The sequence below is a fragment of the Pongo abelii genome, chromosome 20 (genome assembly GCF_028885655.2).
Source record: "Pongo abelii isolate AG06213 chromosome 20, NHGRI_mPonAbe1-v2.0_pri, whole genome shotgun sequence".
Classification (NCBI taxonomy): Eukaryota; Metazoa; Chordata; class Mammalia; order Primates; family Hominidae; genus Pongo; species Pongo abelii.
Genome location: NC_072005.2, coordinates 54,456,549 through 54,568,630, shown reverse-complemented (window position 1 = coordinate 54,568,630; position 112,082 = coordinate 54,456,549). Strand labels below are relative to the sequence as shown.

At 51.6% G+C, this 112,082-nt stretch overlaps 5 protein-coding genes across 25 annotated transcripts; 2 read left to right on the top strand and 3 right to left on the bottom strand.

The window, feature by feature from the left end:
* Positions 1-3,321: 3,321 nt before the first annotated feature.
* SYNGR4 (synaptogyrin 4) lies at positions 3,322-15,746 on the bottom strand. 6 transcript variants are annotated; one of them, XM_054540851.2, is made up of 5 exons: positions 15,365-15,746; positions 13,792-13,991; positions 5,935-6,172; positions 3,948-4,087; positions 3,322-3,613 (listed from the first exon to the last, which is right to left on the bottom strand). In XM_054540851.2, the coding sequence occupies exons 2-5, from the start codon at positions 13,882-13,884 to the stop codon at positions 3,380-3,382; spliced, it is 705 nt and encodes a 234-aa protein (XP_054396826.1). In that variant the 5' UTR covers positions 13,885-13,991; positions 15,365-15,746; the 3' UTR covers positions 3,322-3,379. The 6 variants fall into 6 exon arrangements, with proteins under 6 accessions (XP_054396826.1, XP_054396824.1, XP_002829544.2 ...); XM_054540849.2 differs by having other exon boundaries at positions 13,792-13,988; positions 15,365-15,703; XM_002829498.4 differs by having other exon boundaries at positions 15,198-15,389.
* On the top strand, positions 15,505-46,781 carry TMEM143 (transmembrane protein 143). 3 transcript variants are annotated; one of them, XM_024237902.3, is made up of 8 exons: positions 15,580-15,836; positions 16,203-16,443; positions 19,588-19,692; positions 34,453-34,647; positions 36,448-36,578; positions 37,091-37,370; positions 44,944-45,133; positions 45,708-46,781. In XM_024237902.3, exons 1-8 carry the CDS (start codon positions 15,814-15,816, stop codon positions 45,920-45,922), a joined length of 1,380 nt encoding a protein of 459 aa, XP_024093670.1. In that variant the 5' UTR covers positions 15,580-15,813; the 3' UTR covers positions 45,923-46,781. The 3 variants fall into 3 exon arrangements, with proteins under 3 accessions (XP_024093671.1, XP_024093670.1, XP_054396823.1); XM_024237903.3 differs by lacking the exon at positions 19,588-19,692 and having other exon boundaries at positions 15,505-15,836; XM_054540848.2 differs by lacking the exon at positions 34,453-34,647.
* A 1,814-nt stretch (positions 46,782-48,595) lies between these two features.
* Positions 48,596-55,166, bottom strand: EMP3 (epithelial membrane protein 3 (MAM blood group)). The gene is made up of 5 exons (XM_024237979.3): positions 53,521-55,166; positions 52,210-52,302; positions 51,510-51,612; positions 49,620-49,760; positions 48,596-48,858 (listed from the first exon to the last, which is right to left on the bottom strand). The coding sequence occupies exons 2-5, from the start codon at positions 52,285-52,287 to the stop codon at positions 48,689-48,691; spliced, it is 492 nt and encodes a 163-aa protein (XP_024093747.1). The 5' UTR covers positions 52,288-52,302; positions 53,521-55,166; the 3' UTR covers positions 48,596-48,688.
* Positions 55,167-56,947: 1,781 nt separating this feature from the next.
* Positions 56,948-83,670, top strand: ODAD1 (outer dynein arm docking complex subunit 1). 11 transcript variants are annotated; one of them, XM_054540842.2, is made up of 16 exons: positions 56,948-57,202; positions 58,259-58,315; positions 58,679-58,771; positions 60,254-60,353; positions 60,518-60,707; positions 66,313-66,435; positions 66,763-66,876; positions 73,016-73,083; positions 75,211-75,398; positions 75,567-75,701; positions 77,197-77,279; positions 77,431-77,599; positions 81,724-81,887; positions 81,966-82,063; positions 82,395-82,473; positions 82,545-83,670. In XM_054540842.2, exons 3-16 carry the CDS (start codon positions 58,702-58,704, stop codon positions 83,121-83,123), a joined length of 2,160 nt encoding a protein of 719 aa, XP_054396817.2. In that variant the 5' UTR covers positions 56,948-57,202; positions 58,259-58,315; positions 58,679-58,701; the 3' UTR covers positions 83,124-83,670. The 11 variants fall into 11 exon arrangements, with proteins under 11 accessions (XP_054396817.2, XP_054396813.2, XP_054396815.2 ...); XM_054540840.2 differs by having other exon boundaries at positions 57,080-57,202; positions 58,259-58,298; XM_054540841.2 differs by having other exon boundaries at positions 57,095-57,354; positions 58,259-58,298.
* An 8,696-nt stretch (positions 83,671-92,366) lies between these two features.
* On the bottom strand, positions 92,367-108,912 carry ZNF114 (zinc finger protein 114). 4 transcript variants are annotated; one of them, XM_063719606.1, is made up of 5 exons: positions 108,700-108,912; positions 108,368-108,530; positions 100,615-100,692; positions 97,910-98,036; positions 92,367-94,635 (listed from the first exon to the last, which is right to left on the bottom strand). In XM_063719606.1, the coding sequence occupies exons 3-5, from the start codon at positions 100,621-100,623 to the stop codon at positions 93,518-93,520; spliced, it is 1,254 nt and encodes a 417-aa protein (XP_063575676.1). In that variant the 5' UTR covers positions 100,624-100,692; positions 108,368-108,530; positions 108,700-108,912; the 3' UTR covers positions 92,367-93,517. The 4 variants fall into 4 exon arrangements, with proteins under 4 accessions (XP_063575676.1, XP_054396808.2, XP_024093134.3 ...); XM_054540833.2 differs by lacking the exon at positions 108,700-108,912 and adding an exon at positions 107,989-108,090 and having other exon boundaries at positions 108,368-108,682; XM_024237366.3 differs by lacking the exon at positions 108,700-108,912 and having other exon boundaries at positions 108,368-108,549.
* Positions 108,913-112,082: the final 3,170 nt, after the last annotated feature.

The window sequence follows — 112,082 nt, the reverse complement described above, 5'->3', positions numbered from 1 at the left end:
AGGCAGGAGAATCACTTGAACCCGGGAGGCAGAGGTTGCAGTGAGCTGAGACTGAGCCATTGCACTCCAGCCTGGGTGACAGAGTGAGCTCCATCGCAAAAAAAATAATAAATAAAAAACAAAAAACTAACCGGGCATGGTGGCCTGCACCTATAGTCCCAGCTACTCAGGAGGCTGAGGTGGGAAGATGGCTTGAGCCCAGGAAGTTGAGGCTGCAGTGAGCCATGATCGCTCTACTGCACTCCAGCCTGGGCAACAGAGATCCTGTCTTAAAAAAAAAAAAAAGATCTGTCTAATTATTTAGTTTTATAGCCAATACAACTTGGGCCCAGAGACAGTAAGTGACACACCCACGCTTATCCAGAGGGACGTCTAGTGCCGAGTCCTCTCATTTCCATGTCAGAACACTTCCTGTCTCACTGCACTGCTGCTGTTTTCTCTCTATACCCAGCAGGACCACGTAGTTATTTCTACACCTCCAGGTACAGGGCCAGCCACATAGGAAGCCTCCAAAAAAGGACTAATGGAACCCAAATTTGATTCCCCACATCTCATATCCTTTCGTCTGGTTTGTGAACTAGTGCTCTGCAGGCCACGATGGCCCCAGGCAGGTGTGTTTCATTTGGACTGCCCAACGTTTATTTTGTATTTGTTGCCCACCGATTTCACTTTTTTTTTTTTGGAGATGGAGTCTTGCTCTGTCACCTAGGCTGAAGTGCAGTGGCACCATCTTGGGTCACCGCAACCTCCACCTCCTGAGTTCAAGCGATGCTCCTGCCTCAGCCTCCTGAGTAGCTGGGACTACACGCGCACACCACCACACCCAGCTAATTTTTGTATTTTTGTATTTTTGTATTTTTTCTGAGACAGAGTTTCACTCTTGTTGCCCAGGCTGGAGTGCAATGGCACGATCTCGGCTCACCGCAACCTCCGCCTCCCAGATTCAAGTGATTCTCCTGCCTCAGCCTCCCGAGCAGCTGGGACTAGAGGCATGCGCCACCACACCCGGCTAATTTTATATTTTTTAGTAGTGATGGGGTTTCTCCATGTTGGTCAGGCTGGTCTCGAACTGCCGACCTCAAGTGATCTGCCCGCCTTGGCCTCCCAAAGTGCTGGATTACCGGCGTGAGCCACCGCACCTGGCCTAATTTTTGTATTTTTAGCAGAGACGGGGTTTCACCATGTTGGTCAGGCTGGTCTTGAACTCCTGACCTCGTGATCCGCCCACTTCGGCTTCCCAAAGTGCTGGGATTTTAGGTGTGAGTCACTGCACCTGGCCTGATTTCACATTTTAAAACCCCCCACAGAATGGATGTCCAAATTGTTGTAGAAAAACTGGAGTTTCTATAGCTGCACTGTCTGGTAGGGTAGCCAGTGGTTATGTGTGACTGTCGAGCCCCTGAAACCTGGCGAGTCCAAACTGAGGCGTGCTATTGGTGTAAATACACGATGGATTTCAAAAACTTAGTACCAAAGAGTGGAAAATGCCTCACTAATAATTTTTATATTGATTACATGTTGAAATGATATTTTGGATATATTTATATAAATAAAATACTAAAATTAATTTCACTTGTTTCATTTTACTTTTTTTTTTTTTTTTTTTGAGACAGAGTCTCATTCTGGAGTGCAGTGGCATAATCTTGGCTCACTGCAACCTCCACCTCCTGGTTTCAAGTGATTCTGGTGCCTCTGACTCCCAAGTGGCTGGGATTACAGGCATACCCGGCTAATTTTCGTATTTTTAGTAGAGATGGGGTTGCACCATGTTGGTCAGGCTGGTCAAGACCTGACCAGGCCAAGAACTTCTGGCCTCCTCAAGTGATCTGCCCGCCTCGGCCTCTCAAAGTGCTGGGATTACAGGCATAAGCCACCGCATCCAGCCTTGTTTTACTTTTCTTAATGTGGCCACTAGACTATTTTAAACTCCCCTTGGGTGTCACATCAGATTTCAAGTGGACAGCACTGTTCTAGAAACCCCAGGCTGGACAGGCGTGGTGGCTCATGCCTATAATCCCAGCACTTTGGGAGGCCAAGGCAGGAGGACTGCTTGAGCCCAGGAGTTCAAGACCAGCCTGGGCAACATAGTAAGATCCCATCTCTTCAAAAAAATTGAAAAATTAGCTGGGAGTGGTGGCACACACCTGTAGTCCCAGCTACTTTGGGGCTTGAGGCAGGAGGATTGCTTGATGCCAGGAGGTCAAGGCTGTAGAGAGCTATGATTGTACCACTGCACTCCAGTCTGGGCTGCAAAATGAGATGCCATCTCAGAAAAAAAAAAAAGAAACTCCAGGCCCCGTTACCAAATGTGCGCTGAGTGAAGGCTGCCCCTCCTGGACGTGGCTCTGTTCCCACTATTCCCTTAATAGGCACTTCACCCACTGGGGTTTCCTGCCTCGCTCCTACAGGTAGGAACATTTGTGGCCTGTGCCTGAGTCCCCCGCTTACCACTGGGGTTCTCCTGGAATAAAAAGTCCTCCTCCCCGAAGATATTCTTTGAAATATTTGAAGACAAGGGTCTCCCTTGAATCTCTTTCGTGGACTCAGCACCCTGTTCCTTCACCGATTCCTCACACGCCATGATTTTAGTCTTTGGTCACCATGGGGGGTGAAAGGGCTTGGGCTTGAGTGACAGGGCTGGGTCCCCTTGTTGGCCCTTCCTCTTGGTGTTCTCTCCACGGGTGGAAGCATTTTCTCTCTCTGAACTTTTGCTTCCTCAACTGTAAGAGGAGGCACCTTGTGCCTCCCTCCCCTGGCCAGTGTGGGGACTCAAGGAGTAATGACTTGACAGGACTTAGTGTGTAACAGGCCTGAAAAAAGTGCTTCCTGGCCAGGCGCGGTGGCTCAGGCCTGTAATCTCAGCACTTTGGGAGGCCCAGGTGGGCGGATCACAAGGTCAGGAGTTCGACACCAGCCTGACCAACATGGTGAAACCCCGTCTCTACTGAAAATACAAAATTTAGCCAGGTGTGGTGGTGGGCATTACAGGTGCACACCTGTAATGCCAGCTACTAGGGAGGCTGAGGCAGGAGAATTACTTGAACCTGGAAGGCAGAGGTTGCAGTGAGCCGAGATTGCACCACTGCACTCCAGCCTGGGCGACACAGCAAGACTCTGTCTCAAAAAAAAAAAAAAAAAAGTGCTTCCCTCCTCTCACCACCTCCAATCCGTCACTATCAAGGTGGTGCCCCAATGATGGTTCCAGGAGATGGTATGGAAATGTGACCCAGTGCAGAGATCCCAGTGGTGACCTTGTGGGATTCTTACCCACCCTCGCCACTCAAGGGACCAGAGTGGAACAGACATGAGAAGGACTGAGGGCTGTTTTTAGAAACCCTTCTGGAGGGAGGATTCTCTTTACTGATGTGGATAAGGATATTTAGTTGTCAGGCATCATAGCGAGCCGGGGGGCCTTTGGAGCGGTCAGACAGGGGGACAGGGCAGAGCTGGCATAACTCAGGCTGTTGGGGCCAGTGGTGGGCATATTCACAGGGCTGGTGGCAGAAGGCAAGGGGAGGGTGGTCAGCACCATGCCGCCCTCATCCAGGGAGCGCTTGTAAGGGACTGGAGCATCATTTCGGAGGTCCTGGAATGCCAGGTAGGCCTGGAATATCTGTGGGCAGAAAAGCGCGTGCTGAAGGCTGGCTTGGGCTGGGCAGGTCAGGAGAGGGACTGGGCTGGGGACTGGCCTGGGAAGGAGACAAAAGGTACCAGTGTTTGGACTGCTCACTGCCCAGGAGCCCCGGGCCGAAGCACAGGCCCTGATGCTGGGCTGTGGCTGCTCAGAGGAAGCGGCACCTGGAAGAGACCAGTGGAGTCCTGGGGGAGCCCCCCCTACCCCTGACTCCCAGGGGAGCTAAGTGAGAGCAGGAATGTTCTAGCCCTTTCAACCCCACCCTGCAGAGGGTGCCCTCCTAGGGAGGGGTGGTGGAGGGGCTTGTCCTCACCCAGACAAGGATGGAGAAGAAGGTGAAGGCGATGGCCGCCTGGGCACTGCTGCTCCCCAGGAGGAACTCTTTGGGCGGCGAATGCTGCCATTGGTTGGCCAGGAAGCAGAAACCCACGAACCAGACAACTGCCCAGAGAACTGTGGCATCACAGGGAGAGAAAAGGGGCAGGGGGAAAGCTTGCTCAGGCAGGGCTGCTGAGGCATGGGAAGGATGGGGCTGGCAGTCTTGCTGCACGACCTTCCACAAGGTATTGAAAAATATTTTTTTTATTAGCTTCTATGTTGACACATCTCCCACAAGTCATTCCCCAGTCCCTCCTAGCCTTCCCTAAAGTGAGCTGCTGGAGTAGAGTTGCGCTGTCTAATACAGGAGCTGCCGGCCTCATGCAGCTGTTTAAATTTCTATTCATTAACACAGGATTTTAGGCTAGGCGAGGTGGCTCACACCTGTAATCCCAGCACTTTGGGAAGCTGAGGCAAGTGGATCACTCGAGGCCAGGTATTCGAGACCAGCCCGGGCAACATGGTGAAACCCCATCTCTACTGAAAAAACAAAAATTAGCCGGGCATGGTGGCGGACGCCTGTAGTCCCAGCTACTCAGGAGGCAGAGGCAGGAGAATTGCTTGAACCTGGGAGGCGGAGGTTACAGTGAGCTGAGATTGCGCCACTGCACTCCAGCCTGGGCGACAGAGTGCAACTCTGTCTCAAAAAAGCTGCACTGGCCACATTTCTTTTTGTTGTTGTTGTTGTTATTGAGACGGAGTCTCACTCTGTTGCCGAGGCTGGGGTGCCATGGCACAATCTCAGCTCACTGCAAGCTCTGCCTCCCAGGTTCAAGCGATTCTCCTGCCTCAGCCTACCGAGTAGCTGGGATTACAGGCACTCGCCTCCCTGTCCAGCTAATTTTTGTATTTTTAGTGGAAATGGGGTTTCGCCATGTTGGCCAGGCTGGTCTAGACCTTCTGGCCTCAACTTATCCGCCTGCCTTGGCCTCCCAAAGTGCTGGGATTCCAGGTGTGAGCCACCATCCCCAGCCAGCGGCTGCATTTCAAGTGCTTAATAGCCACGGGTGGGCAGTGGCTCCTGCATGAGAAAGCGCAGGGACAGAACATTTCCACCCTCACGGGGAGTTCTCCTGCACAACACTAGATTTGATGACCTTCTAGGGCTCCCTTGGCCCTAAGTCACTGGGACTGGCCCAGTGGGGAGGAGGAGCAGCAGGGTGGGGAGGAGTTGAGATCAAACAGACTGAGAGGAAGGAGGTCAGGCCCCAAAGAAGGACACACATTTTGTGCTTGCTTATGCCAGGCTCCATCGGGAGTGTTTGGCAGTGGTTAGGAGGCAAGACTTTGGCCGGGCGCGGTGGCTCACGCCTGTAATCCCAGCACTTTGGGAGGCAGAGGCAGGCGGATCACCAGGTCAGGAGATCGAGACCATCCTGGCTAACACGCTGAAACCCCGTCTCTACTAAAATACAAAAAATAATTAGCTGGGCATGGTGGTGTGCGCCTGTAATCCCAGCTACTCGGGAGGCTGAGACAGGAGAATCGCTTGAACCCGGGAGGCGGAGGTTGCAGTGAGCCGAGACTGTGCCAGTGCACTCCAGCCTGGCGACAGAGTGACACTCCATCTCAAAAAAAAAAAAAAAAAAAAAAAAAAAGAGAGAGATTTTCCGTAAATGAGGGAAGCAAATGCAAAGAAAGCACGGGGCAGAAGGGAGGCTGCTATAATTTGCCTGGGGGTCAGAAGAGGTGACCCTTACCCAGGATCTGAAGGATAATAATAATTCCCCAGGAGGAGACAGCAGGTGCCAGGCGCAGTGAGAAGCTCTGGGCCACTTGTGGTCAGATGCCTCCTACTAGGAGGACGGTCAGGGTGGAGGCCGGCTAGGTGATGAAGGGCTGTGCCCGGGAGGCCCTGGGGAGCCAGGAGGGCTGTGAGCAGGAGGAGGGGCAGCTCTGGGTTGGGGGTCCTGGGGGCTCACCAGCCAAGACGAAGTCCAGGAGCTGGAAGGCTGTCTTGAAGCGGGTGCCGGCAATGCAGGTCTCCTGGGTGTCCAGGACGAGGAAGGCCAGGCAGCTGAGGAAGGCCAGAAAGCCGGCTCCCACGGCAAAGCTGCAGGACACGCTGTTGCTGTTGAGAATGCAGTGGAGCTGCGGAGACTCCATCTTGTTCTGGTAGCCGTCGGTCAGCAGGGAGGAGAAGATGATAAGGGAGAAGACCTGTGGATTTCCAGGGGCCAGAGAGGAGCTCAGTCTCTCCCCGAAGCTGCTCCTCCTTCCTCCCTGGTGCTGTCGGTCTTTCTGTATACCCAGTCACTGGTCCGTCTGGGCCCCTCCCTCCTTGTCATTGTCACAGTGTCAGAGCCCTCAGCTTCCTGCCCCTCGTCCCCTCTGCTCCATCCTGCCTCAGGCCTCGTCTGCTCTCCTTGGCCCTTGCCCCAGCCTCCTCCCAGCCTCCCCACCTCCAGTCTTCCCCACTTCAGCCCATCTCCACCACGTCCCCAGGGGAGTCTTTCCACACCCTGACCCTCCCTGCCACAGCCTCTCATGGCTCCCCAGTGCCTCAGGACTGAGTCCCAGCCCTGAAGCCTGGCCTTGGAGGCCCTGCAGAGTCTCTGCTCCCCTCACTCTTCCAATTTCATCTCTCCTCACTCACCCCTGCCTCCCCCACACTCTCCTTCTGCCACCAAACCCAGGTACCCGTATAAAATGCTTGGCACAGTGCCCGGGACATGGGAAGAGCTGAATCAGTGTTTGCAGTCGTGATTATTCTCTCTGCCTCTCAGCTCTTCCCTCTGGGGTGGTTCTGAGGACTAAACGAGAGGAGGCACTTAGAGCCCTTCCCTCTGCGACTTCTGTCTCCTCTCTCCTGGCCTCACTAATTCCTATTCATTTCTTAGGTTCAATTTGCAAGATAGTCCAAGCATACAGAAAAATACGAAGAGAAACATAAGAAACACCCAGTGTTGACTGGCCAAACTAACACAGATTAACATTTTGCCTTGTTTTTTGGCTTCCGGATTTTGTTTTAGACAAATACGACACTGATCTGGTAACCCTGTCCCTCTCGTCTGTTTTTTTTTTTTTGTTTGTTTGTTTTTTTTTGGAGACAGAGTCTCGCTGTCGCCCAGGCTGGAGCACAGTGGCACGATCTCGGTTCATTGCAGGCTCCGGTCCCCGGGGTTCACGCCATTCTCCTGCCTCAGCCTCCCGAGTAGCTGGGACTACAGGCGCCTGCCACCATGCCCGGCTAATTTTTTTTTTGTATTTTTAGTAGAGACGGGGTTTCACTGTGCCAGCCAGGATGGTCTCGATCTCCTGAACTCGTAATCCGACTGCCTCGGCCTCCCAAAGTGCTGGGATTACAGGCGTGAGCCACCGCGCCCGGCCATGCCTGTCTTCTATGTGTATTTGCTAAATAAACCATGGAAACACTCTACAAACACTCACCCAGGTAATCCTTACAGCCACCCTAGGACACGGGCACTACTCACAGCCCTGTGTTTCAGATAATGGAACTGAGGCACAGAGAGGATAAGGAGTTGGCTGAATCCAATTAGCTGGCCAGTGGCTGGGCGAGGTGGCTCATGCCTGTAATTCCAGCACTTTGAGAGGTTGAGGTGGGAGGATCGTGTCAGGCCAGGAGTCCGAGACCAGCCTGGGCAACAGAGCGAGACCCAGTCTCTACAAAAATATTAAAAACAAAAATAGCTGGGTGTGGTGGTGCATACTTATAGTCCCAGCTACTTGGGAGGCTGAGGCAGGAGGATCACTTGAGCCCAGGAGGTTGAGGCTGCAGTGAGCCATGATTGTGCCACTGCACTCCAGCCGAAGCAAGAGAGCAAGACTCTGTCTCAAAACAAACAAAAAGGCCAAGCACAGTGGCTCACATCTGTAATCCCAACACTTGGGAGGCCAAAGTGGGAGGAATCGCTTGAGCTTAGGAGACCAGCCTGGGCAACAGAGTGATACCTAGTATCTACCAAAAATTCTTAAAAAAAAAAAAATTAGCTCAGTGCGGTGGCATGCACCTGTAATCCCAAGTACTTGGGGGGCTGAAGTAGGAGGATCACTTGAGACCCGGAAGTCAAGGCTGCAGTAAGCCCTGATTGTGCCACTGCACTCCAGGCTGGGCGACACAGTGAGGCCCTGTCTCAAAAAAAAAAAAAAAAAAAAAGGTCAGTGTCAGTGTCAGAGCCTGGATTTGAACAGAAGCAGCCTGGCTCCTGAGTCTGCCCTTGACCTCTTGCTCTTCTTCCTCACCCCACGTGCCTTGAGGGCGGGGGCTCCTATCAACGAAATTTGGTGAAAATTTGAAGCCCCAGTGATTTGTCCCAGATGGTCACAATGCAGCAGGGCAGGTCTGTGCCAGACAAAGACGAGCTGGTGTGTAGATGGGGCGGTGGGGAGGAGGCTGGGGCCTGGGGTCGGGGAGAGAGTCAAGGAGGAAGCCAGACTGAGGGCTGGATTTCAGGTGAGTTCTGAACTGGACCTTAAAGAACAAGGAGTTTCTCAGGCAGACAAGAGGAGGAAGGGCATTCCCGGCAGGGCGGATGGCACGTGGAAAGGCCAGATGCTGCAGAGCGGGCAGTTTCAGACATAAGAGAGAAACTCACTGGAGGGTTCTGGTGTGAGATGAGGCTGGAAAAGTGGGTGGGAGCCAGGCTCTAAGAGGCCCGGAACACCAGAGCCAGGAGCTGGACTTGGGGAGCCATGGAAAGCATTCAATGCTATGCATGGGAGGATTCTGTGCAGGGGACAGCTGGGGTCAGCCTTGGGGTTAGAGAAGCCCTCTGGGGATCACGTGGCTGATGGATCGGAGGTGGGCAAGACAAGAGGCCAACATACCCGAGAGGAGGCGGGGAGGCCCAGGTGAGAAAGGTTGAGGCCAGAGCCCTGGGGAGTTCAGTAATATTTAGCGTGTAAAATAGGACTTGGTGATTGATTGGAAGTGGCAGTGTTGGCGATAGGGGTTGGGGATGGGCGGGGGTAAGCCAAGGGAAACAGACTGTTGAAAATCTTCCCTTTGGTCTGGTGTGGTGGCTCATGCCTGTAATCCCAGTGCTTTGGGAGGTTAAGGTGGAAGGATCGCTTGAACCCACGAGGTCGGGACTGCAGTGAGCTGTGATTGCACCACAGGACTCCAGCCTGGGCAACAGAGTGAGACCCTGTCTCAAAAAAGAAGAAAAAGAAAATCTCCCCTTTGTTAGAATTGGAACTCTTCCTGGATAGGCTCTACACAGGACCCTCTCTCTTTTTTCTTTTTTTTGAGACAGTGTCTCACTGTGTCTTGCAGGCCGGAGTGCAGTGGCATGATCACGGCTCACTGCAGCCTCGACCTCCTGGGCTCAAGCAATCCTCCCACCTCAGCCTCCTGAGTAGCTGGGACTACAAGTGCGAAATACCATGCCTCACTCATATTTAATTTTTTGTAGAGACGGTATCGCTATGTTGCACAGGCGGGTCTCAAACTCCTGGCCTCAAGCAATCCTCCTGCCTTGGCCTCCCAAAGTGTTGGGATTACAGGCGTGAGCCACCTTGCCGGGCCCCTGCTCTCTATCCCCAGCACCTAGCACTAGACTGGACTTCAGCAAATGTGGTTGAAAGAGCGAATGACTGGCTTTGTCTTGACTCTTGCCCTGCCCTTCAGAGTGGAGATGTAGGAGGCAAAGAACTGACCCCTAAACTCCTGAGCTTCCGTCCATCCTCCCTTCTCTTTTGCCTTAATTGCCTTCTGTGAACAACAACAACAGCAACACCCTGACTCCCTGTTTTTGCCTAGCCCTTCGGCAATAACCAAGGGTATTCACATCCATCACCTCACTTGATCCGCACAGCAACCCTTGGAGGGAGGCTGTAAGATGATTCTCCCTATTTTGGAGGAGAAGATCTGACTATAGAGGGGGTGTGTCTGGCCCTGCTAGTCTGAGGCAGAGCCAGGTCGAGGACGGGAAAGCACATCGATCATTTTTGAGCCCATATTCATTTTACCTGCGTTACCTCCCTGGAACCTCACACCGGCCCCACGTGGTGGAGGTTATTAATTCATTTCTGTTTCACAGGTGATAAATCGAAGCCATTTTGGTGGAGTGGAAAGAGCCAGATGCTTCTGACTGTGCCAGCTGTATGGCCAGGGGCAAATCACTCATCTCTTGGAGCCTCAGTTTCCTGGTCTGTTTCTATGCTACGAAAAGGAGGAATGTGGGGGTAGGGGCTTGGCTCTACTAGGTGCTCAGGAAAATGGTGATTCTTGTGATTTGCCCAGAGAGGGGAGGCGTCCTCTCAAGGTCACTAAGCGGTGGAAGGGGGATTGGAATCCAGCCCTCCTGACATCTAGGCGGGTGGGCTGTCTGTCCACTGACCCCCAAAACCCTGGGCTGTGACATGAGCCCGGGGCACTGGAGATTTGAGGAGCAGGGGCTCATCTGGGCTAGAGGGACCCTATCCCTCTGAGGCCTCAGTCCAAACTCCTTCCATGCCGTCCCTGGCCTGTCCCTAGGGAGGGAGCAAAGATTTATCAGTTAAGGCACCAGCTGGCAGGCGGCAGCGAGGACAAGAGCACCAGCTGCCCAGAGACTCCCTACTGAGGAGCCAGGCCGGGGGGAAGAAGGAGAGGGCGGGGCGGGTGGGGAGGGTGGATGGAGGCGGCGGGCAAAGTCCGTGACCAGAACGTCCGGCATGGTTGGCGGCTCTTCCTCCCGCTTCCCCGAACCAGTCCACACCAGCTGGGCTTCCGTCTCCCTTGCCACCCGCCCTGCCTTCCGAGGCTTTCCAGACAGGCGGGTGGATCCGAGTTGGACTTGCTCACCAGCTGGGTGATGTCCTTGGGCAAGCCACTCAAACTCTGTGAGCCTCAGTTTCCCCTTGGTTTACAGGGATCATAATGCCTGTGTCATAGGGTTGTGGTGAGGAGTAGAGAAGCTAACGCCAGCGAAAGATCTGGTGCTGGGATGTGGTTTTCAAGATTCCCCTCTTTCCCTGGGGGAGGACAATGGACACAAATCTCGATCATCCTAGGCCCTCTCCTCACACACCAGTAATGATTTGTTTTGATAATAATCACTATTTAAGGCCAGGTGTGGTGGCTCACGCCTGTAATCCCAACACTTTGGAAGGCCGAGGCGGGTGGATCATTTGAGGTCAGGAGTTTAAGACCAGTCTGTCCAACATGGTGAAACCCCATCGCTACTAAAAGTACAAAAATTAGCCAGGCGTGGTGATGCACGCTGGTAATCCCAGCTACTCCGGAGGCACAAGAATTGCTTGAACACGGGAGGCGGAAGTTGCAGTGAGCTGAGATTACACCACTGTATTCCAGCCTGGGTGACAGAGCAAGGCTCTGTCTAAAAAAAAAAAAAAAAAAAAAAATCACTAAGGAAAGATCACTACTACTTGCCTGGCCCATGCTAATCAGTTTATAGGCATTAATTTGTTTCATTTTCACAACGATCCTTCCTAGGAGTAGAGTATTAGGATCCTCTTTTTACAGACAAGAGTATGGAGATGTTCAGAGAAATCAAATAGCTTGCTCAGGGTCACACGGACACAGGGTGACCACGCAAGCCATCAAACAAAAGGGGCACTTTTGCGAAAGAAAGGTGCTGCTGCTGGTAATGACACCAGGCCTGGCCCAGGTAAACTGGGCAGTATGCCACTTTGCATGGACAGCACGTGGCTGAGCCAGGATTCCAGGCCTGTTTGTTCCTTCTCCAAGCTCAGGCTCTAGAAGGGGCAGAGAGGAGATACTCTGGATTAGGACTCTGCGGGTGGAGACCCTGGGTTTGAGCCGGGGAACCTCACCTACTCCCAAGACCTAGATCAAGTCTCAACATCTCCCTGGGCCTTAGTTTCCAATTCTGTTAAAGCAGAGTGGTGGAAGCTGCACAGGTTAAAGGTCAGAGCCACAGCCCTAACCCTTCATGTACTGAGATCCAGAGATGAGCAGTGATTGGTTCAAGATCACACAGCAAAGTCTGGGCTGAATGAGGATTTGACTCCAGGTGTCCAGATTCTTCAGGAGTGTGGGGATGATGAAATGAACGGTGGCATGGTGCCTGGCACACGGTGACCACCCAACATCTGGCACTTCAGGTCTGCACTCCTTATTCTCTTCCTAGAGGCCCTAGCCCCTGTTCCTCGCCTCCTCTTCCCTCAACTGGGAGGTGGAAAATAAATGGGCTCTGGCATCTCACAGATCTGAGTTTGAATCCTGCCCCTGCCTCTTACCGTGTGACCTTAGCCAATGTTGTCTAATAGAACTCTCTGGCATGATGAAAATGTCCCATATCTGCACTAATTTTTTTTTTTTTTTGAAATGGAGTCTCGATCTGTCGCCCAGGCTGGAGTGCAGTGGTGCAATCTCGGCTCACTGCAAGCTCCACCTCCCGGATTCACGCCATTCTACTGCCTCAGCCTCCCGAGTAGCTGGGACGACAGGCGCCCGCCACCACACCCAGCTAATTTTTTTGTATTTTTAGTAGAGACGGGGTTTCACCGTGTTAGCCAGAATGGTCTCGATCTCCTCACCTCATGATCCGCCTGCCTTGGCCTCCCAAAGTGCTAAGATTACAGGCGTGAGCCACCGTGCCCAGCCAGTTTTTTTCTTTTGAAACAGAGTCTCACTCTGTCACCGAGGCTGCAGTGCAACCTCCGCCACATGGGCTCAAGCCATCCTCGAGCCTCAGCCCACTAAGTAGCTGGGACTACAGGCTCACGCCACCATGCCTGGCTAATTTTTGTATTTTGAGTAGAGACGGGTTTTCGCCATGTTGGCCAGGCTGGTCTCGAACTTCTGACCTCAGAAGTTCACCTCACGATCTGCCTGCCTTGGCCTACGAAGGTGCTGGTTTTACAGGCATGAACCACCACACCCAGCCTGTACTGTCTAATATGAGAGTCCTCAGCCACATGTGGCTGTTGAGCACCTAAAATGTGGCCACTATGATTGAAGAATGGACTCTTTTAATTAGTCCAAAGTGAGGTAACCACATGTGGCTGTGGCTACCCCATTGGACATCCCAGATTTAAAAAATTTACATAGGCTGGGTGCGGTGGCTGACACCTGTAATCCCAGCACTTTGGGAGGCTGAGGTGGGTGGAACACTTGACGTCTGGCCAACATGGGTGAAACCCCGTCTCTACTAAATATGTTTGAGACCAGCCTGGCCAACATGGGCGAAACCCCGTCTCTACTAAAAATACAAAAATTAGCCAGGTGCAGTGGCGCACACCTGTAATCCCAGCTACTTGGGAAGCTGAGGCAGGAGAATCGCTTGAACCCAGGAGGTGGAGTTGCAGTGAGTGGAGATCGCGCCACCGCTTTTTGCACTCCAGCCTGGGCAATAGAGCGAAACTCTTTCTTTCTTTCTTTCTTTCTTTTTTTTTTGAGATGGAGTCTGGCTCTGTTGCCCAGGCTGGAGTGCAGTGGTATGATCGCCACTCACTGCAAACTCCACCACCCGGGTTCGAGCGATTCTCCTGCCTCAGCCTCCTCAGTAGCTAGGATTACAGGTGTGTGCCACTATGCCTGACTAATTAAGACTGTTTCAAAGAAAAAAAATTTACTTAACTTTTCTGACCCCTAGTTTTCTTATCTCAGAGATGGGACTTGCAGCACCTACTGTGAGGGCTGTTCCTTACTATGAGAGTCCATAAGTGCCTCAATAGCACAGGGCCCATAGTGGGGTGCTCAGGAAAAGGTGGTGTCAGCATTTGCTCTGTTGCCTTGTTTCCCCGTCTGACCCCTTCCTTGTCCCCCCACCTCCCGCAGTGTGTCTGGGAGTTGAGAGCTCCTGGCTCCTGTCACCCAGGGGCACAGTCGGGCCACGGGAGGGCCTTACCCCTTCGAAGACCCGCGTGATGGTCTTGGGCCTTCTCAGAAACTGCACGGTTTCGCTGTTGGCCAGCTCCTGGAGGCTTTCGGGGATGTGCATGGCAGCTGTTTTCCTTTGGGGCCACTGGGAGGTAGGAGCCAGGGTGCTGGGCGCTGCCTGCTGGGCACAGCCGTTCGGGGGCTTCAGGCCGGCCCTGGGCTTGGCTGCTGTGGGATGACACAGATGGGGGATGCCAATCAGGGGCATGGGGTGGAAGGGCTGTTGGGGACCCCAGGATTGGGGGACATGGGGGGGATGGGGGGGTCCCTGGAATGGAGTTGTGTGGGGTGAGGGGACTGCTGAGCCTCTTAGGAGTCAGGGTGTGGGGTGAATGGGCTGTCAGGGGCCCCAGAAGTGGGAGACATAGGATGGGGGTGCAGGTGGGTCCCAGGGAATGGGGTTGTGTGTGCTGAGGGGGCTTCTGTGGGCCCCAGGAGTGGGGGGCATAGGATGGGGGTTCTGGGGGGGTCCCAGGAATGGGGTTGTGTGGTGAGGGGGCTGCTGGGGGTCCCAGAAGTGGGAGGCATAGGATGGGGGTTCTGGGGGGTCCTAGGAAAGATGTTGTGTGGAGCGAGAGGACTGCTGGGGGTCCCTGAAGTGGGGGACATAGGATGCTGGTGCTGGGGGGGGGTCCCAGGAATGGGGTTGTGTGTGGTGAGGGAGCTTTCTGGGGGTCCCAGGAGAGGGGGACATAGGATGGGGATACTAGGGGTCCCAGGAAAGGTGTTGTGTGGGGAGGGCTGCCAGGGGTCACAGAGGTGGAGGTGCAGGGTGAGAGAGTCGCTGAGGGTCCCCTGGGTTGAGGTGTGGGTTAAGGGGGTCTATGGAGGATTCCAGAGAGGTGAGGGTCTGGGGTGATGGGGATTCTGGGGGGTCCCAGGAATGGGGGACATAAGTGAAGGGGCTGCTTCAGGTTCCAGAAGTCAGGAATGTGTGGGCTGAGGGGGTTGTTGGGTGAGAGGGCTGTCAGGGGTCCCAGAAGTGGAGTGCAGGGGAGGGCTGGGATATTTGGGGACCACGTCTTGTGACCCAGGAGCTGAAGGGCCCACAGAAGGACTGGGTCCTTCTGCGAGAGGACACAGGTGGGATTTTCTGGGGACTAGGGGGTGCGGCCATTGAGATCACAGCCCCTGGGAGGTCTGAAACCGAATAATCTCTTTCAGGTTTGGGGGTGACAGCACCCTTCGTGGAGAACCCAGGTATCTCAGGGCATATTTCAGGCTGTCCTTGTCATTTGGGGCTATTTCCCAGAATGAGGGCCTCCCTTTCGAATCAGCTCCATTTTCACGGAAGTGCACTTCCTCAAGCTGGGAGTCGGGACCTCGGATTTGTGGGGAACCTTAGAATGAGGCCACGCCCCGGCACTGGGCTACCTTCTTAGAATCGGGGTCTCCCCTTTAAGGACCTGGAATGACAGTGCTGGGGTTTGGGGGTGACGCCGCCTGAGAAGGGGCCGCCCCTTCTCTGGAGGGCCAATCTGCGTCACCTGAGGGTCCGCCCTTCCTTTCGCCCGCCCACCCCTCCTGGTCCCTGGCGCCACCTCAGCCTTCTTTTGGTTCCGCTTTTTCCCGCCTTTTCGCTCCTCCACAGCTGATTGGCTGCGCCCAAGTCCCGCCCCCTTCCTCTTTCCGCCTACTCAGGAGCTGACATGAGCGGGGGCGTGGCCTCGGCGGACGTTGGACTGCGCGCCGTTGGCGGACTGCGCGCGGGAGCCCTGCCCCGCCCCATGCCTCTGGGGAGTCTCTCGTCCACTCCGCCCTTTCCCTTTGTAGAGAGCTGACAAGGAGACACTCCTGTAGCGCATGCGTCGCGCCCAAACGAGGCCAGCCGTGGAGAAAGGCAGTCAACGCATGCGTAGTTGATATAGGGAGTCGGCGGTGAGAAATGGACAGCCCGCATTGACCCAGGCTTTGCGCATGCGTCTTACTGCTGGCTGAAGCCGAACCTCGGGAGCCCAGGACGCCCTCTTGCACATGCGCAGGAGGCTCAATGACAGTCGAGCTTTGGCTAAGGTGAGGGAGAAATCGGGGGATTGCATGGCCAGGGAGGGCGGCCCTGCACCCCCTAGGTAACCTTTCTGAGCATTTCCTGCTGTCCTAAGATCTACCTCGCTGTCTAGACCCCAAAGAAACGTTGTACCACTACAGGGTCTCTGGGCCTGCAAAACGCCCTAGAACCTAAGACCTCTGACCCCTGTCTGGGACCCAGGCCAACTGAGCAGTGTGGGAAGGGGACAGGCAACAGGGGCTTCGAGGCGAGCGGATGGGCTCTGCGCCCTGCCTGGGGTAGAGACGGCTTCTGGAGGGTGGGACGTGGAGGTGGAGAGGGCGCTTTTCCTCTAGATGGCCTTTGACCCCTGCCCATTTTCCTCTGTTTAGGCTCCAGGGAAAGGGTCTAGCCATGCTGCATGTGACCCGGGGGGTCTGGGGGTCCAGGGTCCGAGTATGGCCACTGTTGCCCGCGCTCCTCGGGCCCCCCCGGGCCCTCTCATCGCTGGCAGCCAAAATGGGGGAGTATCGCAAGATGTGGAACCCCAGGGAGCCCCGCGACTGGGCCCAGCAGTACCGCGAGCGCTTCATTCCCTTCTCCAAGGAGCAGCTGCTCCGCCTCCTAATACAGGTACCGCCTGTCCCGGGTCCAAGAGCCTGGGGACTACGGCTCCCAGCAGGCTTCGCGGCGGCAGGGCCCTAGTTGCTGCAGAGAGCTGCCCTGGCGCCTCCTGGGAGTTGTAGTTCCCGGGGTCCCTTCGTGGTTCCCTAGTGGGCGGGAGATGAGCGGGAATGTAGGAGCCAGGTCTCCGAGATGCAGATGCAGCATCCATTCCCGACTCTGGCTTGTTCTGAGGGCTTGAACAGGCACTCTCTGGGGCATGGTTTTTCCATCTTTAAGATGGGTATAGTAATCATCCTCATCATTACTATTTCTACTACCTGATAATAATTGTACCTATAAAGTCACAACGCTGTAATCATAATTATTATCACACAATTTGAGCTCTGACTCTATGGCACTGTGCCAGACATTTTTCATGTATTGTTGAATTATCAGTAAGAGAGATACCACCATCATCTCCATTTTACAGATGAGATAATGGAAGCATAGGGAAGGAAAGTGACTTACCCAAGGCCACAACATAGTGGCTTAGATTTGAACCAAAGTGGTCTGACTCCAGAGCTGGCCCAGGACTAGGGTTAGGCAAGTGAGACAATCGCTTGACCCTAAGAGTGAGTGCCCCATTAAATTTTGCACCCTTGGGTGCCATATTCACCTCATCCTAGTCTTGGTCTCACTCTAGAACCTGAGGTCTTATTACCACCATCATCATCATTGTCATTATTGAGGATTTTGAGGATTATTATTCATTCATTTATTTTTATTTTATTTATTTTTTTGAGACAGGGTCTCGCTCTGTTGCCCAGACTGGAGTGCAGTGGCACAATCTCAGCTCACTGCAACCTCTGCCTCCTGGACTCAAGTGATCCTCCTTTCTCAGCTCCCCGAGAGGCTGGGACTCTCGCCTGGCTAAGTTTTGTATTTTTAGTAGAGACAGGGTATTGCCATGTTGGCCAGGCTGGTCTTGAACTCCTGGCCTCAAGTGATCTGCCCACCTTGGCTCCCCAAAGTGCTGAGATTACAGGTATGAGCCACCACACCTCACCATCATTCATTAATTTAACATTTATTTACTGAACACCTGCTGTATGTACTCAATTCTGTGCTGGACTTGATACACAAATACACACACACAAATACACACAAGTATATGCATACAAGTACACACACAAATACACAAATATGTGTACACAAATACACAAATATACACATACGAATGCACACACACAAATATACACAAACACAAATACACGCACACACAAATATATGCACACAAAAATACACAAATATACTCATATAAATATACAAATATATGCACACATATGTAAACACATGTGTATACGGGACATGTGTCATCTCATCCAATTCTCACCGTAGCCCTCTGAGAAAGAGCGTGTAATCCTTTGTTGCCAGTGAGGAAACTGAGGCTCAGAGAAGTGAAGACAATTACCCAGGACATTGAGATAGGAAACATAAAGAAGTGGTTCAAGGTTGGGCGCGGTGGCTCATGCCTGTAATCCCAGCACTTTGGGAGGCTGAGGCGGGCGGATCACGAGGTCAGGAGATTGAGACCATCCTGGCTAACACGATGAAGCCCCGTCTCTACTAAAAATACAAAAAATTAGCCGGGTGAGGTGGCAGGTGCCTGTAGTCCCAGCTATTCGGGAGGTGAGGCAGGAGAATGGCGTGAACCCGGGAGGCGGAGCTTGCAGTGGGCCGAGATCGTGCCACTGCACTCCAGCCTGGGCAACAGAGCGAGACTCCATCTCAAAAAAAAAAAAAAAAAAAAAGAAGTGGTTCAAGGCCAGGTGTGGTGGCTCACACCAGTAATCCCAGCACTTTGGGAGGTCGATGCAGGTGGATCACCTGAGGTCAGGAGTTTGAGACCAGCCTGGCCAACATGGTGAAACCCCGTCTCTATTAAAAGTACAAAGATTAGCTAGGCGTGGTGGCAGGCACCTATAATCCCAGCCACTCAGAAGGGTGAGGCAGGAGAATTGCTTGAACTATGGAGGTAGAGGTTGCAGTGAGCTGAGATTGTGGCCACTGCACTCCAGCCTTGGCAACAGAGTGAGACTCCTTCTCAAAAAAAAAAAAAAAAAAAAGACATGGTTCAATGTGTACCCTGGAGTCAGACAGGCCTAGATTGCAGTCATTTCCACAGACACTGCAGCCCTTACCAAATGACTTTTCCAGAGCCTCAGTTTCTCCCTCTGACAAATGGGAGTTATAATTCCATCAACCTTGGGAGTATGGTGGCTCAGCCTCCCAGTACTTTGGGAGGCTGAGGTGGGAGGATCACTGGAGCACAGGAGTTCGGACCAGCCTGGGCAATATAGTGAGACTCCACCTTTACAAAAAATTGAAAAAAATTCTCCAGGCATGGTGATGGGCACCTGTAGTCTTAGCTACTCCGGAGGCTGAGGTGGGAGGCTCGCCTGATCCCAGGAGGTTGAAGATGCAGTGAGCTGAGATTGCACCACTGAGCTCCAGCCTGGGTGACAGAACGAGACTCTGTCTCAATATAATAATAATAATAATTCCATCTACTTCTGGAGGATGATATTACACTGTCAAACCGTTCCTGGAATTGTGTGTGTGTGTGTATTGGCTGGGAAATGTCAAAGCAAAAACTTGAACCTCCAGCTTTTTAAGCCCAGTATAGTTTTTCACTATATTTGGCTGCCTCAGTTTCAGTAAAATTGGTCAGTCCCCACCCAACCAAAACAAAACTTTTTTTCTTTTTTTTTGAGACAGAGTCTTGATGTTGTCTAGTCTGGAGGGCAGTGGCACGATCTCGACTCACTGCAGCCTCCGCCTCCCTGGTTCAAGCAATTCTCCAGCTTCAGCCTCCTGAGTAGCTGGGACTACAGGTGCACGCCATCACGCCCGGCTAATTTTTGTATTTTTAGTAGAGACGGGATTTCACCATGTTGGCCACGCTGGTCTCGAACTCCTGACTTCAAGTGATCCACCTGCCTCGGCCTCCCAAAGTGCTGGGATTACAGGTGCGAGACACTGCGCCTGGCCCCAGAACAAAACTTCAAAGTCCAGAGCTCTGATTGTGTAGTTAGGCAGCCAGGGAAAGAATTCTTTCCCTTGGGGAAGGGGAAAAGGCCTACAGAGAAGTTTTGCTTCCTGAGGTAACAGGAATTCCACTCGAGTCCGGCAGAGAAGGCAGCTTTGGAGGAGTTCTCGGCCCACGTGGACTTCTGCACCCTGTTCCACTACCACCAAATCCTGGCCCGGCTGCAGGTGAGGACGGGGCCCCTCCAGCCCTGTGGTGCTTGTTCGTGCATCTGCTCATTTAGCAAACATTCCCTGACACCTTCTTGGAGCCTGGCCCTTGTTTTAAGTGCTGGGGATTCAACAGTGAACATGACAGGTGAAGTGATGCCCTCATGGAGCCAACATTCCAACTGGAGAGACAAGGAATCAAATAAATATAAAATATGATGCCTGATGGTGATAAATGCCATGAACAATGAGGCGGAGTAGTGAGATAAAGAGGGATGAGATGGGCCAGGCGCGGTGGCTCACGCCTGTAATCCCAGCACTTTGGGAGGCTGAGGCGGGCAGATCACAAGGTCAGGAGATCGAGACCATCCTGGCTAACACAGTGAAACCCTGTCTCTACTAAAAATACAAAAAAATTAGCTGGGCGTGGTGGGGGGGCAACTGTAGTCCCAGCTACTCGGGAGGCTGAGGCAGGAGAATGGCATGAACCTGGGAGGCGGAGCTTGCAGTGAGCCAAGATTGTGCCACTGCACTCCAGTCTGGGTGACAGAGTGAGACTCCATCTCAAAAAAAAAAAAAAAGAGGGGTGAGATGGGGCCTGTTTCAGACGAGGTGGGTGGAGAAGGGCTCCCCAAGGAGGTGACATGTGGGCTAAAGGCTTAGTGAAGAGGGGGAACGAGCCTGATGAATGCCTGGGGGAGGATGTTCCTGGCGGATGGAAGAGCAAGTGCAAAGGCCCTGAGGTGAGCGGGGGCCCAGAGTATTGAACAGTGAGGAGGCCACTGTGGCTGCAGGAGGGTGAATGTGCGGGGAGGGTGGGATATGAGGGCAGAGGGGATGGGGACAGATCGTACTGGGCCTTGTGGGCCACCGTGAGGACCTTGCTTTGTTTTTTTTGTTTGTTTGTTTTTGTTTCTGAGATGTAGTTTTTGTTCTGTTGCCCAGGCTGGAGTGCAGTGGTGTGATCTCAGCTCACAGCAAACCTCCGCCTCCCCAGTTCAAGCGATTCTCCTCCCTCAGCCTCCCAAGTAGCTGGGACCACAGGCGTCCACCACTTCCCCCTGCTAATTTTTGTATTTTTTGTAGAGACGGGGTTTCACCACGTTGGCCAGGGTGGTCTTGAATTCCTGAGCTCAAGTGATCCACCCGCCTTGGCCTCCCAAAGTGTTGGGATTACAGGCGTGAGCCACCGTGCCAGGCCGAGGACCTTGCTTTGACTCTGAGTGAGCCGGGAGCCATGGGAGGGCTCTGAGCTGAGGAGAGATGTGAGCAGCGGATTTAGGTGTTAACAGGATTTCTCTGGCTGCAGTGTAGGGAACAGACTATCAGAGGCAACGACATCTATGAAAGAGTCTATTATATTTGTCTAGGGGAGAGATAGATAATGGAAGCTCCGACAAGGGTAATAGCGATGGAAGTGGTGAAGAACGGTCAGATGCTGGTTATGTTGGAAGGCATCAGCGTTTTGCTGATGTGCTGGCTGTGGGGGTGTGGTGGGGAGGAAGAGAGAGGAGTAGGGGTGCGTCTCCAGCGGTTCTGGCCTGAGCCTCCTGGAGGATGGAGCTGCCATTTACTGGGATGGGGAAGACCGTGGTGGGATGGGGAGAAGGATCTGCAGGGAGGACTGAGAGCTCAGTTTTGGACTTAAGAATTTGAGCTACCATTTATTTATGAATTTATTTATTCTGTTTTAATTATTATTTTTTTTTTTCTGAGACAGAGTCTCACTCCGCTGTCCAGGCTAGAGTGCAGTGGTTCGATCTTGGCTCACTGCAACCTCTGTCTTCCGGGTTGAAATGATTCTTGTGCCTCAGCCCCCCGAATAGCCGGGATTACAGGCGTGTGTCACCACGCCTGGCTAATTTTTGTATTTTTAGTAGAGATGGGGTTTCACCATGTTGCTCAGGCTGGTCTTGAACTCCTGACCTCAAGTGATCCGCCTGCCTTGGCCTCCCAAAGTGCTGGGATTACAGGCGTGAGCCACCGCGCCTGGCCTATTCTTTTTTAATTAAAAAATTTTTTATTTCAGTAGTTTTTGGGGTACATGTGCTTTTTGGTTACATGGATGAATTCTATAGTGGTGCATTCTGAGATTTTGGTGTGCCCATCACTAGAGCAGTGTACACTGTACCCAATATGTAGTCCCTCACCCCCATCCCAACACCCCTCCCTGAGTCCCCCAATTCCATTATATCACTCTGTATATCTTCGCACCCTCATAGCTTAGCTTCCACTTATAAGTGTGAATACAGGCTATTTGGTTTTCCATTCTTGAGTTACTTGCCTTAGAATTAATGGCCTTCCAGCTCCATCCAATTACTGCAAGAGACATTATTTTGTTCCTTTTTATGGCTGAGTAGTATTCCATAGTGTATATAGACCATATTTTCTTTATCCATTGAGCTGCCTTTTAGAAAGCCAGGTAGAAAGATGGACTTGAGGTCGGGCGCAGTGGCTCATGCCTGTAATCCCAGCACTTTGGGAGGACGAGGCAGGCGGATCATGAGGTCAGGAGATTGAGACCAGCCTGTCTAACACAGTGAAACCCCATCTCTACTAAAAATATTTTAAAAAATTAGCTGGGCGTGGTGGCGGGCACCTGTAGTCCCAGCTACTCGGGAGGCTGAGGCAGGAGAATGGCGTGAACACAGGAGGCAGAGCTTGCAGTGAGCCAAGATTGTGCCACTGCACTCCAGTCTGGGCGACAGAGTGAGACTCCGTCTCAGAAAAAAAAAAAAGAAAGAAAGATGGACTTGAACATGTGGATCTGGAGGTGAAGGGAGAGGTCTGGGCTGAGAAACGGCTGTGGGAGGATCTATTAATAGATGGTAGTACTGCCGGGCGCGGTGATTCACGCCTGTAATCCCAGCACTTTGGGCGGCCAAGGCGGGTGGATCAGCTGAAGTCACGAGTTCGAGACCAGCCTTGCCAACATGACGAAACCCTGTCTCTACTGCAAATACAGAAATTACCAGCCTGACCAACATGGTGAATCCCTGTCTCTACTAAAAATACAAAAATGAGCCAGGTGTGGTGGCATGTGCCTGTCATTCCAGCTACTCAGGAGGCTGAGGCAGGAGAATCGCCGCTTGAACCCAGGAGGCGGAGCTTGCAGTGAACTGAGATCACGCCACTGCACTCCAGCCTGGGTGACAGAGTGAGACTCCATCTGAAAGAAAAAAAAAAAAAGGCTGGGCGCTGTGGCTCATGCCTGTAATCCCAGCACTTTGGGAGGCCGAGGCGGGCAGATCACCTGAGGTCAGGAGTTCGAGACCAGCCTCAACGTGGAGAAACCCCATCTCTACTAAAAATACAAAATTAGTCAGGTGTGGCGGTGCATGCCTGTAATCCCAGCTATTCGGGAGGCTGAGGCAGGAGAATTGCTTGAACCTGGGAGGCGGAGGTTGCAGTGAGCCAAGATCGTGACATTGCATTCCAGCCTGGGCAATAAAAACAAAACTCCATCTCAAAAAAAAAAAAAAAAAAAAACAAACAAAAAATTAGCTGGGCATGGTAGCGCATGTCTATAATCCCAGCTACTTGGGAGGCTGAGGCAGGAGAATCGCTTGAACCCGGGAGGTGGAGGTTGCAGTGAGCTGAGATTTTGAGATTTTGCCACTGCACTATCCAGCCTGGGTGACAGAGCAAGATTCTGTCTCAAAAAAAAAGGGAGGACTGGGCCTGGTGGCTCACGCCTGTAATCCCAGCACTTTGGGAAGCCAAGGCAGGCAGATCACGAGGTCAGAAGATCGAGACCATCCCGGCCAACATGGTGAAACCCTGTCTCTACTAAAAGTACAAAAATTAGCTGGGCATGGTGGCGTGTGCCTGTAATCCCAGCTACTCGGGAGGCTGAGGAAGGAGAATCACTTGAACCCAGGAGGCGGAGGTTGCAGTGAGCTGAGATTGTGCCACTGCACTCCAGCCTGGGCAACAGAGTGAGACTCCGTCCCAAAAAAAAGAAAAAAAAAGGAAAAAGGCACATGGGGCAGAATCCAAGAAAGACCAGGCGTGAGCGTCCAGCTGTCCTCTCCCGGTGGAGTCATGGATGGCACTTAATTCCCCCAGCAAGATGTGTGACAACACGCAAGCAGTACTGCCAACCAGGGACGCTCCTGTAAGCCTGGGTGTCCAGGGTTTTACTGGGGGTCAGTCACATATGCATGGTGGCTGACCTGAGACTCCAGCCCCTCCAGAGTTCAGACTGATACCCAGTGGCTCCAGGCCCCGACCATAGATCACAGCATTAACATACAGCATCCAGTGTGGCCCCAGGCCCCAGGTAAACCAAGACACTCTTATCAGTCAGGACATTCCAAGGGCTTAGAGGTTCCCTCCCAGAAGCTGGTCCAGGGCCGGTCTTTTCTCTGGAACGTGCAGGGTTTGGACAACCCAGGCCTGCTGCATTCACCCCTCGCCGCATCCCACCACTGCCTTCTGCAGCTCCGCACTTTTCTTTGAATAATAACAACCCCAGCAACAGTGGCCATCACAGCCCCTTGTTGCTGAGCGCTTGCTGTGTCTGGCTTATTGGCTCCTTCCCACAGTGCGGAGAGGCAGCCGCCATCAGCCCATTTGTACAGGGAGAAACTGAAGGTCTCAGAGGGCCCGGGTTGTGCCCAGGATCACACAGTTCATAATTGGTGGAGTCGAGATCAAAACCCTGTCTGCCTCCCTCCAAGCTCTTCCACAGCTATGGCCTCTGGAGCCACGGTTGTTTTTTTCTTTTTCTATTTTTTTAAAAGTTAAGGCCGGGCACGGTGTCTCTTGTCTGTAATCTGAGCACTTTGGGAGGCCGAGGCAGGCGGATCACTTGAGCCCAGGAGTTGGACACCAGTCTGTCAAACATGGTGAAACCCTGTCTCTACTAAATATATAAAAATTAACCGGTTGTGGTGGGGGGTGCCCGCAGTCCCAGCTACTCAGGAAGCTGAGGCATGAGAATCACTTGAACCATGAGAATCACTTGAACCTGGGAGGTGGACATTGCAGTGAGCCAAGATCACGCCACTGCACTCCAGCCTGGGTGACAGAGCGAGACTCTTAAAAAAAAAAAAAAAAAAAAGTTAAAAAAAGCCTATTTTATTATAGAAATGTATAAATATATGGAAATGTAGAAAGAACGTAAGTGAATAAGCATATAGCTCCCAGGCAGAAGACTTTAAACAGAGGCAGGGGCAGAGTAGAAGTGGCAGAGGCGGGTGAGGCCCACTGGGTGACCATTTGCTGATGACTTAAGTCCTTTGAAGATGTGGCCTGGGCAGGGAAAGAAGCAGCATAGCCTCGGTTCAAACAATAGCTTGGTTGTTCACTACTGGTGCGGGTGACCTTGGCGGGTGACCTCTCTCTGATCTTTTTTCGCTGATTCATTCATTCATTGAGTTCGCCCAGTAAATATTTATTGAGCACCTACTGTGTCTCTGGAATGGCTCGAGGCTCTGGGAGACAGTGGACAGCGTGACAGATGTGCCTCACAGGCTCTGTTCTACTGAGGAAGAGACCAGCAACAAGGTACAGAAGTGAAATTTGGCCAGGCACAGTGACTCACACTTGTTATTCCAGCACTTTGGGAGGCCGAGGTGGGTGGATCACTTAAGGTCAGGAGTTCGAGACCAGCCTGGCCAACATGGTGAAACCCTGTCTTTACTGAAAATACAAAAATTAGCTGGGTGTGGTGGCGGGTGCCTATAGTCCCAGCTACTTGGGAGGCTGAGGTAGGAGAATCACTTGCACCCGGGAGGCAAAGGCTGCAGTGAGCTGAGATTGCACCACTGCACTCCAGCCTGGGTGACAAACAAGACTCTGTTTCAAAAAAAAAAAAAAAAAAAAGAAAAAGTCTGGGAGCGGTGGCTCATGCCTATAATCCCAGCACTTTGGGAGGCCGAGGCAAGTGGGTCACATGAGGTCAGGATTTCGAGACCAATCTGGCCAACATGGTGAAACCCCGACTCTACTAAAAATACAAAAATAAGCTGGGCGTGGTGGCACACGCCTGTGATCCCAGCTACTCGGGAGGCTGAGGCAGGATAATTACTCGAACCTGGGAGGCAGAGGCTGCAGTGAGCCAAGATGGCACCACTGCACTCCAGTCTGGGCAACAGAGTGAGACTATGTCTCAAAAAAAAAAAAAAAAGAAGTGAAATGTATTAAAAGATGTTTCCTTGTGGAGGCCCTGAGGGGGAACCATCCATGGTGTCTCTCCTGGCTTCCTGTAGCTGCCAGCTGCCAGCAACCCTTGGTGCTCCTTGGCTTGTAGATGAGTCACTCCAACCCCTGTCTCCATCTTCCTGTGGCTGCCTTCTCGGTGTCCTGTGTGTGTCCTTTTCTGTCTCTTATAAGGACATTCTCATTGGATTTAGGTTCCACCCTAATTTAGTATGATCTCATCTATATCTTTACCTTAATTCTACCTGCAAAGACCCTATTTCCGAATGAGATCATATTCTGAGGTTCCAAAGGGATGTAAATTTTTAGGGGACAACATTCAACTCATTATACCCAGTGAATTTGAATTTCAGATAAACTATGGGTAATTTTTTAGTACAGTGTAAGTGTGTCCTATGCAATACAGTCATCCAATATTGCATGGGACATAGTTAAACTAAAAAAATTCAGCCGGGTGCGGTGGCTCATGCCACCCAGCACTTTAGGAGTAATCCCAGCACTTTAGGAGGCTGAGGCGGGTGGATTGCTTGAGGTCAGGAGTTCGAGACCAGCCTGGCCAACCTGGTGAAAGCCCGTCTCTACTAAAATACAAAAAAAAATTAGCTGGGCATGGTGGCGGGCACCTGTGATCCCAGCTACTATGGAGGCTGAGGCAGGAGAATTGCTTGCACCCAGGAGGCAGAGGTTGCAGTGAGCCAAGATCACGCCACTGCACTCCAGCCTGGGCAACAGAGTGAGACCCCGTTTAAAAAAAAAAAAAAAAGTTTGTTGTTGATCTGAAATTCAGATGTAACTGGTGTCCTGCACAGTCAGCCCTCCATATCCATGGGTTCTGCATCTGTGGATTCAACCAACTGTGGATAAAAAATATTTGGGAAAAAAATTGCATCAGTAGTGAACATGTACAGACTTTTTTTTTTCCTTGTCATTATTCTCTGAACAATGTAGCATTACAACTATTTACATAACATTTTCATTGTATTTGGTGTTATAAGTAATCTAGAGAGAGATGATTATTTAAAGTATACATAGCCAGGCACAGTGGCTCATGCCTGTAACTCTAACACTTTGGGAGGCTGAGGCGGGAGGATCATTTGAGGACAGGAGTTTGAGACCAGCTTGGACAGCATAGTAGGGCTCTGTCTCTACAAATTTTTTTTTTTTTTTTCTGAGACAGATTTTCGCTCTGTTGCTGAGGCTGGAGTGCAGTGGCGTGATCTTGGCTCACTGCAACCTCTGCCTCCTGGGTTCAAGTGATTCTCCTTCCTCAGCCTCCCGAGTAGCTGGGACTATAGGTGTGCACCACCATGCCTGGCTAGGTTTTGTATTTTTAGTAGAGACGGGGTTTCACCATATTGGCCAGGCTGGTCTCGAACTCCTGGCCTCAAGTGATCCACCCTCCTCGGCCTCCCAAAGTACTGGGATTACAGGTGTGAGCCACTGTGCCTGGCCTCCATAATCTTTTTTTAAAAATTAACTGTGCGTGGTGGCACACACCTATGGTCCCAGCTACTCGGGAGGCTGAGGCAGGAGGATCGCTTGAGCCTGGGAGGTTGAAGCTGCAGTGAGTCATGATTGCAGCACTGCATTCCAGCCTGGGGGACAGAGCTAGACCCTGTCTCTAAAAAAATAAAAATAAACTATATGAGGGGATGTGCAGAGGTTATATGCAGATATGTCTTTTTTTTTTTTTTTTTTTTTTTTTGAGGCAGAGTCTCGCTGTGTCGCCCAGGCTGGAGGGCAGTGGCTTGATCTTGGCTCACTGCAAGCTCCGCCTCCTGGGTTCACGCCATTCTCCTGCCTCAGCTTCCCGAGTAGCTAAGACTACAGGCGCCCACCACCGCGCCCGGCTAATTTTTTGTATTTTTAGTAGAGACGGGGTTTCACCATGTCAGCCAGGATGGTCTCGATCTCCTGACCTCGTGATCTGCCTGCCTCGGCCTCCCAAAGTGCTGGGATTACAGGCGTGAGCCACCGTGCCCGGCTGCAGACATGTCATTTTATATCAGGGGCTTGAGAATCTGTAGGTTTGGTTATCTGTGGGACATCCTGGAACTGATCTCCTATGGATACCAAGGGATGACTGTATTTTTCTTTTTTTCAAAACCTAATAAGGAGAAAAGGAAAGCAAGGGAGGGGGTGTTTTTCAGTTTCAGGTAAGGTGGTCAGAAAGGCCTCACTGAGCAGAGGACGTTTGAGCAGAGACCTGAAGGAGAGGGGAGCAAGCTCTATGGAGATCTGAGGAAACCCCACGTGCAAAGGCCCTGGGGCAGGAGTGTGCATGGTGTGTGGAGGAACAGCCAGGAAGCCTGCGGGGCTAGAGCCCGGCGAACCAGGGAAGAGAGCAGGAGGTGAGGGCAGAGGGAGGGGGACCTGGGGCCAGATCTTGCAGGGCCCCCCCTGGACGGTGGTGAGTACTTTGCTTTGACTGAGTGGGTCGGTGACTAAGCGGAGTATTCTAAGCAAAGACTAGAATTGCTGTAGATGCGAACTGGCGCCCTCTGGTGGCTGCTTGGGGAACCCACTGGGGATGGGGACGGGGCGGGGAGAACAGCTCCCAGGCCAGGGAGGAGGGTGGCTGAGACCAAGGATTAAGAAGCAGTCAGATTTTGCATCTGTTTTGAATGTGTTGCCATCACGATTTGCCAATGGGTTGGATGTGTGAGAAAGGGAGGACTCCAGGATGACCCCCAGGCTTTGGGCCTGAGCACCTGGAAGGATGGAGTTGCATCTTTTGAGATGGGGACGAGGGTGAGAAGAGCAGGTTTGGGGCATTGTGGGTTTGAGAGGATGCCCTTGCGGAGGTGCTGAGAGGCCCACGGGGCATCTATGTGGAAGTATTGAGTAGACGCCCAGCTGTGTGAATCTGGAGCTCAAGCGAGATATCTGGACTGCAGATGGAAATCTGGGAGTCCTCAGTAGACAGATGGCATGTGACAGCCGCAAGGGAATGCTTGACGGTGGAAGATGGCGGCAGCAATTGCCACGAAGACCCAATTAAGTCATTCTTTTTTTTTTTTGAGAGGTAGTCTCACTGTCTCCCAGGCTGGAGTGCAGTGGCACTGTGTTGGCTCACTGCAACCTCTGCCTCCTGAGTACAAGCAATTCTCCTGCCTCAGTCTCCCAAGTAGCTGGGATTACAGGCATGCACCACCATGCCTGGCTAATTTTTGTATTTTCAGTAGAGACGGGGTTTCACCATGTTGGCCAAGATGGTCTCGAACTCTTGACCTCAAATGATCCGCCCGCCTCAGCCTCCCAAAGTGCTGGGATTACAGGCGTGAGCCACTGTGCCCGGCCCCAATTAAGTCATTCTTTTAGCAGATGTTTGTGCGAGGCCCAGTGCCAGGTGCTGTGTCTTCACTGAGGAGTGAAATTGGGCCTGCATCGTGCACTCTGGGAGCTGAACGTGGGTGGTGGGGACGGTCATGAATCAGATGCTCTCCCCAGTGATGGTTACGTTCAGACCATGAGGGCGAGGGGCATGGTGCCCTGCAGGGGGATAACAGAGTGAACCTTGGTTGCTATACTGGGGTCCGTGTGCAAATTAGAAAAAGGTGCCTCTTTCTCTAGCCTGGAACTGTCCGTTATAGTAGCCACGAACTTCATTAAATTTAAATGTAGCCCGGGCGCAGTGGCTCACGCCTGTAATCCCAGCACTTTGGGAGGCCAAGGTGGGTGGATCACGAGGTCAGGAGTTCGAGACCAGCCTGGCCAACATAGTGAAACCCCGTCTCTACTAAAAAAAAGCACACACACACACACACAAAATTAGCTGGCATGGTAGCAGGCTCCTGTAATCCCACCTACTCCGGAGGCTGAGGCAGGAGACTCACTTGAACCCAGGAGGCGGAGGTTGCAGTGAGTCAAGATTGTGCCACTGCACTCCAGCCTGGGTGACAGAGGGAGACTCTGTCTCAAAAAAAAAAAAAAAAAAAAAATTAAATGTAGACACTAGCTGTTAAAATTTGACATAACTAAAACAAAATTAAAAATTTTGTTTCTCAGCATACTGATCATGTTTCAGGTGCTCAGTAGCCACCTATGGCCAGTGTCGACCTTATTGGACAGTGCAGATCTAGAACATTTTCCTCACTGCAGGGAGTTCTTGTGGATGGTGCTGTTCTGTTCCTTTATTTCCATCTGAAGGGTGGCTGTCATGATAAATGGACAGGTCTGCCCTTAGATCTGGTACCTTTGTGCAGTGCACATCCTGCCCAACCACACAGGGTGGCCCTGCTCAGTTTGATGAGTAGAGGAAGGCTGCTGCTCCTTTTTTTTGAGACAGAGACTCACACACTGACACACTCTGTTGTCTAGGCTGGAGTGCAGTTGGCGTGATCTCAGCTTACTGCAACCTCCACCTCCAGGGTTCAAGTGATTCCCATGCCTCAGCCTCCAGAGTAGCTGGGATTACAGGCACCCGCCACCATGCCCAACTAATTTTTTGTGTTTTTAGTAGCAACGGGGTTTCACCACGTTGCTCAGGCTGGTTTTGAACTCCTGGCCTTAAGCAGTCTTCCTGCCTTGTTCTCCCAAGGTGTTGGGATTACAAGCGTGAGCCACTGCCCCTGTCCGAGGCTTTTGATAGTGATAATGGACCTAGAATATGACAGAGAGTAAGACTTCAATAGTGAAAAAGGAAGGAGGCAGGAAGGGGGTAGAGAGAGTCTTCCAACAGCATGTGCAAAGTCTCTGTGGCTGGAGGAACTAAAACCAATCTGGTTTGTTGTTGTTGTTGTTGTTGCTTTGAAGACAGGGTCTTCTCTGTTGCCCAGGCTGGAGTGCCAAACTGTGATCATGGCGCACTATAGACTTAATCTCCTGGGCTCAAGCAATACACTTGCCTCAGCCTCCTGAGTAGCTGGTACCACAGGTGTGCACCACCACGCCTGGCTAATTTATATATATATAAATGTATTTTTTTTTTTTGGTAGAGATGGGGTCTTGCTGTGTTGCCCAGGCTGATTTTGAACTCCTGGGCTCAAGCAGTCCTATTCCCTTGGCCTCCCAAACTACTGGGATTACAGGCATGAGCGATCGCGCCCAGCCAACCTAAAGACAGTCTGGATGGTATGGAGTGACCGAGGGGATTTGTGGTCCTGTGAGGCCTTACAGGTCCTACTAGGAAGTGTGATCCTGATTCCCGAGGGCAGTAGAAGCCTTGGAAGGGTTTTAGCAGGAGATTGACATGGTCACATGTGTCATTCTGGTTACACCACTTCCTGGCCATGTGACCTCCGGCAATTACTTAACCTCTCTGTGCCTCAGTTTCCACATCTGTAAATGAGGAGTTTCACACTGTGAGAATGTGCATGTAACATGCTTCAATCTGTGCCTGGCACACAGTAAGTGCTATGTAAATGTGCACCATTGTCATTGATGATGATTGTTGTTATTTTATTGTTTGACGAGATCTCCCTGGAAGCTGTGTAAAGAACCGATTGGCAGGGGATGGGGTGTGTTACAGGATTTGGGGAGACCATTGAGAAGGCTGTTGGGCTCACCCAGGCAGGATGAAATGGTGGTGGCTGGCATGGACTGGGATCGGGCAGGTGGGGAGGAGAGAGCTGGGTGAAGTGCAGGTCTGCTTGAAGGTGGAATCGGCAGGATTTATTGTGACAGGGAAGGGAGCAGCAGGGATCACGTGCAATGTCCAAGTTTTTGGCCCAAAGCCCCGGGAGGATGTGAAGTTTCCAGAAGAGAATCTGGCTCACAGTGGACATTTGATCGATGCCGATTTCTTTCTCCTCCAGCTTTCAAACTGCAGCTCAGCCTGGGAATGGAATTTCTCAAGGTCACTCTGTAAGTCCCAGAACTGCTCGACCAGCCTAGGCTGGAGGATGTGGGCACAGCCCTAGGGCTTACTTCAGAAGAGGATTTTCTTGGCTTGACTCTTTCTCTTTTTCTTTTTCTTTTTTTTTTTTTTTTTTGAGACAGGGTCTCACTCTGTCACCCAGGCTGGAGTGGAGTGGCACGATCGTGGTTCACTGCAGCCTCAACCTCCTGGGCTCAAGTGATCCTCCAACCTCAACCTCCCAAGTAGCTGAGACCACAGGCATGCACTATTGTGCCTAGCTAATTAAAAAAAAAAAAAAAAGACCGGGCGCGGTGGCTCACAACTGTAATCCCTGCTCGTTGGGAGGCCAAGGCAGGTGGATCAAGAGGTCAGGAGTTCGAGACCAGCCTGGTCAATATGGTGAAACCCCGTCTCTACTAAAAATACAAAAAATTAGCCAGGCATGGTGGTGCTCGCTTATAGTCCCAGCTACTCAGAAGGCTGAGGCAGGAGAATCGCTTGAACCTGGGAGGCAGAGGTTGTAGTAAGCTGGGATCGTGCCACTGCACTCCCACCTGGGCAACAGAGTGAGACTCTGTCTCAAAAAAAAAAAAAAAAAAAAAGTTTTGTAGAGACAGGATTTCACCATGTTGCCCAGGCTGGTCTCAAACTCCTGGATTCAAGTGATCCTCCCACCTTCGCTTCCCAAAGTGTTGGGATTACAGGCGTGAGCCACTGTACCAGCCTTTGAATCTCTTCTGCATGCCAGTCTCCTTGCTCAGTTGTTTCTGAGGCCCTGGGCTTCCCCATGACCAAACCTTCACTTAGGCCATTCCTCCCACTTGGAGGACCGGCCCTCTCTCTTTCCACTAATTCAAAATCGCACCTGGTCTGAACAAGCTGCTTCGTAGGACCCCTGCTCCCAAGAGACACATGGAGGGTTAGGTTTATGGCCTGGTTTTATAGAGGGGTGATTTCCCTGGAGGCTGTTGTAGAGTCTGGGACAAGTTATATGTCATCCTGAGACTCAGTCTCTCCATGAGCAAAATAGGCTAGGCAGCTGGAAACTCACGCGACATTCATTCCAAGACTTTTTTAAGGGGGACGTTTAGGGACATAAGATGAGGCAGGCAGGGTAGATGCCAGTTTGTGAGGGACTTTGAAGGTCATGGAAAGCTTCTAGATTTTATTCTAAATACAGTGGGAAGCCGTTGGAGGGGTGGATTGTGGGAGCTGTTTACAGCCTCAGTAAGTTCTTTCCAATGGCCATGTGGATACTGGTTGAAAAGTAGTAAGAGTAGGCCAGGTGCAATGGCTCACGCCTGTAATCCCACCACTTTGGGAGACTGAGGTGGGGGGATCGCTTGAGGTCAGGAGTTTGAGACCAGTCTGGCCAACATGGTGAAACCCCGTCTCCACTAAAAATACAAAAATTAGCCAGGCGTGGTGGTGGGCACCTGTAGTCCCAGCTACTCGGGAGGCTGAGGGAGGATAATCACTTAAACCTGGGAGGTGGAGGTTGCAGTGAGCTGAGATCGCGCCATTGCACTCCACCCTGGCAACAGAGTGAGACTCTGTCTCAAAAAAATAAATAAATAAAAAGAAAGTTGTAAGAGTAGAAGTTGGAGAACAGAAGCCCTACATAATTGTTTAAGTGAGAGATGAAGGTGGCTTCAGTGAAAAGATAGCAGCAAAGGAGATAGAGAGGAGGGTGGATTCAAGAAGATTCAGGGGGTTAGCAAGTGAACTTGCCAAAGGATTGGATATGGGTGTGATAAGAAAAGAATATGCCGGGCACAGTGGCTCATGTCTGTAATCTCACTTTGGGAGGCCGAGGTGGTTGCATCACTTAAGATCAGGAGTTCGAGTCTAGCCTGGCCAACATAGTGAAACCCCATCTCTACTAAAAATATAAAAATTAGTTGAATGTGGTGGTGTGTGCCTGTAATCCCAGCTTCTCAGGAGGCCGAGGCAGGAGAACTGCTTGAACCTGGGAGGTAGAGGTTGCAGTGAGCTGAGATTGCACCACTGTACTCCAGCCTGGGTGACAGAGCAAGACTCCATCTCAAAAAAAAAAAAAAGAAGAGAAAGAAAAAGAAAAAAGGGCTGAGCAAGGTGGCTCATGCCTGTAATCCCAGCACTTTGGGAGGCCGAGGTGGGCAGATCACATGTCAGGAGTTCGAGACCAGCCTGACCAACATGGTGAAACCCCTTCTCTACTAAAAATACAAATATTAGCCGGGCATGGTGGCGTGCACCTGTAATCCCAGCTACTCAGGAGGTTGAGACAGGAGAATCACTTGAACCCAGGAGGTGGAGGTTGCAGTGAGCTGAGATTGTGCCACTGCACTCCAGCCTGGGTGACAGAGCGAGACTCTGTCTCAAAAAAACAAAAACAAAATAAACAAAAACACAGGCCGGGCACGGTGGCTCATGCCTGTAATCCTAGCAGTTTGGGAGGCCGAGGCGGGCAGATTGCCTGAGCTCAGGAGTTCAAGACCAGCCTGGGCAACATAGTGAAATCTCGTCTCGTCTCTACTAAAATACAAAAAAAAAAAAAAAATTACCCGGGCGTGGTGGCGTGCACCTGTAGTCCCAGCTACTTGGGAGGCTGAGGCAGAAGAATTGCTTGAACCCGGGAGGCGGAGGTTACAGTGAGCCGAGAACGTGCCACTGCACTCCAGCCTGGCAACAGAGTGAGACTCTGTCTCAATAAAATAAATAAATAAATAAGTAAATAAATGAAAATATCTGGAAAGGGACGTCCTTAGATGTCCCTAGAATCCTTCATGCAGAGACCTAGCCCATCTTTTTCTCTCTGACTCTCCTCTTAGGCCTTGTATGACCCCATCAACCCTGACAGGGAGACCCTCGAGCAGCCATCACTAACGGACCCCCAGCGTCTGTCTAATGAGCAGGAGGTGCTTCGGGCTCTGGAGCCCCTGCTGGCCCAGGCCAACTTCTCCCCGCTGTCTGAGGATACCCTGGCCTATGCGCTGGTGGTCCACCACCCTCAGGATGAGGTCCAGGTACTTGGCTCCCCAGGAGAACGAAACTCCCAGGAGGCCTCTAGGGTGGGGCAGAGCCTCTGAGAGGCACGGGCTGCTGGGAGTTGTAGTCTTGAGCCCGGGACTCTGGCCCATATGGCACACTTGGTGAACTCAGAGAGTGTGCTACTTTTGGCTGGATGCAGTGGCTCAAGCCTGTAATCCCAGCAGTTTGGGATTCCAAGGCGGGTGGATCACTTGAGGTCAGGAGTTCAAGACCAGCCTGGCCAACATGGTGAAACCCTGTCTCTACTAAAAATATAAAAAATTATCCGGGCGTGGTGGTGGGTGCCTGTAATCCCAGCTACTGGGGAGGCTAAGGCAGGAGAATCTCTTGAACCCGGGAGGTGGAGGTTGCAGTGAGCTGAGATTATGCCATTGCACTCCAGCCTGGGCAACAAGAGTGAAACTCCATCTGGAAAAAAAAAGGAGGTGCTGCTTTCTCAGGTCACTTCACTGCCATCTGTTGGAAAAGTATCATATGATATGGCTCTCTTAGGGCAAGAGACTTAGCACCATCTGCCAAATTTGTAATAATAAATAATATCATACAAGGCCAGGTTCACTGGCTCATTCCTGTAATCCCAGCATTCAGGAGGCCAAGGCAGGAGGATCGCTTGAGCCCAGGAGTTCCGGACTCATCTAGGCAACACAGGGAGACCCCATCTCTACAGAAAATACAAAAACTACTTGGATATGGTGGTGCGGGCCTGTAGTCCCAGCTACTCGGGAGGCTGAGGTGGGAGGATCATTTGATCCCAGGAGTTTAAGGCTGCAGTGAGCTGTGAGCATCATTTGATCCCAGGAGTTTAAGGCTGCAGTGAGCCGTGAGCCAGTGAGCCATGATCTTGCCGCCGCACTCCAGCCTGGATGACAAATTGAGACCCTGTCTCAAAAAAACAAAACCACACACACACACACACACACCACATACACACACACACACACACACACACCACATACACACACACACACACACACCCCCCCAAACCCAGGCCCCCAAAAGCACGCAAAATGCTAACAAAATTATAAGAAATACTAAAATCAGCAGGCGTGGTGGCTCACACCTGTAATCCCAGCACTTTGGGAGGCCGAGGTGGGCAGATCATTTGAGGTCAGGAGTTTGAGACCAGCCTGGCCAACATGGTGAAACCCCATCTCTACTAAAAATACAAAAATTAGCCAGGCATGGTGGTGGGCGCCTGTAGTCCCAGCTACTTGGGAGGCTGAGGCACGAGAATCACTTGAACCCAGGAGGTGGAGGCTGCAGTGAGCTGAGATTGTGCCACTGCATTCCAGCCTGGGTGACAGAGTGAGACAATATCTCAGAATAGAAATAAAAATAAAGACAGAAATAAAAAATACTAAAATCTCCCAAAATTCCACATTTTAGTGATTTTAAACTGCGGTTTTTCCAAAGTCATGTTTTGTCGTCTCTGAAATTGGGATATGATTTACAGGTGGTGGTGTGACATCATTTAATTGGCAACGTATTTTGTTTTTAGTTGCTTCATAAAATAATTGGGTAGAGTCAGTGGCACCTTAGATTCTAGGAAATATGGTAATAAAGATGACTTCTACATGAATGGCACTGTGTTAGATGATGAGCCCTTGTGCAGTATACGACATGGACAACCATATGTGACGGCCCTGCTTAGATGGTGAATGGTGATAAGTGGGAAACAGGGGAATTATTTAGGGGCAGGGCATCTGATTCTGGTATCCTGCCCTCAACACCCCTGCCCACGTTCACCCACCACTGCTTCCTTCATCCCCCGGCAGGTGACAGTAAATTTGGATCAGTATGTCTACATGCACTTCTGGGCCCTGGGCCAGCGAGTCGGGCAGATGCCCCTGAAGTCCAGCGTGGGCTCCAGGCGTGGCTTCTTCAGCAAGCTGCCCCCTGCAGAGAGGTGAGGCGGCCCTTGTTCCCCAGCTGCAGCAAGAGGGAGCAAGGTTAGAGTCAAGAGGGGACTGACAGGTCAGTGTCTGGTTTGGGTGTCTGGGCCCTGGGCGGGAAGTTGAGAAATGGGAGGCGTGACTCATCCAAATGCTGTCTTTTCTTCCCAAGGGAAAGTGAGTACTACACTCGATTCCCAGGGGAAGAGAAAGGATGGGGACGGTTCTCCCCATTTCCCAATAAGGAAAACTGAGGCTCGGAGAGGGAGGTCCACATTCTGAAGATGCAGCGCGGCCAGGATTCCAACAAACAACCTGCACGTCCAATACCAGGGATCGATGGCACGATTGAACCGATCCCCTGTGGTTGGACACAGCTGATCTCTGGTTTCTTCCCCATGATTACTGAGTGGCTTTTAAGATGGTTGTGCGACTGTAGAGCCAGAGTGAGCGTCTTAGGATTGGAGGGGGCTCCCTGGGGCAGTGCAGTCCCGATCCTGCTCCTGCCTCTGTCTCTGTCCCTCAGGAGATACTTTAAGCGGGTGGTGCTGGCAGCCCGGACCAAACGGGGACACCTGGTACTGAAGAGTTTCAAGGACACGCCACTAGAAGGCCTGGAGCAGCTGCTGCCGGAGCTGAAGGTGCGCACGCCCACCCTGCAGCGCGCCCTGCTCAACCTCATGCTGGTGGTCTCCGGCGTGGCGATCTTCGTCAACGTGGGCATGGTGGTGCTAACCGACCTCAAGGTGGCCACCTCCCTGCTGCTGCTGCTCTTCGCCATCTTCATGGGCCTGCGGGCCTCCAAGGTGAGCATGCGCCTGCTACGCCTCCTGCGGCCCTGCGCTGTGGGGACCAGGTCAGGCCCCCTATAGTTGTCTCTGTTTCATGCATTGTTCCTGCGTCGTGCTCTCCTCCCTCCCTCCCTCCCTCTCTCCCTTCCTTCCTTCCTTCCTTCCCATTCTTCCTCTTTTCTTTCCCTTCCCTTCCCTCCCTTGTCCTTCCTTCCTTCCTTCCTCCCTCCCTCCCTTCGTCCTTTCTTTCCTTCCTCCCTCTCTCTCCTCCCCTTCCTTTTCCCTTTCCCTTCTCTTCCCTTCCTTCTTCCCCTTCTTCCCCCTCCCCTCCCCTTCCCCCATTCCCTTCCCCTCCCTCCCTTCCTTCCTTCCTGTTCCTCTTTTCCTTCCCTTCCCTCCCTCTCCCCACCTCCTTCCTCCCCCCCTTCCCTTTCTCCCTTCCCTCCCTTCTTGCCCTCTCCTCCGCTCCCCTCCCTTCCCCTTCCCTTCCCTACTTCATTTACTCAACACCCCTTGGCGGGGGTTTCTTAATCTCTCTGAGCCTCAGTTTTCTCATCTGGAAAATGGGGATGATAGCGAGATCTGCCTTGTAGGGGTGTGATCATGAAATGAGTGAGTCTGTGAGAAGCACTGGGCAGTGCTCGGCTCGTGGTAGGGGCTACATAAGAGTCGACAGCTGCTCACTGAGTGCCAGCTTTAGGGGCGCTTTAGTGATGTGGTGAAGGAGGTGTGTTCTGGAAGCAGACTTGCTGGATTTGAATCTGACTCTACTCTCTTCTCGCTGTGTGATCTTGAACAAGTTGCTTAACCTCTCTGTGTCTCAGCTTCAAAATCTGCAAAGTAGGGATGATGGTGGGACCTAACTTATAGAGGTGTTGTGGGGATTAAATGAACTAACATGCACAGTGCTGAGAACAGAGCCTCCCACATGGCACAGGAGGTACTATGTGAGAGTTAGCTATTACCAGGATGATGATTATTATCATTACTAATTGGGCTGTTTGTTCCAAGTCCCCATCCTGACTGGGTATCATTAGCATTGGGGGAGCTGGCTGACAAATGCAGCCTCCTGGGCTCCAGTCCTAGTGGACTGAATTGGAAACTCTGGGACTGGGGCCCAGGGAACTATATTTTTAACAAGCTCCCTTTTGATTCTGCTACATGTGAGTGCCGGGCTGCCTTGAACGGTTGCACAGGTTGTTCACCATCCAAGGATTCGTGGCCCAGGGGCCAGGTGGAGGCTGACACCCAACTTGTGCTCCGCTTGCCAAAACGCGTGTCCTGTCTCGAGGCTGAGTCAGCCCAGAGGGGAGCTGCCTTTTACTGATTCTCCCCAGGGTTGGCACCGGCCCCAGGAGTGTAGACTGGTGTGAAGCATCTGTCGTACCCGATCATTCATCTGCTGGCTCATTGGTTTTCAAGCTGTTTTCAGCCATGCTGACAGGCTCTTAGGAAGGCTGGTAATAAATCCCGCAGATAATAGCCAGTCTGTGCCGCCTGAGAGGGTGCTGGCATACTCGGGCCAACAGAGGGGCTGGGGAGGGAGCAATTTTTGCTTGGGACCAGGGCTCAGGTAGGATCTGAGGAAAGCTCTGGAAGACGGGGATTGAGCCTGGTGGAGAAAGAGCCCATGAGCTCAGCCTGGCATATCTCATGGGGCTGGATCCAGCGAGCAGGGTAGAGAGGGGAGGTCCCAGAGGGTGGTGAGGGCCTTGAATGCCCAGAGTGGCACCCTAGGCCTTATCCTCAGAGCCGCAGGGAGCTGTGGAACGGCTGTAAGCTGCGACCATGGAGGGCAGAGGGAAGGGGTGAGATGAGAGGCAGGGAGGCTGGTGCCTCTGGGGAGAAGACACTGAGTCCCAGCCCATGGTGACTATCGCCTCACCCCTTGCTGGCCCCAGGGGTGCTATGGAGCCTGTCAGGCTCTGAAAGACCCTATTTCAAACCCAATTCACGCCAGGCATGGTGGCACATGCCTGTAGTCCTAGCTACTCAGGAGGCCAAGGTGGGAGGATCGCTTGAGCCCAGGAGTTGGGAGTCCAGCCTGGCCAACATAGTGAAACCCCATCTCTACTAAAAATACAAAAATTAGCCGGGCATGGTGGCGCATGCCTGAAATCCCAGCTACTTGAGAGGCTGAGGCAGGAGAATTGCTTGAACTCGGGAGGCGGAGGTTGCAATGAACTGAGATTGCGCCACTGCATTCCAGCCTGGGTGACAGAGCGAGACTCTGTCTCAACACAAACAAACAGAAAAACAGTTGGCCCTCCCAGGCTCCCTCTTGGCTGGTCCCCTCCTGCGCTTCAGTTGCTCCCAGATCTCTGTCTTCATTGCAAGCCCCTCCCCTAGTCCCCAAACCTGGCTCCTCCTGTTCCCTGGACACACCCAAGCCCATGTGCAGCGTGTCCCCATGAGCCCAGAGTCCAGCTGCCTCAACCCTCCTGCTCCTCTCAAGTTCCCCATCTCACCTTGGAACAGGCACTCAGAGCCCCGCTGCGGGATGTGGGGTGTGGGGTGCAAGGTGTGGGGTATGGAGTGTGGGGCCCTCTTTCTTCCAGGATACAGGGCTCCTCTGCTTCTGTGGTTTCCACAGGAGCTCTCTACTGTCCATGATCAGATCAACCAGGAAGCTCCAGGCTCAGCCTCCAGGCTGGGCCCCTCACTCTCACCGTAGGCCAAGCACAGCATCTCCCCTGACATCTTCTCTTCTCTCTTCTGGGCTCCGTGTCTATGGATGACCTGTCATCCCGCCAGTCACTGGCTAGACCCCCAGCCCACCCTTCCTGTCCCACCTTTGTACCCCCCGCTCAGGCCCTCTTCCCAGCCTCCAGTCGGTCCCTTCCAGCCCATTCCCCATTCTACCCAGTCCTGCCCTGCCCCCTCCTCTGGGCACAGCCTGGCGCCAGGGACCCTGCTTCCCAGCCTCACCAGACACAATCCTTCCCCTCGAATCTGCGCCTCAGCTCCTCCTGCATGCTTGCGGCGCCCCCACCCTGCCATCCCTCGTTCTCTGCCTTTGCCTGTGCTGTTCCCTTGGACCGAAATGCCCTTTCCTCTTGTTGGGCTGGCCAAGCCCTGCTCACCCCTCACCCTCAGCTCAGAGGCTGCCTGCTCTGGGAAGCCTTCCCGGATGTCCCAGGCTGGGGTGGTGCCCCTGTGGGTTCCTCCATACCCTGGGCTCTACTGTGAAGCCCCTTAGCCCAGCACCGAGCAGGCCCATGGGGCAGCCTGGGGAGGGATGTTGAACTGGTGCCCCTGAGATGCAGCAGCCCGATCCTGCCCTGGAGGGAGAGGTGTGGGGTCCCTGGACACAGGCAGTCGGTCTGTAATGGAGGCAGCAGCTGGCACGGCAGGAGCCCGAGGCTGCATCTGCTCGTCCGCGAGAGGTGATGTCCATCCTGAGCCTTGAGGATGAGGCAGTGAACATTTTCCAAGAACACACCAGGGGTGGTTTGGCTTGTGCCTGGTCCTGGAGGCCTGAGAGAGCAGGGCCTGTTCAGGGTAAACCGGCTTATTCACCATGGGCTGCATTGAGAGGAGAGGAGCAGGAGGTGACAGGGAGGGCCTCGTGTGCCGGGCCATGGAGCTTGGACTCTGAGAGCACCGGGGAGCCACGGGAGGACCATGAGCAGGGGAGGAGCAGGGGCAGCTCTGAACCTGTGTGCAGACAAACTGGATGGGGAAACTGAGGCCAGGGAGGAGGCTGGAGTGATGCAGGGGGGGATGAAGTCTGAACCAAGGCTGAGCCGGGGAGCTGCAGAGGAGGAGACGGGCAGAGAGAGTCAGGGGACAGCAGAATGGGGTTGGGACTGGCAGGTTGGTGAAGGGGGAGCAAGGATGGTGCCAGGGGCCTGGCCTGTGACTGAGTAGGTGGAGGGGCTGCCCAGGACACAGACCCCAGGGTAGGAGGAGCGAGTGCTGTATTCCTTGTGGGCAGTGGTGAGTGCTGAAGGGACCCTCCAGGTGGCAGGGGGACCCCTCTCCAGGGAGACTCTGGCTTCATCTGTGTGCCACGGAGTGACCTGCTCCTTTAACTAGAATTCAGCTCCATCGGCTTGGCAGATACTGACACAAACCAAATGTGTTTTTCATACCACACGGTCCCTAACGCATGCTATTCCTGCATCTTGCCCTGAACCGAAGAAATGGCGATTCGTTCCAATGCAGGCACCTAAACTGACTGTGCTGACCTGGTGAGAAGAGGGTACAGTCCACATGCAAGCGTGTCATTGGTACCTTGCAGGCTATTTCAGCGATTTTCTGGGGCGTGCTGACTTGAGAGGCATTTCACCTCAGGCCTCGGTGTGAGATGGGAACACTCTGTGGGCACCCAGCACAGGGTAACTGTTCCATAGTAGCTGATGTTTGGTAAGTGTTTCTGAGGGACCAGGCTTTGTCCCAATGTTTTTTTTTTTTCTTTTTTTGAGATGGAGTCTTGCTCTGTGTCCCAGGCTGGAGTGCAGTGGTGCAACCTCGGCTCACTGCAACCTCTGCCTCCTGGGTTCAAGCCATTCTCCTGCCTCAGCCTCCCAAGTGGCTGGGATTACAGGCGCCGCCACCATGCCCGGCTAATGTTTTGTATTTTTAGTAGAGATGGGGTTTCACTATGTTGGCCAGGCTGGTCTCAAACTCCTGACCTCCTGATCCACCCACGTCAGCCTCCCAAAGTGCTGGGATTACAGGCGAGAGCCACCGCGCCCGGCTGTCCCAATGTTTTATTAACCGTGTATTGACTTCCTGAACCCTCCCTGGCATCAGCATTGTTGTACAGACAGTGCTGCCCTAGGACTTAGGTCTTACCAAGGGCTTGCAGCTGGTAAGGGCTTAGTGGGTCAGGCAGCCAGGCCTGCCAGCTACAGGGTCCAGTGGCCCTGAGCTCATTTTGTGGCTGAATGGAGGAATCTGGGTACAAGTTCAGGTTTTCTTTTTTTTCTTTTTTTTTGTGAGACGGAGTCTCGCTCTGTCACCCAGGCTGGAGTGCAGTGGCGCGATCTCGGCTCACTGCAAGCTCCGCGTCCCGGGTTCACGCCATTCTCCTGCCTCAGCCTCCTGAGTAGCTGGGACTACAGGCGCCCGCCACCATGCCCGGCTAATTTTGTTTTTGTATTTTTAATAGAGACAGGGTTTCACCGTGTTAGCCAGGATGGTCTCAATCTCCTGACCTCGTGATCCGCCCGCCTCAGCCTCCCAAAGTGCTGGGATTACAGGCGTGAGCTACCGCACCTGGCCACTTTTTTTTTTTTTGAGACACAGTGTCACTCTGTCACCCAGGCTAAAGTGCAGTGGCACGATCTCGGCTCACTGCAACTTCTGCCTCCCGGGTTCAAGAGATTCTCTTGCCTCAGCCTCCTGAGTAGCTGGAATTACAGGCACATGCCACACACCTGACTAATTTTTGTATTTTTATTTATTTATTTTTTTGAGACAGAGTCCCACTCTGGTGCCCAGGCTGGAGTGCAGTGGCACAATCTTGGCTCACTGCAACCTCTACCTCCCAGGCTCAAGCGATTCTCCTGCCTCAGCCTCCCAAGTAGCTGGGATTACAGGCGCCCATCACCATACCTAAGTTTTTTTTTGTATTTTTAGTAGAGACAGGGTTTCACCATGTTGGCCAGGCTGGTTTTGAACTCCTGACCTCAAGTGATCTGCCCATCTCGGCTTCCAAAAGTGCTAGAATTACAGGCATGAGCCACTGTGCCAGGTCTAATTTTTGTATTTTTAGTAGAGACGGGGTTTCACCATGTTGCCCAGGTTGGTCTCGAACTCCTAACCTCAAGTGATCTGCCCTCCTCAGCCTCCCAAAGCGCAGGGATTACAGGTGTCAGCCACCGCATCTGGCCTGGGCACAGTTTTTCAGTGGGAGCCCAGAGGGCACTGATGCCCCCATTTCTCCTTACCAATATCAAGGATGGGAACAGGGGTCCAAGCAAAGAGACTAATGGTGGGGAAGTGGGCAGCCAGTAGACAGCTGGGCCCAGACCTGTTCTTCCCCCCAACATCCTTCCCCTCTCCTCTTCTCTTTACAATTTAATTTTTTTTTTTTTTTTTTTTTTTTGAGACAGGTTCTCACTCTGTTGCCCAGCCTGGAGTGCAGTGGTATGATCATGGCTCACTGTAGCCTCAGCCTCCTGGGTTCAGGTGATTCTCCTGCTTCAGCCTCCTGAGTAGCTGGGACTACAGGTGCTCACCATCACACCCAGCTAATTATTATTATTATTATTTTTTTGAGACAGAGTTTCATTCTTGTTGCCCAGGCTGGAGTGCAATGGCATGATCTCGGCTCACTGCAACTTCTGCTTCCCAGGTTCAAGCGATTCTCCTGCCTCAGCCTCCCGGGTAGCTGGGATTACAGGCATGAGCCACCATGCCTGGCTAATTTTGTATTTTTAGTAGAGATGGGTTTCTCCATGTTGGTCAGGCTGGTCTCGAACTCCCAACCTCAGGTGATCCACCCACCTCGGCCTCCCAAAGTGCTGGGATTACAGGCGTGAGCCACTGAGCCCAGCTTGCTATTTTTTTTTTTTTTAATTTTAATTTTTTGTAGAGATGAAGCTTTTGCCATGTTGCCCAAGCTGGTCTTGAACTCCTGGGCTCAGGTGATCCACCCACCTTGGCCTCTCAGTGTTGGGATTACAGGCATGAGCCACTGCATTTGGCCTACAGTTTAATATTTTAAACCATTTTTTCCTTCATTATAGAAAAGTTCAAACAAACACAAATAGGATAGTATGATAAACTCCACTAGCCAGCACCTAGCATCAACAATTAGCAATAGTTAATCAGATTTCCCCTGAAGACCTCCACTGTCCTACTATTGGATGATTTTGAAGTAAATCCTACCTAGACTTATTTGGAAATACTTTATTATGTCTCTAAAACATAAGGATGTATTGTAACAAAATCTTTCAAAGCTAAAACTCCTATCATCTGCAAACCTTTGGGCTAATCCATTAATACGTGGCTCAGATGAGCAAACCGGTGCAGTGCAAACCAGTGCAGTGGTTGCTGAAAACTGTAGGCCAGATGGGGCTGGTGGTCTTAGAGCCACTGGAATGAGGGCACGTGTGTTAAAAATACAGATCCCCGGCTGGTGCCTTGGGTCACGCCTGTAACCCCAGTACTATGGGAGGCCGAGGAGCGAGGATCGCTCCAGGCTGGGAGTTTGAGACCAGCCTGGTCAACACAGGGAGAATCCCGTCTCTACAAAAAATACCGGGCTTGGTGGCGCACACGTGTAGTCCCAGCTACTTAGGAGGCCAAGGCGGGAGGATCGCTTGAGCCCAGGAATTCAAGGCTTCAGTGCGTTATGAGTTTGCTTGTGAATAGCCACTGAACTCCAGACTGGGCTACAGAGCGAGACCCTGTCGAAAAAAAAAGAAAGAAAGAAAGAAAGAAAAACCCCAAAAATCCCCAAACAGATCCCTCGACTGAGCTCTGGGGACCCGTACTGAAGAGGTCTGGGTAGGACCTCCCCGCCTCCTCAGGGGAGTATGCGGCGTGGGCCGTGCCAGCGTGGATGACCCCGGGCGCTGTGTATGGGTGGGGGCGCACCCCGAACTGAGCCCACGGGGCGCTGTCCCGCCTGCAGATGTTCGGGCAGCGGCGCAGCGCGCAGGCGCTGGCGCTGGCGCACATGCTCTACTATCGCAGTACGTCCAACAACTCGGAGCTGCTCAGCGCCCTGGCCCTGCGCGCGCAGGACGAGCACACCAAGGAGGCGCTGCTGGCTCACAGCTTCCTGGCCCGGCGGCCAGGGGGCACTCAAGGCTCGCCTGAAGGTAGGACGCGGCCCTGGGACCCTGCCCCCAGGGGCCACACCCCCGCGAGGCCCCGCCCCAGCGAGATACGTCCCCACCCCCAGTTCCCACGGGTGGACCTGACGGATTTGCGAAGAGACCCCGGCCCTCAGCAGACAGGGCCTCCGAATCCAGACTCCGATCTTGGTCCCTGATGTGACCGCCCTTTCTTAACCTCAGCCTGGTTGGGAGTCTTGGCTCCAGGGCACGGCCCCCTCCTGTCATTCTTTCCTCTACCTGAGCTGACACTCTCCTTACAAGAGATCATGCGCGCTCCCTGTGTGGGCTCCAGGTGGTCCCCTTCCCTACAGGAGCCCCCACCTTCCCTGCCCAAGAGCCCCTGACTGGTCCCCAGACGAGAGCCCCAGAGATGGGCCTTCTGGCCCTCTCGAGCCTCCTGGGCCTTGTTCCGCTCCCCTCCAAGCCTCAAGATCACTCCTAGGCTTCTCCCAAACCCAGGCCCTTCCTGTTCTTTGCCCTACGCCCCTCCTTGCTGGTCCCTCGAATCTTCCCCGATCTCAGTGTGACCTCAGAACACCTGCCTCTCCTCTTGCAGAGACCTCCAGGTGGCTCCGGTCGGAGGTGGAGAACTGGCTCCTAGCCAAGTCAGGCTGTGAGGTGGCCTTCAACGGAACTCGGGCCCTGGCGCATCTGCAGGCCCTGACCCCCAGCATGGGATTGTACCCACCCCCGGGTTTCCCCAAACTAGACCCAGTGGCTCCGATCACTTCCGAGCCCCCTCAGGCCACGCCCAGCAGTAACACCCCCTGAGTAGAACCTACCTCCCTGCCCAGTCAGCAGGCTAGGAACTAAGCCCCGCTTCCTTCACGACAGGCTGTCAATTACGGTTATACTTTTCACTCCAACTTCCAATAACTGACAGGTAATTATTTTTGCTGCACTGTGTGCTTAAGCAAAGCAGCCAATCAAAGTAGCTAGCAGTTGTTAAGTCTCCCCCGCCCCTTCGATGAACAGCCAATCAAAGCGATTTAGCTCTGCTTCTATTCCATTTCTTAGTCCCACCCTCAACATAAACATCCAAGTATGGTTTGGCTGAGGAGCTGGGGGTGTCTGCCAATCACAGCTGCTCAGCTCTGGCTTCTGTAAACCGCCAGGTAGAGTTAAAGCTGCGCCCTCCTGAGACTATATATCATTGTCTTTTTTAGCCCGCTCCAGGCAAACTGCCCATCATGTGCACCAAGGCCGTTAGCCCTGCCTCCTGGCAAACGTCCAGTGACAGCTGCTGGGTTCCATCAACTTTGGGCAGCCAGTTGTCGCTGCAGGGAAGCAACCAATAAGAATTTCTAAAGGAAACCTGATCTTGCTATCAATTGCTGCTGCTTAAATGGCAGGCCAGCTGGTCAGCTGCTGATTAGGGTGTCTAGGCTGAAGGAGTTGGAGACCTTGTGCTAGGTAGGTGAACCAGAAACCACCCTCGCCACCAAGACTCGCTCCCAACCTGGCTCCCGGCAACCTCAGGTGCCTTCCTCGCCCAGGTCTTTCACCCTTTCTACAGAAACTACCTCGGTCTGGATCTCCCCACCACCAGCAGCCTGTGCAATATTTATTGGTCTATCAATTTCTCCCCTGTCTCCTGTCCCAAAGTAATAAATCATGTTTAATAAGTCTGGATGAGGCTACTCTTAACACACTGCCTTTAGGGTAACCCTGCTCTGTAGAAGTGGTTAAAAAATTATTTTTAAAAATCTAGATGAGTGCGATGGCTGCAGGAGTTGGAGGGAAGGAAAGCATTTGAATCCTGGAAAGAAGGGAGGGATTCTAGCTAGGTCTTGGGGTCCCAGACAGAAAGCTGTAGTCCTAAAAAGAGGCTGGGTTCATGGTTGGTGAAACAAAGACAGTCATAGAAGAGGATCTTAGAAGGATCTGATTCCAGAGGAGTCCCAGGGCCTGATGAACAGAGGAGATAGGGTAGCCATGTGCGATTGTGCAGATTTGCAGTTTTGTTTTGTTTTGTTTTGTTTTTTTTGAGATGGAGTTTCGCTCTTGTTGCCCAGGCTGGAATGCAATGGCATGATCTTGGCTCACTGCAACCTCCGCCTCCTGGGTTCAAGTGATTCTCCTGCCTCAGCCTCCGGAGTAGCTGGGAGGCGCCTGCCACCATGCCTGGCTAATTTTTTGTATTTTCAGTAGAGACAGGGTTTCACCATATTGGCCAGGCTGGTCTCGAATCCCTGACCTCAGGTGATCCACCTGCCTCAGCCTCCCAAAGTACTGGGATTACAGGCGTGAGCCACCGCACCCGGCCTGTGCAGATTGTTAACTGCACAAAGGAACACAGCCACGCGTGGGTGGCTGTAAGATCCAGCCCATACCCCTACATGTATCCTGGTGTGGGTCTGGGTCAGCCAGAAGAAGGGGTACCTCCTAATTTTTGCTAACGTGTCATATGGGCTAGAGGCAGCCTTTGGGGAGAGAGGGGAAGAGTCTCCCTCTCTAAGACCCCAAATGTTCAGTCCCTAGAGAGGGAGACTGGGCTGGGCGCGGTGGCTCACGCCTGTAATCCCAGCACTTTGGGAGGCTGAGGTGGGTGGATCACCTGAGGTCAGGAGTTCAAGACCAGCCTGGCCAACATGGTGAAACCCCGTGTCTACTAAAGATACAAAAATTAGCCAGACGTGGTGGTGGGCGCCTGTAATCCCAGCTGCTCAGGAGGCTGAGGCAGGAGAATTGCTTGAACCCGGGAGGCGGAGGTTGCAGTGAGTGAAGATCGCACCACTGCACTCCAGCCTAGGTGACAGAGCGAGACTCCGTCTCAAAAAAAAAAAAAAAAAAAAAAAAGAGAGAGAGAGGGAGACTGGTTACCTAGAGGGAAAAAGAAAGCTGTCTTCCCAAATGGAAAGTCAGTAGAAAGAAAAAAGAGTCCAAAATTAGCCGGGTGTGGTGGCTCGTGCCTGTAGTCCCAGCTACTCGGGAGGCTGAGGCAGGAGAATCGCTTCAATCCGGGAGGCGGAGGTTGCAGTGGGCTGAGATCGTACCGTACCACTGCACTCCAGCCTGGACAGAAAGAAAAAAAGAGTCCGACAATCTAGAAACACACACTATGCCCGGGGCTCTGAGAGAGAGCAACAGAGTGACAGAAGCTTGAGCAAGGAGACAGGACTGGTCACTGCAGGCTTCCTATCCTAACAGGGTTTGCTGGGACCCAGAATCCAGGTTCTTCCCAGAAGTGTCTGAAGGTCTAGATTCAGGTGCCTCACAGAGGTCTCTTGGGCCTTGAGAGGGGAAGGCCTGGGCTCTTGGGTCTGTGGGAGGGAAAAGGTGCCTGGGGTCCCGGCTCCTGTGTCCTCGGGAGGAAGGGGTTGGGGGCTGGGAGATGGGCATTCTGAGGGCTGAGCAGCTGGTGGTGGGGACCCTGTTAGGTTCAGGAGAGGTCAAGCGTGCGCAGCCTGGGTCCCTGGAGGCGGAAGGAAGGAAGGAAGGAGATCAAGGCAGACCCCGCAGTTAGTTTTATTTTCTGGAGGACGCGCGGTGAGGGGGGCCGGGAGGGGGCGGGGGCGGCCGGGCGAGGCGGGGCGCTCACTCCCGCTTCCGTAGGTGGATGTAGATGATGCCGCTGACCAGGGCGAGGGGGAAGGCCACCCAGGCCAGGGCGAAGCAGTATCCGAAGCTGCCCCCTCGCGGGTGCTTCGCCAGGATCTCCTCGGCGTGAATGGCATAGATCAAGGCCCCAGTAAACACCGCCAGGCCTGCGGAAGACGAAAACCACGCGTCACGCAGTGCCCCCTCAAGACTACATTTCCCAATATCCCATGGGGGCAAAGAAGCGCTGGAGGGCCCGTGGGCAGCGCCGCTGCCTGCTGGGAGTTGTGGTTCTCTCCCCAGCGCCGTGCAACAGCAGCGCGGCCTTAGGTAACTGATTTAATCTCTCTAGGTCCAATAATATCTCTCTATCCATCCAAGGAATATTTTTGAGTGTGTTTCTATATGCCAAACATGCAGTAGCAAATTCATAAAGCAAGAGAGAAGCTTTGCAAGAACCTATAATGTTCCCCAAACTGACTATGATTAAGTTAGCCCTTTGCACCTTAAGTCAAAAAATTAAAAAGTACGCAAAACTTCTTGAAGTGTCTGATGCACAATAGGCACGCGAGAAACAGCGGTTGGCTGATATAAATACCATTACTATTATGATTCAGAGCCGCCGACCCTGGGACCAAAACTATTTACCTATACCTCCTTCCCCAGCCCCGGCTCCCTGAAACTCTTAAGTTCCCTGATGACTCATACGCACAAGCCACGACTATCATTAGCCACTGAAAAGTACAAGTCCCAGCAATCCCTGGGGGCAGAGAGGTAGCCCACGGAGGCACCTCTCGTGGCTCTTGGGGTGTGGAAAATTGTTTTTTTCTATGAGAGGCCCATTCTCAGGGCCCCCAGCATCTTGGCACACCCCACTCCCTTCTGCTCAATTCTTGGGGGATTAGGGGTGGGGAGGGGCAGTGCTCACTGGTGCAAAGCTGGCAGAGGCCGGTGGCATAGAAGAGACCTCCTCGTCGCATGGTGTAGAGCTGGAACATGAACAGGATGAAGGAGAGACAGCAGAGAATGAGGGAGAGCACCATGAGGACCTGCACCGCCTTCAGCCAGCCTGCAGTAAGGAGGACACAGAGGGGGACATCATGGTGGGTCCAGAGTTCCAGCTCCACCTGCTTGCTCACCATGTGACCCTTCTCTGCCCCGTCCCTGCTCCTGTTTAGGCCCATACAAGCCTAGATACTTAGATGTATCACTTACGTTGACCTTGAGCCCTGTTACCTTGCTAAATTCCCTTCTCAGTTCTAGTAGTTGCTTTGCCAATTTTTTTTTTTTTTTTTGAGACTAGGTCTTGCTCTGTTGCCCAAGCTGGAGTGCAGTGGTGTAATCATGGTTCACTGAAGCCTTGTCCTCCAGGGCTCAAGAAATTCTCTCACCCCTGCCTCCTGAGTAGCTGGGACCACAGGCACAAGCCACCACACCTGGGTAATTTTTAAATTTTTGTAGAGACAGGGTTTCCCTATGTTGTCCAGGCTATTCTTGAACTCCTGGGCTCAAGTGATCCTTCCTCCTAAGCTTCCCAAGGTGCTGGGATTACAGGTGTGAGCCACTGTGTCTGTCTGCTTTGCAGAATTTTAACGGATTTTCTACATAAACAACATGTTTATGGGAATAGAGACACTTTTTCCTAATTTATTTCCCATGCCCTTTATTTCTTTTTCTTGCCTTCTTGCATTGGCTATTCCAGTAAAACATTGAATAGAAGTGGTGAGAGCAGACCACTTCCTTTAATCTTAGTTTTGCATTAAATCTTTCACACAGAACTTTAGATAGATGCAGCTCTATTCCTTTAGAACTCCAATGAACCTGGCCCCACCCCTTTAGAACCTTAAGTGGTTTCAGCCCCATCCCCTTGGAACTTGGATGAAATGGTCCCAGGCATCCATTCAGAGCACCAGCCCCATCTCCTTAGAGCTTTGGAAAAATACTCTTGTCTTCTCAGAATATTGGGAGATTTTTCTCTATTCTTTTTTTTTTTTTTGAGACGGAATCTTGCTCTGTTGCCCAGGCTGGAGTGCAGTAGTGCAATCTCAGCTCACTGCAACCTCCACCTCCTGGATTCAAGCAATTCTTCTGCCTCAGCCTCCTGAGTAGCTGGGACTACAGGCACATGCCACCATGCCCGGCTAATTTTTTTGTATTTTTAGTAGAGACGGGGTTTCATCATCTTGGCCAGGCTGGTCTCGAACTCCTGGCCTTGTGATCCACCCGCCTTGGCCTCCCCTCTCTATTCTTTAAACCTATAGCATGCCGTCTCACCCTTTCTGAGTCAGAGGAGGAGGCTTTTATCTATATGGCCTCTTCAGAACAGGAGGTACTGGCTGGATGTGGTGGCTCACGCCTGTAATCTCAGCACTTTGGGAGGCTGGAGCAGGTGGATCACCTGAAGTCAGAAGTTCAAGACCAGCCTGGCCAACATGGTGAAACCCGTCTCTACTAAAAATGCAAAATTAGCCAGGCTTGGTGGCTCACACCTGCAGTCCCAGCTACTCGGGAGGCTGAGGCAGGAGAATTGCTCGGACCCGGGAGGCAGAGGTTGCAGTGAGCCAAGATTGCGCCACTGCACTCCAGCCTGGGCAACCAGAGGAAAGCTCAGTCTCAAAAAAAACAAAAAAACAAAAAACAAGAGGTAGGTACATCCAGACAGGCGGGACATGCATTAGCCCTAGGCACTCAGCCACTCAGGCCTGGACCCCGCCCACTCCAACTTTGTTGGGGGAGGGTTCCCAATTCTCAGTCCCATGAGGACACGAAGGGTTTCCCTTCCCCTTTGAAGACCAGTCCCGCCGCCCTCACCCCTCACCATTCTCGCTGACATTACTGCAGGCCCATGTTTTGGTGTCGTTGTTCCACGTGCAGTCGTACCAGAGATTCAGGGACTCTTTCCCGGGGAGAGTCCACCAGGACTGGGATGGACAGAGAATGAAACAAGGGGCAGGGTTAGGAAAGGAGAGGGGACAGGGTCAGGCAGACTATGGGAAGGGCTGGGAAAAGGGTGGGGTATCTGGGATGGGGTGGAACTGGGGAGAGTTAGGATTTAATATGAGAGGAGGTAGGGTCAGGACAGGGAGGAGGCATCGGAGGTAGAGCTAAAAGGGTTAACCTGGTGGTTCATGCCTGTAATCCCAGCACTGTGGGAAGCCGAGGCAGGTGGATCACTTGAGGCCAGGGGTTCGAGACCAGCCTGGGCAACATGGTGAAACCCCGTCTCTACCAAAATAAAAAAAGTAGCCAGGCGTGGTGGCAGGTGCCTCTAATCCCAGCTACTTGGGGGGCTGAGACAGGAGAATCTCTTGAACCTGGGAGGCCGAGGTTGCAGTGAGCCGAGATCGCACCATTGCACTCCAGCCTGGGGGACAGAGTGAGACCCTGTCTCAAAATAAATGAAATAAAATATAAAAGAAATACTAGGTAAAGGGGGCGGGGCCAGAATGCCTTTAGAGGAGGGACGTGGCAAGATTCTGAAGGGGAGCAGAAGGGCCCTGAGCTCCAAGTAGGCTTACCTTGTCCAAAGTGGCCACGAAAAGCAGTATAAGAATGAGGATGTGAAGGGCTGAGACCACCAGCAAGAGGAGTGACATGGCTGCAGTGGAAGCCTGGGGAGGGGGAGCAGGGGACAGAGTCTCAAGAGGCTGGCACAGGCCAGACACACTCACGCCTATAATCCCAGCACTTTGGGAGGCCGAGGCGGGGGGATCACCTGAGGTCAGGAGATCGAGACCAGCCTGGCCAACATGGTGAAACTCCATCTCTACTAAAAATACAAAATTAGTTGGGTGTGGCGGTGCACACCTGTAATCCCAGCTACTTGGGAGGCTGAGGCAGGAGAATCACTGGAATCCGGGAGGCGAAGGTTGTAATGAGCCAAGATCATGCCATTGCACTCCAGCCTGGGTGACAGAGCAAGACTCCATCTCAAAAAAAAAAAAAAATTTTGGCATAAAGGCAGGTGAGATATCTCCTGATGGAGGAAGGGCGTGGGTGCAGACTCCTGGGTCTCTCAGGGAGGAGACCGCTGGGGCCTGGATTCCTGAGATCCCCATTGGCTGGAGGGGTGGAGAGGGCCAAAGATGGACTCTTGGGTTCCTTGAATGAGGAGGACTAGCAATGTGGCTCCTCTCTCCCCAGAACCCTGTCTCTGGGTTACATACAGGCCAGATAGTGAAAATTCAAGTTGAGACCCCACCCTGCACCCCGATATCAGGATCGAGGAGCTGCCCCCAGTGACAGGCATTCTTGACTCACACCACTCCTCTCCTGGGGTGAGGGGAGGAGGGGGACCTGGTGAGTCATCTGGTGACTCATCACCCCCCCATCTCTAAGCACCAGGGAAACCCCAGCCCCTGGCTATGTTCACGAGGTCCTCACCCCACCCTGCTGCCAGACTGGTGACTGTTGGACATCTTCTGGAGGAAATGGATAGGATTCACGCTGGGGGGAAGAGAGGCCTGAGAAGAAGGAGTTAGCCTCCCAGGACTCTTTGGTGCTCAGGAACAGGGGACCTAGAGGTCTCCCAGATTTGGGGTGTTCTCATGCAATGCCCTGATCTCAGGGCCCCCAGAGGATAGTGGACACCTCTGAGGGGAAAACTGCAGGAAGTTTTCCAGTGGAGGGCTCTGCTGGGACCCCAAAACTTTGCCGGGCCCCACCCCTTCCCATATCCCCACCTCAAGTGCTAAGAGATCACTTATTAAATTACAAGGATTTCCAAGAGTAAGGGGCGTCTCTCCCAGCCTGGGGGTGTCCTTCCCAAACTGCTACATTCCCAAGTAAATTAAGAAGTCCCAGCCCTGAATAACGGACTGGAAACTTACCGAGAGCCGCGAAAAAAGTCAGAGCTGGAGTCGGAGTCTCGTCCCTCGCTCGGGCCTCCGTGCCCCGCCCTTCTCCTCCCTCCTTTCACCCTCCGGAGGCCCCCGCCTCTCTCACCGCCTTCCTCGCTCCTTTGCTCTCCCCTCCAATCCGGAACCCTTTCTCTCTCGCTTGCTCTCCTGCCTCTCTTCTCTCCCTCCTGCCCTCACTGTCTGGGCCTCCTTCTCTCTTGCTCCCGTTTCTCTTTCTCTCCTCCTCTCAATATATACTGACCCTTTTATAAACCCACCCTCACCGCACCCAGCTGAGGTCGGCTGCCAGTGGGAGGGCCCAGGCACTCCGGTTCCTCTTTCTTTGGGCCCCCACCCAATCCCCCCAGACAGACATCATCTGGGGCTCCCTCCCAGGGTTGAGATGAGAAACTCTTGGAATGGGGCTCTGGGGAGGGGCAAGCGTCAGGGGTGGGAGGGCCCGATTCTCAGGACCCTTGAGTTTTGAGGTCTTGTCCTGGGACCGGATGTCTGCTTTCCCTGATGGAGCTTGGAGCTGGATAGGAGTCTGGGAAAGGAGGCCAGATTTCTGTGGCATGGACTGAGATTGCGCTGGTGAAATTGGCCCCGTGGTGGGGGGTCAGAAGATGGGAGATGAAATTTGTGAAACTCGGCAGGGCGTTGTGGCTCATGCGTGTAATCCCAGCACTTTGGGAGGCCGAGACGGGCAGATCATCTGAGGTCAGGAGTTCGAGACCAGCCTGGCCAACATGGTAGAAACCCGTCTCTATCAAAAATACAAAAATTAGCCAGGCGTGGTGGCGGGTGACTGTAATCCCAGCTACTCGGGAGGCTGAGCGAGAGGTGGAGGCTGCAGTGAGTTGAGTTTGCACCACTGCCTTCCAACCTGGGGGACAAAATGAGACTCTGTAGCAAAAAAAAAAAAAAAAAAAAAACAACAAAAAAAAACCAACTTGTGAAACTCTGGAAGCGGGGAGGAAGTGGAAGCTAAGAATCCAGCGCCATCATTTCCTGACTCAGTGACCTTGAGCCAATTATTTCACCCACCTGGGCTCCAGTATCTTAGTCTATGTTGAGAGTATAATAATGCTGACAAAATACTAATACTGATAATAATAATTCTGATACTTATGCTGAATGAATAAGGTAATACTGGTACACTCACACACCTAACCTGTTCCTTCCTTCATCAAACATATATTGAACATGTACTCTGATCTGGGAGTTAATAATGAAAACAGACATGAGCCCTGCTGGTATTATGGAGCTTGTCTTCTAGTAGAGGAAGACAGACAAGAGAAAACATCAATGATGAAGATAAATCTCAGATAGGGATAAGTGCCTTGAAAAATAAATACAATAGGCTGGACGTGGTGGCTCACGCCTGTAATCTCAGCACTTTGGGAGGCCGAGGCCGGAGGATCACCTGAGATCGGGAGTTCAAGACCAGCCTGGCCAACATGGTGAAACACTGTCTCTACTAAAAATACAAAAATTAGCCGGGCATGGTAGTAGGCGCCTGTAATCCAAGCTACTTGGGAAGCTGAGACAGGAGAATTGCTTGAACCCGGGAGGCGGAGGTTGCAGTAAGCTGAAATCGCACTACTGCACTCCAGCCTGGGTGACAGAGCAAGACTCCATCTTAAAGAAAAAAAAAAAGAAGAAAAGAAAAATAAATACAATAATAAATAGAGTAATGGAGATAATGACAGAGTGCAGGGAAGACTACTTGAAACAGGAAAATCAGGGAAGGCCTCTTGGAGGAGGTAACATTTGAGCTGAAGACAGGAGGCATTTGAACGCTGGGGTTGGGGAGTGGTGGGGGGGCGTGGGGGGAACAGGAAGTGCAAAAACTCTTAAAGCTTTTGAGAACAAGCTCAGGTTGTTTAGGGAGCAGACAGAAGGGCCAGTGTGGCTGGAGCACAGGGAGACAGAGGGAGTGGTGAGAAGGGAAATCAAAGGGTGCCCTTGAAGACTAGGGGAGGGGCTTGGATTTCATTCTAAGTGCAGTGGAAAGCCATTAGGTTTTAACAGAGTGTAGTACCAAAGATTTTTTTTTTTTTTTTTGAGATGGAGTCTTGCTCTGTCATCCAGGCTGGAGTGCAGTGGCATGATCTCAGCTCACTGCAACCTCCACCTCCCGGTTCAAGCGATTCTCCTGCCTCAGCCTCCTGAGTAGCTGGGATTACAGGTGCCCGCCACCACGCCCAGCCAATTTTTGTATTTTTAGTAGAGACGGGGTTTCTCCATGTTGGCCAGGCTGGCCTCGAACTCCTGACCTCCAGTGATCTGCCTGCCTTGGCCTCCCAAAATGATGGGATTACAGGCATAAGCCACCATGCCCGGCCCCAAAGGTTTAATGTTAACTATTATTATTAATTTTGGGGATATTAAATTGGGGTCGAGGTGATGACTACTATGTACACGAGTCTCTTGGGCGGGGACCAGGTGCCCAGAACTCTGATAAATTGAGAGCAGGGGAATTCAAATCCTGGATCCAGGGAAGGGAACTGGATGATGGGATGTCTGGGTATCTGATGGGCCAGAGCTGGGTTTGGGATAGCTGTTGGTAATTCGGGCTCCCTGAGGGGGTGAGGGATGGACAGTTCAGTGCCTGGCTGGGTACCCCGAGACATGGAAGCTGGGATACCAGTATAGCACAGACTCTAGAGCCACACTGGTTGGACTCAAAATCCAAGCTGTTTTACTCAATGGCTGTGTAATTTTTGGCAAGTTACTAATAACTTCTCTATGCCTCAGTTTCTTCATCTGAAAAATAGAGATAATAGTAAATACATTATAGGGCAGTTCTTAGGGTAGTGCTAGTCCTATCAGGCATTGGGGCTCTGAGTCAGTACTGGGGGACCTGATTCAGGATCTCTAGGAGTTGGGGAAGGGGCAAATTCTTGGGTCCATTGGGTCTCAAGGCTAAAGTTGGGAATCCAAAATGAGGGTCCCTGGGGGAGAATAAGTAGTCTCAAGTGCCTGAGAGGGACAGAAACTGGGGTCTGCACTCAGATCCCTAAGGAAGTTGCAAAGTCTGGGTCACTGAAGGAAAAATTAGGGGCTGGGGAGACATACGTTCCTCTTGGGTGCAGGAAAAGAGGGCTCCACTTTCTTGAGAGGACTAGGGGGAGCCAGGGTCTAGGAAGATGGAAACTTGAGCCGGGGAGGTGAAAAACACGAGTCTAGGACTCAGAATCAAGTTCCCTGAGTGGAATCGGCGCCAGGCTTGGGTACCCTGGGGACATTAGGGGGTTTCCCGCACTACGGCTATGTAGAAGGGGAAGAATCAGAGGATCTGAGGGTAGCGGCGGGATCTCCCCATCCTGGGCCTCCGAGATTATGAGCTGAGCTGAGCGTACGCAGGCCGCTTCCTCCCACAGGAAACCGCGGGCTTCGGGCACACCCAGCCTGCAGGGAGAGGCGCCCACTGCCCGCCCGCCCGGGGAGGCCCACGTGGGCAGCAGCCGCCGCCGCGGAGGGGGCGTGCCTTACAGAGCGAGTGGGTGTAACCAGGAGGGGGCGTGGCCAGAAACCGGGGGCGGCATGGAGTGCCCGAGGTCTCGCCCACTTCCGCCTTCCAGCGCGAGGACGTGGTAGGCGGCCAAGGGTTTGGCTGCTTCCCGGGAAGCCGTTGGTCGCGCTTGCGTAGTGAACCGCTGAGGCTGTGGTGAGCGCTCCTTCTCCGCGCAACTCGCGGCTTCGGCACCGCCTTCCTTCCTATGAATCCTTAATCTAACGTGGTCATAGTCAGCTTAAGACCGGCACCTCTCGGGCTCCCTCTCGTAGGACCTCGGCCTGGCCTCGAGGGCTTCCATACAGGTCCCCGCAGGCTCTTTCAACTCCCGCCCCTTCCAGGCCCGCGGTACTAGTGAGACCTCAGCCTCGACCTCCCCAGGACCATTTCGACCTCCCGCAGGCCTTCAAGGCCTGAGCGCCTCCCGATTAGCCCGCCCTTCACCGCCCTTCCACCGGGCCCCTCGTAAGCCCTTCCAAACGCGACCCTCGGAGCCCGCCCCTTACGGGGAAGCCCCTCCCCTCGCCGTCTCCGAAGCCCCGTCCTGTACAGGTGTCCGTGCCCCTCCCTTCGCCGGCCCCGAAGCCCCGCCCCTCGAAGTTCCTCCCACTCACTCTCCTCACAGGTCTCAGCCCCGCCCATCACACTCCCTACGGCACGCCCCTCTCAGGCCTCACAGCCGTGCACCTCTCAGGGCTCCGCAGCCCCGCTCCACAAGCCCTCCCGGCTCCGCCCCTTTCAGGACTTCGCCGCCCATCAGTTTTGTTTGTTTGTTTGTTTTTTGAGACGGAGTCTCGCTCTGTCGCCCAGGCTGGAGTGCAGTGGCGGGATCTCGGCTCACTGCAACCTCCGCCTCCCGGGTTCAAGCGATTCTCCTCCCTCAGCCTCCCGAGTAGCTGGGATTACAGGCACGAGCCGCCATGTCCGGCTAATTTTTTGTACTTTTAGTAGAGACGGGATTTCACCATGTTGGCCAGGTTGGTCTCGAACTCCTGACCTCAAGTGATGTGCCCGCCTCGGCCTCCCAAAATAATGAGATTACAGGCGTGAGCAACCGCGCCTGGCCTTGCCCATCGGTTCTAAGTCCGTGGGAACCCTGCCGGTCTACACCTCGCATCCTTCTCCGCCCCTCCTCCCATAGTTTCTCCCGCGGCCTCGGTCCCTCCCTGGCCGCTGTCCTCAGTCCTCATTGGTCCCTTATCTCCCCAGTAACCAGACCACAACACTGAGCTTGGAGCACCAAGAACAGGTCAGGCCCGTCCGCAGGTAGGGCCCAGGACTCCCCCGACCCTGCCCAACCCCCCTACAGCAGGCCAGGGTTTCCCCCTCTCGTGCGACCAAACAGCCTGGCCTCGGATATCCTGAGAGCCCAGGGGACCTGTCCCCTGCCAAACCTGCGCCAGAATCAGAGCCTAGACGCAAGACCCAGAGTGTGAGAGGTGGGAGGGCTGGAGAGGTGTGGGAGAGGCCTGAGAGCGGTCCCCCTCCAACCCCTCCTGGAGGAATGAGGCCAGCGTGGTTCTAGGGTCACCCCCTTTCAATTCCCAGTCCCTCACAGTTCATTGCCCACCCTCCTCTGGGCCCTGGCCCGCCTGCTGTCTGAAAGGTCTTATATGTCCATCCCTACAGGAGCCCCACCCTGTTTGGCCAGGATGCCTTTGGGACGCTTGGCAGGGAGCGCCCGCTCCGAGGAGGGAAGCGAGGTCTTTCTGGAGGGAATGGGTAATTCGTTCATTCTTTATATCATTCACCCATTCTTTTCCAGCCCCCAGCTTTCCCAAGTTCCAGGTCCTGTAGGGAGGGAGGGAGAGAGCGTGTCTGTCCAGGAGCGCCCTCTGGTGGGAACAGACATGCGCCCTAAGAGAGGAGGGGCGGGCACCACCGTGGGTGGGCCAAGCCTGGGCAGTGGGGCAGGCTGGAGACTTCAGGCAGCAGAAGTTTGAGTGGGGCCCAGAACTCCCTGTAGGAATTGCCAAGGGGAGAAGGAAGGAAGTGTGTTTCTACAGAGATGACAGAATGTGGCTAGAGTAGGCTTTCTCAACCTTGGTACTGTTGACTCTTGGGGTGGGATAATTCTTTGTTGTGGGGGCAGTCCTGTGTGTTGTAGGATGCCAAGCAGTGTCCGTGGCTTCTACTCACTGGATACCGGTAGCCCCCTCCCTTCCCCACAAGTCATGACAATGACAAATGTCTCTAGGCTGAGCATGCTGGCTCATGCCTGTAATCCCAGCACTTTGGGAAGCTGAGGAAGGAGGATCACTTGAGCCCAGGAGTTCAAGACCAGCCTGAGCAACACAGTGAGACCTCATCTCTACAAAAAAATAAAATTAGCCAGGTGTGATGGCGTGCACCCATAATCCCAGCTACTTGGGAGGCTGAGGTGGGAGGATCACTTGAGCCTGCGAGGTGGAGGCTGCAGTGAGCTGAGATTGTGCCACTGCGCTCCAGCCTGGGGGACAGAGCGAGACCCTGTCTAGAAAAAAATAAGTCTCCAGACATTGCCAAATGTTTTTGGAAGGCAGAATCACCCGCTGATTGAAAACTACTGGGCCTTTGGAGATGGGGAGCATATGGGCAAGACTGGAGAGGTAGGTAAGGTCAGGTCACTTGGGGTCTCGGATCCCAGGCTGAGGTGCTGAGACTTTGTCCTGCGGGTACTGGGGCATCATGGGAGGCCTATGAGGGGTAGGGTTTGCTGTGGGTGGAGTAGGGTCGGCTATGGGTGTAGAGAGACCCTCTGGGACTGTGCGGGAAGGCTGGAAGTTGAGAGAAAGGTTGGGGTGATGGTCCAGGTAGGAGAGGATGAGGCTGAGCCCAGGGGATGGGTTGAGAGAGGGAGGAGGCAAGAGGATGGGGCTGAGGGCTGCTGATGGGGCAGAAAAGGAGGGAGGGAGCAAGAGCCTTCCCAATTCCAGGTGGTGTGCCCAGGTCCCAGAAGACCCAGAGGCCTTCCAGAAGTGCCCTCTGGTGGGATGGGAGTGGGTTTTAGGGGAAAAAACTCTGAATTCAGTTTTGGGTATGAAGGGATGAGGAAGCTCGAGGGATCCAGGAACTGAGGTGCATTCCTAGAGGGGTGTTGGGGGCTGGATCTGCAGTTCAGTTGCAGTTTGTGAGACTCCAAAGGGAGAGAATTCCTAGGTCCTGGGTTGGAAGGAGCTGGTGGCCAGGATCCTTACTGAGTCCCTTGGCTGGCCCTGTTCTCAGTGGATTGGGAGCTGAGTAGGCTGCAGCGACAATGCAAAGTGATGGAAGGGGAGAGGCGGGCCTACAGCAAGGAAGTCCACCAGCGCATCAACAAGCAACTGTGAGCTGGGCGCCTGGGCCCTGAGCTGGGAGGAGGAGGTCAGAGGGGCTGGAGACTGGACTCCTGGGTCTGAGTGGGGAGCGCAGGAGCAGGTGCGTCCTGCCTTTAGTGATGCTGAGTTCTGCCCCCTTACTGGCCCCTCTTCCACCTCCCTGCCTGGGTAGTGAGGAGATCCGGCGCTTGGAGGAGGTACGGGGCGATCTCCAGGTGCAGATCAGTGTAGCCCAGAACCAGGTCAAGCGGCTTCGGGACAGTGAGCGGCTGGAGAACATGGACCGCCTGCTGAAAGGCCGGGCCCAGGTGCAGGCGGAGATCGAGGAGCTGCAGGAGCAGACCAGGGCCCTGGACAAGCAGGTGGGGTTTGAGATGGGGTTCTGCGGATCCTGCTTACGGGCAAGTGTTGTAACCTCCCTGAGCCTTAGCTTCCTCATGTGAAATTGGGGCTATTAGGCCGGGCGCAGTGGCTCATTCCTGTAATCCCAGCACTTTGGGAGGCTGAGGCAGGCAGATCACTTGAGGTCAGGAGTTCGAGACCAGCCTGGCCAACGTGGTGAAACCCCATCTCTACAAAAAATACAAAAATTAGCCAGGCATGGTGGCACATGCCTGTAATCCCAGCTACTTGAGAGGCTGAGGCAGGAGAATCGTTTTTTGTTTTGTTTTGTTTTTGAGTTGGAGTCTTGCTCTGTCGCCCAGGCTGGAGTGTACTGGCACAATCTCGGCTCACTTTAAGCTTCGCCTCCTGGGTTCATGCTATTCTCCTGCCTCAGCCTCCCGAGTAACTGGTACTACAGGCGCCCGCCACCACGCCTGGCTAATTTTTTTGTATTTTTAGTAGAGACAGGATTTTACTGTGTTAGCCAGGATGGTCTCGATCTCCTGGCTTTGTGATCCGCCTGCCTTGGCCTCCCAAAGTGCTGGGATTACAGGTGTGAGCCACTGTGCTCAGCCAGGAGAATCGTTTAAACCCGGGGGGCAGAGGTTTCAGTGAGCCAAGATTGCGCCACTGCACTCCAGCCTGGGCGACAGAGCAAGACTCTGTCTCAAAAAAAAAAAAAAAAAAAAAAAAAAAATCGGGGCCATTGAAAGCATCCATCTGGTAGAGTTATGTTCAGTGGAAATATAGATGTTTGCTGCTTTAGCACAGTCCCAGGCATTCAAAAACAGGACTGGTGTGGTTAAGCAGGAAAGGTTCCCATGCTAGAGTCCCCAAAACCTGCATTAGAGTCCTGGCTCTGCCATCGGAGCTCGTGATCGGGGGCAGGCAGGTTTTCACCTCTCTGGGCCCTAGTTTCTTCATCTGCAAACAAGGATAGTGGTAATGCCGCAGTCTAGACAGGTTGCGAGTCCCATCTGTTTCGGGACCTTGCTATTTGACCTTGCAAACAATGTGATTTTTCTAGGCCAGTGATCTGTCAAGTTTTTATGACCATGACTCACGAGGTGTAGTTCATACACACCAAGATGCATACAGATATACACACACACATCTATTAATATATCTGAAACAGAAGTTTCAGCAAATAATATGTGTTTTTTTTAAAATGTGGGATTAATTCTGCTAAATTCTGGTCTAAAAACCAGAATTTAAAAAACCAATTTGTCATTTGGGCACAGTGGTGCGTGTTTTGAGGCTGAGGGGACAGGGCTACTTGAGCCCAGGAGTTTGAGGCTTCAATGAGTTATGATTGCCCCACTGCACTCCAGCCTGGGCAACAGAGAGAGACCCAATTTCTTTTTCTTTTTCTTTTCTTTTTCTTGAGACAAAGTCTCACTCTGTCACCCAGGCTGGAGTGCAGTGGCTGGCAGGATCTCGGCTCACTGCAACCTCTGCCTCCCAGGTTCAAGCGATCCTCCTGCCTCAGCCTCCTGAGTAGCTGGGATTACAGGCACGTGCCACCAAGCCCAGCTCATTTTTGTATTTTTGGTGGAGATGAGGTTTTGCCATGTTGGCCAGGCTGGTCTCAAACTCATGGCCTCAGGTGATCCACTCACTGTGGCCTCCCAAAGTGCTGGGATTACAAGTGTGAGCCATTGTGCCTGGCCCGGAACCCCTTTAAAAAACAAGAAACAGTGATGCGGCCACAGGTAAGGAGTCCACAAGTCAAGGAATCCCACCTGCAGAAACTGCAAAGGCAAGGAATGAAAAGACAAGGTCCAGATTGGGAAAAAATATCTGCAAAGCATGTATCTGATAGAGAACTTGTATCCAGAATATATTAAGAACTTCCCCAAACTCCATTAAAAAGACGGTCCATACCAAGTGTTGGGGTAAGGATGTGGAGGAAGCAGAACTCTCATACTCCACTGGTGGGAATGTGGAATGGCACACTACTTTTGGTACACAGTTTGCACAGTTAGGCAGGTTTTTTTTTTTATGAAGTCTCGCTCTGTCACCCAGGCTGGAGTGCAATGGCACAATGTCAACTCACTGCAACCTCTGTCTCCTGGGTTCAAACATTCTCCTGTCTCAGCCTCCCGAGTAGCTGGGATTACAGGTGTGTACCACCACTCCCAGCTAATTTTTATATTTTTAGTAGAGAGGGGGGTTTCACCATGTTGGCCAGTCTGGTCTTGAACTCCTGACCTCAAGTGATCCACCCACCTCGGCCTTCCAAAGTGCTGGGATTACAGGCGTGGGCCACCGTGCCTGGCTAATTTTGTGTTTTTAGTAGAGACGGGGTTTCGTCTCTACTATGTTGGCCAGGCTGGTCTCAAACTCCTGACCTCAGGTGATCTGCCCACCTCGGCCTCCCAAAGTGCTGGGATTACAGGTGTGAGCCACCGTGCCCGTCCCAAATTGAACACTAAATATGTGCAGTTTTACCATACGTCGTCTCTTCTTTAATAAAGCAATTATTGAGGCAGGAGGATTGCTTGAGCCTGGCCTGGGAGGTGGAGGCTGCAGTGAGCTATGATGGTGCCACGGCACTCGGCCTGGGTGACAGAGTGAGACCCTGTCTCTAAAAAAAAAAAAAGAAAAAAATGAAAGAAAGAAAGAAAATTTTGTTGGGATTCATGTGCAGTTGAAAGAAATAATGCAGAGATATCCATCCCTTGTACACTTTGCTGCATTTTCCCCCAGTGTCAACATTTTGGGCACTTCTTTTTCTTTTCTTTTTTGAGGTGGAGTCTCGCTCAGTCACCCAGGCTGGAGTGCACTGGTGTGATCTTGGCTTATTGCAGCCTCCACCTCCCAGGCTGGGCTCAAGTGATTCTTGTGCCTCAGCCACCCGAGTAGCTGGGATTAAAGGCACGTGCCATTACGCCCAGCTAATTTTTGTATTTTTAGTAGAGATGGGGTTTTGCCACGTTGGCCAGGCTGGTCTCAAACTCCTGACCTCAGGTGATCCACTCGCCTCGGCCTCTCAAAGTGCTGGGATTACAGGCGTGAGACACTGCACCCACCAACAATTGGGTATTTGGCTTTTATTGCAGCAACTGCTGAAATTCCAGTCTCACAAAGATGTGACATCTTCAAAAGGATGATAGCGCCCTCTCAGGTTGAACTTGTGAACTACCTTGAGCTAGCAGTTCATGTGGTTTCTGACCGTCTGAACTTCCTCAAAATCAAGGTCTTCCTCAAAAATTTAAAACATCCTCATGCTGAGTCTTAAGTTTGCTGCAGCCTTCTGAGGTATCTTTGGTACGTGGATTAGTTTGTTAGGGCTGCCGTGACAAAGTTCCACAAATTGGGTGGCTCGTATAACAAAAATATGTTCTCTCATAGTTCCAAAGGGCAGAAGTCCAACATCAAGGTGTAGGCAGGTTTGGTTCCTTCTGAGCAGTGCGGGGGATCATCTGTCTGTTCCATGCCTCTCTCTCTCTGCTTCTGTCGGTTTGCTGGCAGTCTTGGGTACTTTTGGCTTGTAGACATGTCACCCAATCTCTTAGCTCACTGCAGCCTCCGTCCCCTGGGTTCAAGCGATTCTCCTGCCTCAGCCTCCCAAGTAGCTGGGATTACAGGCATGCGCCACCACACCTGGCTAATTTTTGTATGTTTAGTAGAGACGGGGTTTCGCCATGTTGGCCAGGCTGGTCTCGAACTCCTGACCTCAAGTGATCCGCCCATCTCAGCCTCCGAAAGTGTTGGGATTATAGGCGTGAGCCACCACACCTGACCTCTGCCTTCATCCTTACATGGCATTCTCCCTGTGTGTGTATCTATGTCCAAATTTCCTTTTTTTTTGTTTTGTTTTGAGACAGGATCTCCCTCTGTCACTCAGGCTGGAGTACAGTGGCACAATCACAGCACACTGCAGCTTCGAACTCCTTGTCTCAAGGGATCTGCCACCTCAGCTTCCCAAGTAGCTAGGACTACAGGTGTGCACCACCATGCCCAGCTAATTTATTTTGTATCTTGTAGAGATGGGGTCTTGCTTTGTTGCCCAGGCTGGTCTTGAACTCCTGGCTTCGAGAGATCATCCTGCCTCAGCCTTCCAAAGTATTAGGGTTACAGGCATGAGCCACCACTCCCAGCAATTTCCCATTTTTCTAAGAACACCTCGTCGTAGTGGATTAGGGCCCACCTCAATTACCTCATTTTAATTACTTCTATGAAGACTCTGTCTCCAAATAAGGTCACATTCTAAAGTACTGGGGGTGAATACTTCACCATGTGAGGTTTTTTTTTTTTGTTTTTTTTTTTGTTTTTTGAGACAGAGTCTTGCTCTATTCCCCAGGCTGGAGTGCAGTGGCACAATCTCAGCTCACTGCAACCTCTGCCTGCTGGGTTCAAGCAATTCTCCTGCCTCAGCCTCCCGAGTAGCTGGGATTACAGGCACCTGCCACCACGCCTTGCTAATTTTTGTATTTTAGTAGAGGTGGGGTTTCGCCATGTTGGCCAGGCTGGTCTCAAACTCCTGACCTCAGGTGATCCACCCACCTCTGCCTCCCAGAGTGCTGGGATTACAGGTGTGAGCCACCGTGCCTGGCCAACATATGAGTTTTTATGGGACACGATTCAACCCATAACAGAGCACAAATTGAAGTGTTGAGCAATTCATTTATCTATTTAGTACGCACGTTATGTTGAATACCTTCTTTGTCTCGGACAGGGAGAAAACACAAGACTCTGTGTCTTCATGGAACCCCCAGTTTGCTTGGAGAGACAGAGCACACCCCAATAAGTACAGATGAATACAGAAATGAGAAGGACAGATTGGAAACTGGTTTTAGGCATAAGCAAACCCAGGGCTACTAATGTCATCAAGTTCATTCTCACCATCTCTCCAACTCTCATCTCCACTTCTGTCCACTGGCCTCATTCTCCCAGGACCCTGCCTGTTGTGGGGCTATGACAGCAGAAGTCCTAGAATCCCATCCTTCCATCTCATGTGCTTCCCCCAGACTATCAGGAAAGGAGTCAGGGCTGGGTGCAGTGGCTCTTGCCTGTAATCCCAGCACTTTGGGAGGCCAAGGCGGGTGGATCACTTGAGGTCAGGAGTTCAAGATCAGCCTGGCCAACATGGCGAAACCCCATCTCTACTAAAAATACAAAAATTAGCTGGGTGTGGTGGTACGTGCCTGTAATCCCAGCTACTCAGGAGGTTGAGGCACTAGAATTGCTTGAGCCTGGGAGGTGGAGGTTGCAGTGAGCCAAGATCGCGCCACTGCCTACTCCAGCCTGGGAGACAGAGCAAGACTCTGTCTCAAAAAAAAAAAAAAAAAAAAAAAGGAAAGGAGTCAGGCTGGCTCCATGGGGTCACATTCCCATCTCTAGGCCAATCCCTGTGAGTGTCCAGACCTGGGTCATGTGGCTGATAGGGTGATACACTGTGGTTGGAAGGCCCACCAGAACCACATGAAGGTCTGGATAGTGTCAGCAGAAGGGTAGATGTTATTCTGGGATGACAGGGACAGCAGATGTTTGCCATGCTTAGTGACTCATTTTCCCTGGGCCATTCAGTCTCTCCCACATTCAGGCAACCAAAAACAGGTACCATCCTCTTTCTTCTAGATCCAGGAGTGGGAGACGCGGATCTTTACCCACAGTAAGAATGTCAGGTCCCCGGGATTCATCCTGGATCGGAAGGTCAAGATCGGGCGAAGGATCAGGATCCTAGAAAACCAGTTGGACAGGGTGAGGGTCAACCTCCTGGTCCCTCGACCTGAATTGTGCGGTTATGGGAAGAACTGGGCATGGTCACTGGGTTCTGGAAATGGTAGGCAGTGTGTGCACATGTGTGTCAGGACACAGGATTCTGGAGAGATGGAGGTTCCCAAGGAAAGGAGACTGATGGGTCCTTAGAGGGGAGTGGACATTGATTTCGGGAACCCCAAAGAACCTATGTTTCTCAGGAAACAGGCCAGCCCCACCTCTGATAAGTGTCTCCTCCCTGGCTGAGCTTGGAGGAGGCAGGCAGGCTTGGCTTCAGACCCACTCTTCCATCCGCCTTTCTACTCCCAGGTCACCTGTCACTTTGACAACCAGCTGGTGCGGAATGCGGCCCTGCGGGAGGAGCTGGATCTGCTGCGGATCGACAGGAACCGCTATCTGAACGTGGACCGCAAGCTGAAGAAGGTCAGTGGCCCTGAAATCCGGGGGAGGAGAGAGGGACTCCTGCCCAGGTCCTCCCCACAGCTGTTTGCCCTTCCTGCTCTAGCACTCAGGCCTCAGGTATGGAATTGACTAGAGCTGTAGGCTTGCTTTAGTCCAAAAGGCATGGAGGCCTGGGAAATGCTGGAGGACACTTCCAACAAAAAAGTGGCCTCATTTATAGTTGTAGAAAGCAGAGTGTCATTCTGAATAGTATCACCCAGGGCAATCTATGAGCAATCAAGACCATTTATTATACATTCCACGGGGATCTTTGAAGAACCAGCCCTGTCCCCTGTCTTTTGACTTACTTTCTTTCTTTTTTTTGAGATGAGTCTCACTCTGTCGCCCAGGCTGGAGCACAGTGAAGTGATCTTGGCTCACTACAGCCTGTGCCTCCCAGATTCAAGCAATTCTCCTGCCTCAGCCTCCCGAGTAGCTGGGACTACAGGTGCCCGCCACTACGCCCAGCTAATTTTTTGTATTTTTACTAGAGATGGGGTTTCACCGTGTTAGCCAGGATGGTCTCGATCTCCTGACCTCATGATTCGCCTGCCTCGGCCTCCCAAAGTGCTGGGATTAGAGGCGTGAGCCACTGCATCCGGTCTTGACTTTCACTTGGAAATAATTTCAAATTACAGAAAAGGTGCAATAATTATACAAAGAACTCCTATATATCTTTCACCCAGTTTGATAATTTGCCACATTTATTTTCTCTTTCTCCCCCACTCTTACTATTTGTGTGTGTAATTATTGTTTTGCTGAAAATAATTTATTATCCTGTTTCCTGAACTGTTTGACAGTATGTTGTAGACATTATGCTCCAAAGTACTTGAGTGAGCACTTCCTAAGAACAACGCCATTTCCTTACACAGTGCTGTTATCCAAGTCAGGGACGTTAACATTGTTAGAATTCTAAACAGTCCATATGTCAAGGTCACTGTTTGTCCCAGTGATGTCCTTTACAGTGAACTTGATTTTCCTACTCTAGGCTCCGGTCCAGAATCTCACGTTGCATTTGGTTGTTCTGGCTCTGTTCATCTGCGTCAGTCCCTTGGGCTTTTTTTTCTCCATGACGTTGACATTTTGGAAGCATCCAGGCTGTTTGTGTTGTGCGATGTCCCCTGACATGGGTTTATCTGGTCTTTTTTTTTCTTTTTTGAGACTAAGTTTCACTCTTGTTGCCCAGGCTGGAGTGTAATGGCGTGATCTTGGCTCACTGCAACCTCCACCTCCCGGATTCAAGTGATTCTCCTGCCTCAGCCTCCTGAGTAGCTGGGATTACAGGCATGCACCACCATGCCCGGCTAATTTTGTATTTTTAGTAGAGATGGGGTTTCTCCATGCTGGTCAGGCTGATCTCAAACCCCTGACCTCAGGTGCTCCATCGGCTTCAGCCTCCCAAAGTTCTGGGATTACAGGCATGAGCCACTGCACCCAGCCAGTTTATCTGATCTTTCTTCATGATTAGACTTGGCGTCTGCACTTTGGGGGGAATGTCACAGCAGTGATAGTGTGTCCTTCCTGTGCAGGATCTCAGGAGGCACCTGATGTCAGCTTGTCCCATGACTAGTGATGTTGTCTTTGATCACTTGGCTAGCCAGGTTTCTGCAACGGAGAGTTTTCCTTTTCGTAGTGAATATGTGGTCTGTGGGGAGATTCTGTGAGACTGTGTAAATATCTTGTCCCCTGACACACCTTCACTCAATCATTTTGTTACGGGATCTTTAGGGCGTCACTTTTCTGGCTGGAAACCTCCTTGGCCAGTGGTGCCTTTGCCCGAGTTCTTGTCCTGCGTCCAGGAAGAAGGAGGTAGGCAGACAAGTGGAGGGTGAGCAAGATAAAGAGGAGCTTTACCGAGTGTTAGGACAGCTCAGAGGAGACCTGCAGGGGGCAGCTCCTCTGTAGGCAGGTCGTCTCGTCCAGTGTTCAGCTCTCAGCAGTGAGGAGTCCCTGGAGAGGGTGGTTCCTCTCTGCAGGCAGGTTGTTCAGATGTCTCTGCAGGCCTCTGAAGCTCTCAGCAGAGAGGGAAGCTCCATGGGCGGCCATGAGCAGGCCTGGAGGAGACGCTGCAAGTCCCCACTCGTTTTGCAGTACTGGCAACCTGGCCCCCAGCCTTCAGGCCCTCCCTGGCCTTAAGGGACCTTACCTTTACTTGCCCTCTTCTGCCCAGGAATCTGCCTGCCTCCTGCTGCTATTCATGGCACTGGGCTGGACCCCAACCCCTCTCTGAGATCAGAGTGGGTGTGAGAGAGGAGCGAGGCCAAGCAGCAGGAGCAGATACGCCCAAGCCTGCAGGGATGGGCGAGGGGGTGTGCTTTCCTGGGCCCCTCAGGGTGCAGGCTGCAGAGAACTTCAGAGATGCCTAGGTCCTGTGGTTGGGAGGGTGGCCACAGCTGCACTCTGGGAGCCCCCACCCCACTCGGAAGGGGCAGGACCCTCGCTTGTCCCCGGCTGCTGCCTGCTCCCTGGAGTGGGAGGCCCGGGTCTGTAGCTGCCGGTTGGGAAGCTGCAGCTGCACCCAGGAGGGCAGATCCTGCCTGCTCCTGGCTCCCTGGAAGAGCACAGAGAGGCTCAGATCCACAGCAGCAGTTTGGGCAGCTGTAGCCACACCCAGGAGGGCGGGGATCCTGCCTGCTCTGTGGAGCAGAAGGCCTGGGTCTGCAGCTGCGGTTCGGGTGGCTGCAGCTGCACACGGGGAGCTCCCCTCCCAACTCAGAAGGGGCAGGGCTCCTACCAGCTCCATGGAGTGTGCAGCCACAGCCAACAGCTACTGCCATCAATTTTATCATCCATGAATGATTCTTCCCTGAACGGTTATTACTGTAATGGCTGCAAAAGGGTGATTTAAAAAACTGTCATTTCTCCCACATTTATCAGATGGAATTTTCCTTAAGGAAACACTTCTCGGCCAGGTGTGGTGGCTCGTGCCTGTAATTCCAGCACTTTGGGAGGCTGAGGCAGGTGGATCACCTGAGGTCAGGAGTTTGAGGCCAGACTGGCTAACCTGGTGAAACCCCGTTTCTACTAAAAATACAACAAATTAGCCAGGTGTGGTGGCACGCGCCTGTAATCCCAGCTACTTGGGAGGCGGAGGCAGGAGAATCACTTGAACCAGGGAGCTGAAGGTTGCAGTGAGCCAAGATTGTGCCATTGCGCTCCAGCCTGGGCAACAAGAGTGAAACTCCGTCTCAAAAAAAAAAAAAAAAGGAAACACTTCTCTTTCTCCCCCTGTATATTTGAGTGTTGTCAGTGAGCATTAGTGTATTCTGACTTTACAGATGATGATCCATAACTGCCATTCATTTTAATGTTCAAATTGCCCCAAATGTGGTTAGTGGGAGCCCCTTCAAGCTGGCTTCTGTGGCCTTTGGACATACCCCATCACTTTTTGGGAGTACTTCCTTACTTTCTGGCACAGGAAGATAGTCTGGGTAATCTGGACCTTGTTCTGCCCCATCCCTGGGGTTGGCCATTTTTCTGAGGAGTCCTGGTTCTTTCTAGGGAAGAGTAGGTGTTGAGGCACTAAGAGACTTTTTTTTTTTTTTTTTTTTGAGACGGAGTCTCGCTCTGTCGCCAAGGCTGGAGTGCAGTGGCTTGATCTCGGCTCACTGCAAGCTCCGCCTCCCGGGTTCACGCCATTCTCCTGCCTCAGCCTCCCGAGTAGCTGGGACTACAGGCGCACCTGGCCCTATTATTACACCACGCCCAGCTAATTTTTTATATTTTTAGTAGAGACGGGGTTTCACCGTGTTAGCCAGGATGGTCTCGATCTCCTGACCTCGTGATCCGCCCACCTTGGGCTCCCACAGTGCTGGGATTACAGGCGAGGTCCACCGGCCTGGCACTAAGAGACTTTGTTGCTACTTGGGTGTCATTGCTTTGAGGCCCTTCCTCTGGAGAGAGCTAGGAAGCACACATATTTTATATGTTTTAAAATTCTATTTATGTTTTGTAGAGATGAGGTCTTACTATGTTGTCCAGGCTGCTCTCAAACTCTTGGGCTCAGGTGATTCTCCTGCCTTGGCCTCACAAAGTATTGGGATTACAGGCATGAGCCACTGCGCCTGGCTGACATATTTTACACTAGTGAGTTCACGTTGATACCTCTGATTCCATTCCAATACCACCAGCTTTTTCCTGAGCATTCCTCATTTCATCTTTCTTTCTTTCTTTTTTTTTTTCTTTTGAGATGGAGTCTCGCTCTTGTTGCCCAGGCTAGGGTGCAATGGCATGATCTTGGCTCACTGCAACCTCTGCCTACTGAGTTCAAGCGATTCTCCTGCCTCACCCTCCCGAGCAGCTGGGATTACAGGCATGTGCCACCATGCCTGGCTGATTTTTTTGTATTTTTAGTAGAGATGGGGTTTCTTCATGTTAGTGAGGCTGGTCTCAAACTCCCGACCTCAGGTGATCCACCTGCCTTGGCCTCCCAAAGTGCTGGGATTATACACGTGAGCCACTGCACCCGGCCTCCTCATTTCATCTTTCTAGCTCTCTTCTCCCACAGTGGGAACCCCAGTTGCCAACCACATCAATATCATATGATACATACACAAGAACTACAGAATTGCTACAGCCATACCACCACCCCCAAACCTGATAAATAGGGTTCAGGATTTGTTTGCAGTTTGTTTTGTCCTCTGAGAATATGAGTATTTATATATCTTTTCTTTTTTTTTTTTTTTGGAGTCTCTCTCTGTCTTCCAGGCTGGAGGGCAGTGGCCATGATCTTGGCTTACTGGCAACCTCTGTCTCCTGGGTTCAAGTGCTTCTCCTGCTTGAGACTCCCGAATAGCTGGGATTACAGGCATGCACAACCACGCCCAGCTAATTTTTGTATTTTCTGTAGAGACGGAGTTTCACCATGTTACCCAGGCTGGTCTTAAACTCCTGACCTCAGGTGATCCGCCTGCCTCAGCCTCCCAAAGTGCTGGGATTACAGGCATGAGTGTTGGCCTATCTTTTCAAATTATTCTATTCAGAAGTTATTTGGATTAGTTCTGTTTTTTTTTTTTGGCCTTCTGCGTGGTTATTAATATTATAATAATAATAATAATAATTTTTTGAGATGGAGTTTTGCTCTTGTTGCCCAGGCCTGAGTGCGATGGCACGATCTCGGCTCACTGCAACCTCTGCCTCCCGAGTTCAAGCGATTCTCCTGGCTCATCCTCTCAAGTAGTTGAGATTACAGGCATGTACCACCACGCCAGCTAATTTTGTATTTTTATTTATTTATTTATTATTATTATTATTATTATTTTTGAGATAGAGTTTTGCTTTTGTTGCCCAGGCTGGAGTGCAATGGCATGATCTCGGCTCCCCGCAACCTCCGCCTCCCGGGTTCAAGTGATTCTTCTGCCTCATCGTCCCAAGTAGCTGGGATTACAGGCATGCACCACCACGCCTAGTTAATTTTTTGTATTTTTAGTAGAGACGGGGTTTCTCCATGTTGATCAGGCTGGTCTCAAACTCCCGACCTCAGGTGATCCTCCCGTCTCGGCCTCCCAAAGTGCTGGGATTATAGGCGTGAGCCACCGCGCCCGGCCCTAATTTTGTATTTTTAATAGAGATGGAGTTTCTCTATGTTGGCCAGGCTGGTCTCGAACTCCTGAGCTCAGGTGATCTGCCCTCCTTGTCCTCCCAAAGTTCTGGGATTATGGGCCTGAGCCACCGCACCTGGCCCTATTATTATTTTTAAATAAAGTTCACTTGCTTCCATTTGCATTCAGTTTTAGTTTTCTCTCCTCTCTTTATTGATTTAATTTCCTTTATGAATATGTAAAACATTAACAACGTTCTCAAATCAAACTATTCAAAAAGTCTCCTAGAGAAACGTCATTTCCTGTCCATCTCCTCCTCCTCATTTCCACCCAGTCCCCATAGGTTACTAAATATTTTCTTAGTTTCTGCTTATCTACAGAAAGAGCCTTTTGATCCAGCTTATCAATTTGATTTCACACCTCTTTAAAATCCCTTTCATGGGCAGTCGCTAATGAGGAGGGTACACATTTGGAAGGCTCAAGAGCTTTACTCCTTATTGGAGAAGCACGGGCTGAAAGCAAAGACTTTGAGCAATGAGGTTATAAGAAGTGGCACTGATTTTTTTCTCCTCTCCCCACAGGAGATCCACCACCTGCAGTACCTGGTCAGCACCCTTATCCTCTCCTCCACCTCTGCCTACGCCGTCAGGTAGAGACTGCGGGTATCCTGGGGTGGTGGGACCCAGATGACTCAGGACGCACCTTTCCATAAGGCAGTGGTGGGAAGGTTCAGGACTCATGAAACACGTCAGAACCTATTTTTTCCCCCATAATATCCCCCTTTTCTCTCTCCCCCCAACCAGTTCCCCACCTCCACTGGCAAGGTCCTGTTCTGTCTTTTTTTTTTTTTTTTTTGAGACAGAGTCTGGCTCTGTCACCCAGGCTACAGTGCAGTGGCACTATCTTGGCTCACTGCAACCTCCACCTGCCAGGTTCAAACGATTCTCCTGCCTCAGCCTCCTGAGTAGCTGGGATTACAGGTGCTCGGCACTGTGGCTGGCTGATTTTTGTATTTTTAGTAGAGATGGGGTTTCACCATCTTGGCCAGGCTGGTCTTGAACTCCTGACCTCATGATCTACCCACCTCTGCCTCCCAAAGTGCTGGGATTACAGGCCTGAGCCATTGCACCCCACGGGCCCTGTTCTCTTTCTTGGGCATGTAAATTAACCTCTACTGACCCCATCTAGCACATAAGAATGCATCTAGTGGCTGGGTGAGATGGCTCACGCCTGTAATCCCAGCACTTTGGGAGGCCAAGGCAGGCAGATTGCTTGAGCTCAGGAGTTTGAGACCAGCCTGGCCAACATGGTGAAATCCCATCTCTACCAAAAATATAAAAACTTAGCTGGGCATGGTGGCGGGTGTCTGTGGTCTCAGCTACTTGGGAGGCTGAGGTGGGAGGATTGCTTGAGCCCTGGGGACGGAGGTTGCAGTGAGCCAAGATTGCACCACTGCATTCCAGCCTGGGCAACAGAGTGAGGCTCCATCTCAGAAAAAAAAAAAAAAAAGTGCATCTAGCACATATATAGTGCAGCAGGGTTCCTGGAAGCATCTGGCGAATTTGTTATTCGTCAGCATTGGGTGCAAGGGACAGAGATTCTTTCGGGCCACCTTCAGATAGAGGCACACTGTAAGGAGTTGAGGAGCTGAAGCTGCTTTAGGTGTTGACTTCTCTCTCCCTCTCTGGGGCTCTCATGAGCTCCATGCTCGCTCTCTCACTCCATCCGTATCTCTTTCTCAGCTTCGCCCTCTTCTTCTCTTGCTCCAAATACTTTCTTACCTTCTACCGAGTTCTTCTCTGGCTTTTGTTTTCCCATGATCCCTGATCGACATCAGCTGTGGCCTGGGTCGGCCTTAGGGTCTCTGTGATTTCTCTCTTTTTTTCTCTCTCTGTTAAAATAAACATGGCAAAAGTCACCATTTTAAAGCATAGAATTTAGCAGCATTTAGTACATTCACAGGGTTGCGCAACCACACCTCTCCTTTCTAGATCTGAAATATTTCCATCACTCTAAAAGGAAACCGTACCTGCCACCGGGAAGTGCAGGAATCCTCGCTTTTTAGTCTTACTTGGGAGAAAGAATTCTGCCAAGAGACTGATTTAGCCAACAAAGAGAATTTACTGAAGGCAAATAGAGAACAGAGAGTTTACATAGAGAGCGACAGTACACTCTGAAGGATGAGGAGAGCAGGCTGCTGAAAGAACGTGAGCCAGCAGCACGCCAAGAGTTTTGTGTTGGGTTTCTAATATGATGTCGCAGTCTTTTGAAGTTCTTGCTTCCGTCTTTTTTTTTTTGTTTGAGAGTTTCGCTCTTGCCACCCAGGCTGGAGTGCAGTGGTGCGATCTCGGCTCACTGCAATCTTCACCTCCCAGGTTCAAGCGGTTCTCTTGCCTCAGCCTCCCGAGTAGTTGGGATTACAGGCATGCACCACCAGGTCTGGCTAATTTTTGTATTTTTAGTAGAGATGGGGTTTCACCATATTGGCCAGGCTGATCTCAAACTCCTGACCGCAGGTGATCCTCCTGCCTCCCAAAGTGCTGGGATTACAGACTGAGCCACCGCGCCCGGCCAGTTCTCTGCTCTTTGTGACCACAGGATAACTGCAACCTGATTCAGCCCCATTCCTGTGACCCCAGGCTGGCCCTGCCCATCTAGGACACCAGCTGACTCCACCCCACCCCCCACAACCTCTGGCTGACCCCGCCCATCCCCAGGACCCCAGGCCGACCCCAGTCCAGCCTCCAGTCATCCTGACCCCAGCTGACCCCCGCAGGGAGGAGGCGAAGGCCAAGATGGGCTTGCTGCGGGAGCGCGCGGAGAAGGAGGAGGCCCAGAGCGAGATGGAGGCGCAGGTCCTGCAGCGGCAGATCTCGCACCTGGAGCAGCTGCACCGCTTCCTCAAGCTCAAGAACAACGACCGGCAGCCGGATCCCAATGTCCTGGAGAAGCGTGAAAAGCAGGGTGAGGCTGGGGCTGCTGCCTTTGCATCTCGAGGGCCTGGCCGCCCCTGGGGCACCTGCAGCGTACCTTGGTGCCCCAGGTGGGACCACGCTTCGCTCCCCCTCACCCAGGAAGTCTCTGTGCTGGAGGCCACCCAGGAGGCCGACCTGCTGTTATCTCCTCCCCTAGCCCGGGAGGTGGCCAAGGGCGTCTGGAAGACCTCCCAGGAGAGGCTGGTGCTTCGCTACGAGGATGCCCTGAATAAACTGTCCCAGCTGATGGGGGAGAGCGACCCTGACCTGTTGGTGCAGAAGTATCTGGAGAGTGAGTGGGGCCCTGGGTGGAGGGAGGAGGCCCAGGGGCCCCGGCACCCCCTGAGTCCAGTGCAGGCTGGCCTCAGCTCTGGCCCTGGGGACTCCTCCACCTGCGCCGGAGGAACAAGGTGTCATGCCTGGGACCCACCACCTGCGTCCACTGGTGTCTTACTGTGGCCCTGTCTCTGCCCCTCCCCACCCTGTCCTCACTCCTGGGCCTGGGGTCACTCTCCATATCCTTCCCTCAACCCTGTCCCTCTCTGTTTCTCTCCTTACCCATATCTACCGTTCTCCCCGCCTGCATCTCCCATCTCCCTTGCTATTGCCGAGTCTCTGGCTTTCCCTCTCTGCCTTGCTATGTATTTCTGTGTCCCCCCTGCCGTATCTTCCCACGCCTCTTTGTCTCTGCGACTCCTCTCTCTTCACTCTCTGCCTTGGTTTCTGTGTGGCCTTCCTCATCTTCACTTTGTCTGGCCTTCTGTGCCTCTCTGTCTCTGTTCTCTCTGTCTCTGTGCCTCTCGGTCTCTGTTCTCTCTGTCTCTGTGCCTCTCTGTCTCTGTTCTCTCTGTCTCTGTTCTCTCTGTCTCTGTTCTCTCTGTCTCTGTTCTCCCTGTCTCTGTTCTCTCTGTCCTCCCTGTCTCTGTTCTCTCTGTCTCTGTTCTCCCTGTCTCTGTTCTCTCTGTCTCTGTTCTCCCTGTCTCTGTTCTCTCTGTCTCTGTGTCTCTGTCTCTGTTCTCTCTGTCTCTGTTCTCTCTGTCTCTGTTCTCCCTGTCTCTGTTCTCTCTGTCTCTGTTCTCCCTGTCTCTGTTCTCTCTGTCTCTGTGTCTCTGTCTCTGTTCTCTCTGTCTCTGTGTCTCTGTCTCTGTTCTCCCTGTCTCTGTTCTCTCTGTCTCTGTTCTCCCTGTCTCTGTTCTCTCTGTCTCTGTTCTCCCTGTCTCTGTTCTCTCTGTCTCTGTTCTCTCTGGCCTTCTGTGCCTCTCTGTCTCTGTGCCTCTCTGTCTCTGTGCCTCTCGGTCTCTGTTCTCCCTGTCTCTGTTCTCTCTGTCTCTGTTCTCCCTGTCTCTGTTCTCCCTGTCTCTGTTCTGTCTGTCTTTGTTCTCTCTGTCTCTGTTCTCTCTGTCTCTGTGCCTCTCTGTCTCTGTTCTCTCTGTCTCTGTTCTCTCTGTCTCTGTGTCTCTGTCTCTGTTCTCTCTGTCTCTGTTCTCTCTGTCTCTGTGCTTCTCTGTCTCTGTTCTCTCTGTCTCTGTTCTCTCTGTCTCTGTTCTCCCTGTCTCTGTGCCTCTCTGTCTCTGTGCCTCTCTGTCTCTGTTCTCTCTGTCTCTGTTCTCTCTGTCTCTGTGTCTCTGTCTCTGTTCTCCCTGTCTCTTTTCTCTCTGTCTCTGTTCTCTCTGTCTCTGTTCTCCCTGTCTCTGTTCTCTCTGTCTCTGTTCTCTCTGTCTCTGTTCTCCCTGTCTCTGTGTCTCTGTCTCCCTCTCTCTGGGCCCCGCCTTGCCCAACTCTCCCAGTTGAGGAGCGCAACTTTGCTGAGTTCAACTTCATCAATGAGCAGAACTTGGAGCTGGAGCATGTGCAGGAAGAGATCAAGGAGGTGAGTGAGGCCTGCCCTCTCCATCTCCTCCTCTCCTCCCGGCCTCCCCACCCCCTCCCCTCCCTCAGCCCACCTCCTGCCTCTTCCCAGCTCCACACCCCCCAGCTCCCGAGGCTGCCATCTGGCCCAGCATTCAGCCCTGTCCCCACAGATGCAGGAGGCTTTGGTGAGCGCACGTGCCAGCAAGGATGACCGGCATTTGCTGCAGGAGCAGCAGCAGAAGGCGTTGCAGCAGCGCGTGGACAAGGTGCACTCGGAGGCTGAGCGCCTTGAGGCCCGCTTCCAGGATGTGCGGGGACAGCTGGAGAAGCTCAAGGCTGGTGAGCACCCACGGGCGCCCCCTCCCAAGCCTGGCTTCTCCACTTGGAAGGACACCGTCAGCCCGCGGGGCTTGGAGGCATTGCATGGACAACCTGGTTCACTTGCTTATCAGTTGCCCCATATCTGTCCATCTTTCCAACTAGGGTCTATCCCTCCAACTATCCCATGTCCATCTATCCATCCAGCTTCTGTCCCTCCAACTGTCCTACACCCATCCATCCATCCATCTAGGGTTGATCCCTCCAACTGTCCCATATCCATCCATCCATCCATCCATCCAATGTCTGTCTCTCCAATTATCCTATATCCATCCATCCACCCAGAGTCTATCCCTTCAACTGTCCTATATCCATCATCCATCCAAGATCTATTCCTTCATCTGTCCTATATCTATCTCTCCAACCAGGGTCTATCCCTCCATTCTGTCCCATATCCATCTATCTATCCAGGGTCTGTTCCTTCATCTGTTCTATATCTATCTACCCATCCAGGATCTACCCCTCCATCTGTCCTATATCCATCCATCCATTCATCCATCTATCCATCCATCCAGGGTCTATTCCTCCAACTGTCCTATATCCATCCATCCATTCATCCATCCATCCATCCATCCAGGGTCTGTTCCTCCAACTGTCATGTGTCCACCATTCATCCAGCATCTGTTCCTTCATCTGTCCTATATCTATCTCTCTATCCAGGTTCTATCCCTCCATCTGTCCCATATCCATCTATCCAGGGTCTATTCCTTCATCTGTCCCATATCTGTCCATCCAGGATCTACCCCTCCCTCTGTCCTATATCCATCTGTCCGTATATCCATCCATCCATCCATCCATCCATCCATCCATCCAGGATCTGTTCCTTCAACTGTCCCATGTCCATCCATCCATGCAGGGTTTATCCCTCCAGCTGTCCCATGTCCATCCATCCATCCAGGGTCTATCCCTCCATCTGTCCCACGTCCATCAATCCATCCATTGTCTATCCGTCCATCTGCCTCCAACAGCTCCACATCCATCTGTTCATCCATCTATCTGCAATGACATTTGACTTTTGTCTTCCTAGTCTTAGTTTTAGTTACCAAATTCTTCTTAGTCTTAGTTACCAAAAATGTTATTATTTGTAAAGAAAATGATTATAAAATATAATAGCAACATTTATTAGGTGTCATTCACTGTGCAAGGCACTTATGCATTATTCCACTTGTTTCACAAAACACTAAAAAACAGATGCTGTCCCTCCAACTGTCCCATATCCATCATCCACCCATCCATCCATTTATCCAGTATTCATCCATGGATCACCCATGTACATCTGTCTGTCTATAAATGCCTAGCAGTGGGACTGATGGGTCTTAGGGTAGGTATATGTTGATATTTATTAGAAAATGCCAGTTTTCCAAACTGGTCGCAAGATTTTATGCTCTCACCTATGTGAGCATATGGGAGTCCCCGATGATCCACACCCTTTCCACCACTTCCTAGTGTCAGCCATTTTTTATCTTGTTTTGTTTTTGAGATGGAGTCTTGCTCTGTCACCAGGCTGGAGTGCAATGGTGTGATCTTGGCTCACTGCAACCTCCGCTTCCTGGGTTGCGGAGGTCACCTGTCACCAGGTGAGGTGGTTCCTCACCTGCCTCAGCCTCTCGAGTAGCTGGGACTACAGGTGTGCGCCACCATGCCCAGCTAATTTTTGTATTTTTAGTAGAGTCGGGGTTTCACCATGTTGGCTAGGATGGTCTCTCTTGACCTCGTGATCTGCCCACCTCAGCCTCCCAAAGTGCTGGGATTACAGGCGTGAGCCCCTGTGCCTGGCCGTCAGCCATTTTAATATTAGCCATCTAACGTGTGTGCCGTACTCTCTCTATTAATTTAATTGGCATTTCCCTGGTGACTAATAATATTGAGCATTGTATTGGCCATTCAGATATTTTTGTAAAGTTCCTGTTCAATCTTGTGCGCTTGTTTTTTTAAAAATTGGGTTTGTCTTGCTATAATTGAGTTGCAGGAGTTCTTTGTATATTTTAGATACTAGACTTTTGGTAAGTATTTTCTCTTATACTGTAGCTTGCCTTTTCATTTTTTTGGTGATGAACTGAAGTTTCTTAGTTTTGAGGAGATCTAATTTATGAAATTTTCTTTTTGTAGTTAGTGACTTTGTGGCCTGCCTAAGAAATTTTTGCCTGTCCTGAGGTTACAAAGGCATTATACTGTGTTTTCTCCTAGAAGTTTCATTGTTTGAGCTCCCACATTGAAGTCTGTGACTTATGACAAATTGATTTGCATGTGTGGTATGAGGTAGGGGTCTAGAGTTTCCTTTTTAAAAAAAATTTTAGATTTTTTTCATTTATTTATTTTTTGAGAGGAATTTTGCTCTTTTGCCCAGGCTGGAGTGCAGTGGCATAATCTCGGCTCCCTGCAACCTCTGCCACCCAGGTTCAAGCAGTTCTGCCTCAGCCTCCTGAGTTGCTGGGATTACAGGTGCCCACCACCACGCCCAGCTAATTTTGGTATTTTTAGTAGAGACGGGGTTTCACCATGTTGGCCAGGCTGGTCTCAAACTCCTGACCTCAGGTGATCCACCCGCCTTGGCCTCCCAAAGTGCTGGGATTACATATGCATGAGCCACTGTGCCTGGCCCTTTTTTTTTTTTTAGAGATAGGATCTTACTATGTTGTCCAGGCTAGTCTTGAGCTCCTGGACTCAAGTGATCCTCCTGTCTTGGACTCCCAAAGTGCTGGGATTACAGGCATGAGCCACCACTCCTGGCTGAGTTTCTTTTTCTTTTTTTTTTTTAATCCTTTCTGTGCGTATCAGTTGCATCCACCTGTGCATGCTTTTTTTTTCTATTATTATTATTATTTTTTTAAATTTGAGACAGAGTCTCGCTCTGTCTTTGGCTTCCCAAAGTGCTGGGATTACAGGTGTGAACCACTGCGCCCTGCCTCATCTTTCTTATTTTTCAGGAAGTAGCCATGCAGAGCACTCAGGAGTCAGGCTGTCCTGTTTCTTTTCTTTTTTTTTAAGCATTTATTGTTAGCTTTTATTTGTTTTTTTGAGATGGAATCTCACTCTGTCAGCCAGGCTGGAGAGCAGTGGTGTGATCTTGGCTCACTGCAACGTCCGTCTCCCAGGTTCAAGCAATTCTCCTGCCTCAGCCTCTCCAGTAACTGGGATTACAGGCGTGCACTACCATGCCCGGCTAGTTTTTTTGTGTTTTTATTAGAGACAGGGTTTCACCATGGTAGCCAGGCTGGTCTCAAAACTCCTGACCTCAAATGATCTGCCTGCCTTGGCTTTCCAAAGTGCTGGGATTACAGGCGTGAGCCACTGCACCCAGCCTGTCCTGGGTTTGAATCTCAGCTCCACCAATTGTGAACCTTGGTGTGTGGCTTCCTCCTTCCGCTCTGGGAACGGGGATGGCAGTGCCTACTTTGCAGGGTTGTCATGAGAATTAGAAGGGATGACGGATGGAGAGGAAGGTGGTGGGGGGAGCGAGCTGGAGAGCCTCCTTGGGGCACACCGTAGGAGCTCAGGTATGGGCAGGTTCTCCTTCCTGCTGCCGTGATGGCTGAGCCAAGCCCTGTGCTAGGTGATGTGGGCACAGTGGGGAGAGGCCCTGGAGGGGACTGACCTGCGCACTGGGCACTCATCACTCGGGGGCTAGGACGGAGGACGCCCAGGCACTGGGGGCAAGAGGAGGCCCTAACTCAGTCTGCGGTGCAAGACCATAATTTGTGGGGCCCAGTGCAGAATGAGGGGCCCCTTGTTAAAAAATTGCCGAGATTTTCAAGATAGGAAGAGCAGCAGCGTGTCAAGCCAAGTGTAGGCCCCTCACCACTGCCTGGATCTCACACTCACGAGGCCGGCTCTGCTGGGGTCACTGGAAAGGCTTCCTGGAGGCAGTGACACTTGAGGCTGACTTTGAAGCACAAGTCAGGGAGAGAGGGATGCACAGCAGTGACGTCCCCCTGCCTGGCTGGCTGAGCTCGGGTGACTCCCTTTTGGTCTCTGAGCCTTGACCGCACTCTCTGTAGAATGGGGCAGTGAGGACCTGAGTGGGGAGAGGGCTGGCACCCAGCTGGCGGTGCCAGATCCCTGACAACCGGCCCTCCATCACGCAGATATCCAGCTCCTCTTCACCAAGGCCCATTGCGACAGCAGCATGATCGATGACCTCCTTGGGGTCAAGACTAGCATGGGAGACCGGGACATGGGCCTCTTCCTGAGCCTCATTGAGAAGCGGCTGGTGGAGCTCCTGACAGTGCAGGCCTTCCTACATGCCCAGGTGGGAGGCGGCAGGGAGCCGGGCGGGAGGCCAGTCTCGGGGGTGGCCCAGCTGACCGCAGGCTCCCACACTCTCCAGAGCTTCACCTCCCTGGCCGACGCTGCCCTCCTAGTGCTGGGCCAGAGCCTGGAGGACCTTCCGAAGAAGATGGCCCCACTTCAGCCCCCTGACACTCTGTGAGGCGCAGGGCAGGAGGGACGCAGAGGGGACAGGGCTTCCATGGGGGCAGAGGGAACACACAGGATAGAGGGTTTTGGGGGGCTTTTGGGGACTGGCTGGCGGATGTGGCCCTGGGGGGTTAGAATATGAAGTATGTGCTTCGAGGCAGCCAGAAGGAGTAGGGACTTGGCACCTGTGTGGGAAGATGGGGCCCCGGGTACCCCAGAAGGGAAGAGCACTCGGGGCTGGTGGGAGAATGGCTGAGGCTTCTGGGGTTTAGCAGGAAGGGCCGCTGGCCTTTTTGAGGGCTGAGGTCTAGTCTTTTCCAATTTTCCTTCCCCTCCCCAGAGAAGACCCCCCGGGTTTTGAGGCCAGCGATGACTACCCCATGAGCAGGGAGGAGCTGCTGAGCCAAGTGGAGAAGCTGGTGAGAGTGGGGCCTGCGGGGGTGGGGCCAGGCCTCAGTGCGTGTCGGGGCCCAGCTCACCTTCCCTGCAGGTGGAGCTCCAGGAGCAGGCGGAGGCGCAGTGCCAGAAGGACCTGGCGGACGCCGCCGCGAAGCTGGACGGCACCCTGAGCGCGGACCTGGCCAGCACCCAAAGGGCCGGCTCCAGTACCGTCCTGGCGCCCACCAGGCACCCCCATGCCATCCCCGGGTCCATCTTGAGCCACAAGACTAGCAGAGACCGTGGTTCTCTTGGCCGCGTCACTTTTGGCCTCCTCAGCTCCAGCACCGGGCATTTGCCCAGCCACGTCACGCAGGGTGACCCCAACACTGGCCACGTGACCTTCGGCTCCACCAGTGCCTCGAGTGGGGGCCACGTGACCTTCAGACCTGTCAGCGCCAGCAGCTACCTGGGCTCCACTGGATACGTGGGGTCCAGCAGCTACCTGGGCTCCACTGGATACGTGGGGTCCAGCAGGGACGGAGAAAACACAGAGGGTGGTGTGGAGAGCGGAGGCACAGCGTCCGATTCGAGCGGAGGCCTCGGGTCCAGCAGAGACCACGTCTCCAGCACCGGCCCTGCCTCCAGCACTGGCCCGGGCTCCTCCACCAGCAAAGACTCCCGGGGCTAACACGAGGGGCACGCAGCCCCCACCCTGCCCTGGCTCTCTGTGGGGTCTTTTTTTGTGTCTCCACTTCCCTGTTTGCCTTGTGGGTCTCTGTCTTTTTCTCCCAGTCGCAGGCCTCTGTCTTTTTGCCCCTTCAACTGTTTTCATCTGCCCTTCATCACCGCCTCACCTATGTCTCCCGGTTCCTTTCTCTCTGCTCCTGACCCTGCTTTTCCCTCTGCCTCCTGATCTCCTGTTCTTTGGGCTTCCTAGTCAGTGTCTGTCCGTCTTGTCTCCATATCTGCCCCTTGCCTGTCTGCTGAGCCCTGGCCCCCTGTGGATCCCCCACCTCCTGTTTCTGGCTCACTCTCCTCGTCTCCCTCTCCCAGGCTTTCCATGCATCCTGTGTCCCTGTCTCTGTAGCTCCTCACTCCCCAAGAGCCCTCCAGTGCTGACAGGCGTGGGAAAAGTCAGGGCGAAGACGCCAGGTTCAGCATGGGAAAATGGGACTGTGGAAATAAAGTGTATGTGTGGAGAGCCGGCTTCAGGCATCGCTGCTTCCTCTACCTCCAGCCTGGGGGTAATCTGTGACCCTGTCCCGATTCCCTGCCATTCATTCATTCATTCATTCACTCACTCACTCATTCAGCATTCTTATTTATTTATTTATTTATTTATTTGTTGAGATGAAGTTTCCTCCTTGTTGCCCAGGCTGGAGTACAGTGTCACGATCTCGGCTCACTGCAACCTCCACCTCCTGGGTTCAAGTGATTCTCCTGCCTCAGCCTCCCGAGTAGCTGGGATTACAGGTGCCCACCACCACGCCCGGCTAATTTTTGTATTTTTAGTAGAGATAGGGTTTCACCGTGTTGGCCAGGCTGGTCTTGAACTCCTGACCTCAGGTGATCTGCCCACCTCAGCCTCCCAAAATGCTGGGATTACAGGCGTGAGCCACCGCACCCAGCCTATTCATCCATTTGAGACCTCCATGTGTCAGGCTCTCTTGGAGCTGTGTTGGTCAGCGCAGGCTGGGCTGTGCTGCAGTCACAGCTGCAGATTCTCTCTGGTCTTCAGGCAGCAGAGGTTTCTCTCCTTTGTGGGCCAGCCGAGTGCTCCGCTCCATATCACTCGTGTACCCCGGGCCCATGGCACAGCCATCATCGGGAATGCTGCCAGTCCTTTGGCACAGGAAGAAGAGAGGATGGCACAGCAGGCAGTGACTCGCGAGTCTTGGAACCGATATGACACCTGTCCTCTTAGCTCACACTCAGCCAGAGCGGGTAGCAGGTCACGCTGAACTTCAAAGGGTCGCCGGGAAGCGCAATCTTTTCATGTGCCTGGAAGGAGAGAAAGGAAGGATTATTTATGGACAGCCCTAACTCCAGCCACAGGGTCACAGAGAAAAAGCTGACCTTGGCCCTTTCCTGCAGTGGGGGTGGGTGCAGGAGTGAGAGGGCTTAGAACACCATAACTCTTTCCTGTAGTTGAGTCATGCCAAATGCCCTGTCAAAATTTAATCCATTTGTATCAAAGTTATATAAAAACTTTTAAAAATTCAGGCTGGGCATGGTGGCTCACGCCTGTAATCCCAACACTTTGGGAGGCCGAGGTGGGTGGATCACTTGACCCCAGGAGTTCAAGACCAGCCTGGTGAACATGCGAAACCCTGTCTCGACTAAAAATACAAAAATTAGCAGAGCATGGTGATGTGCACCTGTCTTCCCAACTACTCGGGAGGCTGAGGCACAAGAATTGCTTGAATCTGGGAAGCGGAGGTTGCAGTGAGCTGAGATCACAGTACTGCACTCCAGCCTGGGTAATAGAGTGAGACTGTCTCAAAAAAAAAAAAAAAAAAGTTCAAATCCAAACAGATAATCTGTCATCTGCCTTCCTAATCCAGGAATGTAGCACCCTGAGCCTCCCCTTAAAATGGCTTGATCATAGTACATCCTTTTTTGTGTGAGAATAAGATGAATTTATACACAAAGCCTTAGAACAGTAGCTGGGCGTGGTGGCTCCCGCCTGTAATCCCAGCACTTTGGGAGGCCAAGGTGGGCGGATCACCCGAGGTCAGGAGTTCGAGACCAGCCTGGCCAACATGGTGAAACCCTGTCTCTACTAAAAACACAAAAATTAGCCAGGCGTGGTGGCGCGTGCCTATAATCTCACCTATTCCGGAGGCTGAGGCAGGAGAATCTCTTGAACCCGGGAGGCAGAGGTTGCAGGGAGCTGAGACCGCGACACTGCACTCCAGCCTGGGAGACAAGAGTGAAGCTCTATCTCAATAAATAAATAAATAAATAAATAAAGAATAAATGAAATGGCTTGATAATAGTACACACTTCTTTGTGTGAGAATAAAATGAGCTGATACACAGAAACCCTCAGAACAGTACCTGGCATATAGTAAATGCTCAGAAATACATGTAACTATTAGTAGGACAGCGATAAAGATGGAAAGGAGTGTAGTGTTTTCTATTTATTTATTTTTGAGACAGAGTCTCGCTCTGTCGCCCAGGCTGGAGTGCAGTGGCGCAATCTTGGCTCACGGCAACCTCCGCCTCCTGGGTTCAAGCAGTTCTCCTGCCTCAGCCTCCCAAGTAGCTGGGATTACAGGCACCTGCCACCATGCCTGGCTTTTTTTTTTTGTACTTGAGATGGGGTTTCACTGTGTTGGCCAGGCTGGTCTCGAACCCCTGACCTCAAGTGATGCTCCCACCTTGACCTCCCAAAGTGCTGGGAATACAGGCGTGAACCAATGAGTCTGGCCTGTGTTCAGCAATATTTGAGCCATTTTTCCTTACAGAAAGAGAAATACTTATTTTTGTGTTTTAAATAAAACTGGTGTAGGAAAGTTAAAAAAAAAAAGAACTCTATTTCTCCCCTTACAGCTGCACAGGAGGGGGATATCCACATATCTTTTCTCATTAATTTGATAAATGTTTATTGAGCATGTACTATGTGCCATATATTGCACTAGGTTCTGGGGATGGAAGAGTAAAGGAGAAATTTGAAAATGGCATTTCAGGAGGGAGGTGGAAAGGCAGCTCCTCTGAGGCGTGGCTCCTGGCAGTGGAGCTGCTATTCTTCCTCCCTGGGGGCCCAGGAAGTCTCATCTTGGTGTGGAGCTGAGTTGTGACCACCAGCCCTATCTACCATTTAGGAGCCATTTCCTCCTCTTTCCTTCCAAAGACAGCAGAGTAAGCACAGCAGACCGAGGCTTCTGATTTGCTCCCCCTGCAAAGCGGCCTCATAGACCACCACAGTGCGACGGACTCAGGCTAACCACAGCTCTGTCACCTCAAGGGTCCTAGTCCTACACCAAGCAGGTTCACTTCCTCTACCTTCCCCTGGACCGCGGCTGGGCTCGCCACTTTTAGGTGGTCAACCCTGCAGCACCCAGCTCAGAATACATCGAAGGCCAGGTGTCTCTAAAGAGAGACACCTGAGAATTCAACCTAGATTTTTGATTTTTTATTTTTTTGAGACAGGGTTTTGCTCTGTTGCCCAGGCTGGAGTGCAGTGGTGCAATCTCGGCTCACTCCAGCCTCCACCTCCCGGGTTCAAGTGATTCTCATGCCTCAGCCCCCTGAGCAGCTGGGACTACAGGTGTGCGCCACCACGCCCGGCTAATTTTTGTATTTTTCGTAGAGATGGAGGTTTCACCATGTTGGCCAGGCTGGTCTCGAACTCCTGGCCTCAAGTGATCCTTCTGCCTTGGCCTCCCAAAGTGAAAAGGACATTTTAAAGTTTGGCCTCTGAAATGCCTTTAATTGACATGGTACAGTCTAAGAGAACAGCAGGCGAGTGCAGCTCAATCTTATCAGCCAAAGTGGAGGAAGGGTGAATTAAATTGTACTCAATAGCAGTGAAATTAGGGGTATTTAGTCGCTCTCCTCCTCCAGGAGTGAGGCAGAAACAGGCACTGTCACATCCAGGCTGTGTGGTCTTGGGCCAGTGTCTTCAGCACTCTGAGCTGTTACTCATCCTGAAATCAGAGCTGGCAGCGAATCCTGGAGGCAGCTTTGTGTGGTGGGGAAGGCTCACTGGGAGGCAGTGTGGGTGTGAACCCGTTCTTCATCAGAATCTCTGTCAAGTGGAAAAACATGGGGATAATCTAGAACAGTGGAAAACCCTATCCCAGACTCTTAGAGAGTCAGGAAACCATTTTAAGGCGATCTGACCAGCATTTAAAAATAGGAATAGGCTGGGTGCGTGGCTCATGCCTGTAATCACAGCACCTTGGGGGCCGAGGCAGGCGGATCACCTGAGGTCAGAAGTTCGAGACCAGCCTGGCCAACATGGTGAAACCCTGTCTTTACTAAAAATACAAAAATTAGCTGGGCATGATGGCGGGAGCCTGTAATCCCAACTACTCGGGAGGCTGAGGGAGGCTGAGGAAGGAGGATTGCTTGAACCTGGGGGACAGAGGTTGCAGCGAGCTGAGATCATGCCTGGGTGACAGAGTGACACTCTGTCTCAAAAAAAAAAAAAAAAAAAAGGAATAGAGTGGAATATAAAGCATCGTGTAATACAGGGCCGTGTAATACAGGGTGGTATTTTTAAAACTAAATTTTTTTTTTGAGACGGAGTCTCGCCCTGTCACCCAGGCTGGAGTGCAGTGGCACGATCTCAGCTCACTGTAACCTCTGCCTCCTGGGTTAAAGCAATTCTCTGCCTCAGCCTCCCTAGTAGCTGGGATTACAGGTGCCCACCACCACACCCGGCTAATTTTTTTTTTTTTTTTTTTTAAGTAGAGATGGGGTTTCACCATCTTGGCCAGGCTGGTCTGGGACTCCTGACCTCGTGATCCACCCGCCTCAGCCTCCCAAAGTGCAGGGATTACAGGGGTGAGCCACCGCAGCTGGCCTAAATTTTGTTTTTAATTGTACATATTTATGGGATGCAGTGTGATGTTTCGATACATATATAAATTGTGCAGTGATCAAATCAAGGTTATTAGCAAATCCGTCATCCCAGACACTTGCCATTTGTTTGTGGTGAAACATGCAAAATGTTCTAGCTATTTTGAAGTATACAATCCATTATTGTTGACTATAGAGGGTGGTATTCTTTTTTTTTTTTTCCTGAGACGGAGTCTCGCTCTGTCACCCAGGCTGGAGTGCAGTGGCGCAATCTCGGCTCACTGCAAGCTCCGCCTCCTGGGTTCACGCCATTCTTCTGCCTCAGCCTCCCGAGTAGCTGGGACTACAGGCGCCCACCACCGCGCCCAGCTAATTTTTTTTTTTTTTGTATTTTTAGTAGAGACGGGGTTTCATTGTGGTGTCAATCTCCTGACCTCGTGATCCGCCTGCCTCGGCCTCCCAAAGTGCTGGGATTACAGGCGTGAGCCACCGCGCCCGGCAGGATAGTATTCTTTTGTAAAAGTATGCTGATTCGGCCGGGCGCGGTGGCTCATGCCTGCAATCCCAGCACTTTGGAAGGCCGAGGCGGGCAGATCACTTGAGGCCAGGAGTTCGAGACCAGCCTGGCTAACATGGTAAAACCTCACCTCTACTAAAAATAAAAAATTAGCCAGGCGCGGTGGCGGGCGCCTGTAATCTCAGCTACTCAGGAGGCTGAGGCAGGAGAATCGCTTGAACCCTGGAAGTGGAGTTTGCAGTGAGCCGCGATCGTGCCACTGCATTCCAACCTGGGCAACAGAGCAAGACCTTGTCTCAAAAAAAAAAAAAAAAATGCTGACGCAAAATGATTTCTTACTGTGCGTCAGAATTTTGGAAGCCACTGGTAGACAGTCCTTAGCTTCACACAGTGATTTTCAGACAACTGCCCATTCGCCAATTCCAACCACCTCGCCCCACTGCCCAAATCGAACGTTTCTGGTCTCCGGGCGGCGCTGCCTTAGCAGGATCCGCCGCCAGGTGGCGCGCGCCCCACGCCCGGAGTGGGTTTTGTCCCATCCTGTACTTAGATCTTCCAAGACAGCGATTTCCTTCTGGTCGGGTCTCTTCCCGAGGATCCGCTTTACTCGTACTAGAAGCTCTGACCTCGAATGCAGTTCCAGAAGCAGAACCCTGTAGAGGGTTTCAGGAGGCCAAGAAGGGAAGTGGCCCTCCTAAGACCGTCCTGGCTTCAGTTCATGGCGCACATTGACTGCCTCCCACGCCAGACGAGGTCCCCCGTCCCCCGAGCTCGCGTCCGAGGGGTGAGGACACACACGAACCCTCCTGCCCCTCATTCGCGACCCCGTCAGTGCAGGGAGGCTCCTGCCTGGGGCTGAAGAGCCGAGTCTCTGGTGCCTGACAGCACGGCGTCGAGCCCCTCCCGGCCACCTGCTGGCTGTGTGATCTTGGGCATCGTGCTTGGCCTCGCTGTGCCTCGGTTCCCCCCTCTGTAAAATGGTAGTGATAACAGCAGCCACTTCATAGGGTTGCAGGCGTTGCATGAGTCAATAGGTGCAAAGCGCTCAGAAGGGGGCCTGGCGTATGTTTGCCAAACCGATTGTTGAAAATTCTGTTTACATCTGTGAGAACTGAGGACCAGTTGGGGGTAGGGATGGGGAATCCCCAAAGTCGGCTAAGTTCAGCCTCAGCGACTGGAGGCGGGAGGGGTGTCCCCTCACCTACAGATATTTCCCCCCTCCCGCCCCGGCCCCCTCCACCCCCGGTTGAATCCAGGAATTCTGATTTCAGCCATGGTCCTTTTCCTCCGCACAGCGCTCCCTGGGGGTGGGAATGGACCCAGGCCCCTTGGCAAGGTCTGGGACTGTCCTGGAGTAGCAGCCTCCCCTCCTCCTCTTCATTCCTTCCAGGATGGGGAGGGCCACGAGTCACCCAGATTCTGGGATAAAGCAGCAGATTCCTGGGAAACGCAGGCAGCAGGGTTCCAGGAGAAAGGGCCAAGCTTGAGCCCCCTCAGCCACAGTGGGGGTTCCTGACCTGCAGGTCTTCCCCAAACCCTGAAAGCTGAACTTAGCAGTGCTGGGGCCATGCAGAATGCGCGCCTAGGAGGACCTCTGCTCTTACCAGTGGCGTTTCTCTTTTTCTTTTTGAGACGAAGTCTCGCTCTGTCGCACAGACTGGAGTGCAGTGGTGCAGTCTTAGCTCACTGCAACCGCTGCCTCCCATGTTCAAGTGATTCTCCTGCCTCAGCCTCCCGAGTAGCTGGGATTACAGATGTCTGCACCATGCCTGGCTAAGTTTTGTATTTTTAGTAGAGATGAGATTTCGCCATGTTGGCCAGGCTGGTCTCAAACTCCTGACCTCAAGTGTTCCACCCACCCCGGCCTCCCAAAGTGCTGGGATTGTAGGCATGAGCCACCGTGCCCAGCCAATTTTTTTTTTTTTTTTTGAGACAGAGTCTCACTCTGTCTGTTGCCCAGGCTGGAGTGCAGTGGCACGATCTTGGCTCACTGCAACCTTCGCCTCCTGGGCTCAAGTAATTCTCCTGCCTCAGCCTCCTGAGTAGCTGGGACTACAGGTGCATGCCACCATGCCTGACTAATTTTTGCATTTTTAGTAGAGACGGGGTTTCACCACATTGGCCAGGCTGGTCTTGAACTCCTGACCTCAAGTGATCCATCCGCCTCGGCCTCCCAAGGTGCTGGGATTACAGGCGTGAGCCACCACGCCCAGCCAAGAATGACTTTTATAAAATGCTCATTGGGAGGGCTTTGCAAAATTGGTGTTAGCAGTCATGTTTATAATCTCTAAAGTGAGATATAGACCCAGGGTCTCTGGAATGAATATAACTAAGAAAGAATGAATGCCACCTGCACCCTACCTGCTTAGCCTTTGTTTTCCTGAAAGAAGCAAGGCACAAAGAAATATTCTATGCCATGCCATCATATGTAGTATAAACATCATCAAAACTAGAAAACAGGGTATTTGGGGATTTCTGCATAGGTGCAAACATAAAGATGAGCGAGGGGGGCGAATGATACAAAATGAACCATGGCAGTTTCCTCTTGGGGCTGCAGATGTCATCTGTGAGGCACAGACGTGAATTGCCTAGTGTTTATTGATGAGCTGTTTATGGGCTTGGATGGTGAGTATAAGGGTGATCACTTTATTAACTTAGAAATGTCGTGGTGGCAGATGCCTGTAATCTCAGCTACTCAGGAGGCTGAGGCAGGAGAATCACTTGAACCTGGGAGGCAGAGGTTGCAGTGAGCCGAGATCGCGCCACTGCACTCCAGCCTGGGCAACAAGAGCAAAACTCCATCTCGAAAAAAAAAAAGTATATGTACATTTTCATACATTTTCAGGTAGTCATAGTTCCCAACTTTTATTTTTTATTATTTTTATTTTTACTTTTTTTGAGGTAAGTTTCACTCTTGTTGCCCAGGCTGGAGTGCAACGGCACAATCTCGGCTCACCGCAACCTCCGCCTCCCAGATGCAAGCAATTCTTCTGCCTCAGCCTCCTGAGTAGTTGGGATTACAGGTGGGATTAACCACCACACCTGGTTAATTTTATATTTTTAGTAGAGATGGCGTTTCTCCATGTTGGTCAGGCTGGTCTCAAACGCCTCACCTCAGGCAATCTGCCCACCTTGGCCTCCCAAAGTGCTAGGGTTACAGGCATGAGCCAACATGCCCGGCCGTTTCCCAACTTTTAAAAGATTGAAAAGAGGCCGGGCACAGTGGCTCACGCCTGTAATCCCAGCACTTTGGGAGGCCAAGGCAGGCAGGTCACTTGAGGTCAGGAGTTTGAGACCAGCCTGGCCAGCATGGTAAAATCTCGTCTCTACTAAAAATAGAAAAATTAGCTGGGTGTGGTGGTGGGTGTCTGTAATCCCAGCTACTCAGGAGGGTGAGGCAGGAGAATCACTTGAGCCCGGGAGGCAGAGGTTGCAGTAAGTCGAGATTGCCCCACTGCTCTCCAGCCTGGGTGACAGAGCAAGACTCTGTCTCAAATAAATACATACATACATAAAATAAAAATAAGACATTAAATAGTGCTCATTGTGGAAGGTGAATCTATGTGCCCTTAGTAAAGAAGATGAGAAGAATGGAGATGGCAGGAAAATTGACAGAATAGGGTACATTAGACTGACAAAGTCATAACAAGTACCCCAAGTTGTTACCAGAAAGACCACATACTCTGACCATAATGCAGTTGAACAGTGACCAATAAGACAAAAATGGTATCATGGAGTATATGAATCCCAAGTCTAAATTGAATGAGGCTCAAAGAAGGCTTCACATGGAAAATGAGATCATGTGTATGTGAGTTGTAATGAACCTGCTATATGTCAACATTTATGTGGCACAGCTGGGAGGGTGCAAAGAGGGATAGCCTTCATCTTGTAGCATTTTTTTTTAAAAAGGAAAAACTGAAAAATCATGAATATTTACAGTGTTTCAGTCCTACTGTGTGCTCATTGTGCCTAAGTGAAGGGCTGGACCTGAAAGCTTTTTTTTTTTTTTTTGAGACAGGGTGTCACTTTGTCACCCACGGTGGAGTGTAGTGGTGCAAACACAGCTCACTGCTGCCTCAAGCTCCCGAGCTCAAGCAATCCTCCTGCCTCAGCTCCCCAGGTAGCTGGGACTACAGGCATGTGCTACCACGCCTGGTTAATTTTTGCTTTTTTTTTTTTTTTTTTTTTGTAGAGATGGGGTTTCTCCATGTTGCCCAGGCTGGTCTCAAACTCCTGGACTCAAGCAATCCTCCCACCTCGGCCTCCCAAAGTGCTGGGATTACAGGTGTGAGTCACTGCACCAGGCCTTGAAAGCTTTCTTAATTTATTCCAATTGTAGCCTCCCTCCAAGATGTGGATTCACATGTAACATGAGTGGTAAGTGTTTAAAGAGGTCTTTCCTACATTTTTTTTTTTGAGACGGAGTCTCGCTCTTTCCCCCAGGCTGGAGTGCAGTGGCATGATCTGGGCTCACTGCAAGCTCCGCCTCCTGGGTTCACGCCATTCTCCTGCCTCAGCCTCCCGAGTAGCTGGGACTACAGGCGCCCGCCACCACGCCCAGCTAATTTTTTTTTTGTATTTTTAGTAGAGACGGGGTTTCACCGTGTTAACCAGGATGGTCTCGATCTCCTGACCTCGTGATCTGCCCGACTCGGCCTCCCAGAGTGCTGGGATTACAGGCGTGAGCCACCGCGGCCGACAGGTCTTTCCTACATTTTTTATTTCTGTAAGGAGTCTCTGCAGTGTGAGTTCTTGTATGAACCATGAATTTGAGACCACACTGAAGGCTTTGTCATATTCCTTTTAGATTGGCAGTTTCTCTCCAGGGTGAGAACAAATGTCTACTCAAGATGAATGAAGATGAAAGGCTTTCTGTAGACTTTACCTTCACAGGGTTTTTTTTTCACATTTCTGTAAGATAGGAGAGTTCAGAGAAGACGTTCTCATGCATGCTAACCCCTTGAGCTCCCTTCCAATATGTCCTCCTCACATGTTCAGTACAGTTAGAAAATTAATAAAAATTTTCCCACCTTCCTTTCATTCACAGGGCTTCTCATCTTTGTGAGTCTTAAGATGTTTTTTAAGTCCTGACGACTTTGCAAAGTCTTTTCCACATGTCTTACATTTATAGGGTTTCTCTCCAGTGTGGCTCCTCAGATGTGTATATTTTGAGGACTCCCTGATGACTTTCCCACATTCTTCACATTCGTAGGGCTTCTTCTGCACGACATGCTTTCTTAAATGTTTATTAAGGTGTAAGGAATATCTAAAGGCTTTCCCACATTTCCCACATTCATACGGTTTCTCTCCAGTGTGAATTTTCATATGTCTCATAAGGAATGACTGATAAAAAAAGGCTCTCCCACATTCGGGACATTTATGGGTTTTCTCTCCAGTGCAATGACTCTTGTGTGAACCGGAATTTGGAGCGTCGGCAGAGGTTGCCCCAGTTTGACAATCCTTCTTATTTGTCTCTGCGGTATACGACTGCATCTGCACGGCATGAATTGAGTTATTTCTGGAGGTGTTCTCACACTGAGTAAAATCACACATTTTATCTCGAACATGAGTGTTGTGTGCCCTAAAGGATCCGTCTTCACAAAAAGCTTTTCCAAATGGATTCCGTTGGTGCCTGTTGGCTCCCATATCAATTTCATCACGTATATGATGCACAGTGTTCTGACTGCCAGTCCATGTGCTTGATTTCAGCTCTGTTTTTCTCCCACACGGAACCCACTGAATGTTCCCCCCCAAGACTCCATTGTGTTTGTTGTTTTCGTGTGTTTTTTGACTATCGTTTAAGACAGGATTATACTTGAAAATACTTGAGTCATATGTTAGGATACATTGTCTTATGGAATCTCCCTGTGAAGGCACAAGCTTGCAGGTAGGTTTAGAGTGGTTCCTCACTTCACGATCTTCACAGATGCTAACAGGAGATTCATCTTTCTCAGGGGCAGCTGCAGGTGGCTTCACATTATTCACCCCCTGCCTGTGTGGTTCCTCTGTTTTGGGGCATCTCCAGTCTTCTCTTAATGTGGAGAGCTGGGAACTGATGCTCTTGAGGCACACTCTGTTGGCTTCAGGAAATGTTCTTTTAGGAAGAATATCCGGCTGAGGGGTTGCGTCTTTGGTTTTACATGGAGTCGCCCAATCTGAAATACAGTGGCACAAAAGTTAAATTCTTTGCTGAAAGTAAAGGTGGGTTAGAGATGATGACATAGGCAATGTCCGTGTGGATTTCTCTCTTTCTTTCTTTCTTTATTTCCCTCCCTCCCTCCTTCTGTCCTTCCTTCCTTCCTTTCTTTTCTTCCTTCCTTCCTTTCTTTCTTTTCTTTCTCTTTCTTTCCTTTTTCTCTTTCTTTCCCTTCCTTCCTTCTTTCTTCCTTCTTCCCTTCCTTCCTTCCTCTTCCTTCTCCTTCCTTCCTTCCTCTCTCTCTCTCGTTCTCTCCTTCTTTCTCTCTTTTCTTTTGACAGTCTTGCTCTGTGGCCCAGGCTAGAGTGCAGTGGCATGATCTTGGCTCATTACAACCTCTGCCTCCCAGGTTCAAGCAATTCTCTGGCTTCAGCTTCCTGAGTAACTGAGATTACAGGTGTGTGCCACCATGCCTGGCTAATTTTTGTATTTTCAGTTGAGATGGGGTTTCACCATGTTGGCCAGGCTGGTCTTGAATTCCTGGCCTCATGTGATCCACCTGCCTCAGCCTCCCAAAGTGCTGGGATTACAGGCATGAGCCAACACGCCAGGCCTCTGTGTGGATTTCTTTCTAAATGTTCACTCAACATGTATGATAAAAATGTGAAGGGGAAGAAAGCAAGAGGAAGGAAGCAGAGAAAGACATCAGAGATTCCGCAGTGTCAGGAATGTGATGACGGTAAGGTCAGGGGTTCAACATGGAGAGTGTCATGTTACTGAGGAACGGTTCTGCAGAGATCAAGGAAATGATCAGGAATTCTAAGTGGAAGAGAATTGGACAGACAGTCTATGTGAAATTTTTATTTTTTTGAGATGAGGGTCTCACTAGGTTGCCCAAGTGCTGGAGTGCAGTGGCTATTCATAGGTGTGATCATAGCACACTGCAGCCTTGAGCTCTTGGGATCAAGTGATCCTCTTGCCTCAGTCTCCCGAGTAGCTGGCTCCATGTGCAATTTTAAGGAGAAAAGGAACAGGCCTTTCTCTGGGAAAAATGAATATACGAGAGGATGGATAAAAGTCAAAAAACATAAGCTCAGCCAGGCACAGTGGCTCATGCCTGTAATCCCAGCACTTTGGGAGGCTGAAGTGGGTGGATCACTGGAGGTCAGGAGTTTGAGACCAGCCTGGCCAACATGGTGAAGCCCCATCTCTACTAAAAATACAAAAATTAGCCGGGCATGGTGGCGTGTGCCTGTAGTCCCAGCTACTCAGGAGGGTGAGGCAGGAGAATCACTTGAATCCGGGAGGCAGAGATTGCAGTGAGCTGAGACTGAGCCACTGCACTCCAGCCTGGGCAACAGAGTGCCTGTTTTTTCTTTCTTTTTTTTAATTAAAAAAATTGTTTTTAAAGACAAAAAAGAACAGTGTTTTGCCATGTTGGCTGGGCTGGTCTCGACCTCCTGGCCTCAAGTAATCCTCCTCCTGCCTCAGCCTCACAAAGTGCTAAGATTACAGGTGTGAGCCACTGTGCCTGGCCTATAGGTCTCCTTAGCTGCTCTGTAGATAACCACTTGAAAATTATAAAACATTAAGTTTTCCCTTTGAGATATTCCTTCAGGTCCTGCATTCTGATGAAATGACTACGCTCACTGATCTGAGGAATGCCGTGAGAAACTGACGCACCAAAGAATGTACTTTCCTCATCCCGATTTCATCCCCCTTCCTCTGACCAATCAACATCTCCAATTCTCCAGTCCCTTGCCCTCCATGATCCCCTTAAAAATGAGAGCAGTGGCTCATGCCTGTAATGCCAACACTTTGGGAGGCCAAGGTGGGTGGAGCACTTGAGGTCAGGAGTTCGAGACCAGCCTGGCCAACACGGTGAAACCCCGTCTCTACTAAAAATACAACAATTAGCCGGGTGTGGTGGTGCATACCTGTAATCCCAGCTACTCGGGAGGCTGAGGCAGAAGAATTGCTTGAACCCGGGAGGCAGAGGTTGCAGTGAGCGGAGATTGCGCCACTGCACTCCAGCCTGGGCAACAAGAGTGAAACACAATCTCAAAAAACAAAAAAACAAAAACCCCAGAACCCCTCAGGGAGAAGAATTTGAGCGTCTCCTCCCATCTCCTTGGTTGGCACCCTGTAATCATGAAACTTTCTCTGTTGCAAACCCTGCTGTCTCAGTGGCATGAGCCTGTTGCTCTGTTACCATGCTGCTGGCTTACAAACCTGTTGGTCCTGTAATGTTCGCATCTACCTGGCACTGAGATGCATAAATGCCTGGACAAAACTGCCCTGCACTGTTTTCAGACCACTTCTTGCTCCAAATGAGAGGGCAGACTGGGTTTGCCTAGTTGAAATCCTGCTCACTGGGCACGCACGTGGTGTAAAGGAACTGTGCGAGACTTTCTGTGAAATGGACACAGGCTTTGGTTTGCTGAGGTTCTGAAGCTGATGATGTGTGAATAGAAGAGCAACAGTGGTCCCTCTACTTTTCTCATCAATGCACTAAAATTCTGCCAAAAGGGCTCAAAACGACCCTTTTCCTGTGCACCATGTTCACCTACATAAGGATCCCCCAAATTCTGTTCAATCATGAAGAGAATAAAAATGTAATGCATTAGCCGGGGGTGGTAGAGCATGCCTGTAATCCCAGATACTCAGGAGGCTGAGGCAGGAGAATTGCTTGAGCCCAGGAGGTGGAGGTTGCAGTGAGCCGAGATGGTACCACTTCACTCCAGCCTGGGTGACAGGGTGAGACCCCTTCTTAATGAAAAGAAAAATAAAGGCTGGGTGTGGTGGCTCACGCCTGTAATCCCAACATGTCAGGAGGCTGAGGTGGGAGGATCACCAGAGGTCAGGAGTTCAAGACAAGCCTAGCCAACGTGGTGAAATCTGCCTCTACTAAAAATACAAACAAAAATTAGCCAGGTGTGGTGGTGTGCACCTGTATTCCCAGCTACTAGGGAGGCTAAGACAGGAGAATTGCATGAACCTGGGGGGCGAAAGTTGCAGTGAGCTGAGATGATGCCGCTGCACTCCAGCCTGGGAGATAGAGTGAGACCCTATCTCAAAAAATAAAATAAAATAAAATAAAATAAAATAAAATAAAGTAATGCAACAAACTGATTTCCAGTTTCACGGTGAACCCTGCATCTACTACCTGGGGGGCAGCAGCTGTGTCTCTGGAATTTAACCCAGTTCCCATTTTCCAATGCACTTGCCAGAACACGGTTCCAAACCAGCACTGGTCCCATCACTGACTAAGGGCAGGAAGGGGGCCTCCTTACCTATGAATGCCAGGTTCCTAGAGTTTTCCAGCATCACATCTCTGTAGAGATTCCTCTGAGCTGGGTCCAGCAGGGTCCACTCCTCTTTGGTAAAGTTCACAGCCACGTCTGCGAAGGTCACCAAGTCCTAAAACAACACACGCAGTTTGGCTCAGTGGGGTGTCCTGTTATCAGTTTGAACTGTGACCCCTTTCTCCATAAAAAAAGGTACATTGAGGTCTTAACCCTTGGTACCTGCAAAGGTGACCTGATTTGAGAACTAGAGTCTTTGCAGATGTCAATGAATTAAGATAAGGTTGTGGCCGGGCGCGGTGGCTCACACCTGTAATCCCAGCACCTTGGGAGGCTGAGGCGGGTGGATCACAAGGTCAGGAGTTCGAGACCAGCCTGGCCAACATGGTGAAACCCCATCTCTACTGAAAATACAAAAAATTAGCCAGGCGTGGTGGCGGGTGCCTGTAGTCCCACCTACTTGGGAGGCTGAGGCAAAGAAATGCTTGAACCCGGGAGGCGGAGGTTGCAGTGAGCCGAGATCATGCCACTGCACTCCAGCCTGGGCTACAAAGTGAGACTATCTCAAAAAAAAAAAAAAAAAAAGATGAGATTGTACTGGGGGTTGGGTGGGCCCTAATCCAATGACTGGTGTCCTTATAAGAAGAGGAAATCTGGCCAGGTGCAGTGGCTTATGCCTGTAATCCCAGCACTTTGGGAGGCTGAGGTGGGACGATCGCTTGAGGTGGGGAGTTCAAGACCAGCCTGGGCAACACAGTGATGACCATCTCTACAAAAAATAAAAAAATTACCCGTGAGTGTGGGTGGTTGCCTGTAGTCTTAGCTACCTGGGAGGCTGAGGAGGGAGGATTGCCTGAGCCTGGGAGGTGGAGGTTGTAATAAGCTATGATCCTGCCACTGCAGTCCAGCCTGGGCAACAGAGCAAGACCCTGTCTCAAAAAAACAAACAAAATATAAATTAAAAAAAAAAAAAAAAAAGAAGGGGAAATGTGGACAGACGGAGGGACACAGAGGGAAGAATGTCATTTGGTGAGGGAGGCAGAGACTGGAGTGATGGGTCCACAAGCCAGGAAATGCCAACGACGCCAGTGACTACCAGCAGCTAGGTAAGATCATGGAACAAATTCTTTCTTGGAGCCTCCAGAAGGAACCAACTCTGCCGCTATTTTGATCTTGGACTTCCAGCCTGCAGAACTGCGAGAAAATCAATGTCTGTTGTTTAAGCCACCCCATCTGTGATAGTTTCAGCAGCCTGAACAGCCTAATGCAACAGGAAGAGCATACAGTCAATTGGTAGAGACTGACGTCCGGTCGTATGACTCAGGTGCTCTTTCTTCTGAGACAGGGTCTTGCTCTGTCACCCAGGCTGGAGTGCAGTAGTGCAAACACAGCTCACAGCAGCCTCGAACTGCTGGGCTCAAGCGATCCTCCCACCTCAGCCTCCCAACTAGCTGGGACAACCGGCGCACACCATCACGTGTGGCCACGTCTTAGGAAAAAGAGTACCTGAGTCATGCGACCGGACTTCAATCTCTACCAATTGACCGACTGTGTGTCTTTCTCGTGCATTAGCCTGTTCAGGCTGTTATAACAAACGATCACAGAGGGGTGGCTTAAAAATTCTTAAACCCTGGCCGGGCGCGGTGGCTCATGCCTGTAATCCCAGCACTTTGGGAGGCCGAGGTGGGCAGATCACCTGAAGTCAGGAGTTCGAGACCAGCCTGGCCAACATGGAGAAACCCCATCTCAACTAAAAATACAAAAATTAGCCGGGCATGCTGGCAGATGTCTGTAATCCCAGCTACTTGGGATGCTGAGGCAGGAGAATCACTTGAACCTGGAAGGCGGAGGTTGCAGTGAGCCGAGATCATGCCATTGCACTCCAGCCTGGGCAACAAGAGTGAAACTCCGTCTCAAAAAAAAAAAAAAAAAAAATTTGGAGTGGGGCACGGCTCAGTCCACTCCTTGTTATCTGCAGGTCATGACAGTTGCGGGAGATGGGAGATGCTGCCACCAGGAGAGCACTGCCCACTCCATAAATGCCTAGCGTCCCCTGTGAGACCCTGAGTTCCTTAAGACAAAGACACTTTCTTTTTATTTTACTTTATTATTATTTTTAGAGACAGAGTCTTACTCTGTCACCCAGGCTGGAATGCAGTGGAGTGATCACACCTCATTGCGGCCTCGACCTCCTGGCTCAAGCGATTCTCTCACCTCAGCCTCTTAAGTAGCTGGGACGACAGCCGTGCACCACCACACCAGGCAAATTTTTAAAATATTTATAGAGACGGGGGTCTTGCTATGTTGCCCAGGCTGGTTTTGAACTCCTGGCCTCAAATGATCCTCCCGTCTCAGCCTCCCAAAGTCCTGGAATTACAGGCTTGAGCCACTGCGCCCCACCAAAGACACTTTCAGCTCCTTTCTTAGTGCGCTTTGCAGCAGAACGTGAAGCTCACGGGCAGCCAGGATGAGGCGTGGAAAGGACTGCTCAGTACTGGGGTAGGGGTGGCCCCAGGAGAATCCCCAGGGCAGCGTCTCTCTCCAAGCAGAGGTGCAGAGACCTGGGGCAGCACGGCTGGCGGTGGGCCCTGCCTGGCTCCACGCACTTTACCTGACTCCCAGCCACAGGCAGAGGCACATTCACTCGTGGGAACGACAACACACTTCTGGGAGAGGGTGAGCTGACAACTTACCTGGGACATATTTGTCAGCGACGCGACGGCCAGTCCTGGCTTCCCCGTGTTTCCTTCAAGGAGGCAGGTGAGGCAGAGCTTGGGAGAAGAATGGAGCTATGAGAATCCAGGCACCCTGCTTCCCCACACTCGTATGTGGATCCTGCCTGGCATTAATCTCAGCGTATAAATGTGTGTGTGCACACACTCCCCCACCACAGCCCACAACCCCCACCCCCCAACACACATACCCACACATCCCCCCATCCCCCCTACACCCACCCACCCACACACCCCCACACACCCCCATCCCCCCACACACTCACACCCACACCCTCCGATCCCCCCACCCCCACCCAACACACCCACACACACACACCTATATTTTAATTTAATTTTTTAGAGACAGAGTCTTGTCCTGTTGCCCAGGCTGGAGTGCAGTAGTGCAATCACGGCTCACTACAGCCTCAAACTTCTGGGCTCAAGTGATCCTCCTGCCTCAGCCTCCTGAGTAGCTGAAGGTACAGGCATGTGCCCCCACGCCCCCTAATTTTTCGTATTTATTTTCATAGAGATGGGGTCTCACTATGTTGCCTAGGCTGGTCACAAATTCCTGGCCTCAAGCAGCATTTTTTTTTAATTGAGGTGAAATTTGCATATCATGAAATTAACCATTTTAAGTGAACAATGCAGTGGCATTTAGTGCATTTGCAATGTTGTACAAACGTCACCTCTACCTAGTTCCAAATAATTTTCATCACTGCAAAATAAAACCCCATCCCCCTTAGCAGTCACTTCCCATTCTCCCTTTCACCCAGCTCCTGGCAGCCACTAATCTAATTGCATTTTTTTTTTTTTGAGACGGAGTCTCGCTCTGTCGCCCAGGCTGGAGTGCAGTGGCACAATCTCAGCTCACTGCAGCGTCCGCCTCCCTGGTTCAAGTGATTCTCCTGTCTTAGCCTCCCGATTAGCTGCCATTACAGGTGCCTGCCATCACACCCGGCTAATTTTTTGTACTTTTAGTAGAGATGGGATTTCGCCATGTTGGTCAGGCTGGTCTCAAACTCCTGACCTCAAGTGATCTGCCCGCCTCGCCCTCCCAAAGTGCTGGAATTAGGGGTGTGAGCACTGCACCTGGCCCATAGCGGTATTCGTTACAGCCCAAAGTAGAGACAACCCAATATTGATCAATGCATGAACAAAGAAAGCAAACATGGTCTATCCGCACCATGGAATATTATCCAGCCATAAAGCGGACTGAGGCACTGGCACACACTACAACACGGATGAGCTCCGAAAACAGGATGCCAAGTGAACGAAGCCAGACACAAAAGACCACAGTGTATGACCCCATTGAAAATGAAATGTCCAGAATAGGCGAATCTATAGAGACAGAAAGCAGATCAGAGGTTTTGTCCAGAGCTGGGGGAGATGAGGGACTGGGAGATGACCACTGAAGGATACAGGGCTACTTTCGGGGGTGATGGAAATGTTCTAAATTTGAGGGACGTACACATCTGTGAATATACTAAAAGCCATTGAATTGCACCCTTTAAGAAGGTGAATTGGGCCGGGCGTGGTGGCTCAAGCCTGTAATCCCAAGACTCTGGGAGGCCGAGGCAGGTGGGTCACTTGAGGTCAGGAGTTTGAGACCATCCTGGCCAACATGGCAAAACCCTCTCTCTACTAAAAATACAAAAATTAACCAGGCGTGGTGGCGCACACCCGTAATCCTAGCTACTTGGGAGGCTGAAAGCAGGAGAATCACTTGAACCTGGGAGGCGGAGGTTGCAGTGAGCTGAGATCGCACCACCGCACACCCCAGTGTGGGCGACAGAGCGAGACTCTGTCTCAAAAAAAAAAAAAAAATTCAAATATAAGATGAAAAGTGTTCGTGTTACTGGGAAGTCAGATTTTAGTGTAAGAGGAAAAAGTTTCAAATATAAGATGAAAAGGCTTCATATCATCATGAACACACACACACACACACACACACACACACACACACACACACACACAATGTCTCCCTGGTCAGTCTATTCATAGAAAATGCTTAGAAGAATTAACAAGCAGGAAGCGATGAACACCCTCGGAGACATGGCTGATCCGGGAACAGGAAATTTCCAGTGTGAGCCTTGCGGTGCCAGATGGCAGGGGAGCTGCCCTAGACTGCGTTAGGAGGATGCACAGTGGCTGGAAAGGTCTCCCAGCGGCTGGATTTGAACTACAAAGTGAATCATTGCAATTGATGGAAACACACTGAACACTAAAAATACCTGCGCTCATAATGATACCCAGAAAGAGAAAGCCAGAGGGGGAAAAAACACAAGCCTTGGTTAATAAAGAGGAAAAATTAAGCCTTTACTTTACCTTTCCAATAAGAAAAGAAATGGAATAGCCTTATGGATGACGGAAAACTACTGAATTCCAGCTATATATATATTTATTTATTTTTTTGACACAAGGTCTCAATCTGTCATCCAGGTTGGAGTGCAGTGGGGAGATCTTGGCTCACAGCAGCCTCTGCCTCCCGAGTTCAAGTGATTCTCCTGCCTCAGCTTCCCAAGTAACTGAGACCACAAGCACCTGCCACCACGTCCAGCTAATATAATAAATATATATATATATTTAAAAAATTTTTTTTGAGACAAGGTCTCATTCTGTCGCCCAGGCTGGAGTGCAGTGGTACGATCTCAGCTCGCTGCAACTTCCACCTCCCGGGTTCAAGCGATTCTCCTGCCTCAGCCTCCTGAGTAGCTGAGATTACAGGCTTGGGCCACCACGCCCAGCTAAGTTTTGTATTTTTAGTAGAGACGGGGTTTCACTATGTTGGCCAGGCTTGTCTCAAACTTCTGACCTCAGGTGATCCGCCTGCCTTGACCTCTCAAAGTGCTGGGATTACAGGCGTGAGCCACCGTGCCCGGCAACAAACAGCCATTATAGTTACACTGATGTGATGAACACACCACCTACGATGTATCTTTCATTTTTATTTTGTTTAAATTTTTCTTTGTTATTATATATTTTTCGAGACGAGGTCTCGCTCTATCGCCCAGGCTGGAGTGCAGTGGCAAGATCTCAGCTCACTGCAACCTCAGCCTCCTGGGTTCAAGAGATTCTCCTGTCTCAGCCTCCCGAGTAGCTGGGACTATAGATGCCCACCACCACGCCTGGCTATTTTTTTTTTTTTTTTGTATTTTTTTTAGTAGAGACAGGGCTTCACCATGTTGGCCAGGCTGGTCTCGAACTCCTGACCTCAGATGATCCTCCCGCCTCAGCCTCCCAAAGTGCTGGGATTAGAGCCACCAAGCCTGACCAACCTAGGATGTTTCTATCTCCTTCCCTCCCTCCCTTCCTCTTCCTGTCTTTTTCTCTCTCTCCTTCCTTTCTTCCTTCCTTCCCTTCTCTCTCTCTCTTTCCCTCTTTCTTTCTCTTCCTCTCTCTCTCTCTTTCTCTCTCTTCCTCTCTCTCTCTATCTTTCTCTCTTTCTTTCTTCTTTCTTTTTTGAGACAGGGTCTCACTCTGCTGCCCTGGCTGGAGTGCGGTGGTGTGATCAGAGCTCACTGTAGCCTTGACCTCCTGGGGTCAAGCAATCCTCCCACCTCAGCCTCCCAAAGTGCTGGGATCACAGGCGTGAGTCACCGTGCCTGGCCAGGTCTAACTTTCAACAACACAAGGAACAACGACACAAATCCACAGGCGTGGACGTTCTGCTATTCTGACTACCCAGGGACTCCAACTAGTTAATGTCATGAACAAAGGGAGGCAAGTTCGAGGGTGTGAGCCCTGGAAGAGAAACTCACACAATGTGTTTGCATCCTGCCTAAAGAAACATAACTCTAGGCTGGGCGTGGTGGCTCACGCCTGTAATCCCAGTACTTTGGGAGGCCGAGGCGGGCAGATCACCTGAGGTCGGGAGTTTGAGACCAGCCTGACCAACATGGAGAAACGCTGTCTCTACCAAAAATACAAAATTAGCCAGGTGTGGTGGTGCATGCTCGTAGTCCTAGCTACTCAGGAGGCTGAGGCAGGAGAATTGCTTGAACCTGGGAGGCAGAGGTTGCAGTGAGCTGAGATTGCGCCATTGGACTTCAGCCTGGGTGACAAGAGTGAAACTCCGTCTCAAAAAAAAAAAACAAGAAAATAATATATACACACACACACATAAATACGTATACACATATATTTATATATGCATATATATATTTGTATATATAGATATATTTTTATATATTGTGGCAAATATATATATTCATATACACATGCACACACACATATATATATATTCTCCACAGGACATTATCAAATAGGAGTACTCAAAGGGTATATGATCAAGTAGAAGAGATACAGTATAGCAGTCTTCCAGTCAGTTCTAACCAACGATGTCAAATTTTCTTGATTTTGTGATGGTTTGGGGATTTCTTTTTTATTTCTCAAACATTTTCAAAAAAAGTTGTGATTATTTGATGTCTTTCCTCAATGTAAATACTCACTTTTATACAAAAAAAATTATCAATCAGCTCTCCTTTTGAGTATTTTATTATTATTATTATTATTATTATTTTTTTTTTTGAGACAGAGTTTTGCTCTGTTGCCTAGGCTGGAGTGCAGTGGCATGATCTTGGCTCAATGCAGCCTCCGCCTCCCGGGTTCAAGCAATTCTCCTGCCTCGGCCTCCTGAGTAGTAAAAATTAGCTGGGCGTGGTGGTGCACTCCTGTAATCCCAGCTACTGGCGAGGCTGAGGCAGAAGAATCGCTTGAACCCGGGAGGCAGAGGTTGCAGTGAGCCTCCACTGCATTCCAGCCTGGGCGACAGAGTGAGACTCCATCTCAAAATCAAAAACAAAAACAAAAACAAAACAACAAAACAAAACAAAAAAGAAAAAGAGAAAAAAAGCGATTGCATGCTTGGGCAAACCAGGGATCACACGGCAGCCTTCTCATTGTGAAATAATATGAAAACCTGCCCTACCACGCATCAGGAGGAGATATCAGACTCGATCAAGCCAGCAGCAGTCTAAAGGAAATATGAATAACAAGCCCTATCTTTGAGGTTATTATTTTTTCTTACAATTTTCTTGCTTCCTGAGAAACTTTGTACTCTAAAATTCACAGCTTATCAAAAACTTTGCTTTCTGACATCCTATCAGTAAACATGAAAAGCCCCACTGTTGCCAGGCACGGTGGCTCACGCCTGTAATCCCAGCACTTTGGGAGGCTGAGGCGGGCGGATCACGAGGTCAAGAGATCAAGACCATCCTGGCTAACACGGTGAAACCCTGTCTCTACTAAAAACACAAAAAATTAGCTGGGCGTGGTGGCGGGCGCCTGTAGTCCCAGCTACTCGGGAGGCTGAGGCAGGAGAATGGCGTGAACCCAGGAGGCGGAGCTTGCAGTGAGCTGAGATTGTGCCACTGCACTCCAGCCTGGGCGACAGAGCGAGACTCCGTCTCAAAAAAAAAAAAAAAAAAAAAGAAAAGAAAAGTCCCACTGTTGCCTGGGGGGATCCAAGTCACTTTGATGCAGAAGCAAGCCTGTGCAACTCAGGGGCTGAGCTGTAGATAAGAGTTTTTGAGACACAACATTCCACGTCTATCTTGACCTTATAGTTCCGAAGGAAACAGCCACACCTGATGCTAACCCCATTACACGCATCTCAGCTCTAAGCCTACCTAAGAAGATAAAACCGCCTATTTCAATTAAGTTTCCCTGAATTCCGTCCTTTCCCCAATACAATTGGAGCGCCGGTTCTGACCCTAGTAACCTCAGACACATCAGCTCAGGACAATAGTTAAAAAAAAAAAAAAAACAGAAAAGAAAAGAAAAAGAAAAACAACGCATCATTGCGAGTCAGCCCAGGTGAACAGGCTGAGGCTGGCTTTTGCCTGATTGTCCATGACGAAAATATACCTGGCTGATGAAACACGTTCCCACCTTTGCCCTGAGTTCTAGTAAATCAGACCTCACTGGAGTGGATTAGTAATAAAAATGCATCTTGTTCCGACCGTGGGGTTTGATCCTGACACCTTCACACCACTCTCCTTGCAGCTTGTCCTTTTTATACATTTCCTCTGCTGAGGTCTCAGTTCCCATAAAAGAACATGTTCAGCACACGGAACTCAAACCCTCAAAGCTATTTCTCTGGCCAGGTGCAGTGACTCACGCCTGTAATCCCAGCACTTTGGGAGGCTGAGGCGGGTGGATCACGAGGTCAGGAGATGGAGACCATCCTGGCTAACACAGTGAAACCCTGTCTCTACTAAAAATACAAAAAATTAGCCGGGCGTGGTGGCGGGCGCTTGTAGTCCCAGCTACTTGAGAGGCTGAGGCAGGAGGATGGCGTGAACCCAAGAGGTGGAGCTTGCAGTGAGCCGAGATCGCGCCACTTCACTCCAGCCTGGGCCACAGAGCGAGACTCCCTCTCAAAAAAAAAAAAAAGCTCTTTCTCTAAGATACCAGCACATCCTGCACATCTGGCCCTGCCCGGGACTTTTCAGTTCACCCTCATCACAACAGGCTCCAATCCAATACTTCTTTTTTTTTTCTTTCTTTCTTTTTTTTTTGAGAGGGAGTCTTGCTCTGTCGCCCAGGCTAGAGTGCAGTGGCACGATCTCGGCTCACTGCAACCTCCACCTCCCAGGTAGAAGCGATTCTCCTGCCTCAGCCTCCCAAGTAGCTGGGATTACAGGCGCTCGTCTCACTGCAACCTCCACCTCCCAGGTTCAAGCGATTCTCCTGCCTCAGCCTCCCGAGTAGCTAGGATCACAGGCGCCCGCCACCATGCCCAGCTAATTTTTTTTTTTTTTTTTTTTTTTTGAGACAGTTTCCCTCTGTCGCCCAGGCTGGAGTGCAATGGCTCGATTTCGGCTCACTGCAACCTCCACCTCCCGGTTCAAGCAATTCTACTGCCTCAACCTCCTGAGTAGCTGGGATTATAGGCGCATGCCACCACGCCCAGCTAATTTTGGTATTTTTAGTGGAGACGGGGTTTCACCATGTTGGCCAGGCTGGTCTCGAACTCCTGACCTCAGGTGATCCGCCCACCTCGGCCTTCCAAAATGCTGGGATTACAGGCGTGAGCCACCGCGCCCGGCCAGCTCCAATACTTTCATGGATGCAAAGAACACAACCCCTGCAACCGCTGCATGCGGGCATCTCTGCTGCCCAAGCCCGGGGACAGGCGCTTTCGCAAGGCTGCAGCACCGCATGGGGGAAGCGCCCTTCTCCCTGGGCCAAGGTGAAGGGCGCGCTCGGGGGCCGAACACGTGGGTCATTCCTGCCTTTCCCTTTCCTCCCGGAAGGGTAGAGACGATGAGGCTTTTGCAGACAGCAACTCTCAAGTCCCTGGGCCCCGGCCCGGTCCCGCCCTTAGCACGGACACTCAGGCACACTTACTCTTCCACTAGCTCCGGCTTCTAGATGTGTCTGTGGGTGGCGCAGCCCAAAAGCGCGCGCAGCCCAGGAGCGTTTCCCAGCTGCACCAGGATGGGGATCAAACTGTTGAAATAAATCAACCTAACGAGGCCGCCAGGAAGGACCGACTACAGAGATTCGTCCTGCCCAGACATTTTGTACTCGCTTTTTGACCCCTTCCTCAAAATGGACGGTGTAAGGGACTAGGGGGAGGAGAGGGGAGCCGAGCAGGCAGGGGATCCCAGCGCCCGCACTCCTGCCTGCCCACCTCCGTCGCACCCCCCGCCCCCGGGACCCGATCGATCCGACCCCAGAGTCTGACCCCCACCGCCAGTAGATTGACATTTCCTGTAGAACTTACTCCCCAGGCACTCCTGATCCAAGCAGGAAACCCCAGCCTTGGGTCCTCGCTGTCGCCTCCGCCCGCGCCACCGTTCCTGGGCTCTCCAGCTGGGAAGCGCGCTCTCTGCGCAGCCAACGCGCCTCCTTGCGGGCTCCGGAGACGCCGGCCGCTTTCTGGCTTCCTGCATTTCCCAAGGAAAGAAGGCGTTTATTTTCCTCAGTACTGTAAAACGGCGGAAACAGACAGGTTGGGGAGTCTCCAGTTTCTCTCTTGTCCCCATTTTTATGTTTTTGCTACCACTCCCCCCATCCGTTGACTAGCGGCTAAACCGCAAGGCTCATGTCACCTACCCTTGAAATGATTTTTTCTTCCTTCCTTCCTTTCTTTTCTTTCTTTCTTTTTTTTTTTTTTTTTTGAGACGGAGTCTCGCTCTGTCGCCCAGGCTGGAGTGCAGTGGCGCGATCTCGGTTCACTGCAACCTCCGCCTCCCGGATTCACGCCATTCTCTCGCCTCAGCCTCCGAGTAGCTGGGACTACAGGCGCCCGCCACCACCCTGGCTAAGTTTTTGTATTTTTTAGTAAAGACAGGGTTTCACCGATCTCCTGACCTCGTGATCCGCCCGCCTCGGCCTCCCAAAGTGCTGAGATTACAGGCGTGAGCCACCGCGCCCGGCCCTTCTTTTTTTTTCTTTTTTCTTTCTTTCTCTTTCCTTTGTTTCTTTTTCTTTCTTTCGCTTTTTTCTCTTTTCTTTCTTTCCCTTTTTTCTCTTTCTCTTTCTTTTCTTTTTTCTTTTCTTCTCCCTCCCTCCTTCCTTCCTTTCTTTTTTCTCTTTCTTTCTCTCTCTTGCTTCCTCCCTCCCTCCCTTCCTCCCTCCTTCCCTTCTTTCTTCTCTTTCCTTTCTTTCTTTCTCTCTTTTTCCCTCCCTCCCTTTCTTTTTCTTTCTTTCTTCTTTCTTTCCTTCTTTCCTTTCTTCCCCCCTTCCTCTCTCCCTCTCTGTCCCTCCCTCTCTTCCTTCCTTTTTTATTTTTTTCCTTTTCTTATTTTTTTTTGAGACAAGGTCTTGCTCTGTCCTTCAGGCTGGGGTGCAGTGGCGCAATCTTGGCTCACTGCAGCCTCAAGCGATCCTACCACTTCAGTCTCCCAAGTAGCTGGGACCACAGGCGCGTACAAGCACGCCTGGCTAATTTTAATTTTTTTTTTTTTTTTAGAGGTGAAAACTCACTATGCTGCCCAGGCTCGTCTCAAACTCCTGGGTGTCACGCGTGTCCGTATAGAAGACCACCTAAACAGGCTTTGTGTAAGCAACAAAGGCTGTTTATTCACTTCGGTGCAAGTGGGCTGAGTTCTAAAAGAGAGTCAGCGAAGGGAGATAGGAGAGGGGCAGCTTTATAGGGCTGGGGTAGGCAGTGGAAAGTTACAGTTAAAGGTGGTTATCTGTTGTCAGCAGGGGAGGGGCTCACAAGGTGCATGGTGGAGAGATCATGGGACTCATTGTCCAGGAGAAGAATGTCACAGGGTCGACTAATCAGTTGGGGCAGGGCTGGAACAAGTCATAAGGGTGGAATGTCATAAGGTGGGCTAATCAGTTAAGGCGGGAACTGGCTGTTTCACTTCTTTTGTGGTTTTTCGGCTGCTCCAGACTTCTTGGCTCCTGCAGGCCATCTGGACTTATATGTGTGTAGGTCACAGGGGTTACAATGGCTGAGCTTTGGCTCAGAGGCCTGACACTGGGCTTAAGAGATCCTCCGGCCTTGGCCTCCCAAAGTGCTGGGATTACAGGTGTGAGTCACCACATCTGGCCTGAAATGATTTTAAACACTTACATAATTTGCTTCCTGAGTGACATATGTTTTGCTGTGATAAAAACATGGATTGTATCCCCCTTGCTGTGAGAATATTATCGTCTTGCTTTATCCAGCTACACATGTGAATTACTGGCCTCAACTACTGGACTCCAAAACATATTATAGACTTGGAAAGACACAGGGAGAGTTCAGGCTGTGGCAGAGCTGCTCTCTGCCAGCTTTCCAGTTATTCTCTCAAGTCTCACATCCAAACACCCACACTGCTTGCTAGTGAGTTCCTGAAATCATACTTTGGCCGGGCGCGGTGGCTCACGCCTGTAATCCCAGCACTTTGGGAGGCTGAGGCGGGCGGATCATGAGGTCAGGAGATCGAGACCATGGTGAAACCCCGTCTCTACTAAAAATACAAAAAATTAGCTGGGCGTGGTGGCGGGCGCCTGTAGTCCCAGCTACTTGGGAGGCTGAGGCAGGAGAATGGCATGAACCCGGGAGGCGGAGCTTGCAGTGAGCAGAGATCGCGCCACTGCACTCCAGCCTGAACGACAGAGCGAGACTCCGTATCAAAAAAAAAAAAAAAAGAGAAATCATACTTTAGTCATTCTCTTATTTTAACCATTCAAGACAGTTTTCAAAAACTGTTCTCAGAAATACTGTTCTGGCCGGGCATGGTGGGTCACTCCTATAATTCCCAGCACTTTAGGAGGCCAAGGCAGGAGGATTACTTGAGCCCAGGAGTTTGAGATCAGCCTGGACAACATAGTGAGAACTCGTCTTCACACACACACACACACACACACACACAAAATTAGCCAGGCATGGTGGCGCACACTTGTAGTTCCAGCTACTCAGGAGGCTGAGGTGGGAGGTTTGGTTGAGCCTGGGAGATCAAGGCTGCAGTGAGCTGTGATCACGTCACGGCACTCCAGCCTGAGCGACACAGCACGATCCTGTTTCCAAAAAAAAAAAAAAAAAAAGAAAAGAAAGAAAAAAGAAATGCTTTTATTGGGATTGCACCAACAACCTCCCAAGAGATGAAAAGACCTCCAACTGCAAGTTGCAGTTAAAACTACTGCTTTGGCTGGGCGTGGCGGCTCACACCTGTAATCCCAGCATTTTGGGAGGCTGAGGTGGGCAGATCACCTGCGGCGAGGAGTTCAAGGCCAACATGGCGAAACCCTGTCTCTACTAAAAATACAAAAACAAGCTGGGCGTGGTGGTACATACCTGTAATCCCAGCTGCTTGGGAGGCTGAGGCAGGAGAATCGTTTGAACCTGGGAGGAGGAGGTTGCAGTGAGCTGAGATAGCGCCATTGCACTCCAGCCTGGGTGACAGAGCAAGACTCCATCTCAAAACAAACAAGCAAAACAAAACAAAACAAAACCCAAAATGACTGCCTAAACCCAGACCTCCAGGACACAGACTCAGTTTCTCACCCTGACTCTGCTTAACAGGGGAGTCGCTTGATCTTCAGGTGCCCCTGATGCAAATCAGCTGAATAAAGCTTTTATCCTCTACTCGAGTTACGTCGTTTCTTTTCCTTTGAGGGTCCCCAGCAAGCCTTGATGTGCATCTCTTTTTCTTCTGATTCTTTGGGAGGAAAGATTAAGCTCAGCCCAGCCAGCTCCTGGAGCTCCCCAGGAAGGAAGGGCTGGGAATCCCTATCTGGTCAATTAAATAATTTATTTATTTATTTATTTTGAGACGGAGTTTCGCTCTTGTTGCCCAGGCTGGAGTGCAATGGCGCAATCTCGGCTCACCACAACCTCCGCCTCCCGGGTTCAAGCAATTCTCCCACCTCAGCCTCCCGAGTAGCTGGGATTACAGGCACGTGTCACCACGCCTGGCTAAGTTTTGTGTTTTTAGTAGAGATGGGGTTTCTCCATGTTGGTCAGGCTGGCCTGGAACTCCCGACCTCAGGTGATCTGC

What these genes read in the sequence shown, in the direction of transcription:
- SYNGR4 (XM_054540851.2), bottom strand. Translation starts at nt 13,884, where the DNA reads ATGCACATCCCCGAAAGCCTCCAGGAGCTGGCCAACAGCGAAACCGTG. An exon ending in TCACGCGGGTCTTCGAAGGG is followed by an intron (nt 6,173 to 13,791) that starts GTAAGGCCCTCC and finishes GGAAATCCACAG; the next exon opens with GTCTTCTCCCTTATCATCTT. An exon ending in CCTGGACTTCGTCTTGGCTG is followed by an intron (nt 4,088 to 5,934) that starts GTGAGCCCCCAG and finishes GTGATGCCACAG; the next exon opens with TTCTCTGGGCAGTTGTCTGG.
- TMEM143 (XM_024237902.3), top strand. Translation starts at nt 15,814, where the DNA reads ATGACAGTCGAGCTTTGGCTAAG. An exon ending in TGCTCCGCCTCCTAATACAG is followed by an intron (nt 16,444 to 19,587) that starts GTACCGCCTGTC and finishes CTGAGGTAACAG; the next exon opens with GAATTCCACTCGAGTCCGGC. An exon ending in CACTCAAGGCTCGCCTGAAG is followed by an intron (nt 45,134 to 45,707) that starts GTAGGACGCGGC and finishes CTCCTCTTGCAG; the next exon opens with AGACCTCCAGGTGGCTCCGG.
- EMP3 (XM_024237979.3), bottom strand. Translation starts at nt 52,287, where the DNA reads ATGTCACTCCTCTTGCTGGTGGTCTCAGCCCTTCACATCCTCATTCTT. An exon ending in TCGTGGCCACTTTGGACAAG is followed by an intron (nt 51,613 to 52,209) that starts GTAAGCCTACTT and finishes TGTCCATCCCAG; the next exon opens with TCCTGGTGGACTCTCCCCGG. An exon ending in CCTCTGCCAGCTTTGCACCA is followed by an intron (nt 48,859 to 49,619) that starts GTGAGCACTGCC and finishes CGTCTTCCGCAG; the next exon opens with GCCTGGCGGTGTTTACTGGG.
- ODAD1 (XM_024237978.3), top strand. Translation starts at nt 58,663, where the DNA reads ATGTCCATCCCTACAGGAGCCCCACCCTGTTTGGCCAGGATGCCTTTG. An exon ending in GGTCTTTCTGGAGGGAATGG is followed by an intron (nt 58,772 to 60,253) that starts GTAATTCGTTCA and finishes CCCTGTTCTCAG; the next exon opens with TGGATTGGGAGCTGAGTAGG. An exon ending in GGTGCAGAAGTATCTGGAGA is followed by an intron (nt 75,702 to 77,196) that starts GTGAGTGGGGCC and finishes CAACTCTCCCAG; the next exon opens with TTGAGGAGCGCAACTTTGCT.
- ZNF114 (XM_063719606.1), bottom strand. An exon ending in TAGGAACCTGGCATTCATAG is followed by an intron (nt 94,636 to 97,909) that starts GTAAGGAGGCCC and finishes ACTGTATTTCAG; the next exon opens with ATTGGGCGACTCCATGTAAA.